At 40.6% G+C, this 144179-nt stretch overlaps 1 protein-coding gene and 1 long non-coding RNA gene across 7 annotated transcripts; one reads left to right on the plus strand and one right to left on the minus strand.

The window, feature by feature from the left end:
- The first annotated feature begins 17004 nt into the window (after positions 1-17004).
- Positions 17005-103808, plus strand: SHISAL1 (shisa like 1). Of its 5 annotated transcripts, XR_008732516.1 has the most exons (8): positions 17005-17530; positions 57298-57396; positions 66303-66516; positions 74391-74714; positions 76257-76286; positions 78033-78225; positions 92470-92586; positions 99910-103808. XR_008732516.1 is itself a non-coding variant. In XM_027797480.2 (6 exons), exons 2-6 carry the CDS (start codon positions 57330-57332, stop codon positions 99920-99922), a joined length of 648 nt encoding a protein of 215 aa, XP_027653281.1. In that variant the 5' UTR covers positions 17005-17530; positions 57298-57329; the 3' UTR covers positions 99923-103808. The 5 variants fall into 5 exon arrangements, 3 of the variants coding, with proteins under 3 accessions (XP_027653281.1, XP_027653283.1, XP_055568186.1); XR_008732517.1 differs by lacking the exons at positions 76257-76286; positions 78033-78225; XM_027797480.2 differs by lacking the exons at positions 78033-78225; positions 92470-92586.
- LOC114014274 (uncharacterized) lies at positions 78113-90827 on the minus strand. Of its 2 annotated transcripts, XR_008732519.1 has the most exons (6): positions 89173-90827; positions 88090-88302; positions 86579-87971; positions 84138-84188; positions 81158-81283; positions 78129-78249 (listed from the first exon to the last, which is right to left on the minus strand). It is a non-coding gene; the product is annotated as an uncharacterized LOC114014274 (long non-coding RNA). The 2 variants fall into 2 exon arrangements; XR_008732518.1 differs by lacking the exon at positions 81158-81283 and having other exon boundaries at positions 78113-78249; positions 89173-90826.
- Positions 103809-144179: the final 40371 nt, after the last annotated feature.

A 144179-nucleotide genomic window follows, 5' to 3' on the forward strand; every position in this document is an offset into this window, starting at 1 on the left:
TCCCGGAAGGAAGACTCACCAGCAAAGACTAATTATAAATCACAAAAATAGAGCTGCAAAACACCTCGGGATGTTGTTTAGTTTATCATTTTGCCCAAGGAAGCAAAGTGTCCGCTTTGTTCAAAACAAATGGTGGTACAACCTGTTGGGAAACACTTCCACTGATGGTTTCAGGCATACAGCTTGCCTTCCTATATTCCAGAAACTTTCCTTGAAATCTCTTACCATTGTGAAGACAGCTTGAAACCCAGTGATTATTGCAGTGTGGTGAATTGAGCAGCAATGAGCTGCTGGCTCTTTAAGCATTTTCCTTAAAACACTTTTTCCGTAACAGTAGACAAATGTGCATTCAGGTCAGTGAGATGAAAATAGCAATGTCATTGTTAAGTAACTTTTATGTTTTAGAATGGCCAAAATCAGGGGGGTTGATGGAAGCTGAACAGGACCCTAGCTGTTCTGAAGCTCCTGTCTCATCCACTTTCTTCTCTTCTTGAGAAACCCAAATACCCTTGTTGCAATCACACAGAGAAACTTCCCATGGGAAAGTAACCAATCATTCCTAATGGATGAAATGATGAAATGGATGAAGTGTTGGAAAATGAAGGGGTTTTCCTGTCCATTTGCATAAGATGCTAGTGCCCTTTTAATATTCATTGAGTGAGAAACTTTCCACAAAGCATTTAAAAAAACTAGAGAAAAAGTTGATCTGTGGTGTTAAATATTAATTAAATGGACCACTCTCCTCCTTCTTCCTGGAAAAGGGCTCTTGCTGTAGATCTTGTTTTGCTAGTGAGGTACGGTTGTTGCATAAAGTGAGAGATGCTAACAGAACAGTATCTGCTTTCTTGAAATGGCTTTTCAACACTCTGCAACTCTATACGTGATATAGCTCGGCTCATTATCACTAACTAATGATAAAGAGGATAAAAGTTAGCTTGATCAGAAAGAACTAAATGTTCTAATTTAAATTTATTTATACACAATCTGTTTTGCCAGCAACAATTTAAGGTGGTTTTTTTTTGGGGGGGGGGAGTGGTGGTGGTGTCGTCCTTGGATTCAGAATACAAAGACCATTATGTTACCATATATTTTTGTGTTAATTAAAATTAAAGGTAAGAATTTAGCTCAGTCTCTTTTCTTTCATTTTTTTTCCTCATAGACCTTTATTTTTCCTTTTCTCATAAATAGCTGGACTACTTTTAGCAAATAATTATCCCTAAAGACAACTATATCCATTTAATTTGCATGCCAGCTAGAAGAAAAACAGGTTTCTTTCATATTTCCATGTAATTTGTCTTGTTAAAAACAATTATTTCTCACTTTATGTCTTTCTTCCTGGAAATTTTATTGCAAATAAATACTTGAAATCTCCCAAAGAACATAACATTTTGAATAGGAAAAAAGAAGAACTTGTTATGATAAATGTCTTCCAAAGAGATTTCTTTTTCTGAGAGTATAAATATGGAACCTTTATCAACATATTAAAACTCAGATCCTCATATGCCTCTGAGCCTGTCATTACTTACAAAAATAATGAAGCCTTACATACGTAACGGCTATACACTCCTGATCTCATTTGCAATCATAAACACTTCAGGTACTGGAGGTACCAACAGTGCTTCAACTATGAGCTCTTTGAGAAAAGGGTTATTGTATTTGGGGTGTGATTGCACAGGGCCTACCACAGCCTCATCTGGATCTGTGGCTTAGCCTCAATAAAATATACCAATACAAAGGGCAATTTACAATGAGAAAACCACTCAGCTCACTTGAGACTGTTCTGCACCAGCCATCGCAGCAGTTAGTTTCATGCTCATGGAGACAGAGGCGATCCTTGGCCTAGCAGCTCCACCACATTCAGAGCTCAGCAAATGATGAAACAATAAGTGTGGTTTGTCTCGTCTTTCCAGGAAGGATTGTCTTGTAGTAAGGCACCACAGAGGGCCTCGGGAGGTGGTGGTTCGGTTTCTGATCTCTTCTACAGATTTCTTGCAAAACTTGAGAGAAATCATTCACTCTGCCTTTGTCTCAGGACCTAGCTTCTGAAAAGCAGATTTTGGCATTTTCTTCTTCTACTGATCTTTTTAAAGCATTTGTATTACTAGTGATTCTAAGCAAGGAGATTAGCTTTATTTGCATGTAGTCCAACCCAATGGGAGTCCAGTATCAGTGGGGACACTGGGCTGTGCTGTAGTAGAAATGATAGAAACATTAGTGATTAGCCATCAATCAGTTATAATTCAAAGTTAGATATCCATTCCATGCTTTACAAATAGAAGACAGTGAGACATATTTCTAACCACAGAATGGTCTTAGAAAATTATGACATACAGTATCTAGATTGGAGTGACTCAGACTCATAAATTTTACTAATGATTTATTTACAAAAAATGCATTTGTTCAACTGTCACAGTTCTTCACTGATTTGGCTGATAGTTTAAAAATGAAAAAAATATTGGTAATATAAATATGCTGCAACTCATTGTTTTCAAACAAGATTTTTCAATTTTTGCCTTCAAAATTATTTTCAAGTTGCCAACATTTAATTTTTTTAAAAAACAGGATTAAAGAATGAAAGATAACACTTATGTTTTGGTCAGCCAAAATATTCAGTAATTCCAAATTATTCCTTTTACAATCTGTGATACTGAAAAAAATATATGTTGAGTTTAGCCCAGTAAAAATGTAAGGTAGCAGACACTCAGCTGCTCTGGCTTAAAACAGGCAATTAGCAGTGAAGTTGGCATATGTTGTTGGTTGGACTATTTAGCTGGCTGGATGTTCTTGGGCTTTCTTATAAGCCAAACTATTAAGAAACTGCCTCTACAGATTTCCAGAGCTTTATTGCCATGAATAGAAGAGCAAATGTCAAGAACAGAGTCAACTTTCTCAAATAAACAGCAGTGTCTCAAAATGTATAAGAGCTGTGCTATCGTCTACGTTTACAATTCCATGGAGTTTTATCAACATTTTTTTAATATCAAGGATTAATTGGATTCTCATTTAATATAGTGTGTGTTCCTTATAAAAGACAACGCGGTAGTAACATATTGCGGTTTTCTTTCATATTCCTGTGTTATTTAGCATTTCTGTTTCTGAGTCACTCATCATGTGTGACAGCGCCTAGTGTATCAGGTAATACTGCCGTTCGGTCGGGATTGAAAGGCTCAGTTCACTTTGACCAGCTAGCAAGCTCCTTCTACGGCCAGACGTAGCCCCATACATTTTGATGGGCTCACACTGATCATAAGGGCAGAAGACATTACTGAATGCTAAACATCAGAAAGTACAGAAATGTTACATAGGAGAAGACAGCATGGCCAGAAAGATGATTCTCCCAGTACACCTTGTTGGTGTCTTATTTCCTGGGAATGCTAAAGTAATGTGCTCCTCTGCGCGCTGACAATGATACACCAAAAATACCCCTTAGCATAAATCATCCAGTTTCTGCAGAAGGCTGAGGTACTGTGCATGTACATCTTGCATAAATGCAAGTGAATGAAGTCAATCATGTTATTTTGTCTCTGTAAGTGAAAGGCAAGTTCAATTCATTCAGACTGAAGCATCACCAGCCTAGCCTAACTTCTTTCTTATTTCTAACTGGTCTTACATGGAAGAATGAAAATGGAAAGCTGTTTTAATACTGCGTGCTCACCTTGTGGTCTCAAAAACAACCACATCTCTCCCTTCTATCTTCATTGACTGCCACCGCATTTCATGTTTGCTTGCCGTTGCACAGAGCATTTGTTCTTCCAGACCATAGTAAGCTGACATTTTGGCAAAGCAAGCTTTTTTCTTATGAAGGAAGGAACTGGATGCCTTGGCAGCTTTTTGTCATAGATCACCAAGGTGAGCTACAAACTTGAATTTCTCATGAACAATGTGTACATTCTGCAGAGGAAGAAAGGCCCCACACCAGCCATGGCTGTTTCTGGAATTCACGTCTCAGTTTTCATTGTGCCTCCAATTTAAGCTGCTGCGAGGGCAAAAAGAATGAGATCAGCAGTGAGATTTGCCTGTAGACAAAGCACGTGATGTAAGTTTGTCCTAAAAAAATCCCACCAGATTCCCTTAAAAATTAGTATGACTTATCAAAAGTGATGATTTTTGTCTAGCCTGTAGGTCTCCCTGCTGATTCTACATTAGTAATGGTATCTTTCCAAATTCAAACAGTATTTCAATTGGTGCTGCTCTGAAACAGATTTATACATGTATCAACTACAAAAAGGAAATAAATTAACCTTAAAAATATGTTTCATAAGAAACAATAGAAGCTTCCTTCTGTCTGGCATTGTTGAAAATGCAGTCAGGAGCCTTATCTTGAAAGGAAAATAGGGACATCATTTAGGGAGGAAAGAGAGGTGGAAATTTCCATTAATGACACAATTTAATACAGCAACCTCAAAATTAAAACATCTATCATCATTTAGACTGCAAATAACACTGAAAATATTTATTTCGATTTATGAGTGCAGTAAGACGGTAGGAGAATGGGGTATCCTACTGCTAAAATAACGCTTGTCAAGAAATTGAAGACACTTTTAATTTTGTTTGGCTTCATGATCCATGCACTGTTATGCAATATTCCCTAAATATGGCCAGAGTTACTTATAAGTTGCAATGTGGCATGTGCTGCTTGTATTGACTTTATGACAGTAGCATTTTCTGGTCACTTTAACCTGTAGCTCTTGTTTTGTGCATCACTGTGAACAATTTCAAAGAACATTTAACATAACACTGTTTAGTTTTCTGCTCTTTTACAGTGTTGCACAATGCTATTTAATATATAGGGCAGCCTATTATGCAATGTAAAATGCTGTGCACTTTGAAAGCCAGTACACATGAGCTGAGTTGGCAGTAACATGGGCATTTCCTGTAGAATACAAGCCTGGTGTTTGTGCTCTCTGTAGTCAGTGCGGGATAGCTGTGAATGGGCAGAAACCCCCTTCCCATCACTGCAAATGATCCACCCAAAGCACCGGTGACCTGATATGTTAGGACCAGCATTTCTTGTCTTCCTCCATTTCAGCTGAGGCCCATGAGAAAAGCTGGAGCTCAGAATTTCTGAAATCCAAACTCTTCAAGCCCTATATCCTGCATCTGTTCAAACCAGTATTCTCATGGATTTTAGCGGAAGGAGCACAGTCCTTTGGATTTGAAATTAAAAAGTCCTTTCCCCAGGCACTGGCTGACAGCAATGGATCTATGTTGTGTTGTATCACTTGGACACATAGATCTAGCCACATTAAAACAAACAAAAAAAATATCTGGATTCTTGACCCATTCCCTCTTAGGTGGTCGTTTACAGCTCATCAGGCATAAAGTACCTAAATTGACACCATTCTACCAGCTTATTTAAGGAGGGAGAAAAGGCGGAACTTCATTGTTTCTCAAAAGAGTAGAGGGAAAATATAGAGATGGAGAGAAATCAGGGGGTGCCTTCTATTCCTATTTATGTTGAAATATATAATGAGTAAGTTTGCTGAAACCGGAGACAAGCAGATAGTAACAAAGGGGGAAGGAGGGTCACAGAGCGCAGAGGGCTAGCTAGCCAGCCTGGGATCTTCCCACACCCTCAGTTTAATGGTATCTTTCTATATGATATTGGCCTGTGACTTACATGGCTTCAGATGGTTTCACTGCCTGGATACGTGTCACCATAAATCACTGATCTCAAAAAAGTGAGAAAGGTCCTAAGTTTATGCCAGCTTTGTGCATCTACAGCTGAGTTCCATGAAAGATCAGCCAGACCCTATGGAGAGACACAAATCACTAGCCTGCTGCTGTAATACCTTAACAACCATTTCTGCTGCAGAAGTCTAATAACTATATACAGGTTTCCAAAAGAAATAGTATCTACTGAGCAGCAAATATAAGTTGTTTGGAAATGCTGGTCATAAAGCTGAGCAGAAAGCTAAGACTGTTAGGTCTTATTTCTGTAACGTGGTGTTTCATTATGATCAGGGGACCTGTTGGGTTGGGTTGGGGTTTTTTTGTACCTGCACAGCCACAGAGACTTCTGCAACTTCGGCTCACAGGAGTAAAAATCCAATGTGAGCTTTGTTCCTTTTCAGAAAAGGTTTAACAGTGTCTGCACTAATGGGAAAATGCTTCACATTCCCCCTGGAAAAAGCTCGGGGGAAGTGTTTGTCCCATTTTGCCTTTATCAATGGCCTGTGTGAATTTGTTCTGCTGCATGTTAGGGAGGTTATCTTTTTAATTCCTCCTGTATTGTTTCCATGAGCAGCTAGCACACTGGAGAAAACGGATTACACTCTGGGGTTCAGGGGTTTGGATGGCACCATCACAGTGTTTCTAGAGGTATGTTGACACATTCTATATTTTTGGTTCAGCCACTCTTTCGTTTTCCTTTTGGAGTATAATGGACCACTGTCAGCAAGCTCCTCATTTTGAGTTAGTTAAGCTGGGTGAGCAGGAAGCAGCTGGAAAAATAGGAGAGAATGCAGTTTTGTTATAGGACCTTCTTGAATTCGTTTAATTGTTTAAAATGCATGGGTGTCAGACAAGGTGGTACTGATGATCTAGTCAAGGGGAGCTTTCTCAGTGCATTGAAGTTCTCACACAATACTCAGTTGTTTCTTTCAAAAATTGTGATTGAAGAGTTTTCAGAGAAAGTACATTAAAAGTCCTGCTCCTCCCTTCCTAACTTAGAGACACAGAGCTAGTTAAAAGCTGCCTGCTAGAAGACAGACAGAATAAACCCTCATAGAAACTGAAACCATTAGGAAGGTATAGATGTATATATACATAAAATCCAGAGGAAGTGACTATCTTTAATAAATATTTCTTACAGTAATTGCAATTCAAATGTTATATTGGTGTGTGAGAGCTAGAGAGAGACCTAAAAATGAAAATGACTGGAAAGTAACTATTTTTATTGCAAACAGAAATAAATGTACAAGGTAATCAAACAGCATATACAATGAAAAGCAAATTAGATTTCTGAAGCTCTTCCTGTTTTTACTGACTCCCATGTGGCATTTGCAACACAAGCAAGGAAACTTGCTTATTTTGTAAACAGTAAGCCAAATCCTTACCTCCTCCCCATTCCACTCACACCAGTCTAACACCATAGGTGATGATAAATTGATTTAACAGCTGCTTTCTCAGCCAGCCTGCAAAGGGATGTCATCTCCCTTCAGCTGCATCCAGTGTAGAGGGTGAGCTAGAGAAAGGAGGAGGGCTGGTCACAGACAGAATATAATTTAGTGGTTTGAGCTGGGCAAAGGGCAAAATCAGGCACAGCCAGCTTGCATGCTCTGAAATGACAAGAGGGAGCTGAAATATGGTGTAAGTGAAAAGGACAGAGATTGATTCCACCTGGCATGTTAAGACATAATACTTTTCCTTTACCAAATGTAAGATACTCTCACATTTTAACTATAATACCCAATTACATGTGAGATAGGTGAGAAATACTGCCAGAGAGCAGGACTTCATACCTCAGTAGTGACATATATGCAAATTGATGACCCCAGACAGATTGCCTGAGAGCTATTTTAACTAATGGCTGGCATTTCTCACTATTCTTCAGCATTTCTGTTTTCTAAGTATTTTTGACTTTGTAACATCAAGGAACTTGGCAGTGACTCATGTAATCTGAGTTCCCTCCTGCCTCTCCCATCATTTCCCTGAATGATCCTGAACAAGTTACTTCATTAATTTTAATTGGATGCTGTCATGGGAATAGGCTTGTAGGGCTGGGCTGCAAGTCTGCAGTCATTCGACCCTTGTTCAGGCAAATTCCTATTAATTCTAGTGGGAATTTTCTCGGTGTCAATACTGCAAGACTTGCCACAACTGCATGTGCTTAAAAGGCTGCAACTGCAACAGTTGGATTTAGTTTCTGGTCACGTGAAGGTTTATTAGAATCTGCTATTAATACTTATCTTCTTGTTTGCCACTTGGACAAATTCAAAAAGGCCCTTCCTCAATTTTACTGGCTGATTCCAATCAACAGGAATTGTCAAGTGAGTTTGGGTTTCTGCTAGCAGCTCTGCTTAATCCATTCAAACTCGGGGCAAGTCTTGGCCATGAAAGAAAAAAAGCATGAAATGATGTGTCATTTTTTTCCTACCATTGTGCAGCAAAAACGAGCAGGTAGATACAGTTTCCCAGAAAATCTTATGTTCTTGTTCCCATCTTTAACTGGGCTGTGAATAGCCCAAGAGAAGGTGGCCAGGCTGGCTTCAATTGAGAAATCCAGCCAAAAGTGATTCTTCAGCAGAGGAGACCAGAGACAGTTTAAATAATTCTTACCAGGTTCTTCGGAATATTGCAAATACATGGAATGTGGAAATACTGGATTAGAATGTGAGTGTGCCTGATTTACATAGCCTTGTAGAGTGAATATTGCTATTATAAATAAAGCAGTGACAGCTGTTGATTAAACAATATCCTTTTAAATGCAGGAGTACTATAAAAATATAAGAAGAGTCAAAAAAGAATATTGGAACTGTGTAAAATAAAGACAAAAATTAAAACAAATGTTATTATTATGTTCCACCTGGACACTCTGCAATTCCTCACGCATCCATTTCTGGTCCTCGGGAGGCTGGGACAAGCTCTTCATATGTAGGAGGGGTGAGGAGGATGTACTTGTGAATGTTTACCTGCATAACTGTGAAATAGCTCTGAAAATATTTGTGACTTCTTTTTATTTACTCATTCGTACATTTTCCTTTGCAAGTGTTTTTGCCCCAAGAGTGTTCAGAACGCCAGTGGGCATGACCAGTCATGCTGGTAGCATTCCCTGGCTGCCTTGAAGGGGCTTTAGCATGAGAGTCAACACGACAGGATTCAGAAACCCTGACATGTAAAAGCCACCATGCATTTGGTTAGGAAGCAGCCATGGTCAGTATTAAAGACCTCCAGCCCTCTAACGCTGCACATACTTTACAGAGGAGCCCTGAAATCCTTACGGTGCACTGGTTTCTGTTTCATCCCTGACAGTTCCCTGTGTGTTCTTTCTCAAGCCGCTTCGATCCCTCCTTCATCGGTTCTCCCTATAATTCCACATTTCTTCTCTTCTACAGCCCCTTCTTACCTGTCACTCTCATGACACTCTGAAACACCTTGTCTTTTCAACCTCTGTTCTCCACCAACTCCAAAACCTGACATTTCTCTCTTTCCCTGAGCCTCTCCCCTACCACATACTGCCCCAAAGTCCAGACTCTCTCCCTGTTTATGCACAGTGAGCAACTCAGCGCAACGGACATTTCTTGGTGAGTTAGGCAACCTGAGCGTGACTCAGTAATGACTGATACGCTTTCTGGCAAAATATAGTTTATGTTGTGAGAAGTAAAAAGAAATATTTTAGCCAAGATAAATCAAAATCTCCCCAAAAAGCAGCATGCAGAACAGTCTTCTATTTTTATGAAAATTATGGAAATACAAGTTTAGTATTATGACGTGGAATGACTAGTAATTACTACTTCCAGACAGTGATATTGTTTAATGTATTTCATCCAGAAAAAAAATTTCACCAGTCATTGCTCACAGAACATCACAGGTACGAGCCATCATTTAGCAAAGGACAGCAAAACTGCAACATCTTATGAGGTTTGTGATGAACAGAAAAGGACCTTGTTTTCAGAAGCTTCACTTATAATCCCTTCCTGTAGGAAGGTACACAGAGCAGTATTTCTTTAGGTCAGAGAGCAGTGGACAAATTTCAACCTATGCTTCCAGAAAGAGCAAGAATTTCTAACGTGCTCAGGTCACCTCTGCTTGCTTTCTCCCTAGGTTTGGCTACCAGCCCATCAGTCAAAATGGTTTGTTCTGCCAGTGGTATGTGGTGTCTTAATGTAGGTGTGCCCCCCCCCCCCCCCCCCCCCCGAGATGTTCTTGTCCTCAAAATAAACTGGCCCAAGAATGCATGGTTAAGGGACTGAAATACAAAGTAACCTATTTCTGCTTCTTTCACTAACAGAAAGGTGTCTGCTATAAATAAGCAAGAAGGGAAGAAGCAGCATGAAGCAAGTAAATTTGTATTGAAGTTGCACTTCAAAGTGAAGATAAATTTTCTAATACATCTGTGACCCAGATCCTCAAGGACATGTAGCTGTTTTACTCTGATGCTTAAACAATTTTAATGATATGGGCACAGATGATTTAGCAGGACACCTAAATATCTGTTCTCCAAACTGCCTGTGGCTGACGTGTCCATTTTTGCAAAGGTTTGCAAAGGACAGAATACTGAAGAGAGCATAATACAGGGCATAGCAGAGAAATGAGAACACTGTATGAGCTCACGAGAATTTCTAGAAAAAACCCAGACTCTGGTGAAAGCAGTGGTGCAGTTTGGTACCCTGGCTCCTCATGCATATTTCCATGAACGCTTGCAGCACATTAAGCATAGAAGGGAGGATATGCAGCAGTGCATTGAGGGAGAAGCATGGCATCACAGGGAGGTGACCATCCCAGTTTCCATTTCAAGCAAGAGAAGAATTTTACAGTGGAGTTAAAAATTTCCTTTTCCAGTCCATCAGTAAGAAATCCTAAACAGGAGGATAGAATACTGTTCTGGATGTAATCACTTATTAGTACACAGGGGATTTTGATTATGAGCCATGCCCATTAACAGTAAAGGCACATTCACTGTATGCAAATCCTAGTCCAAGAATGGCAATCTAAAATCTGTGAGCATGGAATATTGTGTGAGAGAAACCTATTTACATGATGGTTTTATAGTTTATTTTCTCTGTGTGTCTGCTCTGCACTGACAGATTCCATGGAGATTGAATATAAAGGAAAACATAAGCAACTTGGCAAAGTATGCCTCAGTCCCTGGGTTCAGCTCACATTTAAAAACCATTTCACCCAGCTTTTGCAGTTCATTACCACACAGTAGAAAAATCCCTTTGCTGGCATGGCTCAGTGTTGCACTGCATGTTTCTCATTCAAATACTTTCTCTTGTGGGTTTTTTTTTTCCTTTTTTTCCTGTGAATACTAACTTCGAGGAGTATTTCCAGTGAAGTCTAAGATATGAGTGATGTAAATCTTTATTATAGTATAAAGAGTAGGGAGATCCAACATCTTGGCCGCTTCTGCTGAGCAGTATGTTTTGACACTTTCAACGTTTTAGGTTCTCTCCGTAATAACAAGGATTAATATGATGTGCCTACAAAGAGATTACGTGAATGAATTACACAGGAGATTAGGGGAAAATCTCATTTGGTGCACCCATCAAGATAAAACCTTTTCTGACTCAGAGAAAAGCATCCTTCCTTTTCTCCCTCATTGGACCAGATCCTTAAACGACCTACAGCTATCAGAGGACTGAAAAAGACCGGTGAACCTGAAGCCGATCTATATTCCCAGCAAAATTCTAAACAATCTGTCCTGCAAAGGTCACTGAGGCCAGCTGAGAAATATGAACGTGAGTCAGTCCTGTGTGTCTCTCACATGTACCACCCTCCAAACCCCATAAAGTGAGCGTGCAGCGAGGGAGCCAGCTGTAGAAGAGCTCCTACTGGCTTAGAATAAGCGAGATACCATACAAATTCCTTCTCATTTGGAGAACCTTAAAACAATTTGCTAACAATATGTTCCACAGCATATCTGGGAGACCATATATTTTTGTATTTATCTTATGGATAGCTAAACTAAAATGTTTTCCACTTGTCAAAGACCTGGAAAAAATCACCCGATTCCCAAGAATCTTGTGCTGTAACTACAAGAAAGGCAACCCTATTTGCTATCCTCACCTCTTTAGTTTAGTATTTCCCAATAAAATATAGTCACCCCACACCTGTGTAGGTCTATCCATGTCAAGGATTTCGGACTCCTTTAAAAATTGCAAAAGATATAATTCAGCAATAACTATCCCGCCCCTTCAGTGTAGCTGTTTGGAATAAAATGTAGCCACTGTTCCACAATCCAACTCTGTGTAGTAATCTCTAACAGAAAGTGAACACTGTCAAAATGAACTGTGTGGAAAAACTATTAGCTGATATTCATTGTACAATAATCTAAACCATAAATGGTGGAGAATATAAAACTCATCCCAGCATTTGTTCTCTTTTCTCTTGACACTTCCAGTTTGTTTTGCATAACCGTACCTACATTGCAATTGTTCTTCCACCACATTTTTCTCTTATTAAGGATTCTGCATCCAATTCCAAATACTCCATCGAGCTGCATCTCTTTTTTCGTAGCCGGAGGGCTTGGCTGGACACTGTGGCCACAAAGACCTTCTTGGATTTCATAGAGGCGAATCTTCCTTCTTTCCACCTCCTCCCTCCTCTCTCCATCAGCTCAAAGTTTTACAGTCCCATCCAATTCTGACTCTTTTGGAACAGGTAACTTCTCTGCGGTGTGCAGAATGATTCAGAAGGGTGGGTTGTCTTTTAAAAAATGGTGCCTTACAGGAAACTGTAATGATACTTTGCTTTTAATGTCAGACAGGAACACTGCTCCAGCTCTCCGCCCTCTGCTTAACAAGTCCATTGTAACACAACCTAAAAGCACAGATCTATTAAACTTTCGGGAACAATGGACACCATACATTTTCTCCTAGGCAATCAGTAGAAAGTGAAAGAGCAAAAAGTGTTTAGAAGATAAGGAGAGAGAGAGAGGCTGGGGATGGCCTCACTGAGCTATTGAGGGATAATCCACCCATTGCGTAATATTTCTATGACAAGTGTTAATGGGTTTTAAATGTCAGGTGTTGTAGCATAACCCACTGTCTACACAAAGAAGTAACCAATATTTTTTATTTGCTTACACAAAAATAGTCACCCTCCTGTCTTTCCCTTCTGAACAGCAGCTGGCTGGGGAGCATGTGAGTGGGAAAGAGGTGTTGCAGTCTGCCTTGCTTAGCGATCTAATGGAGAAGAGTATCCTGAATTCACAGTAGGCTGCTCTGTGGGAGGAGGAGTGAATGTCCTTCCCTCCTTGATAACAGGATTAATGCCAATCCCACACATTTGTGTGTGTTCTGAGGCAGATTTCTCAGTACAAGCCCTCACCATGAGCTAGCATGGCAGAGGCAGCTGCACGGTGTAATGCTGTGACCTGTCCTGCTCCCCTAGGCGTGAGCTTGAAAGTAAATGTGCATATTTGTGTACATGTGCCTATGTGTGTGTGTAAATCACTACAGTTAGGTGTCCTTGTGCTACTGTAATTAATTATTGTTTTACCTCTGTTATTTTATTTTTTTCTTTTTGGAAACCTCGGCTAATTAAAACAGTAACAAAATGCTTATGCTGTAGCTAGTCCTTTCCAAAGTCATAGCTCCAGCAATGTCTACAGAAGTATATGCCAGTGTTCTTGATTCTCATCCACTTTTAAAATATCAGTTTCTTCTTGCAAATGAAACATACATATATATACACACACATATACAGCCTGGACAGCAACAGTAAGGCCTGTCCCTGAGTCATTTCTTTGACGTTTAGTTCTGAAAACCATCTTTGGCAGTCTTTCAGGGCCATGTGGTAGCCAGGGCCATGTCCAAACCACCTGAGTTTGGACTTCCCTGTTTGCAGTCAGCACTTTGATTGTTAATTCACTACAGATGTCTGACTTCTAATCTGGAAGGATCTAATGCCTTGGGTGTACCTTGTTAGCATGCAAGTCTCTCGCAAAAAAAAAAAAAAATCCATGCAAGTTCCCCTAGATAATATTTAAAGATGAATTATGAAGATGATTGAAACAATACTTGAAAACACTCTCTTTTTCCAAATATTGTGTGGTGACGGTGTGCCTTTCATATCACAATAGTCCAATTAAAACAATTTAAAATACTAGAAAGGTGAACTAGCCATTTAGAAAATGAATCTGATACTGACATGTGCTGTACTTCCGTGCCCATAACGCATTATTAAATTTCCTGACACGGTCTAGGAAAAAAGCTGTGTGTATGTCAACAGTTACACAGAGGGTGAAGGCGCATGGAATTCCAGGGATGGAATAATACAGCCTTGTTGGCTTTGGCAAAGTACAATCTTTAGTGATGAAAACCTGAAAAATCTGGGGTCAGTCCCACAAAGGCTTGCACATACGTTTATCTTTATGCACAACTCATGTGTGCAAATCGTTACAGCATTTGGCCTCTGACACGGCTGCTTCAGCAAAGTTCTGTACTGTAAAGCCCAGGGTGTGATCTTGTCCTTACTGAATGAAGTCAGTGGGACTTTCCGAGTGAGCAGTTATTTATGTCAGCCAGCAGAGCTGGCCCACAAGTGGCTGAAGCAGTAAATTAGCTGCTCAAATGTTGTAAACTTTCAAATAGTGCTTTCCTCTAACTTCAGAGGGAAAAAGGGAATCTTTGAATAGCGGCTCTATGCTATTTTTCATTATTATATTATTTACTGTGGTATCATCCCAAGGCCCAGATGAGGTTCCCATTCAAGGCTTCTTTATACCACAGTTAAACAAGCAATCACTGTTTGGATTCTAACCAACTTCTGTATTTTTATAGAGAGCTTTAATTCTGAAACCTTGAAGTAGTATAGGCTTAATGAGGAACATTGCCATACCTAGCAAACCTGGTCCTAATACCAGTTCCAGCACTGGTTTAGGCAGGAGTGGTAGATAGCTCAGTCAGTTGTCTTCTGTTCAGTGTCACTCTTCGTACCAAGACACGTACTTGAAGTTTACACAGTGATAGAAGTAATGATTTTAAACAGCTTTTATTATATGAGACAGGAGTGCTAGAGCATGAAGACTTATAGGTATTTAAAAAAATATTAAAAAAAAATATTAAAAAAAAATATGTAAATAACTACCTGAAAAGATTGCTTTTATTTTATATTTACTGCAAAAGAGCCACAAGACATCAAGCAGATGACGACGAGGCTGTTGGGACACAAGCATTCGGTTGCTGCATCTGGCATTAGCATGGGATGGCAGAATCACTGATCAGGATTTAATTTTCATTTCTTGTCCTAATTTGCATTTCCTATTACTGTTGTTGCATTTCAGCCCTGTGGGTTTGGGATCTGACCAAAAGCCAATAGAAAGCTCAAACCAGTAAAAGTCCAGCATTTTTTTCTCTCCTCCGGAAAGAAGCGAACAAAAATAAACACCCTCCCTTCCTGCTCTTTCCCCTCACGCATATACCTCCTTGAAAATGTCTGCTCCTCAGGAAACAGGCAGGAGTAATTAATAAGGAATCATTTGTGTCTTATTTAGAGGAGACTCTGGCCACAGCTTTTCCTTCAGTCACTCACAACAATGAAACGGAGGAGGGTGACAGTGTGTCACTAACAAAGAAAAAAAGGAGGGGCTGAAGCCCAAGTACCTCACAAGAATGGCTTTGAATCTTTGTGTCCATGTGGGAAGAGCTTCCTTGATACCTCTGCTTAAAAAGAAAAAAAGAAAAAGAAAAAAAAAGGGGGGGGTGTGAGGAAATAGGGAATAGAACAGCTTAATGTCCTTGTCCTTTCAGGGTTGAGTGAAATGGAGGAATCAGCAATCGGGTGGAATTGTAAGAAAAAACCAAACAGATGAACTGGTGGTCCACCATTCCTGTGCTCTATGTTTATTTTATGAAAAAATAACAGCAGCCCACCTAGTCATAAGGAGTTTTATTTGGTGTTTGTAACAGAATTGGTCCCAATGGGACAGTGCAGCCTGGTTTTATGTGGCTGTGTAATGAGGCATCGTCGTATGAGAAATTGGCACAAGCTGACAGGGGACCTTGATTTCTGTTTGAAATCGTTCAACTTACAGTTTTTAAACAGCTGGCTAAATTGGCTAATGTGAACGAAGTCATAGGTTATATTCCTGCCTGATCTGAGAAGTACATCTGCGATTGCTCCTTGCCACGTGCAACACGTGTGCAGAACACGCACCTCGCCATGCCTGAACACCCAAAACACGCAGCTTCACACAAGGCTCTGAATTACAACATGTCGGGGGGAGAGACTAGGGGTAAGACAAGATGCTTTACTTCCTTCAGATCATAATTATAGGGAAGCAGTTCAGAACATCCAGATTATGTTATCCGGCAGTATGATTTAAACGTAGCTTCACCCCCAAACAATAAATAATGTACATTTGGTGGGCATGAGTCATCACTCTTGCAACAGCGTCTGTGGTGCTCCCTGCTTTGTACCCGTCACACATTAACATGTAAATGAAAAATAGTTCTTATTAAAATTTGAATTCGTATGAGAGAGCTCATTTAGAGACATCGGTTTAGAGCAGTCTCCTTCCCCGAGGTCAAAACCACCTGCTGGACCGCGGAGCTGTGGCGCCAGAGGAGGGAGGGAGAAGAGGAAGCTTTAGCCATCTTTAGAGAAGGGAGCCCGTAAATCAGCGTCCATCTTCCCCTCCCGAAGTTGCTTTGCCTTTGCCTCGGCGGGGCAGGTGCTGCGGCTGCAGCACCGAGGGCACCCTGGGCGCGCAGAGGCGCTTGCGGGTGGCCGCTTGCGCGGGCCGGGGGCGCGCACGTTGCGCTGCCCGCGCCTCGCGGAGCCACCCCGCAAGAACGCGGGCTGCGGCTGCTCGCACCGCGCTGCGCTCCCGCGGAGCGGCCGGGCCCGGGCTCGTCTGACGCGCAGCGGGACGGGCCCGCTGGGCTCCCGCGCGGTGGCGGAGCGCGGGGCTGGCGCGTGCGTCACGCCGCTCCCGGGGGGGCCGTGCCAGCGCCTCGCGCAGCCCCGCCGCACGCACCGCGGCGGCCCCGCTCCGGCCGCGACGGGCGGGCGCGCAGGTGCGGGGGGCAGAGCCGCCGCCCGGGGCTGCTGCCCCGCTCCCCCGCCGGGCCACCCCCCTGTAACGCGTGTTCTGGGGAAGTCCCAGCGCAGGGGCCTCTGGCCGCGGCTTCCCGGAGGGCGAGCGGCCCCGCGGGACGCGCTGATCCCCCCGATTAAAGCGTCCCCTGGGAGGATTGCTGCTGAACAGGCTGCCGAACGCTCCCGGAGTAATTTAAAAACACCGAATCTCTATTTTATTAACGTAATGCTCTTAAAATTGAAAGTACGCTTAATCCCCGGCGCCCTCGTAACGAGCGGGGGGTGGGGTGCGGCGCGGGCTCGGGTCACCGCCCGCACGCCGGCCGTTGGGAGCCGGGCAGCGCCCAGCGCCCCGCTGCAGCGCCCCGGGGGCGCCGGGGGAGGGGGGCTCGGGGCGGGGAAGCCGCCGAGCTTCGCCCGCCGTCCCCCGCGAGAGGAGCGGGGCCGCCGCTCGCCGGTGACAGAGCCCAACTTCAGCGGGGAAAGCCGCCCCGCGGGCACCGGAGAGCGGCGCCGCACAGCAGCCGCACCTGACCCGCTAACTCCCCCCCCCGCCCCGCTCCCTCCCGCGGGAGGGCGGGGGGCGGCTGCGGCGAGGCACAGAGGCGGCCCGTCTCCTCGGCGGGGCGGCCAGTGCCGGCAGCGCCGGGCGACGCGTATCTCCTCAGCGAGCCCGCCGGAGAAGGAGGAGGAGGAGGGGGCGGGGGGGACTGGGGCGCGCCCCGCGCGCCCGTTAGTTGTCACCTCCATCGGTGATGCCGCGGCGACCGCCAGCGCTGCCTCCACCCTCCACCCCCGGAAGACGCCGCCGGGCTTTCCTGAGGTGAGCGGCCACCTCCGGGGGTCTGCGCTCCCGTCAGCGGTATCCCGAGCGGGGCCGCCCGCTCCGTGCCCCGCCGGGCAGGGAAGGGGCGCTGGGTGCCCGGGCGGGCGGGGAAGTTTGCGAGCGGGACGGGAGAGCGGCACGTCCGCTCCTGCGCCTCGCCTGCGGTAGAGGGGACGGGCGTGGGCGTGGGGAGGCACCTGGAGAGCCGGCCCCAGGTGGGGGAGAGCAGCTGGCTGGGGTGGAGGCGGAGGGAGGGAAGTGGAGAAGCTGGGGCGGGCGGGGGAGCCGCGGACAGGGGAGATGGGGAAGCAGGCAGCGGCTCCTCCCGAGCAGCGGCGCCTCGCCCCCCGGGTCGCGGAGTGAAGCACCGCGCTCCGCTCCGGGAGGTCGGTTCCGCTGCCGGCCCCGCCTCGGCGGCGAGTTTTCCTTCGCGGGCTTCGCCGGGCAAGTGTTGGGAAAAGTGGCCGTGCCCTGGGAGCGACTTAGCGCAAGGTGGGGCTGATTCTGACGGGGGCTGCGGAGGGCTGGGGCTGTGTGTGTGTCTGTCCGTCTGTGTGGTGTCGCGGATCGCGCTGGACCGAGCGAGCCCCGTTCGCTGCCGGGCGCTACCTCGGAGGGACCTGGAGGCGCCGTTCCCGGTCCCCGATAGCGCCGCGGCGGCCGGGCCGGCCGGAGCGCAGCAGCGGCGGGAGCCCTGCCCGGCCCGGCCCGCCCTGTCCCCGGCGCGGCTGGTGGTCGCTTGCCGCTCGGAAACTTTGCGGGGCCGAGGGCGCCGGGGCGGCGGGTGAGCAGCGCGGCTCGGGGACCGGCGGAGAGCGCACGCCGCGGGATGCCGGTCTTGCTTGTTTACCCGTTATCTAGGCTGCTGGCAGTAGGTTTATTATGTGTGTGTTTGGGGTTTGAATCAATATTTATTTACAGGACTTAAGTATTAATCACTCATGTCTTGGAAAGCTCATTAGTGGGGACTTGTTTCCATGACAACAGGACCCCTCTGTGTCTTCAGGGTTATCTATTTGCCCGATTTAATTTTTTTTCTTTTCATGAAGCGTATTTGTACTAGTACTGTGTTTTGTCACCGAGGAGAAAATAAAGGAATTAAAACCTGCATGATCCTGTGGCCTCTATTCAGTGTTCCTCTAATGCTCAGTTATTTCCCCAGCCTTAATTCACGATATACGGATGGGACTAAGCAAATGTGTGAGTTATACAAGGTTTCTTAATACTTCTTTTAGTGCCTTACCTCCTTTAGCTGTAAAGCAGAGACTAACATACGGTTTGACTTGTCTGCTGTTCAGAGTACCCCTTAGACGTGTTAGTACTGAAAAAGGTGATGTCTGTTGCCTTTTTGTTTGTTTACCATTTAGTAGCCCTTTGAGAGGCATTGCGTTGTGGTCTCTGTAGTTTTATTGGTACAGCAAAGCTGGGTATCGGTAGTGACTTACTGTGTAACTTTGTCACCTTCTTGTGGTGTGACCTTGACAAGTCTTTTAACTTCTTGATATCCCACCCTGTGTCAACAAAAGGAAATGCCCACTTGCACCTGTGAAGCGCTCCAAGTTAATCAAGCTAAACTCTTCTAAGACAGAATACTGTTAAAACAATGTAGTAATCATGTCTTAAACATCTGTCTTCCCCAATGATACAGGTGAAAATCCCCCTTTATTTAACATAGCACAGCGGTGTTAGCTCTTCAAATGATGTGTGCCCTTACCATCCAGCTGAAATCAGTGATTCTAATCCTTTTTATGCTAACAACCAGTCACTGCTTTCCTGGGTTAATTTAATCAGTCTGGTAAAAAGAAGAGCCTTTAGCATTCTTAAATTTGTAGGACTATCTGCTATGACAAAGAGTGTACACCCAGTGAGAAGACAGAACAGTGAGAGAAGAAAAGACTGTAAAATTAACTGACAATCTTGATTCCTTAGTGTTGCAGCTTGAGAAGGACTTTTTTTTAGAAAGAGAGTAGAGCAAGCACACACTTTTAAGTTAACTGTATAGCAAGTTAAACATCTGAAACTGTTCTACCAATTGTCATAGCTTTCCGAGAAACATTTTAATATGTTGTGTTCTTTTAAGAAGCATTGGGAGTGTATAAGAAATGTTAGAATATATGTCAGAATACTGCCTAAATGTTAGAAGAATGTCAGAATACTGCCTGAGAGATGTTCTGTTGTGACCATTTTAGATGACAGGAGTAGTAAGTTAGAATATTAGGGGAGCTTCAGTAAGAAGCATACATTTTTCTTCTTTCTTGAAATGGTCTTATGAAGTGAATGAACTATTACAAAGTAACTATCTCTTCCATACTTGTGAAGAAGGGTCTATGCCTAGCTCAGTTCAGCAAAGTGCTATAACATATGCCTCATTCCAAATGCATTAGGTTCTATAACATCAGTAGGCAAATTGCACGTCAGGCTTTTATTGGAATATTCTAAAAGGTCTGTGACCTTGACTTTTGTATTCTGGGTTTTTTTAGCAGCATAGTAGTGAGAACATCTGTCTGAAAATATTTCTTGGGAATTGAGGACCGTTTGATCATTACTAGCTCGTAGTTACTAGTGAAGTAATTTTATGACAATCCCATAAAGAGAAAGAAAGAAAAAGAAATGACATCTTAGTCAGCATCTCATCTCCTTTGGATGTCATTGACTTAAATTTCCGTACTGAACTATTAAAGTTTCACTACTTAGTGCTGCACAGTCAATAGAGGTAGAGAGAAAGTGATCTAGGTTTTACTCTGTGCTTTATGTCTTCTTCAAAGCTCAGTCTCTTGTTACTAGTGGTAGAGCAGATACTCCAGTTCAATTCTCAGACCCTTGTTGCCAGGAGAGGGGAAAAAAATTGCATCATTTTATTTTTTAAGACTGATAACAGGGCAGCAAAAAAGGTAATTCATAAGAAGCCTGTTTTAAGTGATTATTGTTCTGAAAAATAACTGTAAGATTGTAAGAAGACATTTGAGTATATGAGATGCCACTGGTAGTGGTGTTCTTTTTGAGGGAGTGAAGAAAAAGTACATAGATCTACAGGCATGAATGATGATACTGGTTTTTGATGTATTTTACTCAGTATTATACCAAAATAACTTGGATATAATGTACACTGGGTTTCTTAAACAAAAGTGCTTCTAACTGTTCATATTTAAGTTATATATTGCTCAAGCTGCATATTGCTTAAACTTTGCTGGCATGTAGAAATAAACTTAATAGTCTTTGTTTTTCTGGTGTTGGAAGTCCCTCAACTGGTTTGGTGAATTAAGATACTGGACCGGTATTTAGTGGGGGTGGTTGAGCTCTTTCCTCTGCAACTTGTCTACTCTGGACAAGTCACTTTACCTTTCTATTTCACCTTTTTTCTAGTCATCCTTCCCCTAGTTATCATTCAGTCTTGTTCATTTGGAGTGTAGGATCTTCAGTGTAGAGACTTATTACGTGCATGTATTGTGCTCGGACAGATATCTGTTGGGGCAGCAAAATGTTACAGCAGTACAGTAACTAGAAATGCTAGCCATCATTTTTCCAGTATCAGTCATTGTGGTCTTCATGTGATCATTAGTTACTACCTCTCAGTAGTGGAGATGTAATGGATGCATTGTTTCTAGTGCTAGTTCCATAAAATTACTTTGCTAAATACAGTTGAAGAAAACAGCTTTTGGAGAAGTTCAGAGACCTGTCCTCCAACGACTAGAGAGTGAATAATGGCTCGTTCCTGCTTTTCCTGAACACCTATGTTTGCTGTCATGTGGAATGTACTGGTTTTCTGAATGTAAAAACAAGGCAATCGTGAATTTAAAATATGAGTATTAGTGGCAAGGGGCTCATCAAGGGCAGAAACCAGCACCAAATATCCAAAGTGGAATCTTGATTTTTTTTTTCCTCCTTTTTTTCCTTTTCCAGTGTTTTTAAGAAAGGCAGATGAGTTTCCAAGTATACTTTGTGAGCTTATAAAACACACAGCTTCATTGGACAGGAATGAGTAATGGTGTTAGGAAGGTATGACAGCTGTTTCTGTATTATTCCAGTTGGGAGCTTAATTATGTTCTTCATAAATTACTATAAAATGTTTACACTTCAAAATGTGATGTACTTGGTTCAGCTATTTTTTTTGTTTTTGTTTGGTGTTACTTTTCAAAATCACTATGCTAATTGATACTGATGCTTTCTGATAAACCAGACTTTTAGACTGAGGCAGGGTTATTTCCTACGAAAGGTTTACAGATGAAAAACTGATTTTTATAGAGATCTCTTTTCTGTTACATATGGTAAATTTACTTCTGTCTTTCATCAGAATTTAGCTGACAAAATTAAAACAAAGGATGTATTTTCACATACCAGTGAAAGGTAAAGTAAAACTTCTGCTTTGCACATCTTATTCTTCTTACAAGATGAGGCTCCTTAAATATGAAGATGCAGAAAAGCTCCTTTCTGACCTTTCATTAACTTGCTGTATTTTAATGAACTGTGTACAATGATTTCAGAATGACTCACACTTTTAAGGCCCGAATTTGAAACAACCCAAAGAAATCTGTTTTTTAAAAAAAATATATTTGAAAGGAAACCTCTCCTAGGTCTCTAAAATGGCTAATGTTGCACACCTGCAAGTTCACATGCACAAACTCTCTAGCCGCTTTGGAAGTTTTGGACCTGGGTGTGTTTTCTACTTGCCAAAGAGATGAAAAGAGACATTATCTCAAGTTACTTCCAAATATTTTTATTGCTCGAGGCAATAACAGTGTTCGATAGTTGTAGAGCTTTGCCAATAGTCAATTTCTATATCACTGCAATATAGACTTTAGGAAGTCTGAAGAGGATAGTATATCTTCCTTCTCACAGAGTCCCACTGAACATGGTGTGGCCTTCTGCATGAAGGAACAGAATGCATGAATGCTTTTATAAGGATTTAAAAGTGCAGGAAAAATATGGTACTCGGTGAAGACAAGCATTACAAAAGAGTTATCCAGATACTGGTGAATTGGATAGTAATAGTTAGTGGTCCAGTAAGAGCAGAAGCGAAATCACAGATGTTAAAGTAGATGAAAGCTGAGATCGAGCAGGCCAGCCTGCCTTACTGCTTCAGAAACGCCAAAAGGATTAGTTTCAAAGGCCAAGAAAACGAAGAGCTGTTTGCTGGCCTCTATAGATTCTGCAGTATGAAGTCTTCATTATAGCTGTGCCATTGCCTTGGTTGTAAAGAGTTCATCCACTGGTGATGGGAAATATCAGTGGTGTAATTCTGATTTAAAGAAGCTGAGTAGAGTCTAGAGATAGAAGCAAAAAACATGTGGCAAACAGTTTGTCTTTGCCGTATCATATCTGTGCTCTGGCATCTGGATAATATCCAGTAGACTTCAGAAGCCTCTGTTCTCAGGAGAATCCTTAAAAATCTAAGAACAGCATAGTGCAGCCTTTGGAACAGTTCAGATTGAAAGCACTGGAGGAAAAAATGATTTTATTTTTTTTCTCCTTTCTGATAACTGGAAAAATGCAAGCAAATTTATCTGCTAGCTGTTTGTAGGACACATGATAGATTTCTGCTGTGATTGGTACCCCAGATGCACATACACTGCTTGCCAAAATGCAGAGAGGGAACACGCCACCCCCAAGAAATCAATACACAGCAGGAAAAACAGCATGTTCACCACTTTCAGCTCAGTATATCCTCTGTCAATATATAACGTCTACATAGAGGAACCGCTGAGTATTTATGCGAGGTCGGGTGGCATCTCAACTGTTAGATGCTTCTTCTGAACTGCCTTTTCTCTTCAGCTAGCATAATACAGCGTTGCTTTTGTGGTAGGACTGGTTTGCCTAGGCTGTTCCACTTGCAGGAGGTATGCTCTGAGCACAGTAGTTGACAGGTCCACCTGGCTGGCTGTGCAGGGTTGGAGTCAAGGGGCACATTTGTGATGTTCTCTGGGGATAAGGCAGGGAGGGACCTCACCTCTGCATGTGTAGCAGCCCCAGCCTGCGTGTTTCTCCTTTTGGGTTTCTTGATTTGTAGGCTGACCTTTTCATGCCAGTGAAGCTTAGCAGGCCCACCCAATTTTGTCACTTTATGCCAGGATGTCTGATGTTGCAGACAAGGACTCTTGTTCCTGCTTTATTTGGAGTCAAGGGCAGGCTTCTCACTGATTACCATAGGAACAAGATGTGTTCCCAAACATACTTCAGTAGCTACAAAGAAACTTCCTAACAAAGAACCAGACAGTAACATTACACAAAACATCAAGCATTGTTCTAGGCTTCAGAGCTTTTAACAGTAACATGCTTGCAGACCGAGGGCTGCAAACAACAAATCTCAGGGCATTCCTGGCGGGACTGGAGGATTACCAGCTCTCCTTGGCCCTGAGAAACAATTAAGACTTGATCATGTTACTGATGTAATCCTACTTACTCTAATGGACACCATTCAGGCCCTTTAGATTATATCGGGAATGGAATTCTAGAAGCAGTGAAGTGTGACATAGTAAATCCTTTGTGTAACAGCTATTATGTCAAGCAAAAAGGGCAGTGGGATTTCAATTTACCTGAAGAAGCAAAAGGTCCTTTCCCACACTCATATGGAGACTGTTGGACATTACCAAGGAAAACTTTGGACTGCAATTCTGCTGCTTTGAGCTGTAATACTTTAGTCAGACCAGTTCCGAACTAAAACTCCTGCCCCCCTCGTTCCTGCAGGCATGATTTTTTCTCTCTGCCCCTCATCTTACCCTTACGGACATTCCTATGTTCCACTCGGCAGTGAAACCTGTTCAGTTACGTGCTTTTTCTTTAAGAGGAGTTAAAATGAAAGACCTAGAGCCCGTGGGAAGTAGGGGGTTCCAAAATGTAGCTCACAGATATCTGCAGTTCCTTGCTTACTTGCCAAAATCCCTGTATTCTATTAATTTTGCCACTAGAAAACCATTGTTGTGTCCAAATAAAGCTGTTAAAAGTGCAAGTGGGAAGGCAGTCACTTGAGTCATACATATTATGCATTTGCCATTTATCTTGCACTCCCAAATATAAGAGATCCAGGGCTGCTTTTTCACACAATTTTCTGTTTATGGTAGTCAGAATACCGTTTTCTCTGATTACCAAGTGAGGCATGGTTATCTCCTTATCTTGGGCTGGTTTGGTTTTGTGGTGAACATTTGGGAGATTGCATTTTTTTTTTCCCCTGTAGTGTCCTAACAGCATCAGTGTTTATGAAATTCTTCATCTACTCCCCTGCCCAACAGTTCTTACACTTGTTAAAAAAATAAATAATTAAAAAAAACAACAGAAAAAAAGCTTTGTCTGTAAAGCATGTGGCCAGCATGCTTTCCCATAATGTCACTTCCCAGATAATTCATATTTTAATATTCAAAAGCATAGGCAAAATTCTACAGAGGTAAACGTTTCCAAGCTAATTTGACTGCTTCAGGCGCTTTATCTTGAATGGCACACTACGAATACTCAATAAGCTTTAAAATCCGGAACACTGGCATTGACTTGCGCAGTTGAGGTTGGTTCTTTGTTCCTGTCTTGTTTTTTCAGTATAACCATGGCATGTCATTTGGACAGAAAGCTGCTGAGATAACAGACCAAACTTTCTATTCTAAAGACACAAAATACTTCTATTTCTAAAGGTACCAATATCACAAAACACAAAACTTGAATACAAAGTACCTGAAAGCTATAAAAGACAACGTAAGACTATAGACAGACGGTGTCAGCCCAGATTTTCATAGTCATGAAGAGTGTAATGCTATGCAAAACAAGGGAAATGCTGAGCAGGTGTAAATGGAAACTAACAGCATCTTCTCAAGATGATCTTCATTGCTATTTCGTGGGGAAAAAAACCCAAACCAAAACACTTTCATTCTTCTAAATTTCATGTTGTTGGTTACACCAGCAGTTAAATGCACCTTATAGCTATGTGGTGCAGGAGCCCTGACCTGAATAAAACACTGGTTGCATATCTGGCTTCTAGGGAGAGTTGCTTGCTGACAGATTGGCTAGAATTGAAAAGTCATGAGAGAATTCAGTCAGTGGCTGTTCTCAATATTGAAACCATTTTTATGAAGCAAGTTCAGTATAACCATGCTTGCTATCTTTTCTGATTGTGTGGAATTTTGAGAGTAATTCATTGTGATCCTGTTGTAAAGTGTTGTGACAGGGCAGCATTTCCTTGATTAAGATACTGCTGAATTTTCATTTTTAGAAATACTATTGGCAGGGATTTAGAAACCTGGACTCTAGCCAGAAAATGAACAATCACTGAAGCCAACGATGCATAGAGATTCTATACACAGAAGTTGGGCATTGCTAATTATTACTTTGTGTTGCAGCCTCTCTTGGCCATGTTTGGGCAAATCTGTGAGTTCCGATGTCAAGTAACTGGGTAGCTGTGTAACTGGCTGCAGAGGGATCGCTGTAGCGCAGGGCCATTAGCCAGCGTGGTGGTTACTGACTCATGTCCTGTCCCATAGCCCAGCAAGGACTGGTGGCAAGCAGAAAGGGTCCTGTGGGCTTGGTGCTTTTCTGCTTCTAACCTGTGATTTGTGACAGTCTTCAAGTTATTCTGTTGCTGGAAGAGCAGCAGGGTGTTCAAATCACTATGTGGTCAGCATCTTCGCTGCAAAAATCAGGCTCAGTCACTCTTAACTTCTTCCCATTTCTGTTTCCTTTCTTTTCACTCAGGGTGAGCATCATCGTTCATCTCTTAACTGGTATCACTCAAAAGCAGCTCTCTAGAAACTCTAGAGGTTTTACATAAGAAACATAATTTTACATAAGAAAGCAGCTGACATCATACGTTGCTGATGATAATTGCTTTTTAGGAGCCTCACATACAGAACTCTGTAAATGACAAGCCCATCTTGCAACAGAGAAACAATTCTTTGTTTCAGAGTAGAAGAGCACAGGTGAAGAGTTACTAAACGGGGATCAAATATTTCTGTAACATGGAATAACTCCATGTTACCAAAAAAGTAGGCATGTATCCTACTTTTGTAAGTCCATGGACGAATTCTTACTTATTTGAATGGAAGTAGGGTCAAGCCCTATGTGTCTGAGGGATACTATTGTGAAAGCAAACCCTTGCTGAGTCGCCTCTGCAGGAATTGGGATGCACTCCTGGCCAGTAATCTAAATACAACAATGTGAAATTTATGAGGAGAGGAATTGGCAGTAATAATACTTCTTTTGCCTTTCTACTCTTTATCATTAGCTTCCCACACTTTTGTGTCAGCAGAGAGCTGTTCAGTCCATTAATTGCCTTTTTTAGACAGTTTCTATCTTCTTTCTGATAGTAACATATTCATAGCAAGGAAAGCTCTATCCATCATTAGTCATTTAAGCCCTAAGGCCATAGTCCAAAGCTTACTTCCATTTTTTTTCTAGAATCTATTCTACATAAAAGAAACGAATGTGTATCCACATGCACACATATAGGCATGCATTGTGTAGCTCATTAAAATGAATTTATGTGTGTTCATTTTATGTTTTTGTAATTGGTCTAATGTCTCAGTGATAATACAAGGGGTGGAATGAGGTTAATGGTTATGGCAAATTTTGAGCCAGAGTTTGTAAACCTCATGATTATTTTCTAACTCCACCTAGCTTCTCCCAAAATCCTCTGAGTTTGGACTGCAGTGGAAGATTTGCAGTAGCATGAACATGAGTCCAAAAGATTGTGAACTAAAAAGAACAAAATTTATTACTTTACCTGTTGAGCGTAAGTAACATCACTCTAAGCTTGCTTCAATGATGGAAATGAAATAGGAAATAAACATGTTCATGAGGCTTCACAGTCTTAAACACTTAAGAGATTATTTTTCTCTTTTCTTCTTCTCTGAAGTATGAAATGTAATCCAATAGTCTTAAATCAATGGTGATTATAGTTCAACCTTAAAAGATCAAGCAAGAGCTCCAGCAACACAGGCATGCTTTTCAGAAGCACCCTGTGCTGTGTGTGTCCCACGGTAAGCCCTAATCAAGATTCTTAGTGCCAGGTGCTTTTTAAGGAAAGATAAAAGAGAAGCAATATTCTCAAGGAAGTCAGCACCTTTCTTAAGCAGGATGTGTTTATATTGTCCATTTTGATAATTAAGCTTTAAAAGCAAGCATTGTTTTTCCAACCTTCTGCATAATAATTACAACAAACAATTAAAAGTCTCATATAGAATAATGTAAATGAAACTGTAATGCTGTTGCTTATCATGATCAAAGCTGAGATTTCTCTTCCTTTAGTTTCTGAACTTGCTCTTCCTTTTCTGTTCTGTCTGCCTTGTCAGTCATGTATTCCTCTTTAGGCAGGCTTAGGCAGGCACACAGTGGAGAGTAATGGAACTTGTCACTTATTTTGATTACCAAAGTGAGGGCTGACTGTATTTTGCAGTATACTGGTGTTATGGGCTGGACTGTAGGTTACACCTACAAAGCAGGTGTCCAGCAGCTGCCTGTAAACTTCAAAAATGAGCCAGGCTCTATCTCTAAGAAATATTTATTGTGCCTTCTTCCTTTTCATATCGTGCATAGGAAATGGTACTAGGAACAGCAGCGGTGGTTTTGTTTCATGCAATACTGATCAGAACCAGGAAAATGCTTTACCTGTTTCATGAGCCTAATAGCTATTTCCTTTGCTTTTTCCATTCCTTTTCCTTTCTGTCTAGTGAAGCAAATGTTCTGGTGTTTTAGTTTCAAGAATCAAAACCAAACAAATGTTTATCCCATTTAAATATGAATGTCGTTTCTAATTTTTTCCAATTCATCTGCCAAAACAGCAACAAAAAAAATACTAGTCAGTTGCATAGCCTTATTAGAGAATTTATATCTGGCACAGAGTGCCCCCCCCCAATAACATGGGGTTTGCTGGGAATTGAGATGATGAGCACATGATACAAACAGTTTGTTTGCAGAGTTGTCCTGTCTTCTTGCATGAAAGCATTTTCTGTGATTGAAAAGCCAGAGACTCACAGTTTGAAGAGTTCAGGAAACCACTAAAAAAAAAAGCCCAGAGCTTGTTTTAAGAGGGTATATTATCTATGTCCTTTTTCTTGAAAACAAAGCTAAGACATATGGTCCTCAAGAAACTTGGTATCTTCAGTTTTTAATTCCATAGTGGCTATGGTTATCAAAGAATCACAAACTTTTTCTAGCCCAGTTTCAAGAAGTGCTCTTAAAATATTTTTAAATTTCATATTTTGATAGGTACCTGTTGGATCATACGGTGGAATCATCTCACATGTCGTTTCTATATCCATGCTAAATGCAATCCATCAGTATGATGGTGGTGTTCATTTTGAGGGGGAGGAAGGATGTTACCTAAATTAAATTGCCTGGCTATTAGTAGCAAAGCAGATCCAATAAAGGTAGCTGTGTGTTATATGGCTTGCTACTGCTAACAAATGTAATGATGTAACAAAAACAAATGTAATGATAAGACAAATACAGAGCCTGAATTTTGAAGCACCAAGTGATTATGGATGCAGCTGAAATTCATCAGGATGGCAAATTCTCTGGCCTGCCTTCCCACATGAAAGAGGTCCAGACTTTCCAGCAAGACTAAGCAGAAATGTCAATGATTTAAAATATATAAGCAAGCACTTAAGCAATACTGAAGTTCGTGCTATCACAAGGGTGAAGAATCTCTTAAAATGTAATGATATGAGTAGTTAGCAGCACATCTCCCACACTAGAAAGATGAAATAACATCTGAAGAACGTGCTGCTTTAAGACAGAAGTAGTAAAGTACCACTTAAAAAATGTCTTCTGCGTGGTCTGTTTTCTTATATACCTGCTGTATCAGGTTTTGGTCCAAACTGAGGTTCACCAGGATACAAACCCTCAATCATTTTTAACCGTATAAAGCACAATACATTAGAAAGTATAACTCTCAAAACACCGGTGATAAGCAGGACACAAGGCATAAATATCTATAAAATATTAGATTCCTACCAAAAAAAATCCCACCTTGGGAAGGTTCTCATTATGAAAGCAAAAGGGATCAGCTGCTTTCCTCGAAACAACTTGAGGACTGCATAAGTCTGTTTTTTCTGAAGACTTTATTCTATAGAAGCCAAAAACTAAGCAGTGTGCAGGCTGACTGCTTCACAAGAGTCTGCTGAAGCTTTTGCCTGCTGCGTACCCCGTGCTGGGTCCAGAGCAATTTTAAGTTTAGTCTCTAGACAGTAGTTGTCTATACGCAATAGTAACTGCACATCAGTATGGTGGCTTTGTCCTGTAACAGGAATCTGGTTTCAAGGTGCAAAAGTCTGTTTGAAGAGTTGTCTTGCATGCTCTGACCACGTGTTGTGACTTGATTGTATTCTGTGACTTTAGAATCCAAAGCTGCATCAGCTCTTCAGTAAAGACACGGTGAAGGGTGGGTTTTAAGTATCAAATTGTAAAGTTGGTTTTGGTTTTTTTTTCCTGTAGAACTTGAGGCTATGGTAGTTTGTGTATGCTCAGAAGCAGACTTTCAGGCAGCCTGGAGAATGTCTTCTAGTGCCAAGAGGTTTCACAAAACTGTGATCTTTGCAGCCATCAAAAGGTGACTTTGAAGTCTTGTAGAATAATGCTTTGTTTGGTTTTGTATAGGCATACTGCAGGGGTGGGGAACAGGACAGGGAGACTGGGCTTTGGTGTGGCTCTTTTGGATTGAGCAGATGACACAGAAAAAGCATGTAAGAGTGATTGTTTTGGATCAGGTTAAGCATCCATCTGGCTTGCTGCTGTGTCTCTGATACTGGGCTTGATACCCTAGCCTGTAAGTATAGGACAAATGTATTTCCCCACATATAGCCTTTCAGCTCTTGGCCATCTGCATCATGGGTACTTTCTGCATTAGAGATCATAGTTTTATGTTTAATAGCTGTTGGTGGATGTTTTTATCCATAAAATTTGCTTAATTGTTCTTAAAATATAAGTAAGCTTTTACGTAAAAAAAATAATAATCCAGTTAAACTGCATGCTGTGTGGACAAAGAACCCCACCTCCTTTTGTTCATTTTAGAAGTGCGATCTGATAACTCTGTAATTCTTGTATTATGAGAAGTGAGGCATGATTGTTGCCTATTCAGTTTGTCAATGCCACTTGTAGATTTTTATAGACTTTTATGAGATTCCTTCCCAGCTGAATCTTCCTAGTCTGTTCAAATGGTTGCATACAGAAAACACTCTATACCTCTTACTATCCTTCTCATTCCCTCCTGTTCCCTTTCCAGCTCTAGAGATGTAGGTAAACTGTAAACTAGTACAGTGATATAATGGACTTTTCTTTTGTTCCCTTTTTTCCTCAGCAGCTTGTGAAATTCTAGCTGCTCTCTGACTGCTACTGAGTGCTAAATCACCATCTGCACAGAACTGGCATGCATACTTTTCTGTTTTTATTATAGCTTTCATATCTAAGATGCAGTAGCTCATGCCGTATTGGAGCTCACCATTGTGCAAAGCTGTGAGGGGAGGGGGTTTCCTCCCTGCATTGCTTTGCATTTACCAGCGTGAATTTCCTTTGCCATTTTATTCCCCAGTTACTCAGTATTGTGAGTTATGGATTCTACTGGAATGATTTTTGGGTGAAGGCAAGGAAGTGTTCTGCTAAGCTGTGGATGCTTTGAGGAGGGAGTCAGCTCAGTGTAAGGGAATGTGTACCTCAGGGCTTATCATAGTTTTGTAGAATTGGAACTCTTAAGTTCTCTAAATCAGTCAATAAATTCCTCTATTAAGCCTGTGTGTTTCTTTGCCTTCTGCCAGAGTCTTCGAAGGACTTAATAGGGAAAACCTGAGAGCCAGATGAGGTTACGGAGGAGTAGTGACAGCAGGAATGTGGAAGGTCTGCCTTACTAGTGTTCAGGATCAAGAGCAGCAATGGGAGGAGCAGAACACATGGTTCCAGGAGGTAAGTTGACAAGAAGGAGAGGAAAAGAGACCTGGAATCACCAAAAAAGAGAAAAAAGATTTCTGGTGGAGACCAACCTTTAACTTAGAAACACAGCATCTTGACAGCAGGATGATCAGGTCATGTATTTATGAGCATATAATTAATGAGCAGGTCAGGTATTTAATCAGTTGACAGCAGAAACATTCATGGAATGTGAATGCACTGTGGTCATAATGGTTCTGTAGATTTTTGCTTTTTCTCAAGTTGCAACAGTGAAGCAGTTTTCTGCTATGGCTTTATGCCGTGTTTCTTGTACAGATTTAAAGTTTCTGAGAAAGAAATGGTACTTGGTTTTTGCTCACTATGGAGTATTTTGGTCAGCAGTCGGAATTAGACTCTGTGGTGCTAAAAGAAGGGACTTTCAAAGTGATCTGAATTCCCCATGCTTATTCAAACTGCTTTAAAACCAGAATATGTGTCCTCAGGGATGCAGTACTCAGGCTTCTTGTGTAAGGCAGTCTTAAGATGTGTCTCCTCATAGAATACAAACAAAGAAGAAAAATCTTTAAGGCTGTCAAATCTTCCTTCCCATATAAATTGTAAGTTTTCCCATGTGAAAACTAGCAGAGTCTTCAGTGAGTCACCAGATGCTTAGGGTTTTTCACTCCTTATGTTTTTACCTTGGCTAGGGTATGGGTAATCGTTACCACTTTGGGAAATCAAATTTCAGTTATTGGTGTTGCAAAAGAATTTGGTTAATTGTAGAGTCACAGAGTATGCCTAGACAAAATACTTAAGGGGACTACTATCTAGCTAGTCTTCACATGAGTTTGTCTCGAGACAGAACAACCATTGAACATCAGCAGCAGCAAACACTAGCAGCTCAGCTCAGCTATTGAAGAAAATTGAGTTATTTTTGCAATAGCCCTTTGTTGTGTCATCCTTGTGGTCACCTGAACAGTTTGAAGTGCCTCCATTTTAAAATATAGTGTTTTTATTTTTATTTTAGTCTCTTTACCTTCTTGCTTTGATTTACTCCGTGAATTCTAGTTCTTTCCAGAGCTGTGCAGACTTTCTAGTCATGCTCTTTTGCTGTTTCTTTTAGATTAAGACGTCAGTGTTGTCAGAATTAACCTTTGATATCACCAAAATATCTATGATTTTCCTTTAATTTCCTTCTTTGCTGGGAAAGTAATCTACAGAATACATTCCCTTAAGGGGTACCCTAAAAGCATCCTGTTTTTGTAACACTTTTAGGCATAACCTTGGGCTGCCTAAGGTATAGGAAATACTTGGAATCATTTGTCTGTCCAGATTTCTTCCTTCATTCTCTTTTTATATATTTGATAGGTATTTCTCAGCCAGTGTCATAAATTCTGCCTACTTTTATACTGCAGGTGCATTCTTTGCTTTTATGTGCTATTCCAACAGCCACAGGACAAAAGACTCCCCTTGTAATCAGTGTCCTAAGGCACAGACTGCAGAGTGCTTGAATTTTTTGACCTCTGTTCCGTCCCTTCCTGTAGCCTGTTAGCATTGTCCTTGGACCCTGCATTAGCAGTTCCATATACACAGGAATGGCCTGTCTAGTGAGCAACATGGTTTAACTCAAGTGATGGGTAATTCCTTTTCTTCCATTGCTGCACATTGTACCTCTCTCAGTTCATTTACTTAAGCATTTTATTCTATATTCTCCCATTGTGGAAAAAAAAGTACTCTCGAATCTCAAATTAACTTCTTTCCATGAAGTGTTTTTTAAAAAGTTTTGATACTGTGATTTGGCCAACCATGAAAACTTTTGTATGCCAAATAAAAAAGTAATAAACAACCTGTATGATTTCAGGCTGATAGTCTTGCTTATCTTTTTCTAAAACCCTTTATGTAACTTAAATAGAATGCCTTTGAGTTAATTATGTTATTGACATGGTTCTCATTTGTGTTATATAAGCTCTGGTTCATATATGCTGTTGCTGATGTGACATAATCCCCTTGTAGTCACTGCATCCATTCTTCATATGGCAAGAAGTTATCTTGCTGTCAGTTACCGTCGAACTGTGGGCAACTTTTTGTATTGGAGTTGTGGGAAAATTGCTTTGAGGGGAACTGGAGCAAATTGGGACCCAACATAGGTATAGTATTACAGAAAGCTTTTTAGGGTAAAATACAGTTATCACTTTCAGGGTGGTTGACATACATGAAATCTACTTTACCGTGGCTCCTTAAGCGACATGTCCTGCCATCTTAGCGCATGCTGTTAGGAGTAACGAAGGCAGAGTGGAGACACCATGGCCAGGCTCTGTTGTACTCCCTGCAGGAATGGGAACTTGATGGTACCACACAGCTGGTAAGATGAAAAGATGTCCGCTGCTGAGCCAAGTTGTGGCAAAATTGCTTTCCTTGGATGAGATGACCTCATTGTAATACTAATGCACACCTCCATCCCAAAGTTTCCTGCCTCCAAGGTACTACTGCAACTCACTGGGTGTGCAGTGCCGATCAGTAACAAAAATATGTTTGACTAGAGTCACTCAAGCTCCACCTAAATGTAAAGAAAATGAACTGGTCTTGGACTGAAAGAAATCCGGGGTGGGGGGTGGGGGGAATTGTTGTCTCTACTCCCAAATTTCAAAACCCTGATTTAGTTTTTAACTATATGATAAACATTTCTGTGCACAATGTTTACGTTGAGCTAACCCACCCTCTAAAGTGATCAAAATAGATGAATGAAAGGAATTCTAATCAAGGGAATCAACCTTGGGAAACAAAGAACAGGACAAAGAACACTGTTACCTGAATTGTGCAGAAAGACGCCTCCAAATGAGAAAGTTCTGGCTAAGCTGATAAGGTGAAATCAGGACAAAGGTAATTGCGGTGGTGGGAGATTGCAACCACCAACTCAAATAGCCCTCCTGAAAGAGGGCAAAACTTGGCTTGGAGAGCATGTGTAGCTAGTCAAAGGCTTCAGTGGTGCTATCTGAGGATGCATGCTAATTTGCATCAGAAACAAGAAACTTAAGCAATGCTGTGTATGACGATGAATATGCAATGTGCTATGCAGTATAAAAAGTAAGCAAAGGAGGGGAGAAGTTAGGGAAGACTCCATCGTACCTTCTGGGATCAGCCGATGGGCTGAACCTGTCTTCTCCCCCATAGGGACACCTACTGCGTAAGAACTTTATTCTATGACTAAGTCATGCTGGCTGTTATTATGTGTATTGTTTTAAGCTTGTTTGCAGTTAGTGTATTATCACCAGCAATCTTTGAATCTTATTCTGTCACAAACTTGCATTTTGTATAAGAAAAATCTTCAGCTGACGTTCGTTTTATATAATCTCTGGAAATGTGTAGTTGTTATAAGTAATTTGACTCAGTGACACTGTCAGCAGGGGGGCCCTGCACAGGTCAGTTGAATCACCCTCCGATACAAGGGGCTGTCAAAATGCAGGTAGTGGACAAGCACACAAGAGTCTCATCTTCCTTGGGAAACTGACAGGCTGATCAGATATAATGGGTTTAAGGAACCCCCCCTTCTTGACGTGACAGGAGTTCTTTTGCTCTTAATAGTTTGGGTTCTTTGCAGTTTACATAGTGGTTGTCCACTGTATGTGTAGATTTGCTTCTCTTGGCACATCCTCATTGCCTCAAGAAAGTTCAAGTCTACATCTTCCAGCGGTCTTTCTCTGTTTCCGTGTATATTGTTGTTACAGCCTGCTCTCTTGTCGGTGAAGTATTCCTCATTTACCTCTAAGGAAATTCCGTGGTTGGCCCTTGCTGCTGGATTTGGCTAAAAGGCTATCGGCCGCTGTCAGAAATAAGGCTTCTTAAAACCGTCTCACACTTAGCTGGTCCCGAGTGGTAGTAGGTAGAGTGTGATTCATTAATTGGATGTATTCATGCACAATGGAGTTCTCACCACCTGTCATAATTCAGTGAAGTCAACAGCACATTCCTTATCTTCCAAATGGAGACGTTCATACTGATTTGCATGTGGAAGCTGCTTCTTTCTCTATTGAACTGAGTTTAGATATAGGTCTGTATGCTGAAAAAAAAAAAAAAAAGGTGAGATGTATCCCAGGAATGTCTAAATATCTTCCAGGGGAATTTCTGCTTAGGGACCCTTAACTTAACCCCTCTTCTACTAGATGCATTGAATAGACCACAGATTTCATGCCTTACTGTAATTTTAGTGTGGTTTGTTTTGGTTTTATTCCCTGAATACCATTCTGTACTTGATTTTAGAAATGAAGCATGGGGCACAGCAGTCTCTTCTGTAAGAGCTGGGCACTTTAAAAGGTTGTGTCTGGAGACGGGAAGCAAGTGCAGTGATCACAGCTAGTAAATCCATCATCATGGGCCAGTAGGCAGTCCCTACTTTAGGTAATGGAAGCTTACCCAGAAGACTTGTTTCCAATATCCCTCTCTTCTTAATATTTATTATTGGATGAATACTCAGTCCATCCTTTTGATGAAGTTGATCTTGGACAAGCAAAGCAAGCTGAGACAACAGAGCTGTAGAAAACTCAAGCCCTGCGTATTCACTACTGCCTGACAGTAGCAAGGCTGATGTTTCAAATAAAGCACTTCAGAGGTATGTGCAGCATCTTTTAGGTAGTTAATTTATAAGTAAATTAATATATTTTTTAATTGATTTTGAGTATTTTAAGTTCTGTTGCTTGTTCTCATTGGTCATGGTTTTTAACCTTTAAATTCTTTGGAGATGGGAGACTGAGGAGAAGGGATATGAGTTGGTGAAAATCACACAAATGTGCCTGTTGTATGGTACCAATTAAATAGATGAGGGCTAAAATGAAGCAGACATTAGAAGAACCATTTGGATCTGAGATGCTGTGTAACAAAACTGATAGTGTTTCAAGTGCCAAAAGATTTGTTCTTTTCAGGTAGTTTGTAAAGTGACTTAATGCTTCATCACTGAACAAAGTTTTATATGATGATTACTGTGGAAATAAAAAATACTACTTTTCCTGTTGTTTTCACTTAAGTCCTTCCTTAGCTGCATTGTTTTTTTGAAAGAGTTGGAACAGGCTTTGAATTTTCATTCTACACAACTGGTTTTAGTTTCAAGGCAAGAAACTCTTTTTAAAACATTCCCTATACCTCGTAGTACAGTTATCAGTAGTGAGTAAGTGCTAACTAAGTACATTTTCCTAAACATCTGAAAGCAGTGTGCTTTTATTACCAGAATATAGATAGTTGTTCAGTTGGACTCTAGCCTGTGTTTTGCATAAACTTGCTGCATATGTGCAGCATCCTTTTCATTCTGGTACCTTGTTGCTAAGAGGCTTTCTCACATCTTGGTCCAACCTCTCACTATTCATTTTTATTATTATCCTATCTTATATTAGTTTCTTGTTTCCATTTATGTAGTGCACTGTATTTCAGCATAGTTAATAGGTGATTTTCACTGGAAGATACTGAAAAGGGTTTTGGAAGAGGTTTTAAAACATGTTTCAATAGATTTGAAAACCTGGTTTGTCACATTTAACAGCTTGAGACAATGTACTGTGATTTCTGGCTTGATTCACACAGATTCCAAAAGATCAAGCTATTAAGTCAAAATACCTTCATGAACTCGCCAGTATTTAAAGTTTTTATTACACTGAACATGTAGTATGCATTGTAGTAATGAAAATGGTTGCTTTGCTGGTCATTGAAGGTTCACAACTGCACAAAAAGTCTAGATAAAAGGAGAGGCTACTCTGGTGGAATGTGACTAATCTCATGAGGGTCTGTCAAAACCAAGGTCCTGTTTGTATCATCATATCTCATATGTGCCATATACCCTATATATTCTATCACATCTCATATATCTATCTCACATATATCTAATATATCATATATATGTATCATCGGTAATACGTATTATATATGGCATATAATACAGCATATTGTATATTTCACATATATCATATATATCCCATATCATATCTTCCATATATCATATCTCATATCTTCCATATCACATATCATATATCTCATATCATATTGTGTATCTCATCTATTACATATATAGGCCTCATGTATGCCATATATAATTATATTACGTATCATGTATCTCTGTTATCATATATGCCATATATCACATCTTAGATATACGATATTTCTCTGATATATGAGATACAATATATGCCATACAGGATATTGCATATATATCTCTTATCATGTGTCATATATGCCATATACGTCTCTTATCTGCCAAATATATCATATATGCCAGATCATCTCTTTCATATAATATCTGCCTCACATCATACGTAGGTATTGTGTATATATAATATATGCCATATATCATATCTATCATGTGCTACATATATATCACATATCATCTACTTTTATCTCTCATCATATAGGCTGTATATGATATATATATGATGTCATATGTATATCACATTGTAATTATTTTACATATATCAGCTATATACACACGTCTCATGTATAGCTTATCTCACATATGTATCATACATGCCATACATCATATATTTGGCATATATAATATGTATCATATATTAGATGTATATATCATATATGCCATGTATCATCTCATATATGCATCATATCTAATATGTATTATATATGGCATATAATGCAACATATTGTATATCTCACATATATTGTATATATCCCGTATCATATATGCCATATATCTCATAATATATCTCACATATATCCTGTCACTTATATCACATCATTTTAGCACAAATAACTAAGGACAAACATTCAAGCAGGAAAGCCTAAAATGCTGTTTCTGTTGCATTGTGAAGTACATGTAACAATAAACATGTAGAGGCAATCGAACTAAAACCAAGAATTTTTCAAAATCTGGCATCTGCTTCTGTTCCCACGTGTTGCTTACATGAAGTATTCCAACTTCCTCTAATACAGAATCCTTCTTGGTGACCTAAAGGACTAGCAAAATGACTGCAAAATCTGAAGGGTGATAGTCAAGCCAATACATGCAAATAGCGACTGTTTTTGTTGAGGCAGTATGAATATACCTGTCAGATTTTAAAAACCTTCAGGAAAAACTTCAGAAGAAAAAGGCTATTAATATCCAAGAATATTTCTTGTCACATAAGATGAATGCCTGAACGTATATTGCCTGAAAATGCTACAGAAATCTTTCAAATAAGGGGGGAATCACTTTCACATCACGTGTTCTCCCGAAGTAAAACTTCCTAGCGTTTGAATAGAAGTCACGCTGCTTTTAGTTAATGACAGAATAATTTTTATCTTTAAAAAGGTTATTCCTAAAAGAGTGAGACATCAGAAGGGTCCAAGGCCATTAAAAGAATTAGGACCTGGGATTTTTTTTTCCATCTGGCTGTCACTCTGCAAACTCTGAACAAAGACATTGCATTGATATGTGTTGCAATACTGTGAAAGAACTATACTTGTATAGGGGAGAGAGGGTGTGCTTACGATGACACGTTGACACTGTGGTGGTTATTATGTGTTTTTGTTACACTGGATTATCACACTTGAGACCTAAGCTGCCAGTTGATCGTGGAGTGCTGAAGCAACTGGACAGATTTTTAGCCTGTGTGTAGATGAAAAATAGAGTACCATCTGAGGCTGTTAGGTGCTCTCTGCAGGCTGTGCTTAAATATATGGAAATTACCTGTATGCACGCTTTCAAACTGCGTCAGGTTTGTAACAGTGGAGAAAATATTGATGTTTGCACAGTAGTTATTTTGTCTTGTAAAACTGCTGATTTTCCTGATGAAAAACAGCTTTCTTCAATTATCTGATTACTTTTTTTTCCAGTAGGAAAGTTCTGAAGGATTGAAGTATTCATATTTTGAGTTATATTATGGGTAGCTTTACAGTGCATTAATTTTCTCATAGCACTGAACCAATGGGAGAATAAACATGTTTATCTTCATGTGAATGACCAATCTGAACAATGTGTTTGCATGACAGAACAATATGAATTATACAGAATATACAAAGAGTTTTTATTTTCAATAATAAATTTTATTAAAAGCAAAGAAGCTTTAGTCTGGCTTTTAGCAGTAAAAATGGATGACGTATATTTATGTGGTATAATATAAAATACTTAAGTCTCATGATTATTTTTTTTTCTTAGGGTACAACCAACCTTTCCAGAATGTTTTTTCATGCGCCAGCTAAAGAGGCAAATTGAAATATAATGCAAGGTGGATAAAAAAGTATCAGGCTAATTAGGTGCCGCAGTGTAGCGTTGACAGGTTGATAGATCCATTATAGGGGAAATGCTTTTGCTGTGGTGCCCATTATGTAACTGCTTGCAATAAAATCAAATTACTTTTAGATTTCTTACATTGCATTCTCTCTCTTAAATACACAGATATGCACACACATTTCCCTCTACCTCTGCTCATGCTTTGCTAGAAACTTCTTTGCATGCTTGAAGACCTCCCTATGTAGCCAGATGTGCTGTAGGAGGCCCTGATGTTCAAGGGGTTTGTGTTTTCATGTACCATGTATGTCTCAGCTGGCTCCCTACCCTGTTTTTCTGTCTGTCATCTTTTTGGAAATGCTGCTTTCCTGGTAGCTAGTACCTTATTAGTACAATGAGAAGCCTGACTGGAGAAAAGATGGCTAACTGGGATGCTTTTGCCTTGTTATGAGACCAAGATGGAAGTTTTCACTAACGTCCCTGGTGGTACTGGTGTTTGATCTATGTGAGTGGTTTCAGAGACCCACGGACATGCTCATATGCTGCGTTAGGCTGAATTCAGTTGGCTCCTGCTCTCCTCCACCTGTAAGATGAACAGCAGAACCCAAGCACTTGCCTCAGCTTAATTGGCAGCAATTTCAAGCTGTGATTTGCTCTGAAACTTTGTATATGGACATCTGTGGGAGATCTGCCTTTTTAATAGTAATATTGGTAAAGCTTTTAATAATAATAAGTAGTAATACTTTTTAGTAGTTGTATTACCTAAGGAGGGCCTTCAAGAAGGCTGGAGAGGGACTTTGTACAAGGGCCTGCAGTCATAGGACAAGGGGTAATGGCTTTAAGCTGAAAGAGGGTAGATTTAGATTGGATATTAGAAAGAAGTTCTTTACTGTGAGGGTGGTGAGGCACTGGTACAGGTTGCCCAGAGAAGCTGTGGATGCCCCATCCCTGGAAGTGTTCAAGGCCAGGTTGGATGGAACTTTGAGCAGCCTGATCTAGTGGAAGGTGTCCCTGCCCATGGTGGGGGGATGGGGTGGAAATAGATGATCTTAAGGTCCCTCTAACCCAAACCATTCTATTTTTCATCATCATCATCAATCAATCATGATATTGGCTTTCAAAAAACATTTCAATCACACTGTTCCCACAGAAAGTTTGAAAATGTCTGTGGGTAGTCACACCAATATGACTGCCTGGATTTTTAAATGTATGATTTTAATTGCAAGTACTTTGTTAGCCTTTCACATGGATATTCTTCTGAACTGGCTGTATTATGCAGTTGCAACTGAGACAGTGCTATACTAACAGCTTGTTTCAAGTTCATTGAGCTGATATCCCCACAGGTCTCAAGTGCATTTATTTGTCTTGTATTGCATGCATTTAGCAGTCAGAGATCTTCAGTTCAGAAGTCTACATATTGCTGTCACATATGTGGCTGCTTTGGCTTTTCTCATTACTTGTTGGCTTGTAAACATTAATTGTCATATTTGTCTTCATTCATAGCCAATTTTCCATTCTGCTTACTTTAACAATCAGTGCCTTCTAGATTTCTTTATGGCTTGCTTTATCTATTTGAAAATCCCAGGTATTTTTCTACTAGATAAAACAAATAAGCTTACTCTTTTGTATGCATCAGCAATTCTTATATATATGATTTTTTTGCAACTTAATTGTTAATTATCAAATGACTGTGCCCTGCAAGGAAGCAAACTGTGACATTTAAGCTGTGGTTGCTACCTTTTGACTTCCCTGAAGAAGATTATTACTTTTTCAGATGAGCTTTGGTCTCATCTCTGAGTATATTTTGCAATAGTCTTCATTTGAAGATCCCCTTTGTGACAAGGTTTATGACACTGGAAGGCAATTGCAGTGCAGGTGTCTAGCCTGGTTATGAAGGTTTCTGTGAAGAATTCAGTGACACTTGGTGCCCACAATGTTGCAATTTCAAGATGCAGGCCTGATTAACTGAGAAGTGTTTTCCTAAGTGATTTTTCTTAAATTCTTTCTTAGTCAGTGCTCTACTTCAAGGCGAGTTTTCTTTTTAGACTGAGAGAGATTTCTGTGATTAAAGTGGCCTTCACAATTACTGTTAATTACCTTATAATATGAGGAAGATGATGAATTGTGTGATTTGCTTTGGAAATTCATCTGTTTCAAAATTGTCTTCAGAAACTGCTATGCTTAGAGCTTATGAGCAAAATGAAATGGCAGGATGGCAGGTTTACCCTTTTTGTTTGACATTTTCAGTATACAGTTGACGTAAAGACGGGGGGCGGGGGGAGTAGATACAACCCAAAAGCATCCTGTGGTAGTAAATAGCTCTTAGGTGGAAGTATGTCAGGTTGAGAAGGCGGCCTCCTTCAAACTGACTTTTTGTTATTCACTGGATGGTGTTTCTGATTGATAGGGTTTCTGAACTACTGTGATGTACCTTCTCAAAAAAAACATTATTTTTAAGCTATGGAAGCATATCTTACATGTCTTGTCTAATCTAAAACATTGCCTTACTTCTTCAATACTCTTTCATTTTCTAAGTATTTATTTGAAATAAGCATTGTGATCCAAGCCTTATTAAAAGATAATTCTAGCTTCCTAATCGGGGACTCTTGAGTTTCTCCCATATTCCTCACATGACAGGTGGTACAAGATTTGCTCCAGAGGGAATACTGAAAAGATTGAAACTGTTTATTGGAAGGTGGAATGCAAAAAAGGACATACAAAACCAGAAGTGATACAGCAAGGGAAGATCAGCCTTTTTGTAGCGCAAGAATAAGCAAATGTTAAACTGATCCAATAACATTTACTGTTTATTTACAACTAATCTATAGAAGTCATTGAGCTAAAAGGTATTGATGCTGATAAGAGCCCCAGAGAAGAGCAGACATTTGTAGAAACAATTAAGTAACTGTGTAATAATTCAGTCATGATAATTACACAAAGAGTTTTCAGGTGTAAATTCTTTCTTCAGAACTTTGTGAGCCTCTGATGAAAGGGGTATAGAATAAATATACCTCCAAGACAAACTTCTGCTCATGTCAACTTTCAAATATCTATCAGTCTGTCCTGCAGAAGGAAAACTGGATTTGACTTATAACTGATAGGACAGCCAGATTTTCTGTAGGAAACTATAGCCTCCTCTTACCTGCTGAAATACCTCTACAAATTTACTGTTAAGAGTCAAAACTTTGTGTTCTTATGTTGAAACTTTTGTCATTCACTACAGTGTAATGAAGTTGGCATTAGAATTAGATTTCCGAGTTAGTGGTCATATGGTAAAATTAAATAAAGCCTATTGTGTGAGGAATCGAGTGACATTAAATAGGGTGAAACAGAAATGTCTTTGCCTTTTCAAGGAGGAAGAAAACCCACAACTGCTAAGTCAACCCAGAATGTTTCGTTTGACCCAGGACAGTGTATGTTTCTCTTGCTTTATAAATCAGAGAGAAATAAAATAAGCTTTTGGACATGTCTAGAATAAAATTTTGGGTGGTTTTCTGTTGTTGTTCTCAAATGTCTACATTAGAATGTGAAACATTTCTCATTTTAATAAATAGTCATTTTTAGGTGACTTTATAAATAATTATTCTTGTTATATAACTTTATTTTTGCCTTAATCTTTGCATGAAAGACATTGGATTGGCTAAGCCTTCTTAGGAGAGCTGTGTTTATTTGCTACATTTTGCTATAACTGCAAATCCAGATTGTTTTCTTAAAGCAAAAGCATATGACGGCATATGTTAAAGCTTCTTTGACTTACGGTTACGTTTAAGACCTACAGTAACTACAACAGCTGCTGCAATGACTAATCAAAAACCCCTGGAAAAGGCTGAAAAGCCTCCTTTACCATCGTTGTGGTGCATGAATAGTACAGTAATCCTAGGTGGTAATTACCTGACACAAACTACACCAAAACATGTTGCAGTCTATGCTTACCCTTTTAACTGATGTGCAAGCCTAGGTATTAGGAATGAGGAACTGGGGCAAGAGGGTTAACTAAGATAATGATTTTTCTGAGAAAGAAGATAGGACAGCAAGGAGAATAGAGAGTCATACATGACCCTTGTTCCAATACCACAAACCAAGGCAGTATGTTTAATAGTGTAGATGACACTTGATTACCAAGGAAGCTGAGGAATAGACTGCTGACTTTGATTTTTGGCTAAAGAAAGATGATGTGTCGATGATCTTAGAGATGATGGGGCGGTAGAGGAGGATTTTAAGAGGCAACTAGAAAGCAGAATAAAATTCAAGAACAGGAATGGTTCTTCAGAAGTCACCTGGTCATTTCTACTCCCACCATTTTGGTTGGAGGGACTAAATCATGATTTAAGCAGCTGAAGGAGGTAGAAGATGGGAAGGAAGAGAGTAAGGCTATATAGAAGGGGAGAAATTGCGTCTGCATTTGGCTTCTATTTCCTTACTTGAACAACCCCATTTTCCACTACATTGTCACTTTAGTTTCTCTCATCCCCTCCTTTGCCTCTTGAAATATTAGCCCTCTTTCCCCCAGAGTTTTCCAGAGGTGTCTCTGTGAGTTATCATTCCAGGTGACATAAGGAAGGCAAATTTCAATCCTTTCTCCATGTCAGGCCTCTTTATTTGGGGGAAGGCTGGAATTCGGGTTTGTAACTGCGTAACCTGTAACTGAAGTGGATTAATCCTGAATACAAAAACCCCCTCTGCTCTTCACAGACTCCATTAGATTCAATTCAGCTACATTTGAGTTCTAATGATTTCATAGTTTGGTAGATTTTGGATGCAATTTACTGTCCCAAGACACAACTGACTGACTGGGGTATATGACTTCATCCATACTGATAAATATATTACATAGCAGGCATCAAAGGCCTTACGGTTAGTGAAAGGAAAATCACTGCAAAATGAGCATTTGTGGTGGCTGCCAAAAGGATTATATGTTTATTAGACAAGAGGGTCAAAAAAAAATCTGTTACAGTACATACAGTGTTTGGGAACAGACCTTGAAAATGCATTGAGATACTAGAATTAAAATAATACAGTGCTCATAAAATTTGCATGCATATTGTGCCCCCCCCCCCCCCCCCCCCCCCCGCCGTTAGAGCTTCTTTTTGTGTGTGTTCTATGATCAGATTTTATGATAAGTTGTCTATGTTCCCCATTCAGGCAAAACAGCTAAAACTATCTGCATTACAGGATAATAAAATTGTCACTTAACAAATGTAACTAATTTCATAATGCTGAAACACCTGAAAGAATGGGTCATTGGGACCAGACTCTGAGGAACTGTTTCCTGTGCCCATAAAGGATTGTTTACATAGACTTCAATGAGGTAATGCATATGATGTTGTATTATTGTAGAGACGACATGCAGTTATTCAGCCAGAATTTCCAGAAAAAAAGCATCTAATTTTTAAAATCATTCTTTAATGTGTCCAAGTGGTGTCCTGTTCCACAGTACCTCTGAATGTGGATGTTAAAGATGACCCTTCAAAGATACCTAAGCTTGTTTTCTGCAAGGATAGTTTAAGGTGATATTGGTATCCCTGTATCCTTTCATCACAGCCTTCCAATAAATTGAGGTGCATATCTTAATTATACACAGATCAAATAATTTTCTTTTAAATTCTTGGGTGCTGGCATCTAGTTCCTGTCAGAAAGTTGTAAGTTAGGCTTCTGACTGCCACTTTCCAACTTTACTAGTACAGAAGGTATCACTATGGCTTATAGTGACTTCAAAGTTGACCATTACTAAATAGGGTACAGCAGAATTACCTAGCCATTCACTCTTTTGTATGTAAATGTCATGAAAATAATTTAAACATCAAGTGGGTTTATGTTCTCCTAGGTCATTGGTCGGGGTCCTGTCCCCACTCTCCCGGTCAGTTTTCACAGGAGCATGGCATTTTTCATAAGTGTTTCCTGTTTAAAGGCATTAGACCTAGAAATTTGATACACAGTTCTCAAATCTGACATATTCTTCCTTTATGACTGTAATTGCTCTGTGCTTCTTGTCTGTAGAATAGAAATAGTACCACCTCTCCACTTGTCTTTTTCCATTTGTTTAGACTTTAAAGTATCTGGGAGAAGAAATGGACTGCATGACTGCAATACTGCTTGCTGCTAATACCTTTGCTGTGTGACATATATGATGAAGGCTTTACTTTTTTTCTTTACACAGGAATTCATTGGACTTGACATGTTCTGTTAATGATGCTCAATATACTGGTCTATAAGGTAAATAAGAAATTAATGTGACTGTCAGAAGAACCATTTCAGAAAGTTCTGTCAAATGGAACTATTCAGTGCTGCAACCAGAAAAGAAGCAGTGGTTTGTTACTACAGATGTGAGCATCTGATGTAAAAAGCTGATCCTATTGACTTCAAGGCAAAACTCCCAGTGACCTCAGTAAAGCTGGTGGGGTTTTTTGCGCTACAAAAACACCTGAAACTTAAGTTAGCTAAGGAGCTAATTGAAATATTATGGTAAAGTTACTTTGGACAAGATGCAGAAATGAATGCCTTTCTCTATGTAGAGGAAACTTACATGGCATAAACCAGTTGAAGTGAATAAAAATACATGGCTGGGTCACGTTTATTTTATGCATGACTCCATGTACTTTCTCCATCTGCAAGTTTTAAGGTGCTTACTACTAGTGCATGCTGAGTTAAATTGGATTTAGAAGGATGCTGAAACTAGAAACATAATGCTGGCTTCTGGAAAGACAGATATATATATATATATATATATATATTTATTTATTTATTTTAGGAATACTTTGTTTCCTGCCATGGAGCACAGTTGTCAGCTCAAGGGCTGACCTTGACCACAAGGGCGGTAATCGTTGCTTTGCAGTCATGAGCATATGTTCAGGGTCTTTTACTGTTGATTGGGGTGTGGGGTGATTGTTCGGCAGTCTCCAGTATGTAGAGCAAGCCCATCAACTAACTACCAGCCTTGCACCTGTACCAAGCAGAGATAAAATTGTTCCAAGTGTAGCTGACAGCAAAACCTTCTCTCAGTAGTGACATACTTTTGCACACAGCTAAATGTAATAGGACTTAGCCCCCTGACTGAAACCAAGTATATTCTTCAGTCTTCATAATGGCACTTTGTGCAGTTATATTCTTTGAAGGCATTTAAATTTTGCCTTTAAGCTTCACTGTTTAAAAACGTAAAACTAATCGCCATCAACACTGGATATTTTTCAACAAGGTAAACTATTCTAGTAACTGTGCAGAGAGAAGCATACAAATAGGTCACATGCAATCAATGCCAGCTTTCTGCTGGAATGACCCAGAATACCGTGCCAGAACCTGTTTCAGGTGTGAGCTGAGCTTCACCTCCTCCCTGCCCATACATGAGGCTTTCAGAGCTTCTTTCCAGCATCATTTCCATACTGATTGTTTTCTGGGTCTACTGTAAATAAATGAGACAAATGTTTCAGGTGGAAGCCATTTCTTAGTATGTGGCTGTTTGGAGCGAAGTATGGTGTTGATATCAGAGTAGTTTCAAGGTACTATCATATTACCTGGAATACTAAGGAGTACAGTCTGTGTGTATGATGTATGCCTGCCCAATGAGCATATATAAATAAACGTTGAACAAAGGAAGCCACTTCTAAATCAGTCATGGCTGCAATCTGCAGTTAATGCTTCTGGTACATTCCTGTATTTTTGCTCAACTCCGCTGGGTTCAATGGGGAGGGGATAAGGGATGTTCATTGCTTGATCCAAGTGAGGTCAAGAAACAGGATTTATGTGGAATTCTACACAAGGATTTTCAAGTAGCTTCTCTCACACCTACCTCTGTGCACAACAAAAAATATGCAGAAACCCCAAGCTAGGCATAATATGAGAGCTCTTTACATCCTGTAAAACAACGGATGTGAAACAAAGGTTGGGGCCTGCAATGTCATCACCAGCAGAACAGCTTTGGTTTTTGTTTTACCTGGTTTATCAATTCCAAAATCACATGCTCAAAAAAAAAAAAAAAAAAACTGTTGAAAGGCGCTTTTCTGTTGCTCTGCATGCCTTTTTTCCTTCTGCTCGGCAACCTCCACACCTGCTGTTCTAACTACTAAAAATTGCCCTTTCTTTTGTTCTTGCAAGTATTTCTGCCTGCCTAAGAGGAGAGGACAGAGGATTCACTAGCATTTTTTCTTGGTCCTGTTGCCTTTTAACATTCAGAATTAAGTTCTTGTTAACAATTCAGTGTTCTTGGGGCTCCAAAATGTCGGGGCTTTAATTAGAATGTTTGCAGTAGCACAGACACACACTGCTCTTAAAGCCAGCTTTTTAATGTATTCTTTTAAGTGTAGAGCAGTGAAAAATGGCATTTTCTGCTTCAGTGAGAGGCTGGTGTGTTTAACAGGAATGAGGTAAAAGAACAGGTGAAAAGAAGTTACTCCCATCTTCCCACCATACAGTTTTTCTCTCCAACATTTGTTGGTTCAAGGCTCCCACATAGTTCCCTTTTTCCTTAGCTGGTGCAGTGGCAGCTCCTTATCCTGCTCTACTCTGCTTTAAGAACAGCCTTAATTTGTGACGTTACTGAGAAACATTTCAGTATATGAAATGTTTGAACATAACATTGCAGATGTTTTAAGGAGGAAGGTCGCTTCTTTCTCTGTTTACATCGATGGGTGTTTTTCATCATTATCTTTAATGAGAGGGTGGGCAAGATTTGACCAGAATGTTTCCTGGAATCCAGAGTTATTTGCCTCTTGAGGGAACAGTGATGGCTAGTTTCAGATTTCAAAAAGGAAAAAGTCCTACACTTTCAACAAATTCATACAAGAACCAACCCATCCTAGAAACACCAACACCACCACATGCATGGACACGGTAGATTAAGTGCAGAATTTTGCCAGTTCAGTGCAGGTGACTACCTTGGCCGTTTTATTTCTCATAAGCCTTGTTGCTGCAAGCAGTAAGGGTATATCAACACTACTCTGTAGTATGAAGACAGCTGAGCTGGTTCTAGATGAACCAACATAAATACTTGGAAGCAACCTGTGTTCCTTCACAGGATAGACGAGTCTACGTGTAGGTCTGCACTAGGACAACTCTTGTGCTTTCAGTTCACATTTAGAACTGGCTTGCAGGACACTTTGAGATGTTTTCCTTAGGAAAGTTGGTATAATACTGCCAAAATAGTTGTAGTGCAAATCCATCTATGTCAGATAAGCTACACATTGTGTTGGCATAGTAAAATGATCCTCATGAGGGGAAAAAAATATATATTTTTGCTAGTTTAACCACAACTGGCAGCTTCTTCCTGCTAGCTGAGGTAAAATAGCACTGCTACATAAATCGGGGGTTGTACCCTTTCTTGACTTAGCTAACTGTGCCAGCAAAATTACCTGATTTTCTCATTGCAATGTGTCCTGGTTTTAAAATGTGTTAAATAGCATAGTGACATTTTTGAGTAGGAACACAAGTTATCATTTCAATGCTTGCTGGCCAGAAAAAACATGTTAGACCATTTCAGCAAGCACTAGCTCTGGTGCTGTAAGATAGGGCGTGCTTAAGGTAATAACTTTGGAAGGATTGATGCCTCGTGGTTAGTCAGAATTAAATTACAAATTGGTACCCATGCAGGGACTTGGGATGTTTAATTAGACTGTAAAGGAGTGGAGTAATAATTCATATTTGTAAAAGGAAACATCGTTTCTAAAGTTGATGGAAAGAGGAAAAAAGTATTCATGAGAATTTTGAATTCCTTTTAATTTGACCTGTTTAAATTAATCTTTTTTTTTTCTGAGTCCACTTTAGCTTTTGCCTAATTTACTCCTTGTGTTTTATCACTTTGGAGCAAAATACTTTTTGAAACAGTTAGAAGGTTAGAAACCAATCTGTTTAGATACAGATGATTAATGATGTTCAAGAATGTGAGAATGAAATAAAATTTAGATGTCAGCAGACTTCACAGGAAGGTTTATTTTTTCAGAAGAAGCCATTCTGAAAGGAAAATTTATCAAAAGTGTTCCTATGGAGGCTATAGGTAGTTCTTAATTTCTGTACTTATACAGCTGACAACATATGGGTGAAAACAGAAATTTACTCACACTTATTTTTCACTGGATGAATCATTGGTATGTTACTTTTTTTTCAAATGGATAATAAAAATACACTAGCTAGGTTTACTGCTGTGTTTATAGATACACATAGTCTCAGGTTTTAGCGCTATGCTGTAATACAGACATGAGTGATATTTATTAGGTTTGGGAGATTTTTAAAATGTGCCCATTATGAAGGTAAGATTAGAGGTTTTATAACTTCTTTTATTTTCAATAACATTTTTTAAATTGCATGGATAAACTGTTTCAAATAAACTAGTAGAACTTGCATTGTTAATTTAAGATTTGGAAATGGTAGTATTTTAAACTAAAAGTACATTTACTCTGGTTCTGTACTGAAAGTAGCTCAAAAACACAAGCTTAAGTTTCCCTAGAGAAAAGTTTTGCATTTGTTAAAAGCTGAGATAAGTTGATTAAAAATAGAGATTTGTAATCACTTTAAAATGAATGCTGTCCTGCTCTCGAGCTATCTTAGAAAATTATTACAAAACTATGTAAGTTTCCCTATCATTCCTGCCTCTTGGGAGACCAAAAGCATTTAAAATTTTAGAGTCAAAATTGAGTTGTTTCAAATTACTTTGTTCCCTGAATGGACTAGACTTGATAGTTTTATCTTACTAGATTTATTTATTAATTTGTTAATGAAACTTCAGTTCACACAGCTGGCTAATCTTAGAAGTTGGTTGCACAAAGTGCCTCAGGTGCCTTGTTTGACTCAGTAATCCAGGTATACATCTGAACTGAGTTTAGTCCATTAAAAATAAGGATTCTGGATGACTACAACAAATTTTTGTCAGCTGCCTACACTCATGCTGATACAGTACATGCAAATGAGCATATTTCAGTCTCTTGACAAAACTAAGTGGTGTTCTGAACACTAGGAAAGGTTGCAGCTCTTGGCTGCAGAAGGAATTTTGCTTATGAGAAGTGAGAAAGTTTCCACTAACTTATAGCTGAAGTTAGTTATCAGTGTCAGTAATTCATCACAAGTGCAACTGCTGTTTTTATAGCTGTCACCCCTAAGTAATTTGGGTGTTTTTCCCCAAAATGAGATCTAATATGTACAGTGAAGGGCCAGCAGGACAGATAACAACGCAACATTTTCTAACCTTCATGGGCAATAAATCCAGAAGATCAAATATTTACCCTACCAAATGCAAATATGTAATGAATTGTACCAAGAAATTGATTAGTTTGAAATAAAAATTAGTTTATTTGCCCTACAGCTACATTATAGTACTATCTTTAGTTTTGCTGTTTAGACAGTGCGGAATTTGGCTATGAATAAAGATTTTGTGCTATGTTACTGAAGTTTCTCATAAGTTAAATTTTGTGGTTAAAAGATCTGAAAGTACCACTGATTCTGTAAATTTAATTATCTTGTAATTAAGGAATCCGTTAACTTCTCTATCAGATTCTAATACAGAATATACTGCTTAGTCAGGCTAGGAACTGCTAAAATCCATTTCCAAGTTGCAGGCATATGCTGTGTTTCTCAGGACGTAGGTGTAGGGTAGGTCGCAGTGGCTGATTAAATGTGTTGGTGAGAAGGGAAAGGGTTAAAAGAGGCAGGAGATGAATGAACGCCCTTGAGAGTTGAGAGTTGTGGCATGATACAGGTTTCTTGGCCTTGTCCTGTTATTAACAGCTATAGGCTGCTTGAAGTTCATGAGATGGTCTTCAGGCTGTACTTAATAGCTTTATTTTTTGAGGACTCATGCATGTATCTTCGTAACTGTTTGGAGAATAGGTGGGGGAAATAATAAACATGGGGTGAAATAAAACAAAGTAGTTCATATTTTCAATTTTAAAATTATAAAATAAGGGAAGAATTTCATGAGCAAGTTACTGTGATATAAATTTGCTTGTCTTTAGCAACACTAAAACACTAACTGTAGAGACTCAAGCATGCTTAACTTCAGCATATATGTGGTAAGATTTTTTTTTTTTAAGGAAGAGGCATTGTGTCATGTTAATGCTGCACTATAATCCAGAAGGTTTTCTAACAGCAGTTCTTTTTGATAGGTTGTTGCAATCGTTTCAAGTAAGACAACTGTCAACTGAAAAACAGTATCTGTTTTTCAAAACATTTTTTGAGGTTACTGTAGTGTGAAACCATGTTTTTTTCATAATCAGGTTTTCTTTTATGGCACTTACATTGATGCCCTTGCAATAAGACTGTGGTTTCATTGTAGTAGCATTTATGAACTCATAGTAGATGCATTTTAAAACTATTTTAACGTAAGAAGCGAACAGAGCTGGACTAGAAGTTAGGTTTGGATCACAGCCTTCTCTTTTCTATCTAATTTTAAACAATGCTCTCAACCGTTGTGATTGTCTTGGCCACATTGTTTATCTCTTTACTGCTGCTGCAGTGCAACCGGTGTTGTCTGTTGCCTCCAGATGAGCAAAGGTTGAGAGGAGGCTATCCTCGTTCCCACAATGTAGGAAGCGCAGCAAAGCTAATATGTGTCCGAGATTAGCGAGTGTGTTTTCCAGGAGGAGACTGGGGAATAAGAGATTATGGAAATAGAAGATTTTCTAGGTGTCATTTAATCATAACTGTGAAAGGTGACCGTGTCCCAAGAGAATGGAGAAAGCGGAGGGAAACCCATAACTGCAGCTGCTGCTGTGGCGTGATTTCCCAGGGCCAGGTCAATGGTGCTCGCTGAGATTGGAAGGCGTGCTGGGCATCAGTGTGAAACGAGGGAGGGAGTCATCCTCAGTTATGTCATGCGTGGTGTGTTTTTACCTATATAGTTATGTCTGTATGTCAATGTACCTATCTTGGTATAACAGTGATATACCTATGTATATTTTGATTAACTATGAGAATTAGTAGAAGCTCCATGGTGCTCTGCATTGTTGTAATTCCGTAATTTTATTTACCTCAGAAGAGCTGGCTGCTATTGAGTTATTTATTAGGACCTTCTGGGCACTAGGAAAATACAAACAGTTGAAACTGTAACGACAGTGAACTTGCACAGACAACCTTGCCATAAAGTGTAGAGCCACATTTAAAAGGAGGTATAGCAAGTACATTTTTTTAAAGAAAGATTTTAAGAAGTGGAAGTTGTTAGCCTAAGAAAAGGCTGAGTGAAGATACGACAGCACTTTTTGTATGTATTAATTAAAGACTGATGCAAAGAGAGGTGTAAGCAATTTGTCTGTAGGTAAATCATTCTCCAGCTCCACTGGGGATAGGATGGGCTTGAATCACAGCACAGAAGCTGCAAGTTAGACACAGGAAAACCTTTCCAGCCACGAGGTTAGAGAAATGCTGGAAGGGAATTGCCTGAGAAGGCTATAAAACCCCTCGGGCGGTGGAGATTCTGTGAACTTATGCTAAGAATGCTTTAGGTGTAGGTAATCCTGTGACAGAAAGATGGATTAAATGATCTCTTGAATTGCCTTATTTTCTGTTACTCTGTACAGAGAGCTAACTTGTGAGGCAGTGCTGATGTATTTAATAAATTCTCTTGCTAGCTCCTTTTATTCTAATAACAAAAAATTCAAAATGTGCACTGTTTTTCAAACATCTCTTCTAAACATAGCTTTTCTTTTCCTTCAAAGTGAGGGGAAAATTATTTCTACATATAAATCTTGCCACACAAAATGGTTATTTGTCTTGGCAGCTTTTCTTTCCAATGATTCACTCATTCCCTTCAAGAAAAGACAGATAAAACTATAAGGATAACCAAAGCAATGTACGTAGCAGCAGAGTAAGTGCTAAAATGTCATGGTGTGCAAGTAAAAAGTAAAATCTGGTGTGATGATCTAATACATATATCTGATCCCTGCACCTAAAGTCCATGGTGTGAAGGGAGTTTAAAGGCAAACGAGTTCAATTTCTGCAGTGATGACATTAGAAGTTACGGTGCAATTGCAGGCTCTTCATCGACTGAAACAAAAAGCCACCCACCTGCTCTGTCCAATATTAATGTCTTTTCTCCTTTATCATAACTTTATAGCACCCTTCCTTTGAATGTTGCTCTCTTTGAATCATTCATTGTTGCATCTTCTGCAAGGGAAAGCAATATTCTTAACATAATCCTTATTCTGTGAAAAGATAGCAAAGCATTTAAAAAACATGAGTAAGGACCATTTCTTCTATTTTATAGTAGACATGTTGAAACAGAGAGTGAAAAAAAGCCTCTAAAACTGTGATTCCTCAACCATTTCTTTAATCTGCTTTATGATGTAGCTGCAGAGATACTTGTGATTGCTAGCAGAGGCGGGGAGGTGGTGTGAGGCTAGGAATCGCAAAGGATATGGAAAAAGATAAGTACTCTTCTTCCCTCCACAGTGACCACAAATAAGCTTAAAATGGTGCATTAAAAATTACAGTTGATGTATGCATTAGACTACCCTTCTAATCATTGATTTACAGAATGAGAAAGAAAACCTAATCTCTTAGCCTTCAGGCCCTCAGTTTACTATAAAAAAAAAAACAACAAAAACCAAACAACCCAACAAAAAAACCCAACCAAACAAAAAAGAAACTATAACAAAATCTACCTTTCCTCTTTCCTTCAAATGTAATTCTCTAATTTTAGAGTATCCTGTCAGTCTTGACTAATAATAATAATGAAAAATTATTCAGCTAGATCACTGCTAATTGCCATGTTTCTACCATCTCTGTTCCGTGGCCTAGCATTAGGAAACACTTTGTATGATCCAGACACTTTCTTTTAGCGTGCCACCTGTTCTCCTGTCCATCTCTTCCACCCAGCTGATTGAGCTCTAATAACTTGGAGACATCCTCATGATATTGCACTAAATATAACTGCTTTAGTCTGACAACAGCATGTAAAAACATTTTTTCAATATGGTCAAGTAGTGAATGGTTAGTTGTATCCCTGTCCTCCTAAAAATGGTCATTCTCAGTTTAATGAGTATAAGCAGTACTTATAAAATTGAGTGTTTCCCTATCATCACAAATATGTATATATGTGTACATCCACACAGATTCTGTCACTCTCCCGGCTCCCAGCCTTTGATGTGTGGCCCTAAAGTTCTAGTCTCTCGCTCTGATCTTCCCAGCTGGCACTTAATAAAATACAAGCATCACAAGACTTGGATTAAAATGCCAGTTTCATTGTTGCTAGTTCTATTGGACATAATTGAATAAATCTTCCCCTCCTTGAAAAGCTTCTGGATTTCTACATACAGGACTGATTAAAAAATTACCACCAGTAAGGCTGTATGTACTTCAATATAGCAGCAAGACTGAACTTTGCAAAAAATACCCATCTTCTTTCCACCCCCACACACCCCCACACCTCCCACCCCCCGACCCCCATCATTCTAACTGCCTGGTGAAATTACAAGAGATGTTTTACTTTACAGAAATGAATGTACAATGTAATTACTATCTTTAATCTACTTTCATCAACAACACTGAGAGAAATAAAATTTAGCATAAGCCCACAGTAGGAAGAATTAATTATATTAGTCTCCTTAATTATTTATTAATTGGATTCTATATTAACCATTCCATTAACTTTCTCTAGATCCACATCATGCTTACGAGCTTGTAGTGGCCTGGATTATCTCATTTACTTCCAAAAATGTTCTTACATTTCTTCGGGTCCTCTGAAAGCTGCCATAGTTGCCCAACAAACTGAAGAAAGGATATGTATGTCCCCCAGCCAACTCTTCTAAAATAAATGGATACAAATTATACAGAATTGCAAATATCAAATTACGAACCTTAGTATCAACTCATTAATGTCATTCTAAATTATTCTTGATACAGAAATATTTAATAGTCTTAGCTATACCAAACATCTGTGTCTTCCCAGATACACAACAGAAGTGCTTATTGATCTCTTTTTAATTAACTGTTACGAAAGCCAAGATTTCCCTCTAGTAATGAATCACTATCAGAATTCCTGCAGCTTTGGTTTACTCAGGAAAAAATCATACTCCTTTTATTCCCAATAATACTGGCAACAGCTTGTTCTTTGTATCTGTTTTTTTTTTGATTAAACTCCTACATTCTTAACCTCTGGCTTATATTCAGTAGTATTCTTTTTTATGCAGATCTAACTTTAAGTCTGCTTGTTGTTTTAATTATATTCCTCTGAAAAAAAAGCTGGCGGCTTTTTCAAACAGGATTGATGCTTGGAGAAATATTCTTAATTAGCATTCATAGTTTTCTGCACTTTTTCCTCCCTCATAGTATTATGTTTATGATTGTTTTCCCCTTGGAAGAACTGACAGTTTAAAGCTGCAAATGCAGTGGTTTGGATGTTACTTATGTTTGCAGGTAACAGTATTGTGATTTCTTGTAGAAAAATCACAATGATCTTTAGGTTTGCGATCTGTTGTTTTTCATATGCTAGGATGACTTCTTAGAGAATCTGCATATTTTTGTTAGTGAGAAATCTTTTGTCTCTAAACACTTTGTAGATAGCCCTGTGTCTCCCCTCCTGTGCCCACATAGGATACTCAGAATTCAGTTATTCATGATAATGATGATTATCTCTCCCCTTTTGTTATATGCAAGTGCAGTTGTCTTGGGATTTTTATTTTGATTCAGTACATTGTAGTAGATGCCTGTCAGTAAACTACCTAGTATTTATATGATACAACACTGATTTCATAAGCATTTGGCATCATGTTGTTCTTGAGCTGTCAGAAACAGTGTAATTTTTTACATAAACTGTCATTTTCCTTTCTTTTTTCCAAGTTACTCCTTTATACTAAAGACACTTATTTTAACAAACCAAGACTCCCCCTACCAGCTTTCAGTAGCACCGCCTAGGCTTTCTGGTTTGTAGCCCAAGCTCCCAGTGTTGTTGTACAAACCCATAAATTACATCTTTATTACTCCCTAATGTGAATGTCAGTTTAGGATGTTGAAGACCTTTACATCCAGCTTTAGTCTGCATTAGCAGGGACAGCAGGATAGGCTACCAGATGTTCGTTCCTGCTGATGTTGATAACAACACTTGAATTGGGACAGAGTCTCTGCTAGAGCTGTAGAATGTGCAGCTGGTGGCGTTGAATCAAAGGATATTAAGATGCGCTTGGATTCACCCAGTTGCGCGGCTGTTGTGCAAAAAACTGGGATAGCCTTTTTATGATGACTGCTGGCCAAACTGCATCACATCTCACCCTCATTTCTAGGAAAACAAGAAATAATAATCCCGTAAAATGCGCTTGATTCTAATGAAAAGACATTTTTTGAAATGTTTCCAACCATCTCAGTTGCTTGACCCACTTTCTGAACGACTGCACCCTCTAATGGGGTAAAACAGATTGACTTTCAAAGCAGCCAATTTATTTTTATATTATTTATATCCTTCTAGTCCTTATAGGGATAATACAACAGCCCATTCTTGTGACAGTAAAACAAGCACAGTTTTGCTGAATGTAGATTACAGGGGAGGTGTGAATATCCAATAAAGACTTTATATGATTCATCTCTACTCTGGGTTAATGAAAAGTATGTGAATAGCTGTATACACTCATGGTGAAGTAGGAAGGGAATTTTAACAAAATTGTAAAAATAGAGTTTATTTTCCTGGACTTAGAACTGAAATAACGTGATTATTTTTTTTCTTCTTGTGTGAAGCCATCTTATTTTACCAAAGGTTTGTGGGGAAGTAAAAGTTTGAACAATGACAGTGTAATGAAACAGGCACTTAATCATGATATTGCATCTTGCCAAACAGGTAATTCTCTAATGGACCAATGAAAGCCAACGATGACAAGTTGTGGTCAACAGTCCTTGAATGTGCTGATGGTTCTGCTTTCATTACTCTTATCAGCAGGTAACTTTTATACTTTGAATTACTCTTTACTGATCTGCGCCACGGGGAAAAAAATGCAAGTTAAAACTGGATTCCTACAAAATAAACAAGAACAAATGAATTATGAATTAAGTAATAAATAAAAAAAACCCCTCTTTGTGTTTACAAACTGGAAGCTGGAATTTGAAATGCAATTGAAAATTCAGTGTAAGAAGGAAAAGGTGGTGGGACACTGCCATGGTAAAGAAGGCTGAAAATTAAAAAAAACCCACAAAGCTACTATTTTGATGTGCTAGTTTTTCAGCTCATCTAAAAGACAAAAGCAAGCTCTACACCACCGTACAATCCAACCATTTTGCTAAATAACCATCTATTGGAAGTAGAGCAAGTCAGGTTCCAATGATGTGTAGTTGTACGTGCACTCAAGAGCATGTGATTGAACTTGGAACTTCAGTTATTTGTGAGATGAATACATGTTAGATACAGTGTAACTTGTCTTATGTATATATTTAAAAGAAAAATATATGACATCATGGTATGCAAATATTATGTTATTTTCCTGAATCTAAAGAGCTGACTGGACCAGGGAGTGGTTCCAGAGATTTTTCTCCTGATGGTTGGTAGATCTGCCCTAGATATTTGCTGCTAGCACATAGAAAGGATTGGTGCAGAAATCTGTCAGTTGTTAGATGGAGAATTAGTAAAATGCTATGATTATTAGTCGCATTTTTTCTCCAGGAGTTACTTACAACATTAGCATTTTCTGTAATTCAGAATGAATTTTTTTTAAAGTATTTTAAAAGGTTCTTAGTCCAGATAGATTTGATTCTATGAGTTTTTAACTCTCTTCGCTTTTATCCTTCATTCTTGAAGCACTTTTTAATCCAAAAAAATGTTTTTTTTCCATCGCTGCTTCATATTCCCTTGTACTACATAATACCCTTAACCACCGTTCTTAATAGTTCACCAGGCATTATAGAGCTTGAAGTATCCTTTTGCTCCAGTAAGGGTGGTTACTACTCTGTCTGCGTAACTTCTGTAATATTCAGTGTTAGATTCTCATCAGTTAGTCAGGGGTGTGTTTTGTTGCCCACAGTCTCATTGCTTGTTTGCAAGTGTTGAAGCTGATTCTTGCTAATGATAGTTCATTATTCAGCTATAACTGACACAGTCCTTCTGCTAACAATATTACAGTATTACCACCTAGACTATGTTTCTGCCTAACCTTAAAACAGTTTTCCTTTAGAGTCCTTCCACTAATATCCCTATGTATGGCGCTGCATCCCTAGTTATGTAACTGCCCTCCTCCTATGCACTTGAATCGGGCAAAGGGGTTGTAGCAGCTTCTTTGTTGTTTTCCAAGTTAAAGTGATTTCAGGAAGCTATTTCCCTGGTGCAGGAATGAAGCAGATTATTCAAGAGGGTGTCAGTGAATGTATCCCAGTGATCAAACATCGCAAAACTTTTCCAGCTGCTCTATCTCTTCTGTCGATTTCCGTTACATTTTCATCCTTTTACCACTTGTTGTAGGGAACTTCTACTAGCTACTTCCTGAGATCCCACTTCTCCAACCATTTTCCTCAAGATGCTATAAATATTTGTGTTCAAGTTGAAGGGGACACTGTGATTACACCATGTGTGCAAATAGTAGTCACTGGTATATATACACACTTACTCCCTCAAACCCAGACATAAAGCCAGTGTTCTAATATGTTCTTCTCATAGAAGAAAAGTACCGCTTCTGAAGTACAGTGTTTTTATTTGAAATTAATTACATATAGGCTTTACTTTTTGCATAATTTATTAACATCACAAATTATTGTCTGTGTAAATGTGTGCCTTATCTTCTTGTTGCTCCTTGGCTATTAGTATTTTATTATCTGACATCCATTATTAGCATGTAGAGTACAGGCTTGATCTGAAATCATCACAAGCCTTTCATGCCAGTCTAACTCAGCTCCTTGGGGAATTTTACTACCGACATCTGAAGGAGTGGGTTTAGGTCATTGCTAACTCAAACACATTTTACAGGATGAAACTTCTTATTTTGCAGCCAGTGTGAATTTGATTTTTTCTTTTGTTCCAGACAGGTCAAATTCCATAAAGAAAAACTACTGGCTTTATGCAGTGAGAATGACAGGGGGGAAAAAAGGATGCTACTCTCACTGGAATAATACAAACATCTTTTTTAAACTGAGCTGAAATGGAAATTTAATGGCAAGACTCCTTTTGAGTTCCCTAGATTTACAGACTTCTGTTTGTAAAGTCATGTTTTACTTCCAAGTCATTGATGTACTAAGATTCACAATCTTAGTACTAAATTTTTAGAATCTGTACGCATGGTTGAAAGCTGCACTTAACAATTGGAAGCGTAACTTTCACTGGCTCCACAGGAGAAATGAAAGTAAGGGCACATGTAACAGGAAAGTTCCCAGAGCAGCTGTTCTCTGAGGCTGGTCTTCATTGTGTCAGAAAAGGAGAGAAGCAACGACAGTGGCAGTGGAGCAGAGATGTGGTCAGATACCAAGGTCATGGCTCAGAATGTGGATGAGGTTTGGCAGCTTTAGCTGTGTGGTTAGGAAGGAGATGCAGTTGTGGTTGCCTAACACAGGCACAATGCTCTCAGGGCAGGGACTAACAATGCTGAGAGGAAAGGGTTCAGCTCGGAGTAGGTAAGCTATGGCTCCATTTAAAAAAAGGATTAAATTGGATTAAGAATACTGAAACTTCAGACTGGTTTTATTTCAGTGCTATCAAGATCACAATGGCATGCACTTTTGGGGTTCATGAAGGCTTACTAGTTGTACTAGCAGCACAAGGAATGCATAATAAAGGCAGCAGCAGCGTGCAGTAGTGCCAGAACGCCATTTCTGACCACTAACTCTTAGATTTGCTTTGCAATAATATTGATACTTATATTCATTTAATGGAGTGAAACACATTTATGAAATCAGGGATGAGGGCAAGGCTTATATTTACAAGCAAAAAATGACAGATTATTTGGACATTACAGTATTTTTTCTTTAAAGTAGGAAATGAATGTCCACATAGCAAAATTTATCAGAGGATCTCGGATGATTGGCGTTGTGCTAAGTAAACTGCATACATGCGGATCTATATGGAAAGCTTGTAAAGACCAACCATTCTGAAGGCCTTGGGGCTTTAAAAATTTAGTAGCCAAATAAAAATTTTATTCAGCATTACACAGATCTGTAACCATGAACATATAGGGAAGTAACAGTTTGATCTACACTGTCTCTTTATTTTTTAAGTTAGGAGTAAATAAATTTAAGATGAGCTTATATCAGTCATTTGAAGCATGACAGACTATTCTCTCAAAATTAGTAGGAACAGAGATAGGAGCATCTGTATCACTTACCTGTTCAGTAATACTTTCAAAAATAGCATGAGAATTTGCACATGTGATTCCACTTAAGAAACAGCTGCCATCTTTGCAACATACAACTTAAAAGTATTGCACCTGAAAGATTCCTATCTGAAGTATTTCTGTGGAAGTAAGGCTCTTTAATCCTCAGGATTTAAGTGAAGTTATTTTCAGGAAAAGTGATTGAAAAAAAACCCCACTTTGTTTATTGGATCTCTGATTCTCTGAGAAGAAAAGACAGCAAGTAAAATTATACAGATTAAAAAAATCTTTATCAATTTATTGTACTGTTTACAAGGTCTGGCTGGGATGGGGTTAATTTTCTTCACAGCAGCCTGTATGATGCTGTCCTTTGGTGACCAGAATAGTGTAGGTAGCACACGGTATTTTAGCTGTTGCTGAACAGCCCTTACATAGGGTCAAGGCCACTCCTGTTTCTCAGTGTGCACCCCAGCGAGGAGGCCAGGGTGGGCGTGAGTCTGGCAAGGGACACGGCTGGCACAGCTGACCTGAACTGGCCAAAGTGATATTCCACACCACAGAACAGCATCCTCAGCAATAAAACTGGGGTTAGAGTTTATGCAAAAATTGCTCAGGGACTGGCTGGGCTTCCGTTTGCTAGTAGTGAGTGATTGCTTTAGCATCACTTGTGGGTTGGGTGTAGTTGTTGGTGTTGGGGTTTTTTCCTTATTCATTTATTGAATGGTCTTTATCTTGACCCATGAATTGTCATGCATTGCCCTTCTGATTCTCTTGCCCATCCCACTTGAGGCAGCGGGGGAGTGAGCAAGGGGCTGGGTGGTCATTAGCTGCCTACCAGGGGTAACCCACCACACAGTGACTACCAAATTCAGACTGTAATTCAGTCATCACATTATGGTCTTACTTGTGTATTTATTTTAATCAATGACACACATTTTACAATTTAAGGATTTGCTTGAAACTACATTTTATTACAGACATCACTCCTCCTCTGACCTGACGTTATCATCATTCTGCCTTCATTCTGTAGTCATCCTTCCCCCAGTTTTCATCCCCAAAGAAATGTGGGGTTTATTTTCCTTTTAAAATGAGCAAAGGACCCATCTAGGGATCAGAAGACACTTTTGCATGTCGTGTTAAGCAAACCACTTTGCAGTGATGAGCCAACTAAACTTCTTAGGGTCCTGTAGCCCTCTAGTACATTCTCACAGTGCAGTGCCTCTATCAGAGCACTGGATGATTGCAGAAAATGGAAGTATTTGGTTGCTTATGAAACATAAAGAACTAGTTTTAGTTCTTATAACACCCACTAGATGTATAAACAAGTCAGGCATAATCTTACGGGGCTGTTGGTTGCTTGTGGTGGCTTAACACAGGTGTAATTCACCTAAGCTAAGTTGTAGTAATAACATACGAAAAAAATTGGCTATACTATTATTTGCAAAGCTGGTTCTAGCAATAAATATCTTCCATTAAACTGTCCCAAACTTGAAACTACCATCTATACTGGAGGCTTCAAAAATTACTAATGTGTAAGTAGTTTAATAATGTAACTTTTAAAAGAAAAAATAAGTTAATATTCTTTAGCCATAAAAGGCATTCATTTTACCTGCATTTTGAAAAAAGGATGATTCTGTTGATAATGCATGATAAACAAAATTTGTGTTGCACTCCGAGGCTTTGCAGGTATCAAAGAAGAAAATTTTGTTTCCTAGGAGCAGCTGATATAATCAAAGTGCAGATATTCCAACTAAGAAAGAATAAGTCAAGATAGCTACAAAGTGAGAACTGTCAAACTGTTCAGGTTCTGATCAATTATATTTTCTCTATGGCTACAACTGAAGTAGTACATACATTAAGCCATCTATTTCAGATGAGAAATCTGTAGGTTCGGTGGAAATTTTCCTTCAGTTGGATAGGGAGAATGATGGACAAGGTGGGGAGAAAAAACCCAGACACATATGTTCAGGACATAAGCAGTCCCTGAAGGAGAGGAATGGGAAGACATTTTTCTTACTAGAGAGTTTATTGCACAGCTTTTTCGATACAGCGCGTATGTGTCTTCCTTTGAAGCATCTGAAGCTGGACATTTATCAGAGAAGGGTTAGATAAGTGCTCTTCTGCTGGATACTGTAATCAAAGACACTGTGGATAAGCATCACTATTGGAAGTGCAGCGCTACACTATGAAGGCTACCCCTTCACTTGCATTTATTTGGACCAATCATAAGACTTACTTTCTGTTTGTTGACATCAGGCATAGACTCACTTTTTTTCCTAGTAATGACGACTAGTGGAACTACACGCATTGTAATACATGTAATGCACCCTTGCAAGCAGGTACCAAACATGTACAAAACACTTGGGAACCTTTATAGATGCCCAACCACAGGCATCTCATGTGATTTGACTTGCCTTGGATCATCCACGCGTGCAGTGGATCTACAAGAGACCTGCTTCTCCTCCACTGAAAGCTGGAGACTAGACAGAACAGCCTAGGCAAATCTTAGCTGACACTGAAAAACAGTGTTCAAGTAACTCAGTCAAGCTCCTGTTCTTATTAGAAATCAAATACTTAGTTAAAAGTTCTGTTTAATTTATGGATTTCTCCCATGCCACACGTTACTTCCATTATTTTCTAGAGTTCAGTTTTCCAAAACCAAATGGTATGTAGTTAGAACTGATGTGATGATGGGACAGAGGGCAACCTCAGCAAGTTTCCTGTTGCTGTAGAAGTGGGAAGAGTGGATGATATGCCATAGGGCTGTGCTGCTATCCAGAGGGAACTGGACAGGCTGGAGAAATGGGCTGACAGGAACCCCATGAAGTTCAACAAGGTGAAGTGCGAAGTCCTGTGTGGTGCTGCCAGCAGGCTGAGGGAGATGATCCTTCCCCTCTACTGAGCACTGGTGAGGCCACACCTGGAGTGCTGTGTCCATTTCTGGGGCTTCCCAGTACAAGCGAGAAATGGAACTACTGGAGCAAGTTCAGCAAAGGGCCACTGGATTATTAATGTGGCTGGAGCATCTCTCATATGCAGAAAGGCTGAGAGAGCTGGGACTGTTCTAGTCAAAGGAAGAGAAGGCTCAGGGGAATTTATTGATGTATATAAGTACCTGAAGGGGAGGATGTAAAGAAGACTGAGCCAGGCTCTTTTGGGTGGTATCCAGTGACAGGACCAGAGGCAAAGGACACAAACTGAAAGAAAGCAGTTTCTCTCTGAACGTCAAGAAAACATTTTTTCATTGTGGGAGTGACTGAGCACTGCCACAGGTTGCCTGGGGAGGTTCTAGAGTCTCCATCCTTTGAGATGTTCAAAGGACATGGTTCTGGGCAGCAGGCTGTAGGTGGAACTGCTTGAGCAGAGGGCTTGGACCAGATGACCTCCAGACATCCCTTCCAACTGCAATCCTTGAATTTTTTCAAAATTTAATCAATAATGGAACACTTTCATTATTGCTATTAATTCCTAATTAAGGGGGAGTTCAGGGGAAGTAAGTGCTTGTTCAAACAGATATACTTTCATGCAATTACATGCTTTGTGGATTTTGCAATGAAATTTGAGCATGTAGATTTGTTGCAACAGTTACAGAGGGTTTTGCAAACCTAGGGCTAGAGACAGAATTTCTTTGCTGATTATAGCATCCTCAGATTTGCAACACAGGTTTTTCCAGACAGGGCAGAGTACCAAACTGAAGAGAACAGGTATGTAATTAGTTTTCTCAATATCTGTGTTCCTTTAGAAGTAGCATTCTTCTCACATTTTCAGTTCCTAACTGAATTAATCTACAAAAGGATTTTCTTTTTTGTTAAAGTAATGATGACAGGTATGTGTGTGTGCACGTGCCAGTGTGTGTGTATATATATAAAAATGTAAGCTGTTCAGAGTGGGTTTCCTTCACTCTGAGAGCAGTACAAACCTTGTTTTCTCTTGTTTAGTACTCTGTTTTTGTTCTAGGCTCCCTCTATACACACAAATAAAGAAGTAATCTCCACTGTCACAACCCTTAAAATGTCACTAGACCTACAGAAAGAGAGTGAGAGATTCTTGAAAACAATATATTTTACAAAATTGAGAAACAGAAGTGTTAGGAACAGGCTTTTTTAAGCAACATCGAATGAAATGAGGATTAGATGAATAAGGTGCACAGATGCAATTATAGATCAACAGGATCTGTGTGCAGAGAGTTACAATACTGTTAAGGTAAATCCATGCAAGTATCCGTAACCTCTTGTACTGGTAAACTGATACAAAAATCATATACCAAGTTACAAAGGTTAATATTGTATAAAGTGAATATCCTTTATTAATTGGTGTAACCTTATGAAGTACAGCTACCCACAACATTGCTGTGCCTCTGTTCTTTAATCAGAGTAAAAACTTTTCACTGCTAAGAGTATTCGGACTCTTGACATCTACATTTCCTTATGTAGATAAGAAAAGTAAGTTTTCCTTGAAGTGTAAGGCCTTTGGGGGGGTCTGTACAGGACATGTAATCTTAAATGATGTTGTAAGGCCTACCATAACACAAACTATACATCAGTTAAAATGTCGGCAGTATGTGGAATCTCCTATTGTCTCTTAACAAGATTTTTCAAATCAACCAGGAAGTCACGTGTGGCTGCTTACGAACACGCTGGCAGGGATTTATCCCCTGCCCCTCGGCACGGCTGGCTGGCGCAGGGAAACTAAGACGATTGCACAGCTCCCAGCTCAGAGCTGTTTGCAACCGGCAGGCTTAGGGCACGGTCAGAGCTTGCATCTGCCCACGGTCTTACCATGTAGGTGTAACGCCACTGTACCTCTCACCACACAACAATCGGCGTCAAGTCAGCATTCAAAGGGTATGTGTGGAGAGCATTTCTTTTTTTCTTTTTTTTTTTTTTTTCCCCAGAAAAAGTGTTGGTGAAAAAATGTTCTCAGAGACATAATAAACACTTTACCTAAGAATTTAATAAAAGAGAAATGTGAAAACTCCCAGGAATAGCTGTATTTCTATTAATTCTGTCTGTTTGCAAATTCAGAGTTGTTCAGATCTGTTGTAGTGTTTTGTAATTACTATTTCTGGCAGAATAATCTGTATCAAAGTGTGACCTTTACAGTAGAGAAGATATTTCGTGTCAAGAACAGTGACTGTAAATCAAGTGATATCAAACTTTTATTGCGGTTTTTACATAGACTTTTTGTTTTTCTGAAGTCATCCCAGGAGAATCAAACATTAACATTGTTGGGTGTTTATAGATATACATATATTTAGAACAGCGGTATGATAACATTTCCCTGAATATTTTTGTGCTTCTTGGCATGGAGGGCATTTCTTCTCTTCCCTTAAAAGAAATAATAGTAATCAGAAACATAGTAACAATAAATGTCAAGATACAACAAGATGCTAAATATTGTAATCTTTTAGTACTAGATGTTATGATGCTGAAAGTTCTGAATTTTTAAGGTTTTTCAGAAATCAAACAATTGTTTAAGCTTAACTAGTGAAAAATTATAATTCATAACTTACAGATAACACAAGTGACTCACAAAGCCAATATTTTTCTTTGTTTTACAGTGTTGTCTGCACATTTTCGGGTCTGCGAGCCATATACAGACTACAAAGGTCGCTACCACTTTGGTTTTCACTGCCCCCGTCTTTCTGACAATAAATCTTACATCTTTTGCTGTCACCATAACAACACAGTGTTTAAATACTGCTGCAATGAGACAGAATTTCAGACTGTTATGCAGATGAACTTAACAGGCAATGCAGATGGATATATGCATAAGTAAGTAAATGAGTTTTAAAGTACTCTTCACCAAACTGTGCCTGCTCTAATAACATATTCTGAGGTGTGCTTAATGATGGAAGCAATTAGAATAATTGCACATACAGGAAAACATTACTAAATGTTTTTTGCTGTTAGAACTCCTAAAAGAAAGGATATTTTAGCTTTGCTTTCTTTGCTTTGACATGGGCTATAAACATTGCTAGAAGAGAATTTATGTAAAAGTTGCATATAAATGTATCAAATATAAAGTTACATATAAAAATTACAAAAGTCCTCTCCCCTGACCCCAATCTGATCCAAACTATGTTTAAATGTGTATCAGTAAAAATAAACCCCAAAGCTGTTTATAGGGGAGGGAGGGAGGGAGTTGACATTTTCCATATCAACCCAAATGCACTATTTTGAATCTTTGATGTTTTGAATATAAATGTCTTGTAATCACTAACCTTGGGGATAGAATGTATTTCCTTATACCAACATTGTGTGGTCTCCTTGCATGTTACCTGGGGCCTGCCCTCTAAGATAAAGGTCTGTAACTATTTTCCTGAAGAATCAGTAAGTAGCAAGTAGATCTTTTTTACTGATGTTTATAACAAATTCTTCACTTGTCATCTGACTTCTGTTTGGTATCTGATATTTTGGCCACACTAATCTGCTGCGATTTCTTTTGGTGCAGAGGGCAACTTTCAGTTGATGCAAATCCCCCAAGGTCAAATTCTGATCTAGCTGCCATTTTATTTTGGTATCCAGCCCTTCCAGGGCAAGGAAAGGACAGATTGAGGACAAAAGTAATTCCATTCTATAGATTTTTGTTTACATCAGGGATTTTAGTATTTTTTTCTGAAGTGCAAACTTTAGTCAATGTGTCATCATTCATTCCTATAGAAGCAGGTGCAAGGCTGCTAGGAGGCTATGGTGCTGGAATACTGATGTCTGCTCTTTTAACTTATGGTGTGCAGCTGCAGCCAGCAGCAGCCAGCTCATGGAGTCAGCAAACTGTCGTCTTCCTTAACAACCTCTTCTCATACAGCTCTGCCTGGAGAAGTTGGAATCTGGCATAGATGCAGAGGTTGCATACTCTAACTTTACAGGTGTTAAGGTGACAATCACCTACTATAAAAGAAGACCGCGTACTTGTAGTGTAATAGAAAGATAAAAATAGAATCTACCCATATAAGATACCTTTAAATCAATGTGGGTCTATACCGTCTTATTACTGTATGCGTGGCTATGTCCTTGAGGTGAAATTTCCTTGCCTTGGCCTTGTAGTACATCTAGGAACATCATGAGAACATATCACACAGAATGCTAGGGAGACACTTCAAGTCTAACAGGCCCATTATAGACCATCCATTTTTCTCCACCTCTTGTGCAGCCTGGACAGTCTAGAAGCTGGTAGCACCCTCACCTGGGACTGCCCAACGCTGCCAAGGTATATGCCTTGAGGCAACCTGGTGGAGTTTATACCACTGTATGCCACAGTGCCCCTATGCAATGCATACTCTATATACACTCCATGGTAAAAGTAGGATCTGCTCCCCCTTTGTTTACTGGGATGGCCATGCTACCATGGCAACAATCGGATGCCAGACTTGAAGAGAGATCCTCACAAGACTCAGTACTGAAGGGCTGTGCATGCAGTTGCAGACAATGCCAAAAACTGCTTCACATTCTAGAGTGATGAAAAGAGAGTCTCAAGAATGGACTAGTGTGGCTATTGCCCCCACACTTTCCCAGTTCTTTGTCTTGCAGACAGCAAATTTGCTTTATTTCTTCCTTGCTTTTCTGTAAACCCTGCACTGTAAACACTGCTGAGCAACCAAGTCTGCCTAACAGGCAGCTTCATCACAGAGTTTGGGATGTTACTGGCCGATTGTAGTTCAGCCAAGTAGAAAACCAGTATTTCAGGCTTTTTCCAATATCTTAGTAGCTCCTCTGTGTAATCATGGGCAGAGCTTACTAAGGGAAGGCCCTTCTGTTTTTCACCAACAGCCTGAAATGGACAGGTAAATCAGCCACTTTCCAAAGCAGACATGCACAGAACAGGTACAGTCTGATTGCACAGTATGCCCTTGGATGTAGAACATTCCTCTGCCTCCTGCATTCTCTGTTTTCATGCCCACTCACATCTCGACATGTGCACAGACATGCACACACACCCACAGAAATATAGAGCTGTTCGTATTATAGAGCTGTTGTGTGTGAGCAGTTCCTCAATGGGAAAAAGGTAATTTGGTATTCTTATGAACTACAGTATTTAATGAAAATACATACAACATAGTGTAAGTATTACATTAGTTTTCATTTAGTAATCTTTAAAAGAAAAAAGTCACCTCGTTCAGCTGTGAAGGAGAAAGAGCTCTCTGTAGTCTTTGTTAGTAAGAGTCATGGTTGAGAACCATCTGCAGACTATTTACCATGTATGTCTTCAGTACAGACTTTTCTGTGGACATTAGCTATGTGGGGGTTTGTGTGTTGGGGTTTGTTTTTTTTTTTCCTTCTTTTTTAAATCTTTTGCAGTGGTATGTGAAATCATGCTAAATGAAATAAAAAGCTCCTGGAGGTGTAGCTTAGAGAAGTGCAATAGTGAAACTGGTATTGCCTTTTTGTAACTTCCGGAAACATCACTTCTGGTAAATCAGTTAGGGCCAGGAAAACAGACATTTCTATGTAAAGCTCCACCAATGCAGTAAGACAGAGGGAGAGAGATCTCCTCACCCTGAACTCAACTTCCTGATAATTATAGAATGCTGTGGAGGAGCAGAAAGAAATAAAGCCTAGATGCATACAATAAAAAAAAATTATAAAAAGCATCTTACTTAATACACTCTGACTTTATTTACCATATATGATGATTAACTTTATTTAGATTCTAATACAGCCTGGGTTCACTTTACAGTAACGAAGTCAGCTCTTTGTTTAGATCTAATTTCACACACCACTGAAAAAAATTCTGATGAAACCTATCATACTGTGACTGGGGAGATTCATATGGGATATGGGAATAGCAACAAACTGAAAAAAAGGATTATAGTTTTCAGGGAAGAGTGATTCAATATTATTTTTTTTGTTTATTTCAATGTTATTATTTGGTTTATTTTTCCCCTTAGCCATTCTTGCGATCATCAAAACACATTTCTTGTTTTATAATACAGTTGAGGGAAAAAATTAATGAAGTGACTTGAGACTTCTTTGTCATGGCATAGCTAAAAACACACATTTGTCCTCTACAGTAACACAATGTAACTATAGCCAGGTTTGTTTACCTTTTTCCATTATGATAACAAAGTATTTTTGTGGTTTTATAAGTGCAGAATACTGGGCTACTCTATCTTTGTGCTCATGCAGATTAATCAGTCTATAATATTTTTGAATGTGAACAATTCATTTAGTATTAAATATAGAAATACCAATGATGTCTAACAGACAAGAAAAGTTCTGTCATCCAAAGTATTTTTCCATAAAGCTTTGTCTAATAAGTTGTTTAACTATTCTTAAAAATAGTATTCATTTGAATCTAGTATTCATACTCTCTTAGAAATAGAAAATACATTTTCTATTATACATGTTGTGGTGGATTATCAGCAGTATACTATGCTAGGGGTCCTTAATCTGATACTGGAACAGTTTATGGCAGTCTGTAATGCATCCATGGTTTTCCTTCTCTCTTAGTCCAGTTTCTCAGGGTTGAATGGCTTTTGCATGACACACTACAATATCGCACCAAAAGCAACATGAAGATAGAATAACACTACCTTTTTCCATGTACCACGTCCCCTGCAGAGCTGGCATTTGCTTAAATATCTCCCAGAAAGTAATCTTTATAAGAAACAAAATAATAATATAAATCAATTCCCCTACCAACTACTGCAAAAAGACGTAATTTAGCTAGGAAGAGCTCTCGTAGGTACTACAGCAACAGATTCTACAGGAAAACACAGGATTGGGTGAAGAACTTGAGATAATAGTGAAAACAAAAAAGGGGAGGGAAAAATCACATTCGAAGTGTACATGCAAAAAACTGCACAGATTTCCTCACTGTTAGAAGTACCAAGGCATTTGCTAGGATGTAAGCTTGCATTTCCTTGGGGCAACGCTTAAAAAGTGTTACTACTGCAAGTAACAGCCCCGTTTAAAGGAAAATAGGGAAAGAAACAGTTTCCGTGGCCATCTGCCCACATTTAAAGTCTGCAGCTGTAGAATTCTGCTCACAATTGTTTTGATTTGTTGGGTTTTTTAAGCCTGAATTCCCAAATGAGTTATTTTCTGTTCATGTGCTGCACATAAAACCCAACAAACTCTTCTAAAAAATAATATAGCCTGGTGCTAACATGCTTGTCATCTGTCTCAAAAAGTTAATGAATTAGGTGGAAGTTATCACATGGGTAAGAATAATAATAAAAGAAGTTGTATTTTCATTTGTGTATAGGGATGTTAGAGAAATCTAAGCAGGATTCTGTAGATGGAATAGGATAAGATGGATGGTAAAAGTATTTTTTGTTCTCAGAGAGCCCAATCCAAGACTCCCATGAAGTCAGAGCAAATAATTCCAGTTATACAAATGGGCTCTGTATCAAGGCTATACCATATATACATCATATTTCCATAAAAGACCAAATATCTTAAAATAATGAGCTACTTAGCTTTTCAATATGTCCATGAATTACCCTGTTTCACAGACAAGCTAAAAGGAAATTGTCTTATAACTGTTACTCCAGATTTGGCTTCTGTCTCTGTCTGCCAGCAGCAGCAGGGGACTGGGCAACGTAGCTTTAGAAGCTATTTTCAGTGTTATATTGCTAAACCTGGTGCTGAACCTAAACAGAAACCTCCAAAATGACTGATCGGGAGAGGCAGGAGCACTAGCAGGGCAGGGCAAGCTTTCCAGCTGGGGAAGGGGAGAGGAAATACAACCATACCAAAACAACTTCTTGTATTTGATTGTCCCTGTGAAGGAGCAAAGCTCCATAATGTGAATCTCAGTAAATTTGGAACCTGTTCACACTTTATTTTTAATCGAAACAAAACTTCTACACAAAAGGGAAGGAACATCAGATTGCAAGGTGAAACTTTTTACAATAAAATAATTCAGTTCAATAAAATGAGAGCAAGTCCTAGGAGTTTTTTGATTCCCAGTTGTTTTCTGTGTCACTGGCCTTACTGTTACTCAGTGTAAGCAAGATTAAGATACCTGATTAATTTTTAGGCAAGTTTTAATTTTTACTATAATTAGTAGACATCAGCAAAATTAATATTTTCTACCATCTTAATAGTTTAAGAAAACATCAAAGTATGGCATTTCCTTCTGTGTACAAAACATACTACTTGGTAATTTTGAATGTCATTTTTCACAAGGCCCTTTTGATAGTGCTATTGTCCTACTGTCTGTTAATTAAAATAAAGCAGCCTTTCATTTTTGTACTTATGAGAAACATGCTGTTTAGAAGGTGCAGATAGAGAACTTGCATATGGCACAATTAATAAATTGTTGCTTTAAACCGTAACACTCAAAATAGCTCTAATTTTTGCTAACTGAAATTTTGATGGGTGAAACTAAATACCTAAAATACAAACAAATTCTTTTGAGTTAAATATAAGAAATGTTCCTGCCTCTCATATTGTTGCCAAAACAAAAATAACGTTTTCTAATATTTCCATTTTTAGTGTGGGTCAAATACAACTCACCTATTTGTGAAATACAACTCATATTTGTAAAATTGATCCTATAAGCATAAGTAATGAAGAAGAACAGGATTTGTTACAGTGGATTTCTTCCTGACTTCTCCAGCCTGAACTTCATTTTATTTATATTAGCAGGAAATAGAAGAGTTTATCCCAATAGGAATAAGTCCACTGAAAAGTCGAGTAGCACTGCTGAGAAGCCTGGATTAACCAGATCCTGTTACACTTTCAAGTGCCTGGACTGCAAAGATTTTAGTGCATTGCAAAGGTCTACCCACTGTTGCGTGAAGTTAGGCATGCATGTGTAAGTCTTTAGTGGAGGTGAAGACTCTTGAGTTAAGGGTTTTCAGAAGCACACTGTATTCTGTCTGCTTCCGATCCTCCTGGAAATTTACTGATTGATATATTTTTATTTTTTTTTTTTTTAATCTTAGACTTGCATAATCCTAAAGTTACACAGGAAGGGACCCATTCACAGCTCTGATCTTCTTCCTGTTGCTTACAGTTATTTGCTGTGGAACTTCATTTAATCTAAGCATGTTATGTCTGCATAGTGGAAAAGCCATTCCTTGGAGAGGAGAATCAGTCTCACTAAGTACTGACGGGCAGCAACACAGAAATTAAAATTCTGATTTCTTACCAGATTTCTTGTTTCAAATCCTGATTTTAAAGTATAAAATGAAAGAGTCATACCAAAGTTTAAATGGAAGCACAAGTTCAAAGCAGAGACTTGAAATGTTTTAGATCCAAAAAGGCTTGGGACATGTTTTTTGAAATGTCAAAATACTTTTCTGGCTCACATCTATAATATGTCTTCTCAGCCTTTTTTCTTCTCACAGCACTTCTGTTTTGTTCAATGTTCTGGTAAAATACAGTTCCCTCAAAGTTTCTCTGAAAGAGACCATAGTTGAGTGTGTGTTCAATTTTATCCATATAAGTTCAGGTTCATGTGGGGGTGGGTTGCCCACCTATTTGATATAATTTTTCTCCAAGAAAGTCTTCCTAATGACGTTTTTTACTAGTATCCCCTCTGCTTGCTGTTGTTTTTATAGTCTCTGGTGTGCATACTTCCACATTAGCTCATAGGTCTAGATTAGCTTTCTTCATTGTATACCTTAACAATCTTATTCTTAACTCTTTCTTTTCCTCTCTGTTCTGGCCTCATCCTACCTACTGGCGCAGTTTCCAATCCAAACTACATTCACACCTGGCAATCATTTTTATTTTAATAATACCGCATCCCCAGTAGAGCTTTAGCATTTCTTCCCCTTTTTGATCTCCAAATTCTTGACCCCTTATACCTTTTCCTCTTTTCCCCCTCACCTTTCTTTTAATATCTTTAGTCACCTGTCATGGTTTTACAGCTCTTTTTTTTTGGCCTTTACATATATATACATGTTACAACTACACCAACATATACAAACAAATGTAGTATATATTTTCCTTCCTGTGGAATGCATTGATCTTGTCAATGTTTTTCCCTTCTAAATTTATTACCAGTGAACTAAGGGATCTTTAGCAGTTGCTTTTGAAAGCCTATACTTCTAGTAGTATCTTCTGTATCCAGCAGTAATTAATTCTTAAATTCAGAGCAAATTCAAGCACATTAAACACCTTTTAAGACAAGTGGTTTATAATGCATGTCAGCAGTGAATGTTTTCAATGGCATAATAATAATAATAATATAGTTTCAATAGAAGCAAAAATCTGTGTTTCAATAGACACTCCTCAGTCTCAATTATTACAGTGTATTTTCATATGGTTAACGGTCACTGTCATAAATGCCCTGTCACTTTCCATAGGGTGGCTGTCTGGGAGTAAGAATTTGCAGAATAAGACGCACAACCCATCAGCCATGTGCGTATTGGTGGTCTCACTTAAAACATTGAAGCTAACTGTACACCAGATTTCTGTGCTGATACAAATACACAGATGAGAGAGAGAGAAATTAAAATGCGTATAAGACACGGGGCCTTCATTTTTAAAACCTCCCATGTCATGCATATAGCAGTATTTAAACTGAAATAATAAATAATTTTTAGGGATACATGCTTTAGAACAAGATTTTTGTTTATCTCTCTATATATTATATTTATATAATTAATGAAACAAACAGCTTTGATAAACTAATGTGATGACCATTACTGATATAGGAGATAACTTTTGGGTTCCCTTTTTATCTTTCACAGCAACTACAGTGCACTGTTAGGAGTGTGGATCTATGGCTTTTTTGTGGTGATCTTGCTGATACTGGACCTTTTATATTACTCTTCAATGAACTATGATATTTGCAAATTTTACCTGGCACGGTGGGGAATCCAGGGAAAGTGGATGACACAGGGACAGAGCCGCTGGATTAACCCTGCTCAGGATCCAAGCCAAGTCCAGGCGCAGCCTCAGCCAGAGACACAGCCTCAAACTCAGCCACAGCCTCAAACATCACAGACAGTACATACTTTAAAAGGAGATGCTTTAAGTCCATCCCTGATGTCTTTTCAGGGTACATCTGCCTGGTAAGTAAGTTAAGTCATATTGTGATATATTTTTTGACTCTTGTTTTGTAGTGCAAAAAATCGCCTGTATTTGGAAGTGGCTGCAAATTCAGGCAGAACAGCACCATTTTGAGCACATAATTCTTTACATCATGAACTGTCTTACAGAATTACTGCTTAGGGGTGATTTCTTACTCTGGTATATACTAAGTCGTGTTTTAATACTGCGCTCAGAGAAACAGGTGTTGCCATTTTTCAGTTCTAAATAGTTTTGCTACTCTGTTGTACAAGTAAACTACAAATCTTTTTTGACATCAACCATTATAAAATTAATTTTAATCTGGTGTAAAAGACTAATTACTATGTGCATCTATCTGTTGGTCTGGGTTTAAAAGACTATAAATGACAACACTGAAATAACTTCAGTGCGAGATGTCAGAAATCCATACTATTTATGGCATGAGACACAGAAACAGGATAAAAACCAGGTTAGTTTTTTTATATGTATAGCCAAAAAAGCATAGCTTGATCTCATTTGACAGAGTGATGCAAGTAGGGTACTGTAAAGTTAAATGTTACAAAACCAAAAGAAAGCCCCCCAGTAAACCCAGACCAAATGGGAGACAGATATTTCAGGAGCAGGCAGAACACACAAACAAAGGATGAGAGCTGAATAAAACGATGCTCTGAATAAGGTGTCAAGAAAGGCAGGGACTTTTTTCTCAGCAAGAAAACATAAAGATTCGGAAAGTGGGACGAGAAGGGACAGGGTCACCATTGTGTTTTGGGAGTGTTCTAGAAGGCTGAGTGTTGAGTTCTGGCAAAATAAAGTGATCCAGTAATGAGTAGGGTGAAAAAGGTGACACCAGTTCCTGAAGCTGTAGAGCTTATAAAGCCACAACATTGACCTTGGTCTGAAATTTTGGGTAGCACTGTGTCGCAGGTGGGATGATGGTGGCAGTAGTCCTTTTATTTCATAACTTGCCCTTTAATTTTAAGTGTGAATCCAGAGCAAATATGGTTGAAGATTTTTCATAATAGAAAAGGTAGTGATAGTGTTACCCAAGGACATAGGGATCAGGGAAAGAGGACATTGGTACTAGATGTATCCGCTGCAGGTCAGACGTAAGGACCATTCTAGCAGGCCTTGCCCAAGCAGAAGAGTCTAGCAGTGCTGCTTAAGATAAGAGACTTGTTCGTGCTTTAGTTGTAAGCACTCTTCTTTCCACCACTTCTTCCTCTTTTTTTGTTTCTTCTAATCCCTTCATCGTTTTTGCACATTGATTTCCCAATCTTGTCAGAATTTCCATACAGGTTAAGACCAACAATTGTAGTACAACAGTTATATTCTAGTTTAGTACATGTGTGTATATATAAAAAAAACATAATGACGATTACGTGGAAAAAAAAAACCAACCATGAAAAAAGTAAGAGCCTGGTTATACCACTTGGAAATTCTCCATACTATTACAAATTAAATGAAACTATTCAAAAATTCTTGAAGGATTCTTCGTCATTTTCCATTTCTTACCTTGTTGTTCTGTTTCTTTGCTTTTTTTGAAGCATTAAACGGGGAATGTATGTTAGGATCAGGTGAGCCATATCCCAAATGCTCCTTTTTCTGTGTTTGCAGGAGATGAGCATTGATAAAGTCACTCCAGTAACCCTCACCCCTTCCCTGGTGAACCGTCTGTCTGTGCTCCCCTCAGTTCCCATAAAATTGTTTCTTTTTTCCCTAATCCTTTCATTGTTCAATGGAAGAAATAGGTAGATGTTTCCTTAGCAAAACCATATTTATCCATTGTATTTCAGCATGTAGAACGCTACAAGAGATGCCATATTTTCAGACTTATAACCTGCAACTTTTGAAACTCTCAGCTCCTTAACTAAGTGCATAAATAGTCCGAGTTGGATACATAAAAAATACCAAGAAAAAGGTAGTAGACACTGGTGATCACAGGCAAGGTGTTTAGCATGCGAAGGAGGTTTTTGAGGAAACAGCTCCCTCAGAAAATGACAGGCTTGTGTACTACAGCAATTGTTAAGACAGTGGGGAGTAAGGGGAGGTTGCCTGGCTCTTTATTTCTCCATTAGATAATCTGCAGGTTATATACATGAAACTATGGTAATTTTGCCATATAGAAATCAAGCTTAGTTTCAGAGTCCGGTTCTGCTGCAGTCTATATTTGATGAACAACCTCAGTACTGTCTTCTCAAAATGTGCTATCAGTGAAGAAGTGCAGTGGGGTTACTGAATTTATATTTTCCATTGCTGGTTTTAAAATTGCCTAATCTATTAATATCTTTCTGTATTTTATACCTCAATTTCCATTATTCTAGATGATGACACCAACCTCTTAGATGCTTTGGTAACAGCAAGTTTCCAGTCTATGAAATCAAGTTTTCAGTTTGTGTTGGCATTTGTAATGTGACCTAAGCTTATCCTAGCTTTTCCCTCCCTAGAGAAAGTACGCGTTTCTCTTTAGCACCCCACAAACACCCTTATATATGTATAGGTGGTATACCATGAGAACAGTTCCTGTTTACAGGGGAGCCTTTTGAAAATACAAAATAGATCTTTTAATCCTGTCAGATATTCATGTATCCCAGGGCATAAAAACTTAAATACTGTTAAGAAAAAATTTCCAAAACAGTTTGCAAGTTTTCATGAGAACAGATAGTGTTGAAGTTGTTAGCTTCCTGTACTGCATTTATCCTAATACAGTTTAAAAGCATGCCCATTCTAGAACACACTATATGATGATAATAGGAGAGTGATTCTTGCATGTCAAGAACCCCAGCAATACCAAAGACTTCAGGTATCCTTATTGCAGAGAATTGACAGTGTAAGAAACTATTCCAAGAAAGATGGCAGAGTTAACCTATAGTTTCTAAAGCAGTTTGGGATCTTCCTCAATTAAAAAAAAAAATAGCGTAAGTGCTTTTTATTTTATCTCCTTTCTTGTTGTACTTCAAATGCTGTGAATTGGCAATGAAACCAATGACCGAAACAGGTATGTCAGAGAGAAAAATCAAGCAAGTCCTAAGTACAGTGGGTAGAAACATCTTCAAGATGTTTAAACATTTTGTTGTAGCAGATCACTTTATTATTTACTTGAGACAGAGAGGACAATGTATAGCCATAATATTATTATAACTGCAGAAGTCTGGAATCCATTATACATGCTGCTGGCTTCTCTGCAGAGAGCTTGCGGTGTTGTGCAAGGGCAGGAAGGAAAATCATTAATCTCAGAAACATGGAGCCCAATTTAGAATAACATTGCTTCATCCTGTAGTGTATGGATTTTGTGGCCCAACTAATGTTGATTTCTTCTTTAGTATGGAAACCATCTGAGGGCTGTCCAAAGGCCTGTGTGGGCCTGAAGGTCCTGGTGGATCTACCTTCCGCAACCCAAACACCGTCACAGACTGCGAGTGAATGAGCTTAAATGGTCGTGGCTTGCCTCACGGTGGTCCCTCCAGGTCATGGCTGAGGTGCATGAGCTGGACCCTTCCACGCTCACTGGTTCATGTAAGAATCTGCAGTCTGGTTAGCCTGAGCAAGATTTTAACAACTGGAGATCAAACAGCAACAAGCAGCAGGCAAATCATTGTTACTTCTACTCAACAAAGTACAAGCCAGGGAGGTGATAAAATGAAATACTGTAAGTTGAGGAAACAAAAACCTGACTACTGAAAAATATTGTCTCACAACCATGGGAATACTGTTAATTAATAATCACTAAAAAAGGTCAGACTAGCAAGGAAGATCACATAAGAGGAAGAGTGGGCCGGGAGAGCCTGGCAGGGTTTCTCCAAATTCTCCGTGGCTGTGCTGTGTTCCAGATGTGAGATGGGAACAGATGAACGTGATCTCTGCCTTGGTCTGGTGATGTTAAACTCCTCCCCACCTCCATCAAGGATGCAAATCACAGGGATTACTGTCCTGAAGTCTTAACTTTTGCCTCTCTATTCCCTGCCTTTCTGCACAACAGCAACAGAGGCAATGTCAGCTCTGTATGTGATCTTATATGTTATGCTACATGACTCACAGTTTCGGAAACCTGCTGGTTGTCCAGAATCAGGAACAGTATCAGCCCAGCAGGGTAAGCCCATGCTTATTTCCTTTGTGCAGTTGGAATGGGATAAACAAAGACAAGTCTATTTTACTTCCCCTCATTAGATGTTGCAATCTGCTTTTGCTGTGAATTCCTCCGAGTCACGTTGTCTTTCAGACAAGAGGTAGAATAGTTTTTAGCCTGCTGCTATTCGCCTGCTACTTGACAACTCATATAAAGCCTATAAAAATATTGGTAGGGTTTAGAAGCCAGCAGGTAACTGACTATGCCCACAGCAACTGTGCAAAAAGCAGAGGGAATAAATACTTTGCTATTGGCTAAAAAGGTTATGTGAAATTCCCTTTGATACCAAATTTTTAATCAGGGTACAGACTATCCCTAGAGTGAAATGTCCATATGCAGTAGGTCCTCTGCATCAGTCATTTCTAAGAGTTGCACGTGTGGCCTTGCCTGTGACACCTAGCTTCGGACATTGGCGCTGAAGTGGGTCACCTGGCAGTGTGAACACAGTCTGCCAAAAACATGAGGTGCTAGGGTGGTTGGGAGGGTTTTATGCAGTCTGCTCTTGATTACAAGATATTTATAGTAACAAAGTGAACAAAATCTGCCTCCTTTTACTTTAGGTAAAGTGTTTTGAAAATAAGAAAGACCTCAAATTTACATTTGCAAAATCGCTACATTAAAGAGGAATATGATGGTACTATTTTAAAGATGCAAAATTTTGCATCAAAGGGCAAAGCATAGTTTTTGTTTACAGCTTCCACCTAGACTTTTATATTATACTCTGACTAAATATGGCAAACCAGAACACCTATAGGTTTTTTTTAAAGATGGAAAGAAATAAAATTGGATACTCATATAATGCTTTTATGAAAGAACTGCCTGGGAATTAAAATCATCCAGAGAATTCTGGTAACAGATGTTAGGTATGTCAGGCAGCATCTACCATTATATGTGTGCCTCCATTCCCTTCAAAATATATTGGGTTAGAATAACAATATTGTTGAATATATTTTCTTCTAAATATTCTTGTCTATTTGCTAGGAACTGCATCACCGTAAAAACAGAAATTGCTTAAAAACAAAAGCACAGCTAAGGAAATCACTTTCTGCTCCTAGAAGAGCCAGATGCTAAAACTTGTTTTGCGCTGCACGTCCCTTCACCCACCTGGCATCCTGTTAGATATCAGGGCAGGAGACTTAACAGCACTAATAGGCAGTGGGCTTGCAACCAAACATCTCAAAATCTGCAGTGCTCCAAGTCTTACTTGCCTCAGTACTATATTTATGCAAATAAAGGGGGAGATGTAATTTTGATTTTTATCATTTGCATTTAAATAATTTATGATACGTAAGTTACTGAGTACTTGCTTTCTTCCTTATATTTAGGAATGCACTATTAGCATGTGAAGTTAAGCCAATATGCAAGGTTTCCACCTCAGTCTGACTATAGGCAATCTTTGTGTATATTGAGAGACACTGCATCTTTTGTCAATACATATGTAATACATATTGTTCATTTCATGCCACTTTCTCCTTTTCTGTTTGCTCTGTAAATTATAGACCTCATATTACAACATTTATTTCTCTACATCCTTGTTAACTGCAGATTCATTGGATATGGGCTGATTGATATTCCTTATTTTAGCTGTTTCTCAGCCTTTCCATCAAATAGGGACTGTCACATTCATCAGCTTCAGGAAAGGCTTTCTTTTAAATGGACTGCAGTGATTTAACTTAAATGTGGCAATGAAGTGGCAGAAAATAGCAATTCATACAAAAGCGAGTAGTTAAAAGGTTATCTGAAGACTATTGACAAATTAACTCTGCACACTGAGAAATGAAAGCTAGTAAAAATACTGGAAACCAGTTCTCAACATGTTCCATGTTGAAATTTTCTCATATATTTTGAGTAGAATTTTTTGTGGCAAGATTGTTGCCTCATCTACATTGTAACAAATCTGAAATAACACTACTGAAGTAGCAGATAGTAGCGTAAAAATCATGTTGAATCAGAAGACTCCAATTAAGCCTACAGTTGTACTACATAATGTCACAACACTATAGCATCACACACAGGATGAGCGTGATATCTCAAGTTTTACCAACCAATTCCATCTTCTCTGTTACAATAGAAACCACTTAATTTTAAAATACTCTGCAGTTTTTCAGTAGTTACAAAACTCCTACCCCTTACATCCTTTCAGGTGCCAGGTGCTCAATAGTAATTGTAATACCACATGTACATTTTCCATATTCTATATATGCGCTGAAAAATAAAATAGCAAGGTTATTCTAAAGCTCCTCACTCAGATTCTGAGGTATCACACAGAAACTTTAAATCAGCCCCAGCCACTCTGCAAGTACAGCCGAGCTTCATACCCACCTGCATTCATGCAGTCTGGCTATTTCTCTCAATAGCATGTCAAAGGGGTCCAGGCTGCCTGATTTCACTTTCACATTTGCATTTAGAAAGGTAAGTCAGGTGCTCACAATCACTCCTGAGTTAGATCTGTAAATACAGATGTAACTGAAAATCAGCCTAGTTGTCTCTGACATGCTTTTAAGAGTACCTGCATCTAAGGTAGCAAAGGCATGAAGCAGTGACTAGCTCCCATACCTCGTACTGACTTATGCAGTCTCAGCTGTATTAAGCTTTAACTGGTATGGATGAAAAGTCTTGTTACATTGATAAAATTCAACTAATTGCTTTTAGTTTTCCAGAGACTAAATAAGGCGGATGGACAAGCAAATGACAGGGAGAATAAACAGAATCAGCCAAAGATATTGCAAGTGGTAGAAGAAATAGAAGGGGAGGTGTTAAGGAGTGAGAGTTCATGATCTAAACAGGCAAGCCTTCCTGTGTTTCTGCAAAGTTGCAACAGGATTTTTAAGTAGGAGATTTAGCGTAACTCAGAGTTCTGTACTGAAAGAAAGCACTTTTTTTAAAAAAAAGGAGAGAAAAAAGGAAAGAAAATGATGGTCAGAACAGTAGGCTATGCCCCAGAGAACTATTGAAACCATCTGCAGAACAACTATCTATGTACACTTGATACTTTTAACAGAAGTGAGAATGACAGGGGAAAAAAAAAATAATTCCCTGAAGTAAAATCCCATTGTTTTCAGTGTCTTGGAAAATCAGCTCCCAACAAGTATTTTAGATGGCAAGAAACAGATAAGTCCCTAACTCAAGGAGGAACAAGCAGGTAGTAAAGCTGAAAATCATGTACAGACTTATTTATTATTCTCAGAATTATTATTAAATAAAAAGCCATATGCAATAAATAATCCTTTTATGGGGTTGCAGGAGATCTTTTAGAGTATGCTAAAATTTCTACAAAAAACAATGACATACTATGGAATACCAGACAGGAATGAAATCATCAAAAGCGTGTGTGATAATGCTGAACGCATGACCATAAACAGTAACAATGTCAGACAGTTATTTCCAGTGACATCTGAGGTCAAGGATCTACCACATCATTACTTCCATTGTCACTGTTTGCTGATGAGATCATGACAAAGAAAACCACAGGAAGCAATTGGGCATTTCATCAGAAAAGTGATAAAACATGTTTGTATGACCTTAGTTTTATAATGATGTTTTACTGCATAGTTCAAGAAAAGGCCAGCAATTAGGCACAGTCAGTTTGTTCATCATTAGGAAGATATCACATATATGGCTGTTTAACTCTCAAAAGCAAAATAGATCAAAAAGCATTGAAATGTGAGAAACATTAGAGTCATTTTACTGTTCATTAATTTATGAGAGGATGCTGATGTCAATCAGCAAACAATTTTCAAGCACTTAAAAGGTTTTGAAGAAGTTACATGATCAACACAGTCATAGATACATATACATGAATATCTACAACCAGAACTGTGGAGAAAACCTATTCACTGCAGAAAAAACATGCCTCTGAATAGACTTTTAAATCCACTGTAAAAAATTTCTTGGAAATGCTAAAGAGACAAAACCAGTTTAAGACATTAAATGTCAGCAATATGACAAATGTCACCGGAACACAATTAAAAATGTTGCTAATGTTAGTCCCATGTCAGATGATAACATGATCTCGAAACAGAGCAAGTGAGACACATTAAACATCAGAGAAATGAGTTTAATCGGCACAACACTGTGTAACCTCCACAGAGCAGCATCAAAGGAATAAATGGAGGAAACTGGGTGCCCATCATAAGATGCAGGAGGGTAAAAATAACTGTAAAAAGTGGTTCTATGTGAAATAAGCTACCTCACTTCGCTTCCTGATAGGGTAAACGAATCCTGGTGTTTGTATGTATTGGTAACCTTTACTTAGGCTCCAAAGAATCTCAGAAGTGGAACAATTGCGGAGACATAACCATTTACAGTAAGTCTTAAAAGTATTTGATGTGTTTGCACAGCAGATCACCTGGTGGAACAATGGCTGTTGTGCTCAAATCTAAAAGGGAACAAGGTCCAGCTACGATTTTTGTTTCTGAAGGATTGGTGCTCTAGTACATGGTTGAGTAGTTTATGCACAAAGGAACCTTCCTGTTACAGGAATTGTGTGTATTAATTAGCTAATCATATTGCTGAGCTGAATTCTGTATTAGGGCAGTTCCTTGCCATCATTAGAATGTTCCGTCTCTGAGAGCTGACACATGCTACACAGGCTGCCTTCTTTCTGTTGAAAATCATTACTATCATGTAGCAGCCTGTGGAAAAGTAATTGCAGTGAGCTTCATCAAAGATTACAGTAAATTAATTAAACAGTCATTAACTATATTCTGCGTAGATTAGTGATACAGATTTTAATCAGTCACGCAGACGAGGGAGTCAAGCTATTTTCTATTGCATTCCCAACTTCTCATCTCTGAAAAGTGATGAGTCACAGGGAGCTGGTAAACTCAGCACTTTTCATCCTTCTTATTCCAACAGCTGATCTCCGGCAGTTTCATCTAGAAAGTTCTAAAGAAACTGATAGGAAAGAGTGAACTCGAGCTTGCTTTCCAATCACCAAAAACCTCCCAAAATTCTCTTATGCCACTGAAATTAACAACTGAAATCAACTAAGCACCTGCTTAATTTCCATTTAAAGAAAATTACATGAGGAGCTGGGAGTTTACTTTTTTTTTTTGACTATTCGATGAAGCCTCTCAGAGGTCACAATAAAAATAGTGTCCAAATAAAAAAAAAACACTATGCATGAACAACTAAAAGAAGATAAAAATATGGATGCATGTTTGTGGATGTGTTAAAAATACAACCTAATAGTGATGCTATTGGAAAAAAAGATAATCTTGGTTCAGCATTTCCCTACTATTGCTCAGGTTCACTCTTACTGTCTTTTCCCTGAGAATACATAAAGCAAAAGTAAACTTACCTGAAGCAGTCCGACAACCATACTTTTAGAAAGTCCACAAGATGATGCTGGCTGTAAGGGACAGGTTTTGAAGGAGTTAGAGACAAATGAGACAACAAAAAAGAACTTGTTAAGCATTAGGGTAGTGACATGAGTAATACACACCACTTTAAGTCTTCCAGTGTTTGTTACATTAATAAATATCACTTGTGAGGGCAATCTCTTGCTCATTTTTTTTTTTTTTTCATTTATTCTATTTAGATTAGTGCAAACATGGTCTACAATGTTTAAAAAACAGAGTTAGTAAAAATTAGCTGGGGGATTGGCTGGCATTTCCCTATCTTTCTTAAAGGCAGTTCTCATGACCACTGGGTATAGCTGGAGTTAGCACTGCTCCTATATACTATAGAAGTAAATGAGTACTTAATAGGTTGTGGTATATTTATCCACACAGCACTTAGGTGAGCTAGTCAAGTTTTGTTACTTCCATTTGACAGATGAGGCAGATAAGCTTATCTGGTTACTGAGGGCCACACCGAAAGTATTTGACAATTCTTCCATTATTGTAACTTCTGTAAAATTGTGTAGATTTTGTAATACTGTGAGAACAAGAAATTGCCCTCTGCCCCCTGTTTGACATTGCGGTTTCCAGAGGACTCTGGGAATTCTGGGATTCCAAGCAGTAATCCTGGGACTGTGGAGGCATGTTGAAGTCTGCAGGTTTGGGCTGTGACAGTTTGAGGTTCAACCTGATCTAGAGACGAACATATGCAAACACTGAGTCTTCTAGTTGGGTTTTGTACCTTATGTGACATTTTATGAGGAGACCATGCAGATGCACATGAGTAGATTTGCTCACACAGTGCAGCATGTAATCTAGGGCTTTGGCAAGGTTCTAGTAGACTGTCTAAGAGATGATGAAGAGGTAATTAAAGGATCCACAGACTTTTGGCACAGCACCTAGTTTCTACATACTCTCCCATAGTTCCATAAAAATTTGCCAATGCATTACAAAGACGAAATATGCAACAGGCTGTAATATAGCTCTTAAAGACTGATTATACCATGCTTTGCTTTGATGTCTAAAACTTAGCTCACCTACCTGGACAACAGAGTTCGTGCTTCACAACACGAAGATTGCACATTTTATGTAGTAGGAACACAGACATAAGGCTCAGGTAATGGCACAACTTACTTTCTACTGTTCTGTTGCAGGCATTGCTGATACAGAGTATCTTGGAACCATTTGAAATAATACAATGGGTAATTATGCACCATCAGATTCCTGTAGAGTATGACGGCTAAGCAAGCTAACGAAATTCTTGAGTATATGAAAAGGAGAAGTAGGGAGCTGCTATCTCACTAGCAGTGGTGGGACTGTTTCTCTACATCACCATCACTAGGGCCTGTAGCAGAAAAAATCGCAATGGCAGATGGGAAAGCATTCAGAAAGAGCTGTGGAGCTTATCTGACTTTTGGAAAAGTCTGTCAAACTGCAAGAAGTTTAAGAAGCTCAAAGGTGAAAGAACATTATAAGACAGTTTGATTCCAGTCTGTAAATTCCTCATGGCAAGGAGATTTCAAATAATAGAAGACTGTAGCAAACAGACAGAAAAAGATCCAATACCTGGAATATCAATTTATACAAATCCTGACTGGCAATGAAGAGCAGGATTAACCTCAGTCAATTTAGCCATCCAGTCGAGCATCTGTTATTTAGTTATTTAGGCATCCTCATTAGCGCACTGAGAGGAATTTCCAGGGGTCTATTCATCCCACCTCTCTTAGGATGGATTGAATCACTTGGAAGCTTCTTTTCATTGATTTTTTGACATTATGCTGGAAGATGAGCTTATACAAGTCACTAACATCTAACTAGCTGTAGTCTGACATTGGGATTCATCTCACCTAAGTGTGCATTTCTTTTCAAAGTTGGCAATTCACCAAAGAAATGTTTTGAGATGCAGCAAAATACCTGTTACTTGTGATTTTAGAACTGGCAAGGGGCCTTGTGGAATATAAGCAAGTCACTGGATGGGAAGCCAGGTCTGCACAGGAGGCCAAACTGAGGACCCAAAGGAGAATGGCTCTTTAAAATCTGATTTATCTGGGGAATGTGTGAGGCTGTGTTCCCAGAAGACTGACACCAACATCCATTTTTACAGAAACATAGAACCATTTAGGTTGGAAAAAGCCCATAAGATCATTTGAGTCCAACTGCAAACAACACTGTCAAGTCCACCACTAAACCATGTCCCTGAGTGCCACATCTACACGTCTTTTAAATACTTCCAGGGATGGTGACTCAACCACTTCCCTAGGCAGCCTGTTCCAATGTCTGACACCCCATTCAGTGAAGAAATTTTTCCTAATACCCAATCTAAACCTCCTCTGGTACAACTTGAGGCCACTTGCCTTCGTCCTATCACTTGTTACTTGGGATATAAGGGACTGACACCCACCTTGCTACAACCTCCTTTCAGGTAGTTGTAGAGAGCAATAAGGTCTCCCCTGAGTCTCCTTTTCTCCAGATTAAACAGCCCCTGTTCACTCAGCCGCTCCTCATAGGACTTTTTCTCCAGACCCTTCACCAACTTCACTGCCCGTCTCTGGACACGCTCCAGCATCTCAGTGTCTTTCAGCGAGGGACCCAGAACTGAACACAGGATTTGAGGTGCAGCCTCACCAGTGCCCAGTACAGGGGGGAGATCACTCCCCTTTTCCTGCTGGCCATGCTGTTCCAGATACAAGCCAGGATGCTGTTTGGCCTTCTTGGCCACCTGGGCACACAGCTAGCTCATGTTCAGCTGGCTGTTGGTGGGCACCCCCAGGTTCTTTTCTGCCAGACAGCTTTGCAGCCACTCATCCCCAAGCCTGTAGCAGTGTTGCACGGGGTTGTTATGACCGAAGCATTCCATTTTCCTAGCATCACATTCTCATCAGATTTACAGAGCAGTCAGAAAACACAGGCCAACAGCTGCACATCAAAAATCACACAATGCTTTGTCCAATTGTTTCATCTTCTACCATTAGGGAACACAGGGGACAAACGTGGCCTTCTTCCTCCCCACCTCTTCCCAGAAATGCCTGGTTATGCAGCTGGTGCATAATAGCTGCTGATGCCAGCGGGACTGTGCGGTGACTGCATAATCACACCAAAGAATGGAAATCTCCGGGCAAAGGCTCATCTCGGAACCACCAGCCAAATCTTCGTCTCTCACATTCTGTGGGCACAGAAAGCCAGTGGTGGTAGCGGAGCTGAAGAGGTGAAGATCATTTTTGTGTGTAAGTGACTGGCTTCCAGTTCTTTGTTTGGATGCTGTAAGATTATAGTGGTCAGAAGAACATTGACACAGCACAGCAGGTTTCTCTGTTACAGTGCAGTGCATGTGATAGCTGTTGAATTATTCATCCTGAATTACTACAGTCTTTCTGCCTCTCATCTAATATTAAGGTGCACACCTGAAAACCGCAGTCATCACTGGGCAACTGCAAGAAGCCTAAATGTCTGTCATGAAAAAATGAGTATACAATAGATCCACAACACAAAACGTGCACACACATCCAAACAAGTGAGTAAATAATGATGAATAACATAGAAGAAACAGAGAATAACCCACCAGCTGGCAGTCATAACTGTTCAAAAATTTCCATGCTTCATAAATTATCATTCAAACCAAGCCATACCAAGTAGAATACCTCAGCCCAATGACACAAAGCAAGCACTGTTTTTCTTTCTCTGCGACTCAAGAATGCTGCTCAGCAGGGGTCATACACTGTCATTGATCCATGCACAAAGATCCTGTTGCAGCCAAATGATGCTTTACGCCCTGGCAGACCAATATCTAGATGCAGCTGTGAGACAGTTTAAAAATAATAAACCAGTCAGAATTCTGCCCCTGGCATCAAAACATGTTTCTTTGTAAAGCTGGCAATACAGTTCAGGTAACTTCAAAAGAGAAACTTTTCTTACCTCTTGGGTTCTGCTAAAATTGTCCAGGGTCCTTGGCCTCTTTTCTTTCCACATCTCAACACACCTCAGCTTCTCCTATGGCTTTTTACATGGGAAAGGCAGAGACGTTAGGAGGAAGAGAGATTTCTGCATAAAACTGTCTTTATAACATGTCTTCCAGGATGCGGTGCTGTTTCCATTGATGGCATTGCAGGTGTTACCCTCTGCTCCTGACTGCAAATAAACAAAGTTAAAAATTATTTGTTGCTTGGATGGTTATGTGCGAAGAAACATTCCCTGGATCTACAACAGGAAGCCAAACAGTAGCCAGATTAATTTGCAAGAGCTTTACTCCTGTTTTTTTAATTGTTGATAATTTTCTTAATGTTAAAAAGCGGTTCCATGATCTTTTTTGAGGTGTCTGCAGAAATTTATTTTTTTAAAAATATAGTTTTAGATTTTATACTGCTAGAAAAGCCACACAAGTGCAGCTGAGGGGAAAAAAAGCCATGCACAGAAAGAACAGTTACAGGAAACACAATGACTGTTTCATCCTACATTGAAATCTGGCTCTTGTAGCAATTACATATTTTTTCTTAAGCTCTGACTCAGAAGTCTAGTGCTCTTAATACTAAAAAGTGAAAGTAGAAAATGAGGCTCTTTGGTAAAAGAAATAACGACTTCAAGCACTACATTTTTTTTCCATATGCCATTAGTATGGATTTTATTTCCAGAAATGAAATAATTTCCTGTATTGTATGAAGGTAAATAAAAAAGCTGATTTAACTGGAAGTAAATATACAGCTCTGGGCTAAACCACAGGTTTGGGGATCAAATTCAAGTGCAGAAACAGATTCCTCCCTCTTAAATAGACCATTCTGCAGCTGGAGCAGGTTCAGCCTCTGGCGAGGCTAAGGGAAGCAGCACACGCATCTTGTTGCACCTCTTCTAGAGGAAGCAGCAGTTATGGAAGTTTTTTAATGCACAGGAGAGAAAAATGGGAACAGGAGAAAGAGCTGGGAGTAACTTCTTAACTCAAACAAAATGCAGAGGCTAGGTGGGGACTGAGGAGCAATTCCGGTGTCCAGAGGGGTCACCGCTTACCTTGCTGCCGGGCGGCTGTTGGATATGAGCACAGGAACTGGCCACCTTCCTCTTCAGGGCCACTGCTCTGCCCCCTCTGCCCCTGTAGCACCCACCATGATACCAGAGGGACGAAGACCGTGGAGTATTTCATAATGTTTTTAGGAATTGTGGGTGATCCAGCTGGGATCCAGTTCAAGCACTATTTTAATCTGATCTCCTTTGGAAACCAGCTTGCCTCCTTCTTTCAAATGGAATCTAGAAAAATTTCTTCTCCTGTTTCTAACATAAAACTCCTGAAATTTTGGTGGCTTTCAGTTTTATTGATTTCCATGGGCCTTCAAAAAAGTCAGCCCATTGAAGCTCTGCAAATGGTACCAAAACACCCAAATCTAATTTTTGTGTAGCCCCTTTCCCCCTTTTCAGCATGTTTCAACAGTCAATTTCCATTTTTTTTATCAGCCAGTTTTTTATCCTTTATTGGACTTGAGGACATGCTAGGCAGCAATTTTAATAGATTGAATCTTGCTGGTGCCAGGGTGGCAAAGAGCACTAGGACAAAAAGAGATAATAAAAGGAGCCGGATATTGACTGATGTAGGTTGGCCTACTTTCGTTTAGCTCAGTAGTTCATTCTTGAACTTTACAAAGAAATGAAGCTACAGTTATATATAAGATGTGTAATGATAATGCACTGGTTTTATGATTATTTATCTGTGGGCCAGATAAATAATACACATATACGCATCTATACATAAACATGTGTGTGTGCACTTATATCACTATAATAATACTTGCACAGTTCCTTACATATGGCCACTTTTCTCTTTCACTTACTAACTTTTCTGTACAGCTCAGTTAAAGTCAAGGTACAAACCACATGCACCATGCTGAATAATGAAGCTGTGTTTAACCTCAGCTATAAGTTGCAAAGACCTGTTACACTTAGAATTGATCGTGCACATGAGTGCACATACTGGACACTGAGCATAGCTTGCATAAACATCCTTTTAAATTACGTCCTTAATTTTTAAATAAATGATACCACTGTATGGCAAAGATATTATGACCAAAAAAGTTACTAGACTTAATAAAAGAATATGCTCTGGAACTGCTTTTCTTTCTGAATGAGGCTCTACTGTTATACTGAAGTTTTGCTGGTTTTGTTTTTAAAATATCCCTAGTAAAGTTTTCGGGTGCATTAGGAGATCGCTTAAGCAGGGAATAGCAGTGTCATAGCCAGCTACATCAAAAATCACATGGCAAGTTTTACTGCTTGCTTTTCAAACGTGGCTTTCAATCTGTAGTGGTTCTGTTAAATTCAAATTGTCAGCCAGCATGAAAGGAGGCCTTTTTCTCATATCACGTACCTGAATTTTACATAGAAGGGCACACTGTTGTAAAGCCTCTTGTACTTTTCATTGTGCTGCCTTGGATCTTGGATGTATGCGTTGACACTGCTATGTAAGAGCTCAGCAAATGTGAAGAATACTTGAGGATCGTAGGTATGTCAAAGCCACTTCGTGGGGACAGATTTTGAAAGCCCATCAGCTTTTGGGAAGTTGGGATGAGCTGAAATCAGAGACATTCAGATAATTCAATTCAGTCCTTACCATTGATGTAGAAATATTCAAAGGTTCACAGACTTTATTTTAAAAGCTTTTAAAGCAGTACCAAGAGATTTCACTGTGCAAAAAAAAAAAAAAAAAAAAATAGTATCAAGCCTTACTCCAGAGTGCCCATCTATTACCCTGTCCACAGGAGCATGCAGCATCTCTTGAGGTGCTACAGTCACAAGCCTCAGGGCTTTCCTGCCCTCAGCCCATGGAAGTTTGGGGGTGGGGGTGGTGGGGTGGGGGAGAGAATAATCTTTGGGACTGCACATGCACGTGTAGGTAAGCAGCTGCTTTTCTTTCCAGAGGTAGATAGCTGTACTTGAGGAAATACTTGCTTTTTCCATCAAAATCTTTTAGTGTGTTGTAGGTCCTAAACACACAAATTAAATCTGGTCATGAGTAAACATGAGGAAGGAAGGTTTCTAACCAGAACGTGGAGACTACAGAACAACTTCCACTTAGTGGTGCTAGATTGTAAATACCACAAAGCTGGATAGAAGATTGTGTATTTGCATGTGGCCGTATGAGACTGAACATGATGGTAACACAAATCCATCCTATCCTTACACATTTTTACAGTGCAGCTTTCAGGGGCAGTGGGGACTACTCATTTTCTAAGTCAGGCATGGGACTTTGAGGCACCTGCACCTGAACTGGTTAGCAGTTATTTTGGAGCCAGTAAAGACAAAGGGAGTCACAGCAGCATCACTCACCCAGCTTGACGCCTGTCCCAGGAGGAGAGTAAATCTGCACAGGTTCTTGTTGCTCTCTGTTAACATAAAGGAGCCCGAGGTGACTCTCTGGAAATGAAGGCATCTAATAATTTTGATGGCTAAAGTTAGGTGAGATGAAACCTACTTAAAGTATCTATGCCCTTAAATTAAACATAGCAATAATCTCCTTTCCAAAGAAACATGCCTGCCCCAGACCTTAAAGAGGCAGGGGTAAAATATACTATCTTGCCTTTAGCAATAGTTCCTCTTGGCTTCTCTGTGCCAAAATATCTCAAGTCATCTTCCTGTATGACAGGAATGCAATTAAAGCTATTTGCTTAGCTGAAAATATGTGAAAATGTGCATTGTCTTAAGAACAAGAAGTCTAGAGTTCATTACATTGATACCCCTATTCAGTTTGGCATTGAGATTCCTTGAGGTCATGAAAAAAAATCCAGGCAGCTCAAACTGCATACGTAACAAAACCAAGTTGGGTTTTTTTTGTGAATCATGCAAATTAATTTGCCTTCAGGTGTATTACATGTTTAATGGTTGCCACACATTATCCTGCAGGAAAATTTGGCAACAATCAGCCAGATGAGTTTCATCTGCTTCAGACACCCTGCTGGTGACTCGAGGGTTTCATAGATGTCTGGCAAATTAGCAAGTCCAGCTCACTTTCAGTTTTACTTGTAAGTGGCCATCCACACTTTTAAGATGCTTTGGAAGGCCCAGGCCCAGGGTGTTGTGAGTGTTTTTTTGAAATAGCCTTAGGAGGAGGAAGAAAACTTTTCAGGTTACTAAAAGTCGGGCTGCAATGCTTCAGTGAGGGAAGATACATGCAGCTTTTCAGTGATCATCTTTCAATTTATGTTCTCAAACCGTCATCTGTTCCTCTATTCAACACTCATAAATCAGAACTTCAAATGCTTCATATTTCCTTTTTAAAAAAAACCCTCAGAAATTCTCCTGGATGTTTTTACTTTCCAGAACTGTGTTCAGGAGTATCAACCATTTCAGGAACTATCAAATGAAAAACATTGCTACTAACTGAAAAAATACTTGACTTTCAGAAGCATAGGATTACTTCAGAAACCATTCTTCACAGTAAGTAATATTTATTTATGTTAGCAACCCTATTGGTTTCACATCATTGCTCTTTGTAAGTGAGAATTGTAAAATATGGCCTTTAGTAAAAAATAGAGAAAATTGTATCCTGTGTGGTTTCATTCCTTTCCCACCCAACCCAGTCAATGGGACAAAAGATGTATTTAATTTATTCAATTACAGATATTCCAGAAACTCTACAGGAAACCTGTTTTCTCTCTTAGCTTTGGTCTGCTAGCCAGACAGCCATATTAATCACAGAAGTTAAGCTAGCTGCTGTTTTAACACCCACAGTTCTGGTGGAGGAGGTGGGGAAAGTAAGTCCTCGCCTGCAGCAGCTCTCCAGGCTCACTCCAAGTGCCAAGCCTCCTCCTGCATCCGCCTGTGAGACAGACCTGGGATCCGAGCAGCCAGGCTTCACTTACCAAAAAAGCAACCAGATCATCGGTAACGAGACTATCCGTTGTGCCAAAAACAGCGCTGGTGCAGGGCCCTCCCCTTCATTGCAGGGGAGAACTGGGAGGCAATTTCTAACTGATTGCAATTTCTTTCCCAGCTCTCTGGCTACCAGCTTAGAGCACTTCCCTAGAGACAAGTCCAAACCAGTGGACCCAGCAATATGAATCCTAAACACATGCTATAGACAAAGTGTTCCTCTGAAAACCATCTGTGAACTCTATATTAGCAGCAGCAAGTCATGGAATCAAATTTAAAAGTAATTTAAAGAGGCAACTTTATCTTGTGTGACTACACACCGGTGGGGGGCTTGCCTGTCATTGATTAGCAGGTCTTAGTACTGGGTTCAGATTTAGCTAGGAAATAAGCAGCAGTAGAATGTAAATCCTTCAGGTTGCTGTACGTCCCTCTGGTATAGAGAGTAGCCCTGCACCTCTCCTGACCCACCAACCTTTCATCTGCAGGACAGCTGCACAGCCAAGGACCTGGCCAGCAGGTACCTGTCATCCACCACCAGCTCCTTCTCCTGTACAAGTGCCCAAGCCAGCCTACCTCCTGGGAATGCAGGATCTTCCCAGAGTTTCTAAAGCTCCTTTAAAGCCAGTGAGCTGCTCTCAGCAGCGAAGTGCAGTTTGGTTTATATCCCCCAGTCCTTATGGGAGTTACACAAGCTTAATCCAGGCTGAAAGATTCTTAAGAAATGGAGCAAGCAATATAAGTCAGATTTACCAACACTCATAACATTATTAAAATAGAAATTTCTTAAAAATTGCACTGCTTCATAATTTGTGCATTTTTTCTAGTAACCCTTTCTCAAGCCTTGTAAACAGTCATTGCTACTCTTGAATATATTGCTACAATGCTCCAGTGTCTAAGACGGCTGTCAGCATTCACTTTTGTAACATATTAAGCTTACATGATAATTAGCTTCCATGACATGGACAGGTGACTCTGCTCTGAAAGCGCAATGGAAGTAAGCATGTACCTGTGTCCCACCTGTATTTCCCAGGTGGAAGGGAGGAGAATGGTTAGACAGGTGACATGCAGCCACATTTCCAGTGACTGGGAGGTAGGACCTATTCCACCTGCACTTTTGAGTTGGTCCCATTCACATCCTGTGTCTGACCTGTTCCTCATTCAGTACACTGTTGTACTGATGCTAACGCATTGCAGCGTGAGCAAATACACTGCTGTAAGCACAAGCCAAAGGAAACTAATGTGATCCAAATGGCTTCTTCTCACCTGCAAAGCAACAATGTGAGCAGATAGCATCTCTTGCATGACTGTGGCTTTCCCAACATCAATTACAGAAGCAGGCTTTCTGGTATTTCAGTAGGACTGCTATAAACTTAGTATAACCTGCCCTATAGCAAAAGCTTTCTCTCCTGGTACCCTTGTGTATGTTGAAGTACACAGTGCATCCAAGCACTGCTCAGGGCACATTGCAGGAGACTTCTAAGTAGGCCTCGACTTTCCAGAAGATACCAGCTAAATGCTTGTTCTTCCACTCACTGTTGCAACTGATCTATCCTTTGCTTGAGTGATTCACAAGCTGTGATAGCAAAATGATAGGTTATGTCCTCCAAAAGAGCAGGAGGGAAGAGAAATCCTGCTGTGAAAGTCTCTTGAACTGACAGGGAACTGCTTGTCTCCTGACCGCTTTGGTGCTACACCCCAGATCCATGACTCACACGAGTTGTGGTTCACAGTTCTTTATCTATGCTTAATCCAAAGCATGTAATAACCTTTCTAGTTGCATTCACACCTGCACAAGGTAAGTTATGGGCGACCAGCTTAATAAAGTTGGCACCTGCCCTCAAATAGAAACCCCTCCAAAATGTCCCCACAGAAATACGACCAAGATTTATCAAGTCCGTCTGTCCCCTGCCTCCCTGGGGCTTACTGGTCTGCTTCAAAGTCCCACAGTGTTTCTTTACAACTGATGGATAGAAGCGCCCCACACACTTCTGACTACTCAGCAAAGGAAATCTCTCTGTTGGCCCCATTTATAAATCCCCCAACCACCAAGAACACACTTACCAGGGCAGAAGCTTCTGGTTTTGTTCTTAACACATCCCAAGTATTTTCATTGTCTCTTCTTCGGTCTGCAGGCAAGAGATTGCTTAACTCTGATGAATCTGGCATGTGTTGCACATCTATTCTGTTTAAACCCCAACACCTTCCTGAGGTATTGGCTTTCAAACATATTTTGACATTTCTCTCCACCTTTGCAAAATTGTCAGCTACAGTAGAAATGACATTTGAGTTGAAAATTCAAGTCTGCTTTTCAAGTTGAAAATTTCCAGCGCCTGGGTTTTGTTTAAACTCTTAAGTGCCAGGTGTCTTATCTTCCCTGAGCCAGCTATTATTTTAGAAACATTAGTGGTGGCTTCCAGTGATGGTGGTCATTTTACATAATGGCTGCAACAAAATTGATTTGCCACCATTTAAGGCAGCCCTCTCATCTGACCTCATGCAGGTGCCGTGATGCATTTCACGGCTAGACCAGAGGAGAATTTGTGCCTGCGGATGAAAACAGGGGACAAACCACCTCTCCTTTATGGCAAGATGACAACGTCCAATGCTACTGCTTAATGCTGAAGTATTCCTAGTCAATTCAAAAAAGTGAAACATTCAACTTTCTCAGGACTGAGCCAACCTGAAGCAAAATTTAGTTGCTGTTAAAGTTTCCCATACATTGGAAAAACCTGAATCATTCAGCTATTTTGATGTTCTCCCAAAGAAAAAAAGACAACAAGCACCACCTAAAAAGTCCGAGACTTTCCGCTTTCTTTCATGCAAACAAAATAGCCAAATTGAGATTGCACTAGCAGTGTTCATTCTGGCATTTTGTAATTTCTAAGATTTAGACTTGGTAACCCAAGCAGCCTTTCAGCATACATTTTGGAAATAATGTTATATGCTATGTATAATATAGCCATAGAAGTGTACAGATGCCAAGCTATGAAAATTATTTCTCTGCTCTTTGGCAGACTGCACAGGCAGAGAATTAGATTATGTTCTATTTCTTTCTGGTTTGTAATATATTTAGACAACTGAATGGCTTTTCATTTGGTGCTTGTCCTGCAATTCATTTCTCATATCCTTCCTTTCAGTCTTGTGAGCCTTTTTTCAAAATCTCATGCATTGTGCTTTGTCCTCCCTTGTCCTTCCATTTATGGGGAAGGAGGACATTCCTATTGCCTATAATAATCAGTGCATCCGCCAAGGGCTTCTTATTGCAGAAAGCTGTTTGTTAGCCTGGTACCCGAGCTCTTCCTATGAACAGAGAGAGCAACAGCTTTTCTTCCGCTCCCAGCATGACCAGATTTGAAGGCATTGCAGCAGAACCTCAACAGATGCAGATCAATGCAGGTCTCCTTAGATCAGTGTAATACAATTTTACACCAGAGCGAGTTCTGGACATTTGCAGACACTGTTTGCTTTGTTTTCTGAGGTCTGAAGGGGCTCCGATGATTGATGGTGCTTTTATGTGAACACTAACTTACCAAGAGGCCCTGGAACGGTGAATGTGACAACCATTTACTTCATTTGTCAGAAAATTACAAAGGTCTCTGAACAAAACTTGTCTCCAGAGGCTCTGATTCCTTCCTTCATTATTAACGGATGTCATTTTTTCTAGCGGAACTAAGCCGCCATGCAAAGTCATTGCTGTGGAAGAGGAGGCAATCTTCTGGTTGGCCTCTTCCTTGATGGGCAATGAAAATCGATGCGGCTTGACAGGGTGCTGTTCCTGAGCAGCCAGGTAGAGCAGCGGTGGCACTCAGGGGTGTCAGAGTCACACAAGGGCAGTAACCTTTGCTAGCGAGTAAGAGCAACCAGAGCCACCGTCCAGAGCACACGCTTCAGCTCTAAATACATTAAAATCCTGTAGAAGTGACCAGAAGTGACAAATAACAGGGTTTCTGTTGCCAAGCATGCTGTTTGGGGATGCTGGGATAATATACTCTGGCTAACTGTACATGGAAATTAGCATTTGTCTTTCTTAGGAAAATGCGAGTATTTTCAGTGATCCCACTATTGTAAAACGGTCTGAAGCAGCATCGCTCAATGCTACTGATCCAACCCTCAGTCAGTCAGTCACACACCCCACTTCTCCCTAGAGGAAGAGAACCCTTTAGCCTGGCATCTGTCCTGTCAACGTTTGGTTTCAGGCAGAAACTATTGATTCAGCACCAGGCTCAGCCAGGAGCTTGGAAAATGTCGGGTCAATACTTCGTATTTGATGGAAGAGGCTTTCAGAGCTGCATATGGTCTGTGTGTTGCTGGCTCTGCTGTTCGCATCCTCCCACTCATGCTCCCGTAGCTTTATACACACATTGGGGAACTGGCAGAGAACTGAAGCTACTCACAGGAGTGGTATTTTAACTTCTGTGCTGCATGCAAATATTCATAAACTTTCCTATGGTCTTTGGATTTGGGAACTCTCATTTTACACCACCTTGGTGACAGTCTTGATTTTACATTACCCTTGGAAAAGGGATCTGTCCAGGAGCAACTTTGGGACTCTCAGGTATGGAAAAAGAGTGACTGACCGATGGGTCTGACACATTTCAAATTGTATTCTGTCCTGGAGCATGCAAATCCCGGCTTTACTTGCTCCATCTCTAAACATTTATGTAAAAATAAATAAATAACCAAAAGAAACCGCATCTTGTCAAACAAGCTAGTGATTTAAATTATGCAGACTGTAGATTAGTAAAGCATTTCATCTAAGCTAAGGCACACAGCAGTCTACAGAAGAGTGGAAAGATACAACTCTAGGTGCTGTGCAGGATGTAGGTTGCTCCAAGCCATGACACGTGCTCATACTCTTCAGTTTCTCTCTCCCCAGGTATTTTTAAAATTCATTATAACTAAGTCTCAGGAGACTCTCTTCTAGATACAAACAACTTGTTTTAAACTTTTGCATGCAGACCTCACAAGGGGCAGGTTTGCATGTTTTGTTAATATCCATTTCTACCGGCAGCAAAAAAAGGACAGTGACAGAACAAAACAATGCAAAGTAATTATTTTTTTTCTAACATGAATAAGGCTAATCTAGGCTGTTTGGTTATTAGGAAGCAATTAACTGTCAAACCTTGACATAGGCTTCATTTGATGGAGTTTTGGGTAAAGACTTAAATCCTCAGAATTATTACAAGAGAATTGCATATTTCTGTTCAGAGATCCTCCCTGACTAACGGTACTGAGAGAAATGCAAAGATCTGAATTAAAATAATACAGCTGAACGACATCTCAGGTGGCTGCTGACCCGACCTTGTGCTTCTGAGCAGATTTACCACTGCAATTTCAATGGGGTTATGCTGACAGGAAAGTTTAGACTCAAGCCTCATATACTGGATAGATTTGATGGGTAGAACATTAGAAAACCTCAAACATACTGATCCCCACAAATATCCTGCTGTCTGAGTAGATGTTTCTTTATACTTTATACATTAATGGAATGCAATATGTATAATGTAGCCCATAGACGTGGGAATACCCAATATGCAAAGAACTCTGGTGGGAAAAGTTAAGTATTGTTGCTACTAGGATACCAAACTGTGCCTCCAACAGCTTGTATTCATACCATTATGCTTGCCTGCTTGAGCAAACAGATGCATTGTTTTAGTTTGTTATTACAATTAGTAATCCTGGTCTACCTCAGAACTTTGCCTAGTTGAGCTTCCAGCCAATTACCTACATGCTGCCATAGTTCAAATATGGATGGATCACACAGCTATGTGATTTGCACATGGTGAAGATGGGTAGATTTAAAGCATTTGTTAGTCCAGGAGGTACTGCAAGCAAAAAATTATGAATATTCACAACACTTTTGTGAGGAAGGCACATGAATATAGTATTTACTTATTTACTTATGTGGAAATAAAGGTGCGTTTTCTCATCATATGAAAGGAATAGGGGTTAGAGTAAGCAGCCTACGCTTGATCTGACAAATACCTTGGTAATGAGTGCAAAAGGAAGGCTCCATGCCATTTGATAAAGGCATTTACCGTATGGTCACAAGCACACTATAGTCCTACACGAATACACACTTTACTCCGCTCCAGTGAGATTGCCCACGGAAGTAGGATTTACTTCAAAGTAAAATTATGGCTGCAGAAGGAAGCTCTTGGCACTTGGTACTTTCAGAGTAGACTACAAGCAGTAGAAATGAGATTAGCAGGTTTTTGCATTTCCTCTTTCACCTTTGCAGGCAAGTATTTGATCTTTTCATCTCACAGGTAGTGGACAACACAATGTGGAATTAGTACACTGGCATACATACAGAAGGAGGGATATGGGGTGAAATCTGTTTTTTATCACGTAGCATACAGCCTTGCTGTCTCCAGCAGCCAAGGCTCCATGATCTGCAGGAAAGTATCCCATCTCCCTCCCTCCTAAGTTCCCAGGGTTCCCCTTTTGATGATGCTCACCCAGGGGTTGGCCTGGCACATCATGAGCACCTCAGGTGTGCACCCAGACCCAGGAGCTAGGCAGCACGCCACATCCCCCCAGGTAACAGGTAAGAATAAGCAACTTGTGCACCTACTGTGCAATTAATATTTTGCAGAACTGGGACCAGTTTAATACAAACAGGGAGAAACAAGGTTAGCCTCCTGCTCTGACTACATAGAAAAAAAAGAAGGCAAATGCAACCATCTATATCACACAAGCTCACACTGGGCCAAACAGAGCTAATAAGGGAAGGCAGAGGCCTCCTACACCTCTTCTTCTTTGCTTTTCCTTCCTCTTTTGTGCCTCCTTGCATTAAATCCACAACCAATTTTTTCTTTAAAGGAAATACTGTGACATTGTGTGCTCGTGAAACGTTATGGGAACATTTGTGTTTATGTCTTCCAGAAAATTATATTGATGTGCCTCAAGATGGGAGAGGTAAGATCAGACTTCAAGGAGCAGCTTTCAAGAAAATCAGCTAAATTACAAGAGTTGAAAAGCAGGAAAGAGGAAGACTACAAGAGGGAGATTGAGCAAGTCACCTGAAGAGAAACATCATTCAGACAACTTCTATAGGCAAACTATATAGAAAGAGTCTCCAGAAGAAAGTAGCATGTAAGCAATATTTTAATTCTAGACTGACAATACTATCTCTGAAAAGAAGCATCATATCTGAGGAAATGCTTAATAGGAAGAAAATTAAGTTGCTCTGGCAAATCCACACAAAGGTGGAAAAAGCTCACAAAACAAACCTTTGGTAGATAACTTTTCTTTGCCTTCCCATCCATCTATTGCCATTTGAGCCTAATCTAAGTGTCAGAATACTGAATGTGAGTTTTTCCAAAGTTCTCTGGTGAATATTTTGTCACAATAGGGTAGATGCTGGCAATCCCCATCACTGTTAATCATATTGTCATCTGCATTACAAGGTAAGTGAAGCCCTGTCATTGAGTCAAACTGCGGGGTAGCAGTCGTTTCAACCTTAGTACACATTTTAAGATAATTGGCAATGATTCTGCTAAGATATCAGACATCTGAGCACATCTTGGCTTCAGCTTCACCCAGCCTCCTGAAGAGGGGAGCTTTATTATGAAGCAACACAGACACACCACTCCACCCACATACTCCTAGAAGCCGAAAGAGAAACAGAAGAAAATCAACAAACTATATATCTCAAAAGCAATAATACCATTGTCCCTCTGTTTTACAAGGCAATAGTGCAATTCATTTAGCCATCAACTGGCTTCAGAGTTTACCCCTCACAAATCTAACATTTCTAAGCCAGAAAGGCAATGATGCTACCACAGAAGTATGTGGAGTACTTGGTCATTAGATTGCAATAGCTTGACCTAACTTTCCACAGGACAGGTTTATTTTAAAACCATACAGTATCAATTACATGAGCAAATCCTGTGAAATTCAGTTATTTAATGGAGAACCTGTCAACGACAACCAAACAGAAGAGTTCATCTAGAAATCATAACATAAAGCCATGATAATCCCAAATTAATCCTTCATGCCTAATACTTCATCCTGCAAATCTGAATAACTTTAAAATACCTGTGTATTTTACTGTATAACAAACATGAGAAACACCTTGTCAACAAACAATTAAGTTTTCCTTTTGTACCTCTTTAATTTGAGTGAATTTTAGTCTTCTGTTACACTCAAAAGGGATAGACTACTGAGTGATTTGAGCTAATTCACAGCTACCAGGGTGCACGATGGTACATGACCAAAGCCGTGCAGGATTAAATAGTGCTGGGGGACCCAACAAGGCTGGAGACCACAGCAGTGCTCAGTCTTCAAAAGAGGCCCAGTCTGAGCAGGATACCAAATATGCATATGGCCCCTTTTCTTTGCAAAGCAACTAGTAAAAAATGCTGAGCATTAATGAGTAAAGGCAGGCAGCAGCTAATACGAAAAAATTCAAATGCTACAGGTGGGAGCGCCGCTCTGCAGGCATTAGACTTCATTCCGTCCTGGGTAAGCTTAAGGTCTGGTCCATTCTCACGCTTCACAAATGCTGCTGCATGTGCACCTCTGCATGCAGCTCAGCTTGTAGAGGCCTAACGGCTCTGCCACAGTGCAGCTGGGGTGTTTTACATTGTGAGGAACACCACACTTCAAATAAACTACTATTTTTTAAACCTTGATGCACACTGAACCCAAGAGACTCTAGTTTTCTGAAGAGCATTCCATCAGAGCATTGCACCATTCAAAGCACTTCAGCTGGGAACAAAAAGAACCTCCAGCAGCGACACACCTTAAGTGGTTTGCAGATACTGGCAGACAGTCCAAACTGCTCTCTCCTTGGTGATGAGAGGCTTCGGCAGGGAAAGGTCAGTGCTCCTGGCAGTGGGAGAACTGGTCCTGTGAGATGTAAGGCTATTAGTGCCAGCTTGCAAGAAATACAAAGGAAACCAAGTAGCTGGAAGCAATGCCATCCATGCCTCCGCCAACATCACATCTCCACACCTCCACATTGTCTCCCAAGATCCATAACCCCTCCAAGACACCCAAAGTATGTATCTACAGTAATCAGTCTTACCTTGGCGCTTTGCAGTAACTCTTTGCTCCTTCTATCTTCTACCAGCACCTACTTTCATTGTGAGATGATGACCGCCCGCCACAGAGAGCTTTGTAAAAAGCTTATGTTCATGAAGGAATTTGTATTAGATACTGGTTTGTGTGACTTACTGTATTTTGTAAGGGTTTTTTTCCCTTTGGGAATTGTGCGTTATTAATGAGCAGTTTTATGCTTTACTTCTAGTACATGTATACCTTGTAATTGATGTGCTTTTTGTTTGTTTGTTTTATTTTATTCTCTATACAGAGCCAGTTAATATAAGGTAGATACTCTCTGGCTGAAATTCTGATTTTGCCTACCAATTAATTTATGGATAATTCCTTGTCATAGCTGATGAACAACTGTTCATCAATTGTGTTGTTATAATCATCTGATAGCCTCTCTAGTTCAGCAGAATATAAGATCCTGAATAAGACCAATGCTCGTTGGGCCTTAAACTAAAGGGAAATAGTGTATCACACGTGTTTCCCTACCACCATCACTATTGGCCCTTCTCCCTTAGCATCTAGGACATCGTAGAAGAGCACTGGCTAGACAGTCACTGGAACATTTCAACCATGTGTAGCTGTGCTCAATACCCCTCTGCATTTACCTGATCAAAATTATGATGAACCAGATAAACTGCAATGAATTCTTCAACTGCTTTTGCAGAAAGAGACTGGTTCAAACACAATCTTTCTCAAAAATAAAAGACCTGGACTAAAATAGATATATTTTCCTCTGTGTCCATCCTGGTATGGTTGGAAAAATAAGGGATCTAAAATTAACATTTAAAGAAGTGTGTAATTCCATCATACACCCCGTTTAACAATGGCAGCTGTCTGTCTCAATGGCTATTAATGACCTTTGTGCTCCAGAAGCCTCCTTCCTTGTCCAACTCATTTTCTCTCTTCAGTTTCACCAAGAACTGAGTGTCCAACTTCTTAATAATTGCTGTGTATAACATAGGACATAAAAAGATAAGTTATAAAGCTTGTGCAGGACTTGGTGTTGTAATTAACCATCTTTTGTGCCTGGTTATCAATCTTACAAAAATACAGAGTGAAAACAATCCGGCCTCTTAAGGTATACTTCAGCATATTGTAGCAGCTATTTTAGATAACTGTTTTTATTAGTTTTATGATGGCTGTGATTTCTAAAGTCAGTTCTATTTTGCCACCAGTGATGGTGTATGATAAATAAAGCAACAAAAACAAAACCTCACCCACCTGCCAGGAAGAAACATCTTTTCTCAGCCTTGAAAATTCTCTTGTATAAGACAGGCATTTCTTCTAGTCCTCCTTTTACATAAATAGTAAATCACTAAGAAGATAATATATAGAGTATGATAGTCTATTTTAATAGTCAGCAGTCAAATTTTAGGCTAATTAAGCTAACTAGAAATTCTAGGGTTGCAGTGATTTCCCATTCTTTATTAATACATTGATAATAATACCGTTTACATAACACTCGATGTTTGAAATCAATACGTGCCAGTGTCCAGTGATTTGCTAATCTAGTTTTTGATCTAATCCTGTCCTATTTTTTGCAGCATTCTCTAACTTCATATTATGAATCACATTGTCTTTCTAAAGTGATTGCCAAGTAAACCAAAAATGTGTTTTACAATGCTATTGCACTGCTCTTGTCTTTATATACAGTAGTTTTTATAAAGATGTCATTAGGTTTTAATAAATAAGTGTAACGTAAACTAATCTCTGTAATAAAACTTGCTTTACTGTTTCAAAGACTGTCTGGCTTAGCTTTAGAGATTTGAGTTTATACTTTTTTTTAGTAGCTTCAAACTTCATGTCTTCCTTTCCATCTGCAGGGAAATCCCTAGAAACCAATATTCTGTAGTTTATACAAGGAAAACCAAAGAGAATGTATTTAATACAAAGAACAACACTTGCATTTGGGGGGGGCAAAGCCCCCCCCCCAAAAAAAAAACCACACTACAAAAGAAAAGACTAAGTCCATTTCATAGATAAATACATGGTCCATTTAGTCTGCATCACATTTCCAGCAGTTGCTAATACCAGGTACTTAAGAGGGAATTGTGGGATACTGAACAGAGACTGCTAAGAAATAAACATAATCTTTCCACTACTCAGGGCCAGCTGAGAAGGCCAAACACGCAACTGAGCGGATAGAAAGCAACATTTTGATTTCCACAAAGTACTCTCACCCATACAGATGTTACGGGAGGTCCACCTACCCAGCTGAGACAGGGGTGAACACAACTGAACTTTTAACAAAAAGGCAGGACTAACAATTCACAAAGGCAAGAGATATTTATTTTTTTTTTCCCCCTGCCAGGCTGAAGGATTTGGACAGTTTATACAGAAACATTTAGACTTTCTAAGCACACTGTGCTCTCTCAGGTCCTTTTGTCACCTATTGTTTAGGAGGCTTCATTACCTATGCTTGAAAAAAAGCATTCTGAGCTGAGATTTCAGCCTTCAGCCTAGTAAAAAGGAACATTTTTGACAACTGCATTAAACGCAGACACACAAAAATAACCAACCAAAAAAACTGACTCTTTTCTGTTGGTATCTTTGCTTATACTTAAAGCTTCTTCTCCACCAACACTCAAGAAAATTTCAGTAATATGCATGGGCAGTCTGAGTCCCAGCACAGTGCCTGGGCAAGGGGGAGAGTCATGGGGTTTTTTTCACCTCTCGGTGCAGGTTGCTTCCCCAGATGGAAACGGCTCTTGCTCTTCGCTGTCCTGTGGCTCCCAAGCATCAGTTCTCTTCAGCTGTTGTCCTTGCTGTTGCCCAGCACTTGTCCTTGGCTCATCCCGAGTTTTGATGTCCAAGTGACACAATGGCATTTACAAACACAGGATGTACCTTTTCACATTAGAAATTATGCTTTCAGTATCGGGTCGCTATCCCCAGACTACAGACTGTGCTCCAGGAATTGCCTAAAAAGTCAAAAAATACAGAAAATGTAAAGCCAAATTTAAAAAACAGATGAGAAAACCTTTGTAATGTCAATAATTTCATGTAATAATTTCATTAGTTCATTCCTGTAGCTTCTATAACTGCACATCAGCTCAAAAATGGAAAAGGAACATTTTCATTAAAGCAGTACTTCAATAATTCTTAGATTTTTACAACTGTAAGAGACTACAATTACATCCCACTGCGCTGAGATGGAGACATAATGCAGAAAGAGGACAAAAGACCATTTTAAAAATACATAAATATGTAAAAATACGAACAGTAAAAACCTACTCCCCTTCTCAAACTGCACTTGCAATTATGAAAACAGCTAAATTTACAAGACAAATTATAAGAGAAATGGTAAATTGACGTATTGGGTGTGTTACAGCTCCCTTACCAAGTTTCAACAATTTTTATAGCATACCTCTAGTAGTTGAGTAAGAGTTATATTCAATACATTATGCTCAGCAGGAATGTTTTTTATATACCAAGTGAGCAAATTAAGTGTCTCTGGAATTTCCATAGAAGCTGTTAAAACGCTGATAGTGACTTACAGACTGCCAGTACCAAGCCATTATCACCAAATCGTAAGCAAACAGGACAATCACAACCAGTTCCTTTAAATATTTGTTCTTACTGGAAAGCAGAGACCATGCTGATCCGCTTGCCATGCTCATGTGCAGAAGGACAAAGAGAGAAAAAGTATCTGGGTTTTGATATTTACTTTCAAGAAAGCAAAATCCTCTCACTCTCACCCAAGTAATTCTCAACAGTTAATTAAATTTGTGCAGCAAATGGAGACTGTAACATACTAATATATTAGGTATGTATGTGTGGGCATCCATGTGTAAGTGTGTAATAGCTTTGATTTCCCATTCAGAATTTTATCTCCCTTCTTTGAACAGCTGAACTGTACAGAGCCTCAAACTCTTCCCAAATTTGAATTCATCATTTCATCCTTAAGTGCAATTCCATCACTGGCATTTATTTGCAAGGATAACAAGGAATCAGTAGGATTTTATAAAGAGCTGAAAAGATATCTAAAGAGAGGGAAACTCTTCTGCCTCTTTCACTACACTTTCATCTGCTAGCCTTTGTGCCTGCCTTTCTACACTTCAACAAAATACAAAGTGGAAACAAAGCATCATGTTGAGATGCCTGTACCTCCCTGTTGCACCCCCCACTGTAGAGGACAGCACTCTGGAGGATAAATCCTTCACAAAGCACATGCTCTCCCAGCTTTCCAGTGGGAGCACAGTCCACACTTCCCCAGTGGCTTGTGCTCATCACAAAAACTAAAGCGATATACTTTCCAACACAAGGTGCATGCTTGCATACTTACCTCTGCTATTGTGCAAGCCTGCTTTATTTTTCCAATTTTCTTTGGTTTTTTTAAGCTAGAGAATAGTAACGTAACATCTCTCACTTGTTTCTCTGCCTCCTTATCACTCACAATCCTGTCCCACTGGAACGAGCTATTCATCCCACTGTTGAGTCTCAGCACACAAGGCAGGGCAGGCATAAACGAAGAGGCTGCATGCGTCAGGGAAGTTTCTGGTAAGAGCTGCTGGGAGTCCCAGGCCACGTTCTGGGCTGTGAAGGGTGACAACACTTGAGCACGAATAGCTGCTTTGTTGCTGTGAGAACTACCAGTGACAATTGGGTTTAAATCCATAGCTTTATCAACAACAACAACAAAAAAAACCCTTGATCTAGGTAATATTTGAGAATATTCTCCTACTGGCCATCTAAACTCCAGTTTTAATTTAAGGCATCCTCCCAAATTACTTTTTTTAATTACTTTGGGTTTAAACTGCCTTATAGTCACTGCTGGAAAATGCCTTTTTTTCATGTAGGACTATTGAAAACAATTCAAATCTTAGAAGCATCTAAAAAGTTACGTTGCATTTGACCTCAGGTTTTTTGGTCCTCAGCATAGGATCTACCAGCTCCTTTCTCCAGTAGTTGCTGGTCTGCGAACCAAGTATATTATATCATGAACAACTAGTATTGTGCAAACTATTCACTCCAAAGCCACTTTTCTCTAGCACGCCTGGATTTTGTTAGATTTTATGGTGCAAAACGCTGCTGTGGTAGGTGGTAGCGCAGTAGGAAGTACCACCTTCCAGTGAGTAAGTGATAGCTGGGGTTCGCCGTATAAAATCCATTATCATTTTAACCACACGGCACACCTCCTCCTTCCCTGGATGAACACACTGTAAGCAGCTGCTGGAAAAAACCAGCTGGGACTTTATCTAGCCAGGAGACACAGCATCCCTGTGCTACATCTGCTATTATTATGCAGATACAGGAGCTCAAAACATTTCATAACCTTTCCGTTTTCATTAACTAAAACCCCCAAACCCTACGAAAAGTAATCATGCAATACTGTGAGTCTCACAGATTTTACGTTTTGTTACACTACCCATACAAACGCCACATGAATAAAAAGCACCGCTTGAGCCCACAGTGGAAATTTTATTGAGTTCCTGGGCTGCAGCTGAGCGGCACAGGAGGTGACTTCTGTTGTTTGTGCAGTGTAGTCGTTATTCCTCCATTTCCTATCTTTTTTCCAGCACTGCCCATGTACAACGAGCTACCGCTGTCGTGGTAGCAGGCAGCGCTTTTTCACACACGTGCAGGTGCTCCCACCCTCCCCAGCGTCCCTGAGCCCCAGCCCTGCCTCCTGGCACTGAGCAAACAAATGCCTAGCTGCAAGGACTGATCCCTTCACCCTCCCAAACCGTCCCTCCTAGCCTGCACGTGAGTGCTCAGCCAAGGCAGCAGCAGCTGATGGGTGCCGGCTCCTTATTCTCAGGTGTTTCAGCCTCACAGTGACAGAAGGGGTAACACAGACATTCAGAAGAAGCGCCCAAAACTGGAACTGATTCAGGACTGAAATAAAATAGGAATACTTGACTCCCTGAACACTGCATCTTCCTCTTTCAACTCCTCCTGCCCTTTCCCAATTGCTCAGACAACAGGAAACCAGGCCATGCTATTACGTGAGAGAACGACCAATATTAAGAAATCTCCTTTCTCCTCACGCACAACCCAGATGAAGTATGCGCTAAAGCTTCCAGCATCCTTTGGCAGAGACACACATTCCTTGTTGGCAGGAATGGACAAATTGGGCAAATCCTGTTTTCCATTTCACTTCTCCTCCCTGACAGTTACATGAAGGATATTTCGGCCGGACTGTGAACTCTACTCACCATCTCTCTCCAGCTGGTGCAAAATGCCTGCTGTCCCCAGAGCCCCCTGTGTGTAGACACTAGAGGTACAGACCTCTTCGGTGAGATGCCAATGCAGGGCCCGTGCTGGAGGTCCAGCATGCTCTGGATCAAACCTTGCTCCCCCAAAAAAAAGCTCTGGCAGAGCTGTGTGATGCTGTTGCAGCCCGACGTGGGCAGATTTCTGTGCTACTTGTGGCCACTTCCCGAGGTCTGATCCAGGGTCCCTCGTGCTGCCCTCTCCTCCAGTGCCCAATTCCCGAAACACTGCTATTGCCTTTGCCAGATGTCCCCTTGTCACAGTTTTTTGCCAAGGAAAACCTTGGGGTTTTCCAGCCCCACCACAGCTCCTACGCCTCACTCCATCACCAGGCCAGGAGGCATTCCCCTCCTTCACCCCATGAGCCAGAAACACCTGTGTGTACTAGGCAAGGAAGCAGCTCTTAAAACCCAAAACACTTCCAAGTGCACGTTTTGTGTTTGCGGCTCCAAACCATGCTCTGCGGTCCCGATGCCATCCAGTTTGTACCACAGAGCTGGGCTTTGGCTTTGCTGCTGCTCAGGCTCTGCTGAGATGAATTGAGGAGACAAACCTCGGTGAGCTGGCAACCGGCAAATAAACTTTGGAGCAGAGCAGGGTAAAAATAGCAAAGTCTGAAGGAAGGTCAAGCTGCATGCCTGCTACCTTAGAGACCCTTCTAAGCCAAAGAGAACCCAAATTCCTCTTGTCATCAGGGCTGTTTGCATGTATCCAGATAGCAGCTGCATAGCTCAGCCAGGCTCCCTTCCCACTGCAAACATCCAGAGACAGCCTCAGATCAAAAGCAGCAGCCACCTACCCAGTATGTGCGAGCACATACCAAGGATGTGTCTGGAAGCATGAAGAGCGATCTGGCCCAAACCCAGAACGCTTCAGCCTGTTTGGCTGAGGTGTGTGGATCTGGCTCACCTTCAGTGTGCCATCTCCCAGCTCCAGCCATCGGCTCAGCTGTCCCCTCCCAGCCCCTGTAAGTTACACCACTAATTCCTCCAGACCTGCTATAGGAAAATGCGCGTTACAAATGGCCACTCACCGAAACACATATAGAAAATGTCAGAACTCACAGGAAAATATAAAATTGAGTGGCATGGGTGGGGCTTCTGCAAAAACACGAAGCTTTTGCCAAAGCAACTGCAGGATTTGCCGTTTCAGGCAAGTAACCGGGTTTCTTGGCCAAAAAAAATTTACCCTGGCATACCCAAAGCCATTCACTGTAGCAGAACTATGACTGTGCTGTCCGTCTCCAAGGCACAAAGGCAGGGTGTGACAAATGTGCACAGAGCTGGGGTGGGTTACACTGGGCAGCAACCAGATCTTCACTGGTCAGCATGGGCCATGAAGGTCACAGAATGCATATGCAGAAGAGACTATAAAGCAAAGGTTGAGCTACTTCTTGCCATAAACTGTGTCAAAGGGATGAAACCAAGAAAATGCCCAGTCTGCAGAGTATCACGTGGTCTTCTTCTCAGGCCCTCCTAGTAGGGCCTTCTTGGATGTAAATATGAGAGATTTCTTCTAATGCTTCGATGTGGAAAATCTCTAGGTCAAGACACATGTAACAAGACAGCAAATCCAAGGCCTCGGTCAGAGCTTTATGAAAACTGCTGCTTTAATTCTCCCTTATTGCAAAAGAAAGGAGCCCGGTAAAAGGGTGGTAATTAATTCTACAATACTCAATAAGGGAAAGTTTGTTTTTAATAAACAAAATGGAACTACTGAATTAGCACAAACGCGTTCAGTTAGAAGAGCGGTGCATCTCAAAAACATTTCTATTAGAAGCAAGAACAAAGCAATAATAACCACACTCTGCAGGAGTATTACTTACTTTCTAGTGATTAATAAACTCCAGGAAAGAATAAAATAGATGTTTTTAAGTTTTTTCTTCCCCATTTCCCCCAAACTGAAATGCACAAAGGAGATAAATGCTTACTGTGAAACCTAAGCCAAAATTCATTATGAGCTTACCCTATTACAGGAACATATTGAGTTCCCCTCCCCAGGGAGCTCAAATTATTTGTTATAATGGAGATAAATGAATAATAGGGAAGGTTTCTTTCTTCACTGGAAATTCAGTAAGTATCCAGAAAATACCCCCTGTATTTTCAGGTGCAGGCAGTTAAAGGTCCCAGCTGTCCCTGGCCGGTGCAGCAGGAGGTGGGTCAGGTACCTGTACCCCTGAAGCAGCGCCTGGATGCCACCTGGACACCTGTGACGGTGTGGCCGGGTGCCAGGCAGTGGGTGTGCAATAACCCATGTGCTTTGCAAAGGAGGGAGAGAAAAACTCTAAAGGTCTCCAGCTTCCTCAGAGCTGACCAAAAAGAGCTGTAGGTTAGTCAGCTGTCATTGCAGTCTTTGTTACCATTTTTCAGCTCTAGAATAGCAAAGAGCTTTCTGATTTTTATTAACTGTCTGTCAAGCAGGGGAATGTTTCCTCCCCTGCCAGCCCCAGCAGCCGCAGCTCCAGCAGAAAGCGGTGGGAGCTCAGGCACACACATCCTCAGCCAACAGCAACGGTTAATCCCTACCAAAACAACGCCAAAGAATCAACTAAAACCTAATTGCAATATTTCTCATCAAAACAGTTAGCTCAACAGGAAATAGGGCGTCATACAGGCAGTAAAAGTTGTTTTGGGTTTTTTTATTATCCTTTGTTTTTCCAATAAACTGTAGGAAAACAAACTACAGATCCAGTCACCCCTGGATGTGTGCCTCAGAATACTCCTTTTATCACTTTCATCTAAAATACCCTCTTATCCAAATCTGCCTGGCAATATTTTCTGAGAATTCAGTCTGTCATCATGAATGTGGCAAACAGATTTTATGGCCTCAATGCCAGACCACGGCACGGGGGCGGGTGGGCTTTTGGCTGTCAGACGCTCTCTCTAGGACCTCAGGCTGCACAATTAATCTCTCACCATCTCAGGACCCTAACAAAATGCACGTGTCTGAGTCTGGCAATGCAAGAGAACAACCTGGAAATGTTCATGAAATTTTCAGATGTTGTAATGAAGGTGACAGAGAAAGGCAGACAGTCTGTACGGATTTGGCAAGCAGACATTGGTTTAAAAAAATTTTTTGCAGTAATTTAATCTAAAGTGCATTTATCCAGACCTGTCTTCGCACTCTGGGGATACTGAATCCATCCCTTGCACCACACCACGAAGTTGTCAAAGGAGCCATTACATCATCTCTGCAAATGACATGCCCTTTTCGAGTGGCAGCTTCCTCTCCATGTGCAAAGTCCCCCAAGCCCAGCTGTGACATTCACATTTCAGTGCTGCATATGTCGGTCATTGCAGACTTACCCTACGGGTCACGCATCGTCACAGTGGTACTGGGCACTCTTTGCTTGCATCGCAGCAGCTAGAGTCTGGCATCATCAGCTAACGTGTGAAAATGACTTTTTCTAGACAACTGGAACTGCTGTAACAGCCTCCTCTGCAATGTGCTTTTTTGGAAGCCAACTGAAATGTAGAAGTCACAGACATGTAAAGAGGAGGTAGAAACATTCAGGATCAAAGCAATGGTATGTTTTGTTTGCTTTCTAATTTAGGGTTGGGCATGTCCTTGGGTTTTTGCTTTGTTTTGCTTTGTTATTTAGCAGCACAGTGACAGTGGGGTCTGTCTGGTACTGTTGATCAAAAGCAAAAGAGTGGGCAAAGTACTGAAAGGTCCCTAGTGCTGGGGTATGTGTGTGGTGGGGATTTGGAATGTGCAGCAGTCTCAGAGGAGCTGCATGTTCACATGTGCCCATCAATTTTACTCAAGCAAGTCTTCACTTTTCCCACCCAGAGCTCAGTTTGTAAGCACTGGGCATGGTGCAAGCTTCAATACCAGAAAGTCAGTGGTGTGAAATGCCCAGAGGAAACATCGCTGCCTCCAGCTTACAGCCTGAGTGCCGTGGGAAAGATCATCTTCCTGCAAGCACAGCACAGACTTCAGCACAAGCTGCACATCCAGCACTTCAATGAAGGAAGCCAGCCACCAGGCAAAGGCTTGCACATGCCTTTTGCCCTCTTTCCTCCAAACATGTATTTGCCAAAATCAACCAAACAACAAGGTAGCATGGGGTTGACTGAATCTGTATTTGGTTTCTGGTCAAATTTGCTAGAACAAAGCCAACAAGAATGCAAGACAGTCTTCTCCTGCCTAGTGGAGGCAGGGCATTAGGCAAACACTACATGGCAAAGGAATCAAACCCTTCTCTTCATTGCCTGTGTGCACAGCACACCCACATGTGCCTATTGCAACACCTGGAGAGCAAGATACTTGGAGCTAAGTCCAAGATGAAAATTTTGTTTCAATTCCCCAGTCTGTTCTTCCTGTTTTCAGTTTCTGCCTCCAAAATGAAACTCTTGACATTTCATTTCTGACACTTTGGTTTTTGTGCTGGTGGTGGATGCTCAGTAGTTAAACCTCATACCCCTGCGAGGGCTTTGGCTGCCCTCCAGGACCGAAGAGTAAAAGATGCACTTTCTAGGAAACTACAGGACACAACAGGCAAATTACTACAATAGCATGGCACAAGCACTGAGCTATGCATATGCCCCATGGTCCTTGATTTTAGTCTCACCTCTAATGAATTCCCAGCAAATTTACCATAAACAGATAAATCCCTAAGAAATCAGAGCTACCACTGATAGTTCAGAGGAGGGACAGGAAGGATTCAGGCAATGCATTTCAGCAGCTCAAGAGAAATAAATTACATTGTAAGTCACTCTCAGGATGCTTGTAAAGGGAAGTCTGAAAGAAGGAAAAAGAAATAATTTTGTAATACTCTGTGGGAATCCCCAAAATAAGGATATTCCTTTGAAATAGAAAACAATCATTCATTCCAGCTGTGTTCACATCCTTTTTGCCTTCCAGGGTTAATCTGCTGAAAGGCTTTTAGCTAAGATTAATGTATATCCAGTTGTCTCTGGACTTTTCTTTTTTATCCAAAAATTAACACTCACCAAACAAACAAACAGCTATTGGCAATAACATACTAGCAAAAAAAGGAACATTTCAATTCAGACACAATTCCCACAACATTGCTTTTCATTCTGGAAAAATAGTTACTTGAATTTGTTTTCCAAAGAAAAAAAAAAGGTTAAAAAAGCTGCTCTACTGATTTATAGCTTTGCTCAGAACACAAGGAGATTAAAGGGATTAATATGTGGAAGTTTAGCTGCCAGTCACCTGTGTGGTATGGGTAGTGATCACATCAGCATGGTAACTGATCTACCGATGACAGCAATGGTTTCATCTTATACCAGCAAAACCTTAAAAACCTTCTGCAGCAAAATACGCCTCTCACTGCAGTGCACTGAATCACTGGGCTTGTGTTTGTGCTTAGTGGGTCGTGAGGCAGGGCTAAAATGTCTTTCCACCTTGCTGGGTCTTTTAAGCTCCTGCACGATGGAGAAACACGGTGCCACGTGCTCACCTTCAGCCCTGCCACCCCATGCATGCTGCGGGGCCATCCCTCTGTGGACACCCTCACCCCCAGCTGCCTCCCAAGGGCCTGCAGCAGCAGGACATGGTGAGGCAGAGCAGACCTGCTCCATTTAGCCTGTGCCCCTGCTGAGCCCCGTGCTCCCAGGAGGGAGGTTTATTGAGCAAGTGCTTGCCCCCACATAACACTGGGATCGGGATCCCTCCCCAGCACCTGCCTGGCCAGCTCGCCCTGCCCTGGTGTCTCTGTACTGCCTCACAAGAGGCGGTGGAGAGGATGCTTTAGCATATCTGAATTAATTCATCAGTTTGCCAAAGCCAGCCAAGTCTTTGGTCAGATGTAATTAACCTTCAGGTGACTGGCGTGGGGAGGTCAGGCATTGTTCACAGCCTCAGAGATGCAGGGGGGGGACCTTGGGCTGGCCTTCCCTCTCCGAAACTGCTCAGCAGGGGTTCAGCATGTCAGTAACAGGGCATCTCTCCAGGGTCATTGTGTCAGGCCTTCTGCTCTCAAAGAGAAAATGGAAACAGGTAAAGCATGGCTCCGCCACAGCTGGCTCTGGTGTCAAAGTTTCACCTGCCAGGTGGCTGGAGGAAACACGGCAGATCTGGAGATCCCATCATGCTGCCTGCCCACCACCAGAACAAGCCCCCACCCCCCGTGCACAGGGCAGACATGCCACCTCAGTGGTCCTGGCCAGGGGCCCGACACGCAGGGACAAGCAGCATCAAGCGGCCACCCCTTTGCCGACAGAGCCCCACAGAGACAGGGCCACCAGCAGCCCCGATGTGCAGCAGGGCATGCGGCCATCCGTGCTGCCCCCGCCCAGGGTGGTTTGGTGTTGAATCAGGGGACTAGATAATCAATTTGCAAAAATCCCACAGCAACTTAAAAAAAAATAAAATAATAAATTAACTTGATCCCCATGGTATGCTTGAGCAAGGCCATCTGCTGAGCAAATAAAGCAGTAACAGTAGATACGGTTTACACCACAAAAACAGACCAAGATGAAAAGTAAGACTCCGGTGGCCCTCTTTTCTGTCTGTGGGTGTCATAGACAAGAACCCCGGCTACGATCTCCACAAGACACACCTGCTTTCTACCCCTGGAACTGTGCTGGAGGAAGGGGCCCTTGTAGAAGTTTCAACAAAGACAAAGATCTAGGGAGAAAAAAAGGGCTTAACTAGTTTAGCAAAATTAATTCTTCACCAAAACACCATAAAACAAAACCCAAAAAACCAAACATGCAAACGTATGTATCAAAGCTGAAAAGGAGGAACATCCGTAACCAGAACAGAGAGAAATAAACCAACCAAGATGGCACCATCAAGCATGCTTGATCTAGTCTTGACATGCAAGGTTTTAAGGCATCTTTCTAGACCTTACTAGATTCCTTGATACACTGCCAAATATAACATGGCTGTATTTAACTTACTGATTTTTACTTCTAACCTTTAATTTAGGTACTCACCATATGGAATGTTATTTAGTGCAAAGTTGCTGTCATTTCATGGTGCACAGCTACACATGGGTAACTGTTAATATCGCCCTTCCCAAAAAGAAACAATATACTTTTTACAGCAGAATTACTGCCTCTCCACATTTAATTAACCACTACCAAATTTTTGATTTGCAATAGCCACCACCTCTGCATAGGCCCTGTGATAAAAGGTATTTTTCTTTTTTTATAAGGAACCTGTTTCCAACTCAATTGAAAAAATATAAACAGAGGCGAGGACAACTTCCCAGAAGAGCATCACAGATCAGCAGAGAACATCTGTGGTGCGGTGGGAGGTTGGATGAAGGCTGTGCAGAAACACATACCTGCCCAAGCAGTATGGAGAAGGTTAATTCTACGGACCAAAGAGAAGTCCATTGACGAAACCGCACCACTACCACATTACGAGGTCCATGTGTAGGTGGGTACACACAGCAGGTGGCCAGAATCCAGATATTTTTTTCACTGACAGTTTTTTTCAGTGGAAAATGCTGATTCAATTTTAATGAAACTGGAAGAAAATAGAATGAAACAATCTCATGAAAATGAAGTTGGAACTTATTCCATCACAAATGTTTTAGAAAGATGTATTCCAATATGGATTCTTTTTAAAGAACAATCTTTCAAGCTGTATGTACTACACCACATTTTCTTCTAAAGTTTAAAATGGAAATAAAATGAATTCTTGCACACAGTCTCTGCAAATGCTTAACTTGGGGCAGGGGGGAGCTCCCTCCAGTTCTCAACTTTTTTGCAAAGTAAAACAATCTGTTCTCTGATCAGCACTACTAGCAGATGTATACCTTTGGAGACTACTCCAGTCCTTCTCTGTGCTGATCCACAGAAAAATGTGTATCTCTTACAGCTACAGGGAAGTTTAATTGGAGCTGCAGAAGTTCATGCTTTCAGGTTGGGAACTCCCCCTTCTAGGAACCAGCATGTGAACCAGGATGGGCTGACATTTGCCATTGCCTTGCTTCTGTGGAGTCATAAAATGTTGTAACATACAACACTTTTGTTTATTGAAATTTTTTTGTTTGTTTTTAAATAATGAGAGAAAGATTTTCCAACAGCAACTCACTAGGAAAATTCTTCAGGATGATCAAAAACTTCTGAAAAGGCTGAAGTGCTGACAAGGAATGGGAAATTCAGACATCACGGAAGTTCTGGAATTAATTCCCCTAACATGTGTAAAAACAATTATCAAAGAAACCTTAAAACATGAATTTGTTTACTTGTTTTTGAAGGCCTGATGTTTTCCCTGGAGGGTAACTGTGAAAGCACAAGCCTAACTGCATCCAAACCAGAATCCCCTGAGGAACTATTAAAAAAATGCTACATAAAGAGGGAACATTCCCAAATGTGCCAGGGCACTGCAATATCCAAGCACTTCACTGGCAAATGGAATGCTAATCATACTATACCGAAGTTATAACAGACATGTTTTAGACTGTATCAAAAAAACCAATTAAAAAACCCTCAAACAAACAGCAACAAAAAAACAACCCAATGCAAACAACACAACCAACCAACCAAGAAAAAAAAAAAGAAACAAACACCCCCCCCCCCCAAAAAAAAAAAAAAGCAATCACAGAGTACAAGATCTAAAAATGAGAGCATCTTGGACAAAATAACGTCAACCAAGCTAAAACTAGTAATGACACGGTAAGAGGTGGGAAAAGAGGCTCAGATATTGGTGCTATTCCTGGATCACTGCTACACCACTTCTACCTCCTCCTTTTCTGCTTATTAATAGTTGCTGCTGCTTTTGCCTGAGAGTGCAGTAATTCAGCCACATATCAGAGACACATGTCCGTAAAGCTGGAAGGTTTAGTGTGGGTTGAATCATCAAATGTCTTCTCAATAATGCCAAAGTCTAGGTTGCATCAGTAGACCACTGAGAAAAGAAGGATTCCTGATCTTCTAACCTTCCTTGAGACACTGCTTCCAAACCCGTCAAGGGTCTTCTGCAGCCTCCTCTGAAGTGCTGTGAAATTTACCCTCAGAAAGTATCACAGGCTGATGCTCTCTTCATCTTTTCCTACTTTCAGACAGCTGAAGCTAGCCTGGCACAGTGGGGGGTTCCATTTCAGTATCCCCCCTGTAACTGGCCTACTCCTGGCAACATCTTCTACCAATTTTCATCTTGCAGGTTTTCTGCAAGAAAGCAGACTGCAAGAAGTCGTTTTGTTCTCTTAAAATATACAAAAAATACTTTAAAAAGTAGTTGGGGTCCTCTGAGTTCAAACTATGTACTCCTCAACTGTTTTTCTTTGCATGTAAAACTCAGTAGCTAGCTGCTCTGGAAAGCCAGAGCGTGCAATGTGCCGATGTCGACATATCACTGAAGAATTCAGCCACTGCAGTTTCTCAGCATTGGGTGCAGACCTCTTCCAAGCACGTGCAGCCTCATGGCAACACACATCCCTGGCTGAGGCTTCAGCAACTTCACAGGTCAAATAACCAAAATAAACCCCAGAAAATTCAACGTATGCTGCATGAAATACTGTCTTTTTCTTCAAGGGAAGCTCTATTTAACAGATATTCTGCTTTATTTTTTATGACAGCATCTGTTTATTTTATCAGGCTGTCTTCCAGAACATACAGAGCCTTTTGCGGTGCTCACTTTTGAGTCTGATTTGGTGCTCACTTGCACGGCAAAAACAACAAATCATGAAAATAAGATGCTGGCAAACAAGCAAATGGTTGAGACTGTTGGTATATGCAAAGCTGGCAGCATGCGTGCAGCCACCTCCCCCTCGTCCGCACATTGCTCAGGCTGTGACATCAGCTGTGCCGTGCTCCATCAGGGTGGCAATCTAGTCCTGGCACCGGTGGGGATGCAGCCAGCCCTGAGCAGGCTGTGTGTGGGCTGGGCAGCACCACAGAGCACAGGGGAAGAGCAGAACCCACGCAGTGCCCCTTGCTGTCGGCGATAAACAAGTTTGGCTGAGCCCAATGCTGGGGTCTCAGCTGCAGCCACATCAGCTGTCCGCTGCCTCCCACCATCCATGTCATACGAGGGTTTACTAGTGGTACAGAAGCACGTTGAAATCACTTGGGTGGGAAGCAGCACCCCAGATCATTTGGATTTTCAGAATCTGCAAGGGTTGCAGAGATGTAACAGGTGCCCTGCATCCCGGCTGCTGCCCAGCATCCTCCACGTGGCCCCAGGGTTTCCATTTGCAGTGGAGTCATAACCATCACCTGTGACTTTCCGTAACAGATCGCTAACAGTATTGGGAAATGATCATCTCTTTCCCATTCACTTTATTTTCCCCTTACTTTTTTATTATTTACAGTCTTTTTTTTTATCTTTTCCCCTTTATTGCCTTCTTTTCTCAATTGCATAAGTGCATCAACCTTCAAAGCTTTTTAAAGATTATGTTACATGTATAAAGAAAAGTAAGGAATCAGGCTAAAGATGTACCAATTACTATTGCCCTGGAATAAAAATAAGGGACAAAATCAGCTGCAGTTTCTCAAACACCCAAAAAGAACAGATTTGCCCTCTAGCAGCACACATGCCCCTGTTGTGGCCTATTTGCTTTCTTCTGCTCCCACTGTAACACAATTAGACCCTAGCGAGCTTGGGTGCTGGAAGAGCCCCAGACAGAGAAGCCCAACTGCTGCCCTTCCGGCCCCTCTACTGTGCTCGCCCAGGTCACCTGCAACATTAATAAACTCTCAGATCATGGATTGCTGCAATAGTATATTTTAAGGATAGCTAATGAGTGATTAATTAAATACAACTCAAAGACAAACATACTTCTGCCTGTATTTATGAGATTTTTCATGCAGATACAGTGCAGTTGGAAAGCAGCATGTCACCTTTAAGCATTCACCTCTAAAGGGAAAAAAAGAAAGCAAAAACAAGGGAAAAAACAACCAACCAAACAAAAAAAATCCCTTTCTTATTGCCAGTTTTCTGCCAGCTTATCAAGCACAAAATGGAGGTGAATAAAGCCAATTCCCTGGACTGAAATACATCTCACACTGCAGATAAGCAGAGTTTAATTCTAAATACAGCCAGCCCCAGACCCACAGAAAACAGTGCTGGCAGGAACCTCAGTGGGTCATCTCCTCTATGCCCAGGGCACAAGGCAGGACCAAGCCACCGTGACAGCTGCTAACCTGGCCTGACCCGTGCTGACAAGCTGCCAGCCCGGGAGAAGCCCCGGTCCCCCGAGGCTGGCTGTTCCTCACTCACCCAGCCCAGCACACACAGCCAGGGTCTTGCTTTTGAGCCTGTGGGATCATTTACAACCACCAGAGCTCCACCTGGGAGTAGAAAGGACAGTTAGCTTACTCCTTTTCTACAAGCAGAAAAACTTCACTATCTCCCCAGGGGTACCACAGTCCCACTGCCCGATGCTGTATCACCGAGCAGCTGGCCGTGTTTCACCTAGGACAGCAATAGGGCTTGTACAGAAACAAGAGAGGAACAGTCTTCATATAGTAACTCTGGATTTTTACAAATTCTCAATAAAGTCTTTTTAGACATCACTGAGCACCAGCCAGGACTGCCCTTTCAAAAAGCGAAATCCTGCCACATCCCATCTTCCAAAGCCTCTCACACCCTTCAATCCCTCTGCCTGGGCTCAGAGAACGACACCACCCCATGATGTTTATCAGCCTGTCACCAAACAGAAATTGGGAGTGGAAAATCTCCCCAGCAGACACCGAGGGACAGCACTTGTGTAAATTCAGCTAAATCAATTGAACAGCTGGCAAATGTAATCCCGGTTTGTTGTTTGGGTTGTTTTGGTTTTTGTTTTTTTCCCAGAAGTATAAATTCACATTAAAAAGGACCCTCAGTTCAAATGCCACAGTACTTTCAGAAACCCAGTTTGTCTTTGCAGACAGCCAGTTTGTGCTAACCTGCTCGGTCCTGTCAGCTCTGTCGCCGTGTCCCCCTTGCTCTGCACAGACCTGTCACACAGCCTATCAATCCTCATTACGGGGCAGGAGATGCCTTCCGCAAATCATTATTGCAGGGAAGCCACGAAGCCGAAATACCTATGAGAAAGGGCAGGTTATGCATCACTTTTCTCAAAGGCACAAAATTAGGAAGTTGGGAATAAGTTACATGGAAGCTAAGCCTAACGTGGATTTTGAAGACAAAAAAAAAAGTCACCAAGGGCCAATGCCAGTGAGAAGTTTCTCCAAGGCTTCCTACCAGGGCCGTGGAACCACCTTGGGCAGCCAACACCTGGTCACACACCACTGCTTCCTCAATGTCGCCTGCAGCTGTGAAGACTGACAGTATTTTCTTAACGTTTTGTTACAACTAACATATGCAAGATTTCCACCATGGCCAGAGGGCTATTGCACAGCCATAGAGACGAAGGGCCACATGCAGGACAGAGAAGCTCACATCAGACACTTCAAAGGATGATTTCTGGATTTAAATGAGGTGGGCAAAACAAAGTCCCTTTGGTACAATGCAAATTAGCTCTTATCACATCTTTCTCCTATTAGAGGGAGAGGACCGGGACACTCCACCAACCAGGAAAGGAAAAGCTATCTTATTTACAGATGCTAAGCCACTGTCTGTTAAAAAAACCCCATTCTTTAAAACATGGCAAAAAAGGCACAGGCATCCCTCCATTGAACCTTCTCCCTAGAATCCTCCCTGCATCCCTTTCCGTTACTCATTTCAGCAGGCTGATGCTGCGCCGTGACTCACAGCCCCATGCCGAGACCAGTCACTTGGCATCAGCTGCCAGGCATCACCCAGCGCTCACTTCCCGCTCTGCCGCCCCTCCCTCCTGCCCACCTCCCCAGCCCAGCAGCACCACCAGAGCTCCCCACACACCCCTCCAGCTGAGGGCAAACACCACCCGGTGGGAAGGAACGCAGCCAGGATTTTTGGTGGGTTTGGGGTTAAAAGAAAAGGAGAAAAAAAAAAAAAAAAAAAGGTCTGTCTAAAATTGTAAAAATGAATGTGTTCAGTATACTTTCATACTCAGCTGGGAAGGATTTGTAGTTCTATGTTCTGGAATTAGACTTCATTGAAAAAAATTCTGAGGGGGAACTCTTTACAGCTAAAAGAGGGGATGAGAATCAGCAATGCAAGACCTAATACTTGCCTAGCCCACAGACATTAAAAATAGGAAAAAATTATAGCATCTCTGTATCCCCAACTCTCATCACACTGGCTTGCAAGCTGGGAAGAAATCAGGATGCTTCAGTCACCATGGACTGGATGCCTGAAACAGGGATTTAAGGATAACACAGCTTGTTACAGACTCCACAGTCATTGCAAATGTACCCTATGCACTACATAGGTATTTGAACCCTCCTGGCTACACTGGATAGATTTATCACTTAAAGGGGAAAAATGCAATAACTACATCACTTTAACAATATAATGTGGAGCACCACCTATTACCTTGCATAAACAAGAGCAAGGTGAATTAAAAATTAGGTTAGCATAGGACTGATCAGGCTTGAAATCACACCAGTAAAAATTGTTTTTATAAGGAAAAGGTTTTTGTGGAGACAAATCCTGAAAGTCTGTGGCACTCTAAACCCCCCAAAAAAGCTAAATCCGGCTGCTTAGGTGATTCAGCTTAAAAATAATTATTTTTAACCTAACAATGCTTGGTTCTTCTTAATCTCTTTATCTACCTGGGTGCTTTTGTTAACACTTGGGTTTTGGTTTGGTTTTTTGGGTTTTTTTTAAATTTTTAATTTTAATCATCCACCTATGATTATGAGAGCTGAAAACTTCAATAAACGAAAGCTGAATTTCTGAAGTGGTAGGTTGCTTCTAGAGGATGGGAGCTCAAAAGGAGGGGCAGGGAAGAAAATCTACTGCTGAATCGAATGAGTAAATTTCATGTTAAAAATTTCAAGAGTTCATGATAGATTTGTGCCTTCATGTCTTTCAAGAGATTTGCAAAAATATATCATTATTTCCTACAAAATGTTACAAAGAGAAGTTTGGAAATTCCTCTGAATACAGTGTACCTAAAGCACTCTGGTGGCTATGAAATGCAAATAATTGCTGGATGGGAGGAAGAGGAGCACAAATAGAGATGAGAAATTACAAAAAAAAAAAAAAAAAAAAAAAAAAAGAAAAAAGCAAACCAACAACCACCACGAAAAACAAACCAGCAAGCCCAGGCAGGAGCAGTCCCCCAACCTCTTCAAACTCGGTGGCCCGATCTTGAACACTGTGGTGTGCTCAGGGTTTCTGGTTTAGATGGTTGCTGAGCCACAGGTGTGTGGGACAGTGCTGCGCACACACTGCTCTCTGCCAGAGTACTAGGGGACAGGACAGTCCTGACCAGTGTGAGCTCTGGTCTGGAGAAATGGGCTCACCCAGAGAGGCGGCTTTTCCAGAAACCTGGCAGCTAGCGAAGGGAGAGGCCTGGAAAGGCTTCTGAGAGATGGCCACCAAGAAAGGCACTGAGCCAAGCAGGGCTGATGGGCCTCCCAACTCTTTCCGTACCCTCCATACAGCTGCAAGCTCTTTCCCCTCCTGGAGAGGCAAAACTGCTTTATCTGCCAAATCAGTGTGGTGGAAGAGGAGTCTCTACAGTTCAACCTTTTCAACCTCTGCGTTTCATGAGGGGCACATTTAAGCTTTTTGCCCTAACTTCTGAGTTAAAAGAAGACTACAGACTACCACATCCCGCCTTCCAGAGTTCCTGAGGGAAAAAAAGGTCACTGAATTTCCCTGTCTTCCCTGGGATTTGCTCCCGAGAGCTTAGAGTTTGCATGTTTGTGTGCCTGCTTTGCACTAAAGCACACCAGACCGTAATGAGCCAAGTGCAAGAGGAATGCTCTGCAGATGGTGCCAGATGGATGCCAGACAAACTCTTCATTTTACTGTCCAGCACAACCACTAAGCTTTTGCAGCCTGGTAAAACTTCCAAAGCATCCGACATGAGTAATTTACTAGCTAGAGGGATGTGTCTTTCCAGTGCCAGTTCAGGTCTCGTTTACTTATTCTCCTCACGTAGCACAATTGGCAGAAGTAACAGAGCAAGATCAAAAGGAAAAGAAACTAGATGAGAAGAGATGAAGTATGAAATAATACTGGTAACAGACAAGTTGCAATTCATGATCAAAGGATGAGTCTGGCCCCAGCTATATAAATAAAGGAGTACCCTCCCCCATTTCTGAAAGGAAGAACTTGCTGTTTGCCCTCATGTCACGCAATGCTTTCAAGTACAGTTATACTTGGGTAGCTGAAAGAAAAAAAGTGACAGAGCACCTCAGATTTTATTTATTTGCTTTAATCATCACAACAGAGGGCTCTTCCGGGATCTCACTGCTTTCCCATCCACGTTGCGTATAATTCACAAAACCAAAATAATCAAACCGCAGAACATCTCCCATTCCAGCTAAACCAGGAGATTGTCAAAACCGTGTGTCTCATGACCATTACCAGCTCAAAGGGTCCTCAGCAGCCAGAGCAGCACTGGCTGCCCCCAGCTTACACTACATGTCCTACACATCTGCCCCGCAAACCATTAGGCACCCAGTGCCCAGCAGTGCCAGTATCTGTGAGTTGACCTCACCCCCAAACCTCATCTCCCGGAATGAAACACAGCACTGCCTGGCCACTTTTGACCTCCTTCCTCCAACAGCTCTTCTATGGACACATCAACCTACAAGGCAGCAAAATTCCCACCTCCATCTTCCCAGCCAGGGAAGGCAGCAGCTTGATGCTACTTAGCCCATGGGGCTTCTTGGTCATCTGCATTAAACTGTAGGCAAGAGTCTCAGAGAGGGCTTGATAATCAGGTGGTGGGAGCACATGAAAAGAAACGGTTTTTCACCCCTACAAACTGACCTCAAATCCTGAAAAAGGAAAAACACCTCAAGCCTCTTGCTTTTCAACACTAACAACCCCACAATGAGACAGCTGCTGCCAGGTCTGCCACTGATGCTCAAGTGAGCAAAGGAGATCTCCTCGTGGGGTTACTGCTGGTCCTGCAGCACCCATCACACAGGCTCGCCCTGGGGAATGGACTTTGTGGCCCCAGGGAAAAAAAAAAAAAAAAAGTCTTCACTGGTTGAGGGAAACAAAAAAAAAAAAACCCAAAGACTGCTATTGTGCAGTTCTGACAAAGTAAAATCAAAATAAATATCCAGAAATGTCAGTCTAGAAATCCTCACTTTGGCTTTAAAAGTCTCAAACACCATCCACTTCCCATCTTATTTATTAAGGGTGATAGAGTGCACCCCTTTGGCCACAGGACTCTGGGGAAACGGATGCCATCAGGGTGAAATCTAGACTATGAGTCGGTGGGAGACTCAACATACTAAAGATCAGGAAGCAGCAGAGTTTCTGTGACACATCTCAGATCTGAATGAATTGTTGGTTTTCCCACACACACACTATCCCATGCCAGAAATGGGTCCAGACCCATCTCCCCACTTCAGGAGAGGTTAGTGCCAGCAGCAGCACCAGCACTGCCTTCCTCAGCGTGCAGATTTCTTGGGCTCTGACCTTTTGTGTCAGAGTCAGAAAAACATTACAGGGTTTCTTACTGAAATCGGTCGTCTCACAGCACACATGTGCATGGAGATTTTTCAGTGAGAAGTGCATGAGCCTGACACCATAACTAATGCATGGTCTGTGAAGCTGAGTATTAAAAAGCTTTGTGTACCCGTGGGAAGGACTAAGTTTTGCAAGACCTGGGCTCATATTTGTATGTTTTGCCAACAACCCGACATGCAGAAAACTTGGTTCATCCAAAAGTCTGCAGGTTTTGCATTCTATTTTGTTTTTCAGTGTCAGCTTTAAAATACACAAAACATCCTTGCAAAACAGAAATTTCCAAGTAATTTGATGTTTGCATGCTAAGATTTTTCAGTGCGATCATTCCTGCACAGAAGGTAAACATTAGTAAACACATGAAAAGGAAACATGCCAGCATCATTGGAATTAGTTTCTCCATTCCTGCTGGCAACTGCTGAAACACCTCCATGGAAATCTGAACTTCATAAAGCTGCACCTTCTGAGAGAAAACAGCTCCTTTGACAATCTCTGCTAAGCTACCAGGTCAAACAGTCCATCTCTTTGCTTTCCCTCGTCTCTTATCTATTTAAATCAACCATGCTAAGGCATCTTTCTTGCCCTATTATTTTTGGGCTTGCACTTGACTTCAGGGGAGCTCTCGCCTCCGTACAAGCCTCTTGCCAACTACTGTAATACCAATCATTCCAGCAAAAATTTTGACTGGGTATATTTTCATAGACATTTTCTTTATGTACCTTAGTCACCTAATAAATAATTGCCAAACAATACATGACTCCTGGCTCTGTGAATGGGCACAATGCTGCAAGGACTAATGAAAGCATTATCCATTAACACACGGTGTTTCACAGAAGAACAATAGCTGTGTGGATTTATGGCTGTGTGATATAGAAAGTGATGACAGCTGAAAGCAGGGAAGCTGGGTGGCAGCTGCAGAAATTAGTTTTGTTTGGCTTTGAATGCAAAACGGAGCTCCTCTCAGCCTTATATTTTCAGCTGACTTGGCTGCAAAGTATTTCAAGGGTATCTTATTGAAGTGGTGATGTGGAGCTGCCTCTCCAGGCTGTTTTACTGCCTGTGTGACCAAGAGCCGTGTTGTCATCCCGTCACTTGACAATCTGGACTTAATTTACTTCCCAAGACACAGAGACACACAGGCTCTGCCATGGGGAGAAGAGAGCAACCTTTCTGGGCAAAGACAAACGATGTCCCATGCTCCTCCATCTCCATGCTCCTCAGGTTGCCTTGAATTTTATTGTGTCCTTCAAGCACCCAGACTGAGTCTGTAACTCCTGTTTGACTTCTTCCCTCTTATTCCCACTTTACCCTCCTCACCACTCTTCCAGGTATGTCCGTACCTAGGGTAGTGGCTCTGCTTGGGCTTGGGGTTTGTTTCCTAGGGCAGCCAGTTCAACTACAGTTACAGCTGTGGGGTGACATTTTCATTTGATGCTTGATAGGATTGAGGGGAAAAAAGGGTTCAAGTTCAGGCAATGAGAGGACATTGTGAGATGGCACTTGGTTTGTGCTGGAGAAAGGAGGACTACAGAGGCAGAAGGAGGGAAATGAAAAAGAAAAAAAGGAAAAAAAAGAAATCTCAATTGTTTCCCCCTGCCTGCATGCTGAAATGCAAGGAGCCTGGTTAAGAAGAGGACATGCCTGATAGGGCAAGGACAGCAGAAGAACCTGGACCATGAGGATTACAACTTCCATCTGAATGACTTCATGAAAAGACCATTTAACAACTCCTGCTTCCTGAAGCTGCAGACTCTGCTGAAAAGCAGCTCAGGTCTCTCTAAAAACACCGTACCTTCCTTAGACAGCCACATTACACGTTAGCAGACCCAGTAAGGTACGCAAAGTTAACATGAAAAGCCAAACTATTCCTGAGCAAGTGCTTTCTCACACATCATTTCCAGAAGAGCAAAGCCTGTCCCAGGGCAAGGGCTGGGGCTGCTTGTGCAGAAGCACCTTCCAACACTGAGCATCCAGATCCAGCCCAGCCATCCCACTCTCCTGCCAGTCTCTTTCCTGCAGGCTGACATTGAGTCGCTGCTGAACAAGGGCAGCGGTCAAACTCATGCTGCTCAGACAAGGAATCAGCTCACTCTGGGAAGTTTTTCTGAAGACCATTCCAAGCCCACAAGGTACATTCTTCCACCTTTGTGCTGTTAGTGGGGCTTTGCAACTAGACCTCACTGGGGAAACAGCGCAGTATCCCAGCAAGTTAGAGTAGGGTCCTCACTCCATCCCAAGGCAGAACAAAATAAGGAAAGCACAGACCCAAACCTCTTCCTACCAGCTGAAGGATTGTGCCTGATGACCTGGCTCAGAGTTATAAAACAGGATGTTTAGGGGTAAAAACTCCTCTTTCTTACTTTAATAATTAAGGTCAATAATACTTCACAACATGTCCTTCTAATAATGACAATTTTTAAACTAAACATCTTGATTTATTCAAAAAAGTTTTTGCTTTTATCTAGGCTTTTTGTTGTCGATCAGTTTTTCTTTAAAACAGAGAAGTACCAGCAAAAAATAAATCTCTAGGGGACAAATCCTACAGTTCTTGATTACTACTGCAGCCCTTCAGTTACAATAGCATTTGGATGCTTCAGTAATTCACTCTCAACTAAATGTATAAAACATCAATACTACACACTATTTTAAAAAATTATCCCAGAGACAGCTTTATTTTTCATTCTATTCAACACAAGTTTAATGCACTTTCTCTAAGCAGCAGCAAAAGAGAACAATTTGCATTCATATTCTTGTCTCCTTACCCACTCCGATTAAAAGCCCATGAGTGTCAATATTAGAGTACCCATCAGTTCTAAGAAAAAAAAAAAAGAAAGAAAAAAACCCCAACAGAAAATCCTTATGGCCAACCCTGACAAAAAGTAAGCTGCTTTCTGTTACTGACCACCACCCGAGCAGAGCTGCAGCCCTGTCCAGCAGCACTTTTAACCCGTGCACCAGGCTCTGAGGGACCCAACATGTGTGTCCTTCTGAACTGCCACCTTTTCCCTTAGCTTGGAGTTTGGCAGCATTATAACATTTATAATTCATCAGTTTTATATCTACTTGCCTGCACAAAGAGCTCAGAGATACAAGATTAAAATCACTGTTGCAAAACTGAACTCATCAGAAGTTCCTGCACCAAAAAAAGTACAACCTCGATTAATAATTCATCTGCCCAAGGAAGGAACAATATTTGCTTTACAGTGCAAGTCTGGGGGCTGATTTTTATGGCCTGGAATGTCCAAAGGAGTATTCATAAAATAATGAAATGTAAGAAATAGTCTGGCAGGCTATTTTTAGAAAACTAAATTATCAAGCTGGAACTTCAAAGCTAAAGCTAGAGCAGCACAGGACTAAGCAGAAAGGAACACAATAACATCACCATTTCTTAAATTGTTAAATATTTGCTCTTTTGAGTAAAATTGTACTTTTATAATCTCTCCATTTAGAGAAGAGTTTGGGGAAATATTGATGTACAGTCTGACAGCTGAATCACCTCCATTTGCTGTGCATCCCATTTGCTTTTTTTGTATTATTCACTACCACAGAGACACGGTGACTTAACATTAATTTAATTTACATATATTAAATGTGCTCAGAATATTTGCACAGCTTGACTAGAACTATGGGACCAGCTTTCTCAATTCAGCTAACTTCATGGCAAAGCCCACAGGATGCAGTTATTTTGCTAAACTGGCTGTGGAACACAGTCACCTCTTAACTCTTTGAATTTAAATATTCACAAAGTTAATTACTTCTGCATATTGGCAACAGCTTGACAAGCCTTATGCATTAGCTTCATCCTTTCTTAGACCCTTGTTCTGCATCTGTGTCTGCCTCAAAGCCTTGCAGAAATCCTCTGTGTTGATCAATACATTTTTCCTTTTGGAAATCACAAAATTTGCCGAGTATAAAGACGACCGTCATAATTTTGAAAGCCTAGGGAATCTGGACATTCACAGTTACCTTTTTGTTCCTTGCATCAGCCTACGCCTTGGACTGCAGTACTAACTATTGCAGATCATGGATTAAAGCAACCTTTTTCGGCCATTATTTAGAAGGATCTTTATTAGAAACTTGTTCACAGCTGGGTGCATTTCACAACCACTACCAAAAAAAGCAGTCACTGTGCTAGCTGATGGAAATGTCAGGACTGTAGTTTGTTGCTTTTAAATGCTGGAGATGAATTAAGGAGAGCCTAAGCCTTAACCCACAGAACTTGCTCTGAATTTTCAAAAGGTCTGTGGACTAACGTTTTGCTATACTCACGACAGAGAAGGGGCATCTGTGTCACTGCTGTTGGAGGTGGACTGGTACCCCAGCTTTGGGGCTTGGCCCTCTTCCAGAAAGAGTTTGTTTCAGTTGCAAGGAGAAGCTTGTAGCTATGACCAGCTACTAGGAGCCCAGCAGATGTATTGCAATGAACATGGCAGGTTGACTCAGTTGGAAAAGATCAGAACTTGGAAACTGAAAAAATAGGTTAATGAAACGCAGCCACATCTTGATGTTTTAATGAGCTTATGTTTGAAGTATGTCATCTTCTCTCCTCAAGTGAAGAGGAAGTGGCTTGAAGTGCAATGTGCAACAAAACACGACGATGGCTCCACAGTCACCAGCTCACACAGTCATACAGTAACACTAACAGCATTCCTCTGCTACTGTGAACATCGTCTGACCCAAAGACTTCCTGCTCTCCTGCACACACAACCCGATGTAGGTAATTCACAAAGGTTTTGTGAAAGGAAACACAGAGGCAGGTGTCTGTGGAAAGAACAGCAAAGAGCGCTGCAAGCTGCGCTATGGGCATACAGGGAACAGAGGAAACACACAGCATGAGGACATCCAGATGTGACGCTGGGAAGAACTGTTTGGGGGCACTTGGGGTGAGTGTCTACTGCAAAAGCCATAAAACAACCACCAGTGCCTGGCAATAAATTTACATCTTTAGTAAAGGATTAAAACCACCCTTCTATAAAGAATGATTGTGAAGGAGATGAGGGGATCTCAAGAATGTTACCAGTGTCTTAAGTCCCTTTAATAGTAGAAATGTATAAGATTTAACTCCCAGGAAAAGCTAGACTAATCATGCTCCATTTTAATACCAGAAGCCAGATAGGAATTTGTGTAGTCCTTGCCAGTCTCACCTGAGGAAACTCTCCTTTTGGTCTCCAAATGTGGTGATGCATTTCACTCTGAGACACTGAGCAAGACATATAAGCACCACCGTCTCCTGGGTTTAGTTACAGTCCAAGGAGAAATAAATTCCTTTTTAGTCTCAGCAAGCAGCCAGTTGAAGCCTTAAAGCATGGGATTAGCACAAAATCAATATGATGCAAACAGCAAACCTGTCTCCTTCTAAAGCCCCTTAGAAATACCTATACATGAATCACAACCAGTATTTTCTATATACATTCATTTCTCTGTTGTGTTATAAAATCCCTTCCATAAACTTATGAAGTTCTAGCTTAGATTTCAGGTCCTTGTTCTCAGAGATTTGCAGGGGTTCATCCCCCAGAACTTCATCTCTTGGCTGGCTGGAAACCACCTACTCTGCAAATTGGTCATCTATGCATTCAGGCAATTCATTTTGTGCCAGTAGTATTCCTTTAATTGTTTCAGGTAGCTCCTTTAATGCAAAGCTCCTCCACACGCACCATGTAGTAATCTTAAAATTGTGGAAGGATGGTGGCCAACCTCTTTCACCTCTTACAAGAGATGTGGACAGTAAAGAAACTGGAACAAGCAGCAGAATCCCAAGTACAGCCATTCCCTAAACCAAAGCACATCCAAACCAGCTCAGTCAGGGGGATCAAAACGAAGTGCAACAAGAAGCAAACACAACTATCAACTTGTGTATGACTCGTTAACTGACCGCTGCAAATAGCAGAAATTTAACTAATAACTCACTAATAGTCAAAAGCATTAATAGGCAACCACAAACATTAAAACATCTGATGAAATTCACATGCTGGAGAAATACTTGACTTGAGAAAGTGCTGAACCCATCTCCTGTGTCTTAACCTAAACCTTGTGCACAGTAGACAGATTTAAACAAAAGCACAAGTCAGAGCCTCTGAGAGCAGCAGCACCACCCCAAGACCGAAGGGGATTTCTCTGTCAGACCACCCATGTCCCCTTTCCTAGAGAGACCGCTCAATCTGCTGGAGATCAGGCTGTAGTCTCTAAGTAAATGATTAAACCACCTCATTGTTTATGCACTCTGACCTAACATGTACTCAATAAAAAAGTTCAATTGCCTTACCTGAAAATTTACATTAGCTTTAGAAGTTTGCTGCTTGTCTGTGACCACTTCAACAGCTCTTCACCACTTTTGATGCTCATGGTGTATTTGGATGTCTCAGCAGTACACGTTACAACCTTTGCAGAATGTCTTTGGCCAAGCCAAATAAACAACGGCTTTTGAAAGCCTAAGACAGAAATCTTGTTCCCTGTTCACTGTAGCATTTTTTCTTTGCTCTTGTCCCAGTTCAAGTGCACCTTTCTAGAATGTGAGCACCTGGCACTAAACGCAAGATGCCAAGTGAGGCTTTGAGGCCATTGCCGCGGGTTAACCCTGGTCGGCAGCTCAGCATTACACAGTTGCTCACTCGCTCCTCCCACAGGGGATAGGGGAGAGAACTGGAAAAGTAAGAGTGAGAAAAGTCATGGGTTGAGCTAAAGACAGTGTTATACGCTGAAATTAATAAATAAATAAACAATGAAGAACAAAACCAAGAAAAACAAGTGATACAAACCCCCCCAGTTGCTCACTACCAGCCAACTGATGCCCAGTGAGGCCCTGAGCAACGGCAGCCCTGGCAATGCCCCCCCTAGTTTTTATTGCTGAGCCAGATGTCATAAGGTGTGGAATGTCCCTTTGGTCAGCTGGGGTCAGCAGTCCCAGCTGCATCCCCCTCCCCATTTGTTGTGCCCACCCAGCCTATGTGCTGGTAGGGTGGTGGGAGAAGTGGAAAAAGCCTTGACTCTGTGCAAGCTCTGCTCAGCAATAGCTACAACATCCTCGTGCTGTCAACACCATTTTCATCAGGAATCCAAAACACAACACCATACAAGCTACTATAAAGAAAATTATCTCTATCCCAGCCAAAACCAGTGCAGCCCTGAAGGAGAATACTAACATTTCCCTAAGCCCTGAACCTGTTTTTTAGTAGAATCAGCTACATCAGCCTCTGGTTAACCGATACATTTGGATCCACGTCTTAGTCTCCTATTGATGTGTCATCCTCCATGTTAAATAAAATAACCTTGTTATCGATTCCTAAGTGTTATTCAACCCACCTCTCCCACTCCATCAAAACATCACTCAGTTCTCCAGGGCTACCATCAGCCTTCATCTCACCTGAATATTTATGGGTCACCCATATTTGCTAAGAAATATCTTGAGCTGGAACTAACCACTCACCATCCTAATAATCATCTTTTAAAAGTAAACAAGGGATTCATAAAGCAAATGAGAAACCATCTTATTTTGCACCATATAAGTATCAGAGAGGCTTATTATATTGTAAATGCCCTTTTATGGCTAGCTCAGGAAGCAAACTTTGTTAGGTTGTGACAAACCTTCCTACAGAAAAGGCTATACGTGCAAGGATACGTAGCAAGTTACTGCTAGTTGTGTCCTGCTCCCACCCCTGCAGAGAAGCTTTGCAAGGGGAAGCAAGGAAACTAGTTCAGCTCTTTGAGGTGATTTTAGGAAGGGGATATGTGCACAGAAGATGAAAAGTGGCATATACTAAAAGAAAATTATGAGAGTAAGAAAACAAAAAAGAGTCAGCAGATGAACCAGCAATGGGATTTGCTAATTAACCATCAGCTGCCATGAAGGTAAGTGGAGAAGAAGTGCACTGTCCCTAGGCTGTCACCATCGCCTCATCAGGGCTCACTTCTCCCAGATTTTTTTTCTCCCTATCCTCACCATTGAAAGACAGAGTCCTCAGGGACAAACTGATCAGGAACAGCAAACCACGAAGCTTGGCAGCCAGGCAAACCTGGCACTGAAGCACTGACAGCTCAGAGATGACGTCTCTGTGCAAGCTTGCGAGACTTTTGCATCCCACCATGGAGATGAGCTAGATTTCGTGTTAGCTCTGTGGGTACCATCCTTCACTCAAGACAGCCTGAAAGCTGGCAGAGCTTCACGTTCACTGAGGCTTTGCAGTACAGCCCTTGTCATCTTTCGTCTGATCCCAAGCTGGATATGCAGAAGAAACCACAAACGAGAAATCCTCTGCTTATTAAACTATGTATAAAATTACTGTGTCACATGGGTGCCATCTGTGTTAGCAGTGGTGGGGTGGGTATTAAAAGCAAATGGTGGAAGAACGGAATTCGTGTTGCTCTAGAAAGGCAATTTGTGCTAAATAATACTCCATAGTAAAGGTGTTACTTTAAAAGTTATTTGAAAATCTGGTAAGGCAGTTGGCAAAGTTTTATTAAAGTACCGATTAAAAATTAGGAAATGAAATTATGATATAAGAAATACTAATAAATTTCATTTGCATTTTCCACTTAGCCCATACCTGGGATAAAAAGGACTCTTAATGAAAATTACTATCTAAAAGCAATGCTCTCAGAGAATTTTCTATAAGCATTTTTTAGGTCTGAGTTATCACTCCCCCTTTTTTTTTTTGAGCAAAATATATCTAATTTCCCATTTACAGAGCCCAATCTCTGCTTGATTTGCAGTCCAGAATTTGCAGCATTGTGTTAATTCATGAGAAGCAAAGAGATAAACCAGCTGGAAACAAAAGGAAAACAGTCAGGTTTGTCTCACTATGTAAGAAGCAAATACAAGGAATTAATGAACAGAAGAAATAGGAAAGGCATGGTGGAAAGAGAGGGGAAAAAAAAAAGATTTTACTTTGCCGTTACTTTTGAATGACTGCGAACAGCCCCTCCCATCTATCCAAAAGCACTTGCTCTCTGCAAAGAGATCCCTGACTCCCACAAAAAATTAACTGCTTAAAGATGGCACATTAACACATGCCGAGTCCCTGTCTTTATCTCTGGACTGCACGAATCCAAGCAGTCGCCCTGTCCAGGCTGCAGGGCTGCATCTTGTCATCCTAGACCAGACAAGAGCCCTGAGCTTTCTGGCAACCCCCTTCTTCACTCCCTCTCCCCCTCACATTTGGGCAGGGGAATTTATACCAGAGCCCACTGGATTGTCACTCAATCCTTTTCAGAAAGGGAGTCTGTAAAAAAATAATTTGAAAACCATTTCTACCCCTGCAAGCAGGAGAGCACTGCAGGTGTTGCTTTAAAAACAAATTATAGATTCAATTTCCCAAAGAGCAGTCTTAGTCTTCTTTCTTCCTTGACTAAGTACACAGAACAAAAAACGCTCCCTGATTTCCCCCTTTACAACTTTCTGCTAGTGATAACGTGACAATCTGCTACCTCTTTGGTCAGGAAAGCACCTGATTTTAAAAAAACAGAAATGTCCATCCTTCGTTGCTGGGAGCCTTGCAGACCCCATCCCCATCTCTCTACCTGGAAATCAGCCCAAGAAAATCAACAGCCCCCTAGCAGAAAGTGCTTGTCTTCTGCAGACAGCTCTTCCTGGCCAAAACAAACGATGCAGAGGAGCACGGCACTGCAATTGCCTGAGCTGCCTCTTCTCACTGGTAACACATCAGGCAGAAGCAATACCTTGGGGACAAAGCTAGAGGAATTGGTGCTCCCCACAGGTTTACAAGAAGCGATGTTACTGCTTTCCCAGCCACTGCGTTGGGAACACCTACCCCACCTTGGACTTTGCAGATGCAAACACCTCTTGCATCCCAACCAGCATCAAATCCGTGCTGAAGAAAGGTGTTTTAAATCAACAACAAGGCTGAAATACCAAAGAACAGTCATCAGATAGTATGAATAATCCTGAAAGGTAGAGGGGCTCAGCCATCAAAATGGAATTCAGCTTGGCAGAGACAGATCCCAAATCCGTCACAGGAGTAGCTGAAGAATGCAGAAATGAGGAAAACTAGTTTTGGCATTTGTTTTTCTTAACTTGGACATGTTTTGAATTTTAAATGGGAAGGGCGTGTTATTGTAATGAGAAGGGGTAATATATGTTGTTTTCTACAAAAATAGGCAGAAGTTACATCACTGTTAACACAGTAACACAATTAGCAATTTCCATGTAAGCATGGGAGTGCATTAAAACAGGTAAGGCAACCTGGCTGGACCATCTTTTTACAGGATATACACCATGAACCTTTTACCTTAAGTCAAATAATCATTTTCTATGAATTACAAACACTTTCACTACCTTTTTGAAGTAAATATTTTTCAAATGAAGTCTCGAGTGGTTGGCAGCAGGAAAGGACAGACCATCTATTTTTTTAATTAAAGTTAGTATTTCTCTTAGTGTTTCAGTCTCTCAGTGACAGAACTGGAACAGAAAAGTCTGCGGGGAGTCCTAGAAACAGCTGAAATTCAACCCAAATTGTTAATCTTTAGGAAGTGGCTCATGACAACCCTGCCACTTTCTTGCCCCTTCTTCTTTGCAGATGCCCGATCTCCAGCAAAACATAGTTGCCTGCTGTGCCAGGCAAACTGGGGCTGGACTGTGCGCAAGGCTGAACAGAAAATGAACAACCCTCAGATCACCAACCTAGAATATTATCTGACCTCTGCTCAGCTCTATCTTTCCGATATGTTACTCTTGCATGCCTATCTGAGAAAAGCGAGCGAGCAGGGATCTCTTTTACAAAATATGCTGGCTTGAAAGCTGGAAAAATGCCTTCTTGGCAGAGCTTGGGCTAGAAACTTAGTCTTTAAAAAGGCAGCCGTAGGTATTCGCTTGCACAATCTGCCTGACTGCATGTGTCGAATCTCTGGCATTTATTGAAAAACAACCCCAAGATTATTGTTACTGTCAAATTATTGTTACTGTCAAATAGCAGCAGGCCTCATCACGGGAGCTTGGTGCCACTCACATTCACCTTTTTGTTTCATTTTCTCCCAGAGGAACTCATAGTGTTGCACCAGGGGTTGGAAAGCACAGACTTAGAAGAGCGGGGTTTGAAGAACTTACTGGAAAACATACACAACTGAGATAAAATAAGTGTACCCTTTGATATTAGATGTTCAGAGGGAGATTGCTTAAGCCAGAGAAGCAGAGCAGAAGGAAGGGAAGGGGTAGGATCATATCTTCAAAGAAGGTACACCTTTGATTTTAGAGTGGAAGAAGTTATGGAAGAAAACTGACACCTTGTTGGTAAGACACAAATAGGCTAAATTATACAAAGGTTCCTCTTGCCTTATTAACAAGGGATCCATTCTCTTCTGTAAGATACTGGGAGAGACGAATCTGAAAGGCTGCACTGCTGTGACAGAAAGCAAAAAGCTAGATGGACAGGCTACAACTGAAAGCACTGAGAAGAAGCCTACAGGTTAGTGTAATGAAGCTTCTGCAGAGAAAGAAGTTTAATTTTACTTTAATAACTGCTAGACCATCTCCCAAGGAAAAAAAAATAAATTGCAAACATTTGCATCCCATGGTTGATAGTGATCAGTTCAGCCCATACACCCTCTCTGAAGGCCAGCAGGCTGTGAAAACCCATTTTCAGTTTAACAGACACATGTCTTACATCAGCTAGTCTAATCACACAAGTGTTCAAACACACCCAGGTGGAGAATTCGAGGGTGTTTTTTCCGGCAGTGCTGTTGTGGCATTTAGGGATTCACACACAGGGCAGGGAGGACGTCAGAAACATATTCTGTGTTCATGTCTCTGGAGATGGGGCCTGGAGCATCCCTCTGGCAAAAAGGAGTTGCATGAACAGTGATAAGGAGAGGACTATCACACTTTTAACCGTAGGGTCCCTGTCAGGCGCTGCCAGGAAAGGGGTTCAGGCTGCAAATCTTTATGAGAGTCAGCTGGCCAGGAAACATCCTGCACCATTTTAGGTACAATGGGATGCCCCACGTAGTCTCCAGTTGCCATCCTTCCAGAAAGATGTCTCTCTTAAATCCCATCACCTTTGTTGTATTTGCCACCAGAGTCCAAATATCTCAGATTAATAAAGACATTACAAGCGGCACCAAGACCCTAGGTATAGACAGTCAAATCACACTTTAAGCATCCTACCCAAATAATCACTTGGGTAGTTTGCAGCAGAACTGATATTTTGACCACAACATTTTTCCTCCATTTTTACCTTCTAGCCTTGCTACCATTCAGGGTTCACTGGGTGCATGGATGCACTTTAGGATGTTTTTTCTGGAACAGGTAGCAAGAGCCACTTTCAGGCTCAGGAACAAGAAAAGCCAGTAAGACATTGCTCTTCTCCAGGTAAGTTTATATAAATATTCAGTGAATAAACTGTGAAATCTAGAGGGTATTCTCTCACAAACAGAAAGTAATTGCCATGAATGCAATCAGACAAAACAACACAAGTGGTTTTAACTGGAGATGGTTGGGAAAACTCATGATAAGCTTTTCAGTCCAAAGCTTTCAAGGCTAACGATGCATATTAGAGTTCAGTTAATACTATTTAGCATGCTTTGCTTGTTCTTCTGGTCTTGCATTAATCACAATCAGATTGAATTTCCCCAGGCACATTTATGACACCAATATATGCAGTAACGTCTGCATATCTTATTCTTGCCAGGATTTAGGCACCATCTTCTTCCACAGACTAAAAGAAAGCTGAGGTTTTCTTACCTTGATGAATTGATCTCAAGAAGTTTCTTTTTAGTCTTCCAGGTCTCAGAGAAAGTGGCAAAGAAATTCTGGTTGCTCAGAATCAGTTACATCAGATCACAGAAAAAAGGTGGCACAAAGTGGGCACTGACTGCAAATCTCGCCTGGGAAAACAGCATTTTAGTTTTTCCACAGCAAAAGAAAGAGAAATACAAGAACTTTTCAAGGAGGTTTACAGTCTCAGAAGTTAGAAAGGGTGCTCTCTATCCTATGCTGGGATCCATTCCTTAAAAGGCTTTTGCAGAGTTTGTCTACTTTTAAATACCCCTGCAATGACAGAACTTAAACACAAGAGATGATGTATGATCCAAAGATCTTTACTGACCACCCCTCCCCATGGCCCCACAACCTCCCCCCAAAAAAAGCCCAAACAACTCTTTGGTGGTTTCACTTCATTGGCTTTGTTAACTTCCCAAAATTATTAGATCGCTAAATGTTGTTTATCTCATGGTTGTTCAGAATGGTTAGATAAAGCTGAGGATTGATTTTAGCAAAGTAATATCCGATGGCTAGATGCTCATAGATGTTGAGAGAATCAGGAAGGAATCATGCAGGAGCACTGTGTTGTCATGGAAGGGACACAATCACTTCCATAGCTTCTCTCCATTTATAATTCCTATAATTATATAATCTCATAAGGAAAATAACCTCCAGCATCTCTAAGTCAATGACAGTTATGTTCAGCAACAGCTTTCTCAGATCAGTTATAGCATGTAATGTACGTTCCAGACATATTTTCTGCTATTCTTCCCCATCCTTAGACAGGAAAGGTCACCAACGTACAAGTTCAATGGAGCTCTAGTGGCGGCATTTGGGTTGGGGAATTTATTCACTTTCAAGCTAAACAAGTAGTAGGTTGTTTTGTACAAAATTAATCTTAGTTTGAGCACTGACACTCAGGAGATAATTATGCAGCTAAGCGCCACTCCACAAGCTCTTCTGTTCCCCATAACCCCATTCAACATCATCAGCCCCAGCATGGGAGGCTGAGGCCAAGTATCTGAACAGCACTAAAGCATGTGTCCCTGCAGAAACCTTGGCAGAGGGGCTGTTGGGAGTTAAGCATGGCAGCACGCTTCCCAGAACAGGCAAGAAGCTGGGATTTCCCAGAATAGGCAAGAAGCTGGGGACAGTACCTTTCAGCTTCAAAATGAGAGCAACCTGCAGGCATTGTCTGGTGGGCAAGAAACACCACATAGTCAATAGGGGGCCAAGAATTATCTTCCTCAGCTTTTTTTCTTAAGTCTTCAGGGACAACCATGCCTTGTGAACAGCAATAAAAGATTTTTCTCTTGTTTTCGAAACTAGAGCTTCATTGGGGTAGGATCCGATTTTATCACAGTGTTCCACATTGCTGCCTTGGCTCCTACAGAAGCGGTCAGCTTTTCACATCTCCCACCTGGACGAAATACTTCATGCCTGTCTGCCCAGGATAGCCCTCTCAGTGCTCCTCTGTGCTGAGCAGCAGCATTTTTTATTTTTTTTTTTTTTTTTTTTTAGTATCTGTCTGATGAACTTGGACAAAACCCTTTTCTTTCTAGACTACACAGCAATTCTGTGAAGTGAGGCAGCATTGGGGCTATTGCCCTACCCCAAACCGGACGCATGGAAGCATCTCTCCTGAGGGCCACGAACTACAGATGAGCTTAATCGACTTCATCACTCCCTCAACCCTTCCCAAACACTGTGGGTTTGAAATAGCCTTTTATCCTTTCTTAATGGATTTTTTTTTCTTTATTCACAGGGCTGGCTCTCCTCAGCAAACTCAGCCTTTGTGTTAGTGCTCCTTCCTGTAGCACTCCACTACTCAATTCCCTTTCTTTGCTCCTGTCTTGGCTCTCCAGGTGGTGGCAGTTCCTGCAGCTTATTATGACCACTAGACAAATGGGTAAACTTTTCATGCAGACATTTTTCTTATCTAGTGAAAGTAAGTATGCTTTTACCCAAGTGTGCAGAATATACTTCGTTTCTTTTTAAAGATACACACTTTAGTGTAGCCTTTGTAGAAGAGAGGGAAAGAGATCAATAAATAAAATAAATAAACCATAAAGGCATCTTTTCCAGAGTCAGAGGGATGAAAGGGAAATGGTACTGAGGAGGCCACGAGGTTATTTGTGCACTCGGTGTTCATTGGTCTACCAGCATTTCTAGAACATGTGCTGAAATTAAGGAAGATTGTATCACAGGATGCAGAGTTTGGGCGCATTGCTCAAAGCCTTAGCTCCCGGAATCATAGTAGTACATTGCAATTTTAGTATCTTGGAAGAAAGGGGGGAAAAAAAAAAAAAAAAGTAATGAAAAGTAGTTTCCAGCCCTGGTTGCTGGGAAAACAGCACATATAAAAATATGCTCCAAGACGACACAAAACATAATGGTAGAGCTCAGGAGGAAAAAACCCAGGAGTTTTGCTTCCCAAATATGGCTTTTTAGCCAACTAGAGTGCATCACCATCATACAACTAATTTTTCTTGTGAGAATAGCAGTGTAATGCAATTAACATTAATTTGGAGAGGGATAAGGAAATGGCTCACCATGACCACGCATAAAGGATGGATCACACGTACAGGCAGAGCCTCTGGCTGTCAGCAGTCCAGTCACAAGTCGGAGATGCAGGGTAGCATGGCTAACACTGAAAAGCAAATTTAAGCAGGCTTGGAAGTTAGCTGACTTAAAGTTAGTGTGAATCTGAAGTGGCAAAGGCATTTAGGAGTGGACAATGAAGTCAACTGAATGTGACAGAAGGTTACTTGGATGAAATTACTTTGTACGCAGGGGCTGAATCAGCGGGGGTAAGGCTGTGCAGGCAGAGATGCTGTCAGGCACTGGGATTCAGTCAGGCACAGGCAGAAAATAGCAGCTGTCACAGTGAAGAGGGACTGGCTATGGTCAGGGAGACAGGTGGTGCCACCATTTACCTAAGACAAAGCACCGTTAGGGAAAATGTGATCCCCATAGTCTTCTGTCTTAATGTCGTTATTTACCATTTTTCCAGACTTCCTTTGAATCTGATGGACAAGTCTTAAGGGCAGGGACTAGACCTTCCCAACACCAACCAGAGGAAGAGAAGTGTACTTTAAAGTTTGGTTTATAAGCCATTTCCCCTGATAACTTATGCAAAACTTACTGCAGAGGCACCAGCTGAAAGTTTGGCCCATGATATTGGACTATGAACAGTTTTCTCTTTTGAATATGTCACTTCTCAAGTGACCTTGAAAATATCTGTTTATGCTCCCCTAATTTTTTTTTTTCCTTCTATGTTTGAACAAATGACTCCTCTCAGTTCCTCAGTTATCTCACAGTGGTTTTTCCAGCAATACAAGTATCAAATGCTTAGACGTCAAATCACAGAAGCCAGGCAGGGGTGGAACAGAATCAGCTGGATGGCATACTCGCAGCATGTCCCAAGATACTACAAAACCAGAGGTGGCTACAAATAAGTGCATCTTTTCCCCAAGCAGGGCATAAACCAAAGTTGCCAGGAAAATGGGACTGTAACCTTGACTGGTCCAGATTCTAGGACTCACTGTACTGAGTCCAGATCAAAGTCAAAATTAACATCTTTATCTTAAAAATAAGGTCACTTTAAAGCTCTAATATCTGAGAAAACATCTATAAGGTTAAACTGAATCACCATTCTTGAAGAATCAAACAAATAGCCAATTATATGCTAGCTCTGGCATACTAAAAACTATTAGGTCTTAAAAATGTAATTCTAATTATATTCTGTCTTTCTAATCACTCTGCCATGAAACATTTAGGATTTAGGATTTCCCAAGTCTAGAAAATTAAGGTTTTGTTCCTTAGAAAAAATACAAGGAGAGCCACCCCTCAGGAAAACAGGAAGGATTAATCTCTAACTCCAGCAGCCCGTGAGAAACCAGATGCTGAAATCAGGTAGATGCAAGTGTAAATGATGCAAAACAGCTTATATTCAACAGACCTATATGAAGGCCTTCAGAAACAGTCAAAATTTCTAAATCCTGGCCTTAGACCAGTGATCACTAAACAAAAAAACCAAAAATCCCTCTGGTGAAGGCACTGGTGATAGCGGTACTGTTTTTAAGATGAGATAGAAAAATCAAGATCCTGTACTGCTGTGGTCATTAAGATCCCTTAGCAATCTTTCTAAAACAGGACCGCCCAGCTTTCTGCTTTGCCTCTAATTTAACTGTTTCCTCCCTCCACTGCCTATTGAGAATGACTTCATACAATTTGAGTTTGGAAAGTACCTTTCCTTCCTGTCCTTAATTTCGTGTAGCATTGCAGCAAATTGGCATATATATCACATCTGTTTGATGCAAGGTGTCCAAGGGAAACATGTACAGGCTTTAACAGCTTTGGATCCTGTGGAAGAGAAGTACTGAAAAACATAATTATATAAGCAAGTTAAACAGCAGATCCAGGCTCACTTTGGCAACAACAAAAAAGGATCCATTAGTTGCACTGCTCTGATATTGAAGAACGCATTTTTCAAAGGGCATCTAAATTTATGCTTCCTCATTATAAGCACAATTATTTGGTACCAACAAGGCAGTTCAACAGCTAGCTAAATGGTTTGCACACAGAGCTGCTTATAGATGCAGAGTTCACATAGGGAAAATGTATTCACAGTACTGATACCTCCCCTTGAAAATGTCACAGTACTGCTCTAAAGCTCTAGAGACAAAGCCTCAGCCAGTGTGTAGTGTCAGCTCCAAAAATGAGGCTGTGAGGACGTTTTGTTTTCACAACTTAGTATCCACATCAGCCACTTCCAACTTAAAACCGCAAGTCATGAAATGAAGGCAAAGTTTTACAGTGCAATGCTTTCAGTTCAAAGCAGCCTAATAATACATGGGTAAGGAGCTCTCTCTTCCCAGCTATGCCCTTTTTCTTAAAATTCAGCATAAAATGCTTCAAAGACTTGAAGAAATGTAGTATTCTTGATCTGCTGTTACTCTATTGAGCATAATTTTCCCTATTCTTATTCTTCATTCTATTCTTGAATTAATATGGATGGTTTCTTCTACCAGAGTTGATAGTATTTCATTGTCTTCCCCAAAGATCTGGCAACTTATAATAGCACAAGAAGTAGCCATTCATAAAGGCAGAATTAGAAAAAGAATTATCAAAAATCCCTTTAAGTCCAAATCCTAGTGAATCATATTTGTATAACAAAATATTAGAAGGTAATTATCTTTCCTTGCCATCTCATAAATTTCCCGGTAAAATATTTCCACAACAGAATTACTGTGGTGAACAAACCAACAACTGTAACAAAAGAAATGAGACGGAATTCATTCTGCCACAAATCATTGGTTTCATACAAAACAAAATATTGTTTCATACACATATTTATGTGTATGAAAATAGGGTTTATCAGAACAGCATGGTCCGATGCAGCTGTTTTCCTAGAAGAAGCTTGATGCTATGAGATGTTAAACATCTTGAGTGACCGCAATGAGTCAGAAATCAAGTATACTCTGTACCTCCCTCATATGGCTAGGACCCATCACCTTAATCATTCAGCGGTTACAGTGGGAGCAGCCAGCTGCCCTTGTCACCTACCTGCAGTGCCTGAGGCACCTCCACTCTTCCCACACATGGGAATTGCCAGCAGTAATGTAGAAGGGTGTAGAGTAAGGGTTTAAGCATTTAGGTAAGCCTGGGAGCTGTGAAGCATTAGTTACACAGGATCAAAGTTTCTAAAGATATTTTTTTTAATAGCTTTGCAAAGGGAGTTTGCCAATTAAAAAGCATATCTGCTGAAAGATTTACTGGGGGGAAATATCACTGTTCAGTGTATAGTAGGAGAAAAGGTAATAAAATGGATGCTAGAAATGTAAATGCTATTTAATTAAACTTTGGAGAGAGTACTGTGCATCGTTTAGAATTAGCTGCGTAGGTTGATTCAGACCCAGTACCTAGTTTAACAGGAGGGAGTTTGTGCATATATTCAGTCTCCGAAGAATAATTTCATACAAGTTTAAAACAGAAGCCTTTTTGTATTTTTTTCTTTCTGAAGAATAAGCCAGACAATAAGAGCATTGAAAACCATTTCAAAGTTGAATAACATGAAACTCTAAATGTCCTCTCTAAAGATCCACTGCCCCTCCATGAGAGGTATCATTGCTCAGCAATCTCATGCTGATCCACGTTTTGGATACCGCTGTCTGTCCCAAGTTCACCAAAAGGTCGTTCTTGGACTCTAAGGATGCAATTTAAAACTGAGCTCTGAAAATAACCTTTCATCTATAATGATGTGTTATAATCTCCCTGAAAAATACTAATAATTTGTAAGCCTTGTTGAGGTAATTGTGTTTACCCAAACCTGTAAGTGTGAGGTATTGAAGTGCTGGAGTTTAGATGCAGGTGGTCAAGTCCCTGTGCAAGTACATTCATTCTCATTTAACTTACTGATTATTTTTTTTCTCTCTCCACACATCTTCAGCTGTCATTTAGAGCCAAAGAAAGAAGGAAAATAAAAGCTACTTCTGCCAGCCTTCCTCCCTCTTCTAGCTGTATTTCTTTCTTTCTTCTTTCAGAAAAGTCCTCCTGTGAAGGATAGCGTCAACTCAGTGTGGCAGAAAACAGCAGCTAGAGGCACATACAAATAGCAGAAAGACTGATAATGTCAGTGGGTTAAAAGGGTCATATCATTACTGAGAATCTGCTGTACCAATTACATATATCCTTGCATATTCATAATGAAGACACTCAGGAT

The sequence above is a fragment of the Falco cherrug genome, chromosome 5, assembly GCF_023634085.1.
Source record: "Falco cherrug isolate bFalChe1 chromosome 5, bFalChe1.pri, whole genome shotgun sequence".
NCBI lineage: Eukaryota > Metazoa > Chordata > Aves > Falconiformes > Falconidae > Falco > Falco cherrug.

Coding starts and splice junctions, on each gene's coding strand:
- SHISAL1 (XM_055712211.1), top strand. CDS start 57,330: ATGACAAGTTGTGGTCAACAGTCCTTGAATGTGCTGATGGTTCTGCTT. Junction 57,397..66,302: donor TTCATTACTCTTATCAGCAG/GTAACTTTTATA, acceptor TTTGTTTTACAG/TGTTGTCTGCACATTTTCGG. Junction 74,715..76,256: donor TTTCAGGGTACATCTGCCTG/GTAAGTAAGTTA, acceptor CTTTTTTTGAAG/CATTAAACGGGGAATGTATG.